Consider the following 144,179-nt stretch of genomic DNA (forward strand, 5'->3'; position numbering starts at 1 on the left):
CAACAATAAAAACTTTCAAAACAATTTCATTGGCAACTGCTGCAGTTTATTATTCCTCCCATGGCTGTTTGGAAGCCACGCGAAAACACAAACAAACTCTTTGGCAAGTGGAAATTTTATGCATTCCAGCAAAGGCAACAGTTGTGTGGTGCTTGGTAGGGGTGAAGCTTGGTGGAAGAGAGACTTTTCAAAGTCTCCAGCAAGCAAAACTGCAAGCAAGTGCAAGAACATGTGTAATTCCAATGTTCCCAGCCATGGCAAAATGTGAAGGCACTTATAAATATTTTCAAATAAATGCAAGTGGAGGGTGTAAGACCAGTTCAATGCCCCTTTTCCAGCAGCCCTCCTTACCATGAGTTCGAATATGGATGGAAGAGGTGTTAACTTTCACAAAATCGCCATTAAAACTCAAAGAAAACCTTCAAAATGCAGTCCCAGGCATAAGATAATTATCCCACATTGGCTGTGCACTGGGAGTTTTTGGTATTTATATGCAAAAACGCACAGTAATATAATGTCTAAGCCTTAAAGGCTTTTGACACAAGGTGCCCATGGGCGCCCAAGGCGGGCCCATGCGTGAGCACGCTTCCCGAGGTGAAGGAAGAATTGACTGGACGAAAATCAAGTGGACCCCACGCGGACACGCTTCCCGAGGCCAAGAGGCGAAATTTTGCAGACGAAGGTCGGGTTAACGAGCGAGCATGTTCGAGAGAGATCAACGGCTCGCGCTATTTCGCGAAGGAAGATGCACGAAGTTTAAACCTCGCGAAATAGCGAGAGTGAACGAGAGCCGTCCGCGTGGCACATAGGTGGCGGGTACAGTCAGCGCTCCAGCAGGCGGGTCCCGGTGAGGTGGCACACGATTGGCGCACAGGTGGCAGTGACGAAGCAGATGATGTGGCGATGATGAGGTGTCATCCTAGGTGGCCCCCAGTCAACCCCATCGACCAATCAGACCCCGCCACGTGGCAAGGCGTCAGAGCACATATGGAGGCAAAAAAATTAAATTTTAAATGAATAAATGATATAGTTCTGACTATATTAAATTTCGAAATATTTAAATGACTGAGCACAAATGAGAATTAATTCGCCCAGGGTCTAAATTTTGGCCAAAATATAAAGTATTATATATCGCCGGAAAGCTCTCAGAGTGAGGAATCTGATTATGAGGTTAATTTTGATGAATGTGGGATATTTTGGATGCAGTTTTCACGGGAACAAAATTCAGTTAGAGAAGGGACACTTGGCAATTCAGTTACAGATTTGATTTGGTTCCCTCTCTCTTTTAATTCCGAATTCTTCTCAGTTGTAAGGGTTCCAGAAATTTGGAAAATGCTCCAGATTTGATGGCTTCCATTTATGAATGTCATGACCCAAATTTGTAATTGCTTTTGGTTTGTTTCAGGGTATAGAGATTGCAGGGCAATGTTGTAAATGTGATTTTAGTTGCAGGACTTGCTTGTGTCAGGCATGAGTAAATTCCTCATAGTATTGTCTCTGTGTAAGTATTTCATTATTATGAATTGAATCCTCAAGGAGGATAAGATTTGTCAATTTCAAAGAAATTGTGTGATTGTTTATAGGTATCCTTCAAGGAAGGTTTTAAACTCTGTAGTCAATCATAAATGATGAAATATATTTCCAGATCTGATAAAATTGTGAATGAATCAAATAGTGCATTAATATAAGGTATTGATGCATGAATATCTTGTTTAAGGAAAATAAGCTTGCACCTATGATTCATATTTGTAGTTATGTCTGTGACTCTGTTGCCCAATGAACAAGGCACTGGTCTTGCAAGTTTGGGGATGGTTTCAGATCAACATTTTAAAAGATAAATCTATTTCCCTTTGTGTTTAGGGGTGTGTGTTCCATTCTTTCCAAGCTCTATTTCATCCTATTGTCTATACAGATCTAGCCAATCTGTAATGTTTCCTAATATGTTGAGCTTGTGAAATGATCTATCTGCTTAATGTTGATGCAGTTATGTGTCTGTAATTGTTGTATTCAATGCATCAAAAGGGTGTCCCCCCCTAGGTCTAGCAGAACCTGAAGTGCAGGAGGATCAATTAGGGTCCTATGTTATGTTGTCCAAGCCCTGATGTGTTTTGTAGACTGAAATTGGCCATTTCATAGAAAGATTTGCAGGTGTTCTTGGGTTATCACTTTTGGTGAACAACACCCCCCCCTAGGAACGAAGGAAGCAGAGCACAAGTTACAGGCTAGGGCACTTCGGCCCTAGCACGACACCCACGCACACGTAAAGCTATCTCCTCTTTTCCGCATCATCAACTACTTTCCCACATTATGTTAAGATTGAGATATTGTGTTGGATTAGATAATTGAACGATTAGATTATGTTCATTCTTGTTGTATCGAATGGATTTTGAATTGGTCTAGTAGCATGAGATCCTAATTGGAAAGAAGATTAATACTTGTTGTAATAATATTGCTTATGGATAGTAATCTTGATGAATTGTGCAATGGATATTCTTAAAGAAATAATCTAGTTCCATTTGCAGGGGAAGAATATATATAGATTCATGATGTGATAGATGAATAATGGAAGATATGGGGATTAGGAACATTTGATTTGGTGCTTTAAAATGAACTTAGAAAGTTAATGGGGTTATGAAGATATGCATTTGATAGCTCATAATCTCAAGATGGGAAGAAAGTAATTGACTAGAAACTAAATGAAATGGATGTTGATGGTACCATGGTATCTAGACGTGTTTTAATGTTAGTTAAGTAATGGCATTGAGATACCCTAGGGAATGATCGTTCGTGAAATGTATTGTTATTTCACTTGCGTATTATGTTGTAGGAATATGTTTATGCTTAAGTTGTTTTTGCATTCATGTAATGTTATGATTAATGCATATGAGTTCTTGTAGTATAATATGTTGCATTGGTAGATGTTTTAAAAAAAATTTATCTCTATTTGTTAGTTAGTTTAGCTATTTTCTCTAGGGTATTTTGGCGGGCATTACAAGTTTTGTTGCTTGTCTACCTTTTTCCAATTCATTCTTCCTTTGGAACTTGTTGAAACTCTAATTGTGTTTTTTAACTTATCTCTAAAGATGACTAACCTTATCATAATGATTAGGACCAACTCAAGGTCAACAAAGATATCCATAAGAAAGTAAACAAATTGCAATCATAACTATACGAGTTGGAAAGGAAATTTTCTCATTTGTATCTATGATGTATTTTATATTATATTTTAAGATGTTGAGATTTTTTTGTAAGTAAATATATTGATATGTAGTTGTATAATAATACTTGTTTGTTACGCAAAGAAAACGTTTAGATAAGAAAATTATTTACAACTTGTTAATAGTTTACTTATTGCATTTTTACTAATTAAATGCACCAATCTTAATTTATATGAGTTTTCTTCTATATTATTGTATTATACATTCCACTGAATTGAAAATTATATCATGAAATATATTTTATTGAATTAAAAAATTATTGTAACTACTTGTTTCTCTCCTTTATCTACTTCCATGTACTCTCTATTTTATAATACTTATTACACATCCCAAAAATACTCTAATTCTTGTCTCAACTTTATTTAGTAAATGTTTTAAAAAAAGAGTTTCTAATTTCTTTATGTTAAGGATATCATAAAATATCTAGGCTGATTCTCGTGTGCACTTCAATTCAAGACTTTCAAAAAGTATGATATTATGACATTCAAGTTGTTCCTTAAAAAAAATGCAATCACATCTTAAAATAAATTGTAATAATAAAAAAAATAGAAATCTTTGACTTAGAAACCTCATGTCTTTAAAAAGAGTATATTTAATTATATTGACAAGATATGATGGGCTCCACATATCTTGGAAGTATTTTCTTTGTGAGAAATCTTAGAATCTATAGAGTTTCCTTCTTTCATAAGAAATGCTAAAGAGAAGGAACAATTTTACTTTATGTTATAAAACTTTACCATGGTAGAATAAGTTCTATTTTTTTAACCACAGTAAAGCTTTTACACTAGAGTGAGGATGAAATGGCTCAAACACATCATCAAAAGGTAATTGTCTAATACACACAAGTTCCTCATAACCATATATAGTAACATCATAATTATTTATTAAAAAATATATTATTAATAAAATTTTAAAAATTATTTAGATAATTTTAGAGTTTAATTTTTTTAAGGTTTGTTTATAAGTTTGTTTTTACTATTCAAGCATAAGAATCTTTTGGTGGTCGAAGCTTTGCACTTAACAAGACTTGATTTCTAGTGGGCTCATTAAGAACCTTTCAACTTCACTAGCAAACCAAATTATAACGTATGTGATTCTTGTTTTTAATTTCTATTATGTTGATGTATTTTTATTTTATTATCATATAAGTATTTGTAAGCTCGATTTATTTCAATAATTAACAAAAACAAAAACTACTATGACTAATCAATATTTGATCTATTTATATTTGAAATGAATTGAGAGCAAAGAAAAGATTGTTTTTTTTAATAATATTATCTTCTTCATCATCACTATATTATATATAGTATATTTATTTTTAACTGCAATATATAGAAAAATAACTATTGACTTATGGTTTTTTTTAATAAGTCACAACCGAAGTGGTAATTTTAGCTTTTCCCTAGAGCTAAGAACCAGTCGAGTAGACTCGAACCCAAGACCTCCCATGTAGGAGGCTCACAACTAACTTTTGCGTTGTGGGGTCATCCTCTGATTTATGATTTTTTATTTGATGATTAATTTAATAAAAAAATATTTATGTTCTAGAGATAGGGAGAAAAAGCCTTTTGATTCTCATTATACCTCTTCCTCTTGAAAATTATTGGTGAATTGGATTGGTCCATGAATTTTACCATGACTATTGGTTAATCCACCACAACTACTAGCTAATCTAAAACAATCTACCATGGCTACCAACTAATATATCTTATTCCTAGACATATAATAAAATTGCAAAGTAAATTAATTTGTTAACTCTAATTTCTTATATATTGGATTGATGTCTTAGCAAATGACTTAATTTTTAAGACGTGATCCATTAGTCAAACATGATTCAATAACATGTCTAGAACCCCTTTGATCTAGTTTATACTAGTTAGTGTGTCATGAATATGAACACGCTTTTTTATCATGTCTAGCATCATTTGATTTTAAAATATAGTTTTCACATTTCAAGACTAATATTTCTAAGATTTGACCATTATCCATCAACATGTGTGTTAAATTTTTTTATTCCATGAATTTATGGTTATGTATTTAAAGACATTATTCTAGGTTATTTACACATAATTAAATAATAACACATCACTTCATATCATTGGAAGAACATATAGTATCCTCCCCTTTTGTAACATCAATTATCCACTATCATACATTAGAAAACAATCAAATTCTCTCTATCAACTAACATCTATTATCAAGTCACAATTTATAGCACTATTTGATATATTCACATATCAACTTGCATTAGAAAATTCAACTATCAATGATGTTCATGACCATTCAAATATTGAAATTCACTGCTCTCTCTCTCTCTCTCTCTCTCTCTCTCTCTCTCTCTCTCTCTCTCTCTCTCTCTCTCTCTCTCTCTCTCTCTCTCTCTCTCTCTCTCTCTCTCTCTCTCTCTCTCTCTCTCTCTCTCTCTCTCACACACACACACACACACACACACACACACACACTCATTATTACTTTAGACATGGTGCTAGACTAAATTGTAATGATTTTTTGAACTTTAGTTCTTGTATAGAAAGCTCCCAAGTGCTCTTTAGTAACACCCCTATTTTCTTTGTATCTAATAGTATCAAGTGAACATTTACTTTTACAATCAAAGATCAAATTAATAAGAGGAAGTGATATTAATTTCTAAGACAAGTTCACATATTGCATAGCATAATCACTAGTGTAATTCCATCCCATATACTCAACTACCTATAATTCAATCATCTTAGCTCTCCTATTCATAATTTTGTAGCATATATAAGTCATTAGTAGTTTAGCATATCCTTTCCTCAAGTAACAATCATTTCAAGATAGATGCAATTTTGAAATGGTCGCTCCTGCTCCTGCTCTCTCCAACGGTCGGGTTTTCGCTGCTCCTCATGAACAACCTTGGCTCCTATCGGTGCCTCCTGCCTCCCCTCTTGTTGACACACATGCGGCTATTTCGGCTCCTTCCAGTGCTCTAGTTTCCCCTATGCCTAGGCGGTCTCTTCTTGGTGGGGCTCTGGTTGGGTCCTCAGACTTGTTTCCTCCTTTCGGTGCCTTCGGCCTTCACGACCTTGTTCTCCCTCCTCTTGTGCATAGTTTGGTTGTTGATGGAGGCTCTCTTCCATTTTCACCCATGCCCTCTGCATGGGGGTTTCATGCTGGGTCCCCCACGACTGGTGTCTCTGACCCAGTTTTGGATTTGGATGCCCTTGCTGCTGGTGGTGGTGATGCTCGGGGTGAAAATGCTCTGCCCAGGCCCTTTGCTGGAAAGCGTAGCTTTGCCCATGTGGCTAAATCTACTGCCCAACCTTCTAGGGGGGTTCGTCCTCTTCCTTGTGCCAAGACCTCTCATGTTGTGGTTTGTGGCTATGAGGTTATGGAGAATATTGACTTTTATCAACGCAACACTCTAGTCTGCAAATTTATTGGGTTTTGGCCTTCCCTCCCGAACCTTCATCGTTGGGTGAGTGATTCTTGAAAGCCCCATATTTCTTATGGCATTGAGGTTTTCCCTTGTGCTAAGGGGTTTTTTGTTGCTTCCTTTGCCTCTACTCATGATCGTGATTTGATTTTGGGTAAGTTATGGACTTGGGGGGATCGCTCCCTCTCCATTAAGCCCTAGACTCCTTCCTTCAGCCCCCTTACAAAATCTCTCTTTGTTCGTTTGGTTTGGGTCCGCCTCCCCAGTCTGCCCCTCCATTTCTGGGAACCTTCTTGTTTCGAGGCCATCGGGAACTCCATTGGTAGCTTCTTGAAGGTTGATGATGCCACGTTCTCCATGGGTCAATCTACCTTTGCTCGCCTATTAATTGATGTTAACATATCGCTGGCCCTCCCTAGGGATGTGGTTCTTATGGTTGGGGACAAGCCTTGGACTCAACCGCTAGATTATGAGGGCCTCCCATTTCGCTGTCGAAGGTGTTTCTCAACCAGTCACCTTGCTTCTGACTGTTCTCTCTCTCTTCACAAAGGTGTTGCTACTTGGTGGAAGGATGCTACAAAAGACCACTTGATGATTAATGCTTCAGATTTTGTTTCGATGGATTCATCTCAAGATGAGATGCCCCTTACTGTTGATGAAGACTTCGTTGATGTTACTATTGTTGCAGTCCCTTCTGCTCTCTTGGTTCCTACACTGGTTGCTCCTGCTTCTCACCTTCACTTTGCTCCTGGCGAATCTTCTCATGTTGTTGCTCCGCTACAACAACCCGTTGTCACTCTGCAATAGCAGTTTGGCAGTGACTCTGCAGGGTCTTCCTCGATTGTTTCTTCTTTGAAAGTTCCTAATGATAGTGTTGCCTAGATGGTTGTTTGTCGTAGGTGGAAAGGAAAATCTAACCCCCTTTCCCAAGCCCTCCTTTGTCAAGATTCGAGGTTCTCTCCCCCCTCTTGATTTGAGTTGGGTTGTTGACGGTTTGACAGGTTGGTTTGGCCTATCCGACTTTGTCCTTTTGGGGTTTGCACCCCTGCTTGGTCTTTTAATTTTGATAGCCTTTGGCTTTGTAAAGGGTCAACGCCCTTCTTAATGCTACTTTTTAAATAAAAAACAATCATTTCAAGATATACAAACTTAATTACCTCCTATTTCAATTTAATATATTTAATTAATATCTCAATTGACTTGTATCCATTATATTATCAAACTCAACACTTTTTATTAATCTATGATATTATTTAGCTTAATTAACACAATTTAAAAGAAGATATATTTTATTCTTCTTTATAAAATATATTTACAACTAATAATATAAAGATAAAAATTTATATATATATATAGCTTCATTTTCATATAAATTTAATATATATTAAAATTAAAAAGCATTATTTAAAAAAATTAAGTGTGATTATAATTTTTTTAGATTAAATTTATTCAACTTTTCAATTAATTAAAAAATAATAGTAAAATATTGCATGGTACATAGACTCATAAATATAATAACTTGTTTCTATATTTTTAGGTGTTATATATCATGTTTAGATGTGATGTTAAGATAATATAGCAATACTACCATGCAAAATATCATCTTACATTTAAGACTTTGAATACCATGACAAATACTATGTAGAATCACATATTGTCATTTGAACCACAATATAAGTAATGTTTTAATTTAGAAGAGAGATTTTCTATGAAATTTGTAATTTGAGAGTTATTAAAGAAATACAACAAGTTATCTTTATCCACTTGCACATGTTTTATGGATATTTTCATCTTAGTATTATTTTTTGAACACACCCCAAGACTAAGAGGGGGGTTGAATCAATCTTGGACAAAACTCAAAACTTTGTAATACAATTTAAATCCCAAAATCCTTAGTCTAATCAATAGTAATGAAAGATAAAGTAATGAACACACATGCACAAGAGAACAACAGATTTATGTGCAAAACCCAAGAAGGTAAAAACCATGATGAGAGCTATCTCACAGTATATGAACAATAATTACAATTTGTTTTAAGGCTCACTTCCTTAGGAAGTTCACTATTCCTGGAGTAGACTTTCTCCATAGGGAAAGATACAAGATATAAGGACCTAATGAAGAAAATCACTATCTTAGAGAAAGATACATGAATGTTTGAATTGTAATGGATAGGCCTTCAACATCACTATATCCAACAATCTCCCTTAGAATGTAGCCACCCTTGACTCACTACCTCAAGCAACCATTTGACAATTTAGCTCCAAAACTTTCATCTCACACACTTACTGCTTTGCATTTACATCTTTCTCAATCCACACAAATCCACCTCCACTTGAAATTAAATTGATCTTCTATGCATACAATCTGCATCATCTTCACTGACTCCAATTAGGTCGATTAGAACAAGAGACAAGCAATAATCCCAACAAGTTCCAAAACATAATTGCGGTGAAAGCTATCCAAAATAGGAGATAGAGAGGACCTAAAAAATATTAACACATCATTCAAAGTGGTCATAAACACCAAACATATTGGCACACATCCTCCAAAGTCAGCAACAGGGTAACATGTAGAAGAAACATGTAGCATATAACCAATTGGTCCAAAACATATCTTCCAAATGAATTTACTTAATGCAGATCTCCATAAGGCATAGTAGGACCCAAATACAACGGATCACATCCTCCAATATTGGCATAGACCCCCTAAAAGCGTAGTGCAAGAAAGAGAGTAAGCCTTGTCATCTAGATAACCACAAATCATCATGAAAATTAACACCAAACAATATGTGGCATAAGAAAGATAAACCTTTGCCATGGAGACCACATAGAGACACTCCTCATCCATCCAACAACACTTCCATATACTTCTTTCATAATGTCATACCAAAACAAGCTAGTGCAACCAATCTGATACATAGTTCTTCATACTCAGATGCCCAGACAACACGGTCATGAGATAGAACATTATGGAAACATACTTGCAATGCACTTCATCACTTGAAATTTGAATTGAGACACTGCATAGACATTATAACAATGTCCACCAAGCCACAAGAATAGAAACATCAATGCAGATAAATGTGGAGCATTTTTCGGACTAGTCCTGACAACAACCATCTTGCCAACATATTTAATTCATCGAAAACCAACTACAAAAACACCAGGAACCTGAGAAGATAGGAGTGCAACATTCACAAAACACACAAGTTAAACCCAAAATAGCAAGATGATATCAGCAAACGTGGAGGAATGTAGAGCATTCTCCTAGACAATCTTTAAAGCACTTGCCAACCAATACATCTTTCACCCACCTACAAGGACAAAATCATCCTTGTAACATCAATTACCCACTCAGGAGAAACAAGAGAGATAGACCAACTACTTGTAGCATACATGAGACCATCAACAACATATTCACTTCATCATCATGCTTCTTTCTAATCCTTGTCTTAATACTTCTAATCTTCATCTTAATGCTTCTAATCTTCATCTTAATGCTTATAATCCTCATCTTAATATGATAACATATCTGTTGATAAGACATGATATCCAAACATGAACCTCATCACCATCATTGATCTCCAACACATCATCATCGTCATCATCATCATCATCATCATCATCATTACAAGTGCAAGCATCAATGATGATATAACACACTATGTTCATTGACACCTAATAGAGGGTGGATATCCACATGAACATATTCATAGCTCAACAACATCTCTATACACAACTAGGCATAAGGCATCAATGACAACACAACACCATAACATCAATCTCCAACATTATTGATAATATTTTAGTGTTTTATTTAAGAAATAAATTATGCATCATTTTAATTTCAAAATGTATTACTATTAAAGAGATTATTTTTTCCTTTTTGATTTTTAAGAAGGATATTATCATTTATGATGATTTCACATTTGTATTTTCTAGATTCATTTAGAATCCAATTTTATAATCACATTTATTAACTTTTTTAATAAAAAAATTATATAACATTAAATTAGTTATGTAAATATATATTTTAGTAACACATTCTCACTTCAAATATACAAATTTCAGTGGATTTGTACATGAATTCATTAGTTAGGATACCTATAATTTTATAGTTGAGTTAATGAAAGATTTTTTTTTATTTTTATTTTTGATCGGTAATTGGCTGAAGCCTGAATAGCTTTTGATTGGAGCTATGAACCAGTGGGGACACAGTAGGGGGCCCCATCCCCATTACATATCTTTGAATTATTATTTTTATTATTATTATTATTATGTTTGATTAGATTGACCCAAGACCTTCCCCATCCTATGGAAGGCCAAGAGTCACAACTTAGAATTCCACTTCAGATGTCCCTCTTGGGAATTGAACTTGGGTCTCCAGAGTGAGAACCCAGTGTTTTAACCAGTTAAGCTCAACCCCTTGGACGAAAGATATTTTTAAATAGAAATAGAGATAGCAGTATATTTTCCATTTAAATAATACAATTTGGTTCTTATATTCACAATTCAAGCATTTAAATTAAGAGGACTTACAATTGATCTCTTGTATTTATGTGCATTACTTAAAATTAAATGTTATAATTGTTTTAATTTAGCATTTAAACACACAATATATTGATTGATAAATAATTTAAATATTAAGTAAAAAAATATACAATAACTAGTCTATTGAAATAATCTTCTATACAATAAAATTTGAAACATAAGTTTCACCTACTCATCTTATTTAAGAAGATCCCATTTTTTACTATTATATGAGAATATAATTTGTATCTTATTATCAATTTCATAAAATATGTTTACAGGAAAGATATGTTAATCCTAACAATAGGCTCTTCTATATTTATACAATGATGAAAATTACACACCCATATTGTCTTCCCATATAATTTGGGATTGTTTTGATTTGAACATCATAAATATGTCTATCATTGATTCATGCATTTGTATTCTTGACCTTTTAGACCCATTATTCACAACCTTAAATCATATTTGCAACGATTAATTTGACCCAACTCACTTTCATAGTCACATATCTAAACCCTTTAATTTTAAAGTTCAAAATTTAAAATATCTACCTTGTCAACCACTTCACTAACCATAATGACCCAACTCAACACATATTATATTTATTGTGTGCTTATTTATTGTATTTAAAAACACTCACTCATCCATGTGAAGATCATCCAAGCACATTCAAAACATCTTATACCATTTTTATTAAGCATTACTATAGTATAACATTTTGCAAAATAAAAAAATACAGTACAAAATTTATATAAGAGCACATTATCCTAGGGCCATTGCATGGATGCTTGTTATCTTTGATTATTTTTCTAAAATCTATATAAAGTTAGTTTGTTATTAGTCTAAGTGAGGAAGACATAACCCTTGCAATCTAGAAGAGTTCCCCAAGGTGCAAGGTGCAAGTGAGCACTACTTGTCCTTGCAACAAGCAAACAAAAAAAAGTAAGGCAAATAAATTACATCAAGCTACCTCTTATTAGTTTAGTTCCATGCAAATTAGTTTAAGTTCACATTGAAAATCATGTTCGGCTAGGTAGAGTTCAAATCTACACTAGAAAAATTCAAGCAAGGTGAACTTGAAGAACTAGTTTTCAAAATTAGAGATCTTCATATGTGACAACCTTAATATATAAAACGTTGGAAAATTAATTATTAGCATTTTTCACATCACTTTTTCATCATTAGTTATCAAGGTAAGTATCAAATTTAATTTATTTAAATCTTGCAATCAATATTAATATTTTTAATTATTAGTTTCTATTCTATAATCTAAGTTAATTATTGATTGATTGAATTCACTTATTTAATTGGGTCTATATTTAATTAAAGAAACACATTTTATATTCTTTACATTTTGGTGAAGCCAACTTATCTTACAACTCTTGGGATTTGATCTTAGTATCTTCTAAATTAGGGTTTTTTAGACTTGATTTTTCTAAGTGCTTTACCTTATTTTGAGATCTTGTTAGGGTTTGATTTCTATTTCATATGAGTTCTTTATATATTTTATCCTCCTCCAGGGTTAGTAGTTCATTATGTGAACTTACTTTCACCTACCATACCCACCTTTATTTTTGCCTTTAAGGTTTCATTTTTAGATGTGATTACTATTTTTATTTTTACAAATATGAGTTATTTATAGTGTTTTATTCTTTTATTTCTCTCATCTATATTTCTTTTTATTTCATGAGATACTTAAGATCCTAATCTTCCTTTGCAAATGAGTGTTGTAATGCCCCACCAGAAACCCTAAAGGAAAACCACACTACATGACAACTAAAGGGTACAATAATTTTTTCTTTTTAAAGATTAAGTGCATTCATTATAATAAAGCATGTTTAATAACACAAGCGGAAGTCTAACAATGACATCCTAAAGGGTTACCATTGAAGATTACTTCGAATTAATACTACATCACAATGTTAATCCAATTGCCCATCTAATTTAGGGAAAATCAAATACTATTAATTAACTCAGCTCCAAAAACTGAAATCCAACTAGATAGGTTTAAAGAGTTACAATGTATTCACTTCCAATGATTCATTTACACAAAAGAGAGGATAACTGAAATATCATACATTCCATTGAATCTTAAATTACAACATTCCATAAATTACATAACTTCAATAGGATAAATAAAGTACATAGGTTACAATGCCAAGGTTACAAGTTTAATAATACAATGACCACTTGGTCACAACTGTACAATAATCTCAAACATGAGCTGGATCAAGAGTCACGAACCAAGATCCACCAGTGAAGTCGATCCTCGCAAGAAGGTAAGAACCAAGATATTTGATGGGAAGTGGCACAACCACCCGACCATGTGATCCCATAATGGAACCACCCCACCGTGCTAGGAGATAGTAGAGACCCTCAAGAAAGCAATAAAACAGGTACGACAGTACACATGACTTCGCAGAACTCAAGTGACTCAACTCACAAAACACTAGTGACCCTAAAGAGAGAGTGTCATCACATGGCTTGAGACGGTTACCTAGGTAGGTCTCCATAGGTCCCGACCCCCATCTTGGGTTATCCTGGTAACCTCTCCCGAACCCCCGGCTCCATCTAAGCATCATGCGGACCCTATCAACCTTTCATGAAGACAAGGTGGTAGGTTTGCCATTCTAGGCCTTCCCGTGCACCTTGAGCCTTTACAAGCACTCAACCGTGTGCGAGGTACAATATCTTAATTAATTTATTAACTACCCACTCCCTAATCAATTGTTAGATTATCACTTATTATCTGACTTACGAGGGGTTATCCTACCATCCTCTTTGGGTGCAGCCCCCGCTCGAAAGCCACTCTCTCACCTAGGACACTAACAGGAAGGATCTCTCTAAGAGACTCTATGGCGAACTGACAGCCATACCTACTCCTGACATAACACAGGTAAAGGATTTACAACCACTACTTAGGATTGACCATTTGGAAACATAATACACAATGGTTCATATCCACAGGGTTTAACAACGACACCTGACTAAGGGAATATACCACATACGACAAACTGATAACTCACCAAAATTGCAACAATATCTAACTTACTGCAATAATTGAAAAAACACAAGATCCAACATACAATCTTTTCTTAAAGCAGTAAAAAGCATAGATACTTGCAATAGAGATTTTCTAGAAATAAAGAATTTAATTCTATATTAATATAAGGAAACTATGAAATCACATGTCCAATAAGATTGATTTAATCCACATTAAAATTAATTCCCTAGTCATATGATCATGATTAATTTACAAATGAATCTGATTAGACTATAACTATAATCTAATTTTAATTCTAAATTAAACCTATATATACTACAATATAATATAATTTCAATATAAATATATATTCCTTGAATATAATTTTATACAATTATATTATATTAAAATATATATATAAAAAAGAAGATCTATTTTTTTAGAAATAACATTTATTTCCTAAAATTATGCAATGTCTTCTTTTCTCCAAAATACTAACTTTATTTTTTTAGAAATAACATCTTTCTCCTAAATTTAAGCAATACTTCTATTTCCAAAAACTACTAAATTTATTTTTAGAAATAACATTTTTCTTCCAAAATTTATGCAATACTTCTATTTTCCAAAATATATATAACTAAATAACAGAATAACAAAATAATAATAATAATAATAATAATAATAATAATAATAATAATAATTATTATTATTATTATATATATATATTATTATAAAACTATTTAATATATATATATATTTTTTAACTTGAAGAAAGAATACAAAAATAATGTCGAAATCATAATTTTCGGGCAATTAGAGGACGGCCTACTGCTACTGAAGGTAGCACTACCGTGGGGTAGAGGCGCTTCTCCCTTGAATTTCTTCATTTTCATTAAAAAATTTTTTTGTTTATTATTATTATTATTTTTTAAATTAACAATTCATTTCAAAAACAATGAATTCACAGAGAATATCCTTTCTGTCAAATATGTTTTTTTTTTTGAAAATTTCAACTCGTTTAAAATGAAATTATCAGAGATTATTTTCTTTGACTAAAATGTATATATTTTTTTTTGAAAAATATCAATTTATTTAAAAATGAATTTCTCAGAGATGAGTCTCTGTGTACAACCATACATTTTCTTCCTATTATTTTAAAAATAAATCTAAATATAACCCGAGATGAAAACAAAGGTAAAATTTCCCCAAATTATGCATAACACAGAACAAACCTTCAAGAAAATCTCCTTAACAGAGATAGGAGATTCAACAATAAACTAATAAGATTTAAGGAATGTAAGAAAACCAGACAAGATCCCAACTTGAGAAGCTTTCCTGGAAGATTCTCTGGGATGAGCTCAATCCTGCAACCGGGTTCCAAGCTATTTGCTCCTACCAGCAATCCTCTGGTAAAATTTCTTTACCTCCAAATCTTGCCTCCAAAATAATTTTTGTCTTCCCAAATTTTCAGCCTCTTCCCATGAACTCCCCAGAAAAATCCCCCAAAAATAAAATAATCTTTTACCTCTACTTCTACTTTGAAAAAAAAATCTTCCTCTAAAACATACTCTTAAGTTTTATTAATAAATAAATATTCTTTTTTCTTTCCTAGTTTCCAAAAACACATAAATAGAAAGAATTAGCAAACAAATTGTTTTTCTTTTCTTTTTCTCATGCCCAACTAATTAACTTTTCCCAAAAAGAATATAAGGCAATAATTTAATTCTTTTTATTTATTATTATTTAAAAAAAAAAATAGAGATCATTAAATACAATTGATTTAATTCATATTCTACTAATATGTAAATACAATTATATTTTTATAATAATGCAATCGCAACCAAATTTAATTACTTCCTTTATTTAATTAAATTCATAATTACAAATGCATAATAACACATAATTTAATTCTTCTAACTATGCAATAACATTATGAACTTAAATAAATTAATTAATCCATAATTGCACGCAAACAGAGCAACCCCAAACAAAGACTCTGAAAAAGGTCAACAAAGCAAAACTTGAAGGCTGAACCATAGAAGGACAACTGACTGGCGACACTCACAAGAGTGTAACAAGGTCAAACTAGGGTCAACCACTATCTCCTCCACTCCCATCGGACAAATAAGGCACACTCAGACCTGCGAAACCAGGTGGAGACGATACCCCGTACCTAACTGGTACTTGTACCTGCAATATCCTGCATCATCGAACCACACATGCACATATATACATATAGAATACACGGCATTCACACCAATGAAGGAGAATCGTGACGTTCCCTGTCTCACTGGAGTGAATGAAGGAAAATCGTCCCCTTGCATCCAATACATTTGCAAACACGCAACAAATATATGGCACATCGCATAGATAAAGTAAAGTGTCAGTGAAATGTAATAGTCCATAAATTCTACAATCACAAATATTGAAATACTGTAAATAAAGTATGCATCCCATATTCAGATAAAACATGTAATAAAGTCCATAAGTCTGAATAACACATAAAAGCAATGTATCCACTGAAAGTACACCATAGAGAAAAATGAATCTAACAAGCTCAGTCGAGGAGGGGTACTACAAGTGCTCATCTAAATCTTAACATGGCTACCCAATCCAATGATAATGACAAATTTTTTGATACCTATACAGAGAACCATTTAGACGATTATGACCATAATGCGTGAATAGATAAACAAAATACTGCTTTTACCAAAAAATGCTTGTTGATGCACTTACTCATGCTCAAAATCCTTAATAATTGGTTTCTCTTCTACATAATACATATAATGGGTGCTCTATTTGGCATGAATATAATTCATGATACTAGATATTTAATAACCTATTTCAGTGGTGTATCATGTAGTCCTTCATCCTCTTTTGATCCTACTCCTTTCATGATTACTATTTTAATGATCACTACCTCTCATGTTGTTACCCCTAATTTGATCCCTTCATCTTACTTTCCTACACATTTGTCTATCTTTATAGACAAACTACTAGATACACTATCGCACGAGAATACATCTTATATTCATACATATTCATTTCCTCTTATTTTTGTCACACCTATCTATTTAAGTTATATAATGGAAAAGGAGACCATAATGTCCATTTACAATAGTGTATGTATTTTTTATATGAGAATAATATCTTAGCCAAGTTGTTCCCAACAATTTGACATGATTACATCATTCATTTTATTTTTATTATTTGACTAAAGGTTCTATACATTCTTTTTCCAATATAGCCACTTCATTTTGGAAATATTTTGGTGTTAATATGGGCTTTAAAATAATTATAAATAACTAGACCAAGTGTACCCAAAATAATTAATGAGTCTATCAACATATATGCTATTCAATTTTAATTATTATGTGTTAAAATAAAGTGTAAATTTATTGATTAAAAGTCACAAATGATCTTCATTTATGAACTTCTTTCTAGTATTAAAAATAATGTACACTTAGTTTTTCTTATTTTATGGACATGTATCTTGAGATCAAATTGCTTGCATTGGTATGAATCATCCTCTTCAACATCCTTTTATTCTTTACTTTTAATTATTTTAAAAATATTTTTGTGTTAATATGGGCTGCAAATTAATTATGAATGACTAGATTAGGTGTAGCCAAAATAGTAAACAAGCCTATCAATAATTATGCTATTCACTTTTAATCATAATATGCTAAAATAGAGCATCAAAATTTATTGATGGCAGGCAAAAAATTATCTCCTTTTATGAACTTCTTTCTACTATTAGAAATAATTTACACTTGAGTAGTTTTCCTTCTTTCATGGACATGCGTACTCACTCAAATAATATTGAGATCAAATTGCTTGCTTTGGTATAATCATCCTCTTTTGCAACCTCTTAACCTCCAATATTCCAAGTGTATTACTTTTTCAAAGGGAAATAATTTTAAGTAAACAAAGCAAAATGTGCATCGCGTAGATATGAAATTTACTAAGTTACAAGAAGCCCTTAAGACTATGCTTCAAAGTTTATTGATCTCTCATTTTATTACTTTTCCATTTGCACATCCATTAGATCTAATTGGAGAGATACCTAAGAATTATATTAAGATTGCATTTCACATTTCCATAGAATTAATGAACATCATACACAAGGTTGCATAACATTGACACATTAAATTTTAATTTTGATTGATAACATTATGATTCATAATGAAGATTTTAATAATGAAGGCAATAATTTGATCTCTATTAGGAATTAAGTTGTCTCAACCTTAACAAGTTTATAGCACTTATTTTTAATTATTGTTATTTTTCTCATATTTTAGTATATTTTTTTAAATTAATTACATTAGCTTCACATGGAAATGAGGTGTTATAATTTGAGGTGGCATTTTTTATGTGTCAATGCCTTTAAGGTGTGTTGTAAGTTTTTATTAAGGTGGCTTCATGTATAGAAAAGTTGGAATACCCTATTTTGGAAGGATTCTATTATAGATGCTTATGATGTGTAAGAGTTTGTAAGAGGAGAGAAAGTTTGGAATCTTACCAACATTTTGGTAGATATTTATACTTGTCCTACAACTCTATTTTGGGGAAATGAGAATTACATATTAGAATATGATTAAATATGATTGTTATAAGAGTCATTATCCTACTATTTTTAACTTATTTATTGGAATCTTCATGTGTGATAAAAATTAGATCAAATCTTGGCACCATGGTTATGGTGGTTTCTAGACATTCTTTAGAAAACCATTTTTGGTTTCTAATTTGCTCAATATCGATAAATTGGGTGTTGGAGTTGTAGTATGCATGAATTTGCAAGTACTATAATGTTTTCAAAATTACTCCAAGATTGGATGCTACTGATACTCTTGTTAAGAGATTTATTTACAAGTGTGTTGTAATCTTCTATTTAATTTGATAGTATATTGATAGGTTTTGCAATGGAGTGTTTTCTTTTCTCTTGAAAGGGTTCCCCCCACTTAAAACTAATTTAGTTTATTTTATTCATTATGCTTTCATATGCATTTCTTAATATTTTTTTATAATAATTTTTAGATCATATTTAAAAGTTTTGTATACAATTTTTCTCTCAATGTTAGCATAGGAAGATGATCCTACTACCCTTTGTTTCTTTACATATTTCCCCGAATCAAATTTAAAGCCCAATACTAATCCATGTCTTAATCTTTTTAATAACATCAATGCATCTCATGAACATGATCTTATTTCTACATGGTCGCATACTTGTTGAATGATCTAATATGGATGATGGACATACTAATTCTCATATACATTCACAAACCAATAATTTTGCATAGGTGCAATATAATCTAGAGATATGTCTTCTTCCACCCATGCTACTCCATTGATCACATTTTAGATGATGAAATTCCATAAAACAACCATTTTGGTCCATTATATGTCATAGATCAAATACATGATAGGGTTATTGGTGACATTCTCGTAGATGCTTCTAATCAATTCAATATATGTATTGAAGAATTTTTATATAATTAACGCAACCAATTTTAATGCTTATTTAATAGTATAATTGAAGATAACTAATGGAGTATTGATCCTCACTTTGGGTTGTGTCATTTACCTATTAAGGTTGGTCCTAGGGAAGTGAAAATGTTATCACATTATTCCCACTTCAAATAGATTTTTCATATTTCTTGGTAGACCACGGCTTGAGCATTTGAGAGTTATCTCTTTTGTTGTATGTCAATTTGTTAAATATGTTCTTGATAGTAGAATTGTAAAGATCACACACACACACAACCAAGGAGCCTTCTTTGGAAATAAAGATTTATGAGGTATCAAAAGAGGTTAGAAGAGAAAGTGGGAAAAAAGATAGAGCTAAGAGACAACATGATTATATATCATATTTTACTTATTGTTCCACCCAATATAAGGGTTTTATATTGCAAAAGTTGACATTTAATGCTAAAAGCATTAATCTATGAATTCTAAAGTAAAAATTTGTGGTTCAACAAATTTTGTCAAATATTTTCATGCTACCAAATCCAAAAAGAAAGATAATGGGTAAATAAGGAAGCTCCTATAGTTCTACCTATTGGCAATGTGTTTAAAAAAAAGTACTTAACTATTAAGAGGAAAAAAATATATTTAAAGAAGAAAGCCATGCATTTGAGAAATATCAATATGATGCTAATTTTTGGTAGAAGGATGGCTTCTTGGAGGATGTTCTCCCTAAATATATTCCACAAGACATTGAGTACTATCATTATTTTTTATATATACACTTCTATTAGATTTTACTTTTTATACACATTCTTATACTTTGACATTTCTATTTATGCCATGATTGTTGTGTTTTTCTATTCTCATTTCAACATAAATATTGTCCATGTAATGTTGACTATGCATTTCTCATTCTCATTTCACCTTCTATACCATGTAAATTGTGCTTTTCTATTCATTCTTCTTTGCTTAATTAGTGTGATTTCTAATATTCCATATGCGTCTCTTATATTTTGTTTGACTCCTATACTTTTTTATGCTTTAGATTTGCCACCTATGATCCATGCTACCTTGTATGTTTCTAGGTTCCTATGTTTCTTATATTCCACACTACCATCTTTCTTATCACATGTTCCTTGTTGTTTTACTATGCTACATGATTTCTATTGTTGCCATGGTCCTTGTGTTCCATGCTTATGACGTTACTTCCATTTTATGTTTATTATGGTTATATTTATCATGATTGTGAACCTTGTCATGTTTATATTATATAATTATATGCTTATGAGCCTTGTCATGCTTATATCTTATGATCCCATGGTACAATCCTTTCCATGTTTACATCCTTTGATTTCATGTCTATGATCCTTATAATCCTTATAATCTATGCTTATATTTTATGACCCTTGTCATGCCCATATATTTTTAATCATGGTTTGAACCTTGTTGTACCTACACCTCTTGCAACTATTATTGCCTACTTGTTCATTATCTAGCCTTTAGGGCCACAATTATCCTATCATTTATCTATATTATGGGTAACATTATCATAGATGTCTCAATGTTTATCTCTAACTTATGTGCTCACATGATTATTAAATGATGACACTTTTATTATGTTTCATAGTTTATCATACTTCTTTTATCATTTGCCTATATTGGGGGCAACCTTTTACACATATCTTGATAATTGTCTCTAGCTTATGTGCTTATCATACGATGATCTATCTTTTGTTGTGCTATGTGCTTTATCATACATATCTTTTTCTACATTTAATGCTTTACCATGTTTTATATTTTCTCATCTTCTCCAATTCCTTACATTTTACATAAAAACCAATTAGATGGGACACATATTATCATTGACGTTCTTTGGGAGATTGATTATAATGATGCAACTATGACAATCATGTTCTTTTTTGGTACTAGAAAATGCTTCATTAGTATACACTGACAAATATTTTATCTTGTTATTTGTAGATTCATATCATGTTTTGCTTCTAGATGAAGCTCTTTGATAGATCATCCATATCCAAGTGAAGGGAATTTTACATTTTTTCATAGTTAAATTTTTATCACTTTGGATAATAGGTTGAATCTATTACCCTTGTCCCTATATATTTAATATTTTAAAGGATAGTTTCTTTAAGAAAATTATAATTAATGATTCTCAAAATATGTGAGAGATGCTACTCATCAATGGTTTTTCTTTATTTAACAAGTTTAAAAGGAGTAATAATTAAAAGAAGAATTAAATAATGATTTCTTTTGATATATTAAGTTGGGAAAAGGGTTTTAGGCCCTTACAACTTAAAAAATGTAAAAAAGGGGTTTTTGAAAGGACCCCAACCATTTTACAAATCTACTGGCAAGCAACAATACAGTTGCAACTAAGTTGCCAAGAACAAGCCTTGAACAAGAAATATATGATATAATAACTAGACCTAGTAGACCATACACCCCTAAAGTGGGTATGAGACATAGACATATGTTTTGGAAGACTTTTCTTTCTCCTTTTAACTATAGTCCATGAATAATCATCATCCTAATCTATCAAGTCAAGAGAGGGAGGAGGGGAAAGTCTCTCTAAGGATGCAACTAGGCACAAAGCATGAGGATAGGAGTTCCTAAATGGGGAAACCAAATGTCGAGTAGAAGTCATAAGACTAGTGAAAAGAGACACACTAAGACCTAACTAGAATAGGGGAAGAAGCCACAACAAGATCTTTAGGAAACTTAGGTGAATGAGGGACCACCACCCCATCACCAACATAAGGATTAGGAGCCTCCAAATCAAAATATTCCTCAACCACACATTCATTGTAAGATGTTTGTGAAGAGCATTCTTCCACCAACCAAAAGATCAAGTGACCTTGGGGCATGGGCAATTAGATGCCAAATTTATTACTTAATAAAGATTTGTATCCTTTTGAGTGAGAAAAATATTTTTTTCATGTTGAATACTTATTTTACTTTGACATGCTTTTGCATAGCGTTTTGCATGAACATCAAAGTAGGGGTAAAATGTAATGATGAATATTTCATACCCATGGTCTTTTCCCTTATCTTGTGGGATCAATTTGAGCAGAGTGCCTTAAATGTAATAATTAGCTTACAAGTAACATTATTTCACATAAAATTAAACATCCCATATCCCAATTCTTTCATCATTGTTCCCCAAATTTGCATCCATGATCTCTTGACCCATTATTGCCACTATAGATCAAATCTACAAATTATTTTTAAGGATTCTCATTTAAGTGGAAGGTCATTCAATGACATTTAGGACATCATGGATAATTCTTTTTTTTGGTTGGTGAAGCACGAGGATTTTTAGCATAACCCTTTCTCTAGGTGGGGCCACAAACGGGAGACCTCATCCTCAACATTAATACACATCCTCCTCCTCCTTCACGTCCTCCTTCTCCTCTTCTTCTTCCTCCTTTCTCCCTCCTCCGTGGCATCATTAACAATGCCATGATTTCACCATCACACCACGGGGTCAACCCCCCATCATGGAGAATTCTTATTAAGCCCATTAAGAGATAAACGTTATGGAGAATAAAAGGAATATATTAACATTTACATCAAAGCACATGATCCTTAGACCAATATATGCTTGCTTGTTGTCCTCAATCATTACACTTAGAACCTTAAAGGTTATTTGCAAAGGGTTTGACTAAGGGAAACATGATCCTCTAAAAAATTCTCCTAAGGTCTATGTGAACACACATCCTCATATAAGTAAACACCCAAAATTGATGCAAGAAAAATACATTGAGTCACTTCTTCCCAATTTAGATTTATGCACATTTATGTAAGGTTTGTGTCAAAGATCAAGTCTACATATGAGGGGACTAGATTTGCGTTCAAAATAGTGAACTAGTGTAAAGAACAATTGATTTGTATAATCATAGATCTTCATTTGACACCACCCTAAAAATTTAGAACTAAACAAATTCATTCTTAATATCAAATCACTTTTCCATCATGATTATCAAACTAAGCATCATATTCAATTAATTCAAATCCCACAAATTTTAATATTTTTCATTAATTTGACTTATCCTAAATGTAATTTATTAAAAACATATTATATTCTTTAAATTCCATGCCAAAAAGAACCATTGTCTTTAAAAAGTTCTTACTCCTAGTCAATATCAAAGGATAAAATTTCTTTCCCCATCGTTGTTGAGTGTTGAGATAATGCAATGGTTGATGGTCATGTTTTTGAAAGATGCATGTAACTACTTTTTATAACCCAATCTAAGTCCTCATAGCCATTGGTCATCAACATGGGGGAGCTTTTCCTTTAACGCGAGAGAGACATCGTCAAGTTGCTTTGTGCTTGCATGGGACAAGGCGAACACAGACCAATAGTTTAATATAAATCTTATGAACTCAACTAGTCATGGAATCTGGTCAACTTCTTTGTTTTATTCGATACAGAATATATAGCTATTCATTCCCTACAATGTACATGAAGCTGAAAGATAATCACTTAACTACCCAAGACATAAGATCATTGTAAACATGAGATTATTGCAGAGATACGTAAAAGGCAGGCCATTAACTAAGCTACTCATTATCAAGATAACAAGATAACAATTCATATTTTATTATATATAATAAACAAAACTATAATAGAACGATATTATATATGGTTTATAATCACACGACAAAGAAATTCACTGATACGTGCAACTTCAAATGATGAATCTTCTGTTACAGCAAAACTAAATAGAAATATTGTTTTCATTTGTGTACAAACCATGGCAGTAAATTAAACCACGTGGCTTAACTTCTGAATCTCAGATAAATACCATGGGACAATGCCCCTGACGGGAGGGAAGGACAAATCATGTACCTACCTATTCTTAGATTAAAACTTAAAAAAACAGTTTATTTTTAAAAATATTCATTTGTGGACATAAATGTTAGAAGCATCTAATGCCATCCTTCGTTTCTCTTCAATCCCAATGCGGAATACATGTGTTCGTATACTTAAAAGAGATATTTTGGTCTTTCTCTTGGATGGGAACTCCATTACTATCCCATTCCTTAGCATATATAGATATGAATTTTTGTTAATGATTGACTCATCTCTGGGTTTTGAAGTGTTCCGCAGAAGGACAAGAATGAAGGAAGAAGAAGAGGCGATTGCCATTTTAGTTAATGTGCCTGTGACAGAGGAAGAGAGAGAGACAGACGTTCTGAACAGCAGTTGCAATGAAAATGAGGTGACATCAGTTAGGCATTGGAGTGAAGTGGTGTGCAGTCCATGGGAATTTGTGAAAAGCTTTCTGCAGTGGTTTGCAGTGATGAGAGAAGCATTTGGAGGACCATTCCTTGGAGTTGTCATGGTTGTCTATGGTGTAAGCCAGGGCTACGCAGAAACCATGAAGCGGCTTGCTACCAATTACTATTGGAGAGATGTGCAGAAGATGCAGCCTGCATCTACCCAAGTTTTAATGGTAGTCGTTCTTTCAATTCTACCCAATTATTTTTTTTGCATGTTTAAAATCAGATACCCATTTTATATTTTCATAGGTTGGAAGCAGAAAATTTCTGTTTGTGATCTCATAAACATGATGGGAGAATGGAGACCTTATAAATCTTAGCTCCTAAGATTAGAATTTAAGAATATGAGTAGAATTACTTACTATCTGCTAGTTGTACTTTCAGCATTTTATACAACTATTATGGGTTGATTTCTTCATAAATTTTTTACTGTTGTAGAATTTGGGTTTCATTTAAGTTGCCAAATTTGACCTGATGTCTCATAGTAAATTTCAAATGAGGTGCCTCCGTTTCATTATTCACGTCCCCGATAATTTGGGATTGATCAAGTTTTTCTTGGATCTTGTTGTATTCAGATCTCTATAATATCTGGTGTAGTATTCAGATCTCTATAGGTTGTGTTGATGTTAAGGTATAGAACCTATGAGAACTGCCAGTATTTCTATGAGAGTGAGACTCCATAACTTTTGGTGTAATATTCAGATCTCTATTGGTTATGCTGATGTGAAGTACGTTATGTAGAAGAGCTATAGGGAGTTGTTGTAGAACCCTGAGAATTCGTAGAGCTCTCTCTCTCTGTCTCTCTCGATTGAGAAAAAAATAGTCCACTTGGACCTTGTGGTATTTATGAAGCACAAGCTAATTTGGTCTTGCTTGGACATTTCTGTGAAAGATTGAACACTACTTGTGCATTTTCAGGGTGCTCAGATTCCATTACTTCTTGTTCTCATCACTAGAAACATAGAATCTTGTCTTACACTGTCTTGATGAACTGAGAAACAAGTCTCTCTTTCCTCTCTGTCCTCCACTTTCTAGATGGTGGTTCTCTGTATTTAATGTTGCTCATAAACTTCACTTTAAATCATTTCAAGATAAAGAGAGTCTGTAGAATGGACTGGAGCTGTCTTCCATATCTGAATGCACCATCTACTACACAATCTGTTTATACATTAATCTGGGTGCTTAAATTATACCTATACTGCAGTTGTACTGCTTGCACTCCATAATTTGGATTTCATGATATGCTGGCCCAGAATTCCACCCATAACAAACATGGAAGCATTTTGGATTAGATTACATCAAATTATTGAAATTTGAATTCCTGGTTACCAGAAAGCTGAGTTGTTTCTTGGAGCGCTTCATGTATCTCTTCATGCCTTTGTTATCCTATTTCCTCCAGTTAGAATCTAGATGATGTACCTTTGGAAAGAGAGTCTGCCTGGCTTATAAATTCTCATTGATATTGTTTAAACAGTTTGGTAATGTGATAAAAAATGTAACAAACCTTTGCCTTTTCACAATGCAAGAGTGCGTGTAAGAAAGAAACTAATTTATAGTGTATCTATTGAAAGGTATTTTTTGTTTCAATTCTCATCTCTTTCCACATGCCTAACTAGTGGGCGCCTTCAAGTGTGCCTTGAATATAGAGGGAAATTAGATTGGATTCTTAAAGAATAATATCTCTTTTGCCTTTGTAATCTATATCCATCCAGCATATACCATACAGTGAGTACTCTATTGGGGACAAAGTTCAAACATATTATATCAGTGCATAATGCAAACCTCCTTATCAAAAATATCCTAAATTTTGTGTTCCATCTGCAGACATTTCTAAGACTTTTGATTGGAACAAATTCCAGTTTGTTTTGATGTATTACCCAAGACCACTTTACTTGTGAATTTTCAAATGTTAAGGGCCTAAAGTTGCATGCGTTGTAGAATTTGCTCATGCATCCATAGATTGGTCCCATCTTTGCTAAAGCTAAAATGACTTCTTGATCGATTGGTCATCTAATTTCTTGAGAGGCTAAATAGGTTCTATTTTAATAATGTCCATGAAACCAGAATAGTCTACAGGGTTACATTGATACAGCTGAGCCAATCAGCATGTGGGCAATTTATACAAGCTTACCAAAAGTGTGAAACTGCTTGTTAAATACAAGAGAGGATAAGATTAGAACATAGTTGCTGCCGCCTTCTAAATGGCGAGTCTTCTCCCATAAATTTTGGTAGGAGGTTCCCCTGCTCTCTCTAATCCTATCTTTTCAGAGTTGGTACACATAAATTCAACTCTCAAGGCGTCCTTGTAACTAGCCTAGATGTTGTAAGTGAAGCATTCTGTGATGATGTGCCACTCTATCTCTATTTCCCCTGAATTACAAAGTAGATAAATGCCCTTCTCCTTTTCCTTTGGAGCTGCCCATCTACCAATATCACACTAAGTTGGTACGAACGAGTTTTCGTTCATAAAATGAGCATCTTTGTTTTCTACTTGATTATTTTTCCTGTGCAACTTTTTTAGTCATGCTCATCTGTGAAGCTAAGTTTGTATCATTATATTGTCTCTTTGTGCCTAACTTCTTTGTTGACATGGTCAGACTGGTTGCTTCCCCCACGTTATTTTTGATTTCCTAGTTGATGCTTGGACATTTATATAAGTTGATAACCCAACTATTATTTTGTTTCATTCCAGTACCCCATCTTTTGTTTATAGCTTCTTCCATCACCGCTCTAGACAATTTGTTCTCATCCATGCCTTTGGCTTTCTTTAGGTAGAATAGTAGGTGTATCATAGCTTCTTCCTCTGGTGGAAAAGTAGGTGTTTTTGCTAATAGAATATTTATGGGGTTGAAGCCATGATTTTGAAGTTGTTTGTGATTAGGTGCTTCTGGAGTCTATATATTTGTCTCCATTTTAGGCATGATGTAATGCTGGTCCAAATGTTATGTGCAGGACACCATATTCGACAAGTAGCCCAAATAAGATCCTCCTGGTTTCCCAATTCCACAATTCTGTCTCTGGAAATATTATGTAGTGACTAAAATGCTTTCCATCCTTGTATTCTCTCCATTCTCCATGATATCTGGCTGAATTTGTTGTGGAAAGATATTACTAGATATTTGTATTTGACCAATACCTCTAGATCAACTTCATATGGAAATCTTTGTAAAGTACAACCACGAATTTGGTCCACAGTTACAACTAATTTGCCTGTATCCTTGCAAGCTGACTTTATTAATGATTTATCCTAGGCTTTGGCAGTTGGTGAGAGTGTAAGCTCGAAATTGATCTTCTCTTTCATGAATGATTTGAAAGAGATGCAAATTGTTTTTCTAAATCCAAATGTCTAAAGGAACCTCATCTGTCATGCTTTTGTGTTGTGGAAGATGTAGGTTGATTTGAAAAAGAAACTTGCTATAATCACCAAACATATTTCTGGCTGAGAGAAGCATCTAGTAAAAATGTAAAATGTTGCAAGATTTTTAAAATGGTCACACATAACTTGTGTTTTCTCATATAATGTGGTCTTGATCATCTCACTACCTTGGTTGAGCATATTTGATGATGACAGATAACTCATTTGGTACCAAGTAGATAGAGGTATTGTGAGCAGGAACCTTCTTCTTATAGCCTGATCTTGTTTCCATTCAACATTTAGTGCTTAAATTTCATTGATCTGGATCCAAAGATGTAACCCAAGACAAAACATATAAAAGTTAGAGGAAATGTAGTTTGAGTGATGCAACAAAATCATACAAAAACACTATTTATGACATAATCAACAACTGAACTAAATAGAATAGAGAGGACAATTTTATACGAAAATTGGACTAGAAATTAAGGACTACAAGTTCCATGAAGATGAGATTGTAGTTTGGAGTAAGCAAAAACTAGAACTACTAAAATTAAGCTAGTTGAAAATAAAAGAATATATAGTCCACCTACTACAACTGGAAAATCTTTGAGGTAAGCTGAAATGGATTAATTTCTAACCAGTTGTTGATTCATAAACTAGAGAAAGTTAGGCCTTACAACTATTCATAATATACATATTTTAATGAAGGATAATTAACTGTAATTCCAAAGCAAGTAAAAGCAGTGAACTAAAAGGAAATTGAGAGCAGTAAACACCACAAATAAGAACACACAAGGATTTTACCCTGGAGAACCTGAATTCTGGAAGAAAACTCCAGCAAAAATGAGGCAAAACCCACACTTATACACTATATTTAAAGGGAGGCACACAACCAGCTTGCAATCAACTTATTTTAACTCCTAAGATCACTACTACAGCTCTTTACTACACACTTTCAGTATCGTAGTTTCCAATAACAGCCAAATGAACCAATGAACTCTACTAGAATCCAATATCATTCAATTCAAAACCTTCTCTTGATGCCTCTTGGGGCATTACAATGCTCAATAGACTTGGACATCCTATCAGAGATCTCGTAAGTCATTAGAAATCATATGGAAGAGGAATTCAAATTGTTCTTGGGTTTTACTGGTCATTTCAGAACACATAATGAAATCATTGCTTTATGCAATAACAAAACTGCTGCTTTGTGAGAAAACCACCACTTGAACCAGCAACTTTTTATACAAAGCTGTTGAAACCTTCCAAATTTCTGCTAATCCTTGCAGCTTCATGTGTCTTCTGATCTGTGTTCCACCTCTCCAAGGAAGTATATTGATCATTTTACTGATCACACCCCTAATTGAAAAGACATTTGGTCTCCAAAAGCTATGAATACTCAAAACAAGAGGGATTCTCCTCACAATGGACAACATTGCTGCTACTTCACTTTGCGTCTTTCTAACCAAGATCCCAGAAACTGCGTTCACTTGTCATCAATCATTTGAAGGTGCTTGAAGAACAAAAGTGCCTGAAATAGTTGAAGGAACTATATCAATATTCTTTCTCCTACACTCAAGACGAATGATTTGGGTCCTTCTGCTGAACACATCTTTCTTGTTTGAAGATTCAGGGCCATAGGCTGCTTGTTCTTTCCCTTTTAAGCATTCAAAATGAAGCACTCTCCACCTTTTCATAATTTTGTTAATGTTTTAGCAGCAGGAGATTTCATTATGCCTGCGATGGTTTCTTCCTACACTTCAAAGAGAAGCTGATGTGTAACGGCTTCCTTGATAACTGTCACCGACCTGCATCCTTGCTGGCAGCATTTTCTTTCTATTCCATCTGATGAAAGGGTCGGTTGAATCATCACCTTCGTGGTTCTTTTGGTTACCGTTTATGTAGCGGCATGTATAGTAAATGCCAACAAGAATATTTCATGTGAGAAGTATGGGCGTTTCGTATTCCTTTGCAGTGGCCATTTTCGAGCATTGCCTTGTCTCCTTGAGTATGTTGCGAATTGTTTTTGGGCTGGGGGTGATGTTCAGATGTGAGAGACTATTTTATATATGCATCAGTGATCTTTCAGAGGATGAGTTTTTCGACAGTATTTTCTGTAGCATCTCTGTATCTTCTTCAACGTATATTTCTTCTCTTTCTTCAACGTATGATTATTACATGTTACATAAAGCTTATATGCTGGTCATATTGTAGAAGCCTTTAGTTTCAGATGTTATCGGGTTCATCTTCGGATTGTTAAGTGTTAACAATTGTGTTTAGATCATTCAGTTTGAGAGCATTGTACTCAAGTTTGTACCTTAAATAAAGTTTGATTTTTGGTGTGGCTGGGTTTTTCAGCCTCAGGTGGAGGGTTTTCCTAGGATAAAATTTGGTGTGTCTTGTTCTTGTAAGATTTTCTAAGTTTCAGATTGCTGTGTCTTAGCTTTCTTATTCTAACATTAACATATTTCCTGTCAAACGCAATTCCACATACATTCATAGGTGTAACATCTAAAACCATGTCATCAACAAATTCTTGGTTAACAGCAAGATTTATGCTACATTGCTTACCTAAATTGATCCAATCCAAAACGTAAGTCTTGGGGTATTTGTTCAAATAATTGATGTATTAAACAAAAGATTTTCTAAGTTTCAGATTGCTGTGTCTTACCTTTCTTATTCTAACATTAACATATTTTCTATCAAACACAATTCCACATACATTCATAGGTGTAACATCTAAAACCATGTCATCAACAAATTCTTGGTTAACATCAAGATTTATGCTACATTGCTTACCTAAATTGATCCAATCCAAAACGTAAGGCTTAGGGTATTTGTTCAAATAATTGATGTATTAAACAAAAGAGAAGAAGGCTCCCTAAATAGATTTACAAAGACAATGTTTCTAAATGAAACAATCATGAACAAAAGCCAGAATTAAAAACTACCTAAACTAACTAAGATGACCATTAAAGAAACATTACATTATTTTAATACCCTCCTTTAATGGTCATCGTCCTAACAACTGTATAGTTGACAATCTGTAGGTCTTTTGATCACAAACACAAAGAAGGCTGCCCATTCTCTTCAGAACACTTTGTTGCTACTGAGACCCTCCCAAGATCTACAGAATTTTAATGATCAAGGTAACCACAATGTTGTTTGTAACTAGGTCTATATATGGGTTCGGATTGCCTTAAGGCAACATCCAAACCATTTAGGACTGGACCCTATCCTAAAGGGTAATGTGACCCCAAGTCTAAGCCCAGCCCTATACTTCACGCCATCCTAAAACCCCACGCCACAATGACAATATTGGTGCCAAAAAGGAAGGAAGCCGACTTGCAATAATAAAGGTTAAAGATGCATATAAATAAAGATACTTTGCAAAGACAAATCATTCATTCAAGTCAAGTGAATTAGCTCTGCATGAAAAGGTGCGAATTTACAAGGAGGGTGTGAACTTGTCCAGACTTGTGCGAAATTGTCCAAGAGGACATAGGTTGTTTTGGTGCAGACTTGAAGAACTTATAAGTGCAGATCTATCATACAAAAGGGATCAGATCTGACAAGGAAGCTAAGTATTGTACTTGTGATTTTAAGGGAGAATATATAATCTGACCTGTGGGTCTTTAATGCTGAGTTTTTCCTCCTTGGAGGTTTTCCCAGGGTATGTGTGTTTGTCACTTGTTTACTTCCTTCATTTCTGAGTTTACTAAATTATGATTTACTAAAATGTTACAAATCTGATTAACAAACTAGGGCATAATTAAAGGACATAAAACTGATTACTGATCTAGGGCACAAAAATTACATGGTATCAGAGCTAAGGTGTCACTAACTTCAGATTTTAGTAAATCATTTGGTACATATAGCTGCTGTTTGTTTTCAGATTAAAATGTCAGGTTTGAGGGCTGAAGATAGACTTGATGGAGCCCTTGATTTTGCTGCTTGGAAAGTCCGTATTCTATTAATCCTTGAAGAGAATGATCTGCTGAAATTCGTAGAAGAAGAAGGGCTGTCCCCTCCAGAAGATGCTGAAGAGCTGAAACAGTTCAAGAAAGACTCCCTCAAGGCTAGGAAGATCATAATTGAATCCGTCAATCATCTTGTCACTATCATATCAAAGTTTGCATCTGCCAGGGAAATGATCAAACACTTGGAAGGGATGTATGAAGTCAACAACCTCAGCAGGGCTCTTGCTCTAAGACAACAGCTTCTTCACATGAAAATGAAAGAAGAAGACTCAATCATAGCCTATTTCATGAAGATCAATGAACTAAAGGACAAGCTAAGTACTCGTTGATTGCCAAATCTCGGATAAAGATTTTGTTATGATTGCATTAAATGGTCCACCTGATGAATGGGAACCATTCATTCGTAGCATTGGTGGAAGAGCCGATCGTCCCAACTTTGAGTGTCTTCAATCTGATTGCATCAAAGAGGAATCTCGAATTGAGGTAAGAGGAAAACTCAAGAACTCCCACAAAGATAATCATGTTCTCTTAGGTAAATCTAGGAAAGGTGGACATTGGAAGAAAGAAAAGAGAAGCAAAGATTTTAGATCCTCCTATGATCCAAGGAAGAAGTCAAGAGATTCCTCTCACATTCGTTGCTTCAGATGTGATAAGTATGGTCACTATGCCAGAGATTGTCAGAATGATCCAAAGGAAAGGGAAGTCAATTTAAATAAAGTTGCCGAACAAAGTGAGGATTATCTTCTTATCTCTGCTCTATCCAGCAATGTTCCTACGGACAATAATACATGGATACTTGACAGTGGTGCCTCCAGACACATCTTAGGTTTTCGTGAGCATCTCTTAGATCTGATTAAGGACACCAACCTTCATGTGGTAATTGGTGATGATGCTCGATACTTTGTAAAAGGTTCTGGTACCACCTCTTTAAAACTAGATTTTGGTATTTCCTTACAACTCTGCGATATTCTCTTTGTACCTGGTATTAAAAGAAATCTTATTTCCATTTCTGCCTTAGAAGATAAGGGTTTGCAAATAGCATTTTTTGAAGGGAAAGTACTCACTTGGTCTAAGAAATCTAATTTCAAAACAGCTCGTGTTATTGGAAATAGATGTGATAGTTTATATAAGCTTGCAGCTAATCCAATTCAAGCTCTCATTCATGAGGCCCCTGAATCATGCGAGCTATGGCATAGAAGACTTGGACATCTACACTTTCAAGCCCTTCCCACTCTCGGTAAAATGGTTAAAGGTATGCCTAAACTTAGTTTATCTCATGATGATGCTTGTAAAGGTTGTGCAATGGGTAAGAATGTAAAGAATCCTTTTCATAAAAGCGATAGTAGGGCTAAAGAAAAGTTAGAACTTATTCATTCAGATTTATGTGGTCCTATGTCTATAGCATCTCCTAGTGGTTTCTTGTATTATGTTATCTTCATAGATGATTTCTCTAGGAAAACATGGATCTACTTTCTTAAATCTAAAGAGTTTGAAGAAGTCCTAAATAGATTTAAAGAATTCAAAGCCTTAGTTGAAAATACTACAGGAAATCGAATTAAATGTTTAAGGTCTGACAATGGAGGTGAATACACCTCAGGTAGTTTCTATGACTTTTGTGTTAAAGCAGGAATTAAGAGGGAGTTCTGTGTTCCCTACAATCCTCAGCAAAATGGAGTTGCTGAAAGAAAGAACAGGACCATTGTTGAAGCTGCAAGAGCCATGATCCATGATCAAGACCTGCAACCTTTTCTATGGGCGGAAGCATTCAAAATTGCAGTTTATATTCAGAATAGATGTTCTCATCGTATCCTAAAGGATGTGACTCCTGAAGAAACCTTTACAAGAATCAAACCTGACATTAGCCACCTAAGGATATTCGGGAGCTCGGTGTATGTTCATGTGCCTAAAGAAAAACGAACCAAGTTGGATCCTTCTAGAAAGAAAGGCATCTTAGTGGGATACAGGGAATCTTCCAAAGCCTTCAGGATCTACATTTCAGGTCAAAGGTATGTTGAGGTAAGTAGAGATGTAACTTTTGAAGAAGATATTGCTTTCAAAAGATCTAAAGGTTCATTATCTAACAATAATGATATGATGATTGAAAATCAAGATTCAATAGTTGATGCTAACCCTGAGATACAAGAGGAGTCTACTGACCTTCCGGATCAAGAAGTTCAAAATGACCCAATAGAACCCATGAACTCTACCGATATACCTCAGGATATTGTGATCTGCAAGAAGAGAACACTTTGGGTTAGAAACACGATTCAAGATGCTGAAGGATTTGCTGCTCCCAGAGGAACCTTTAGAGATAGCAAGAGATTCCAAAATCACGCCAACTACATTTCTGTGATGTGTAATATTAGTGAGTTTGAACCTCACAATGTAGAAGAAGCCATGTCCCATCATGCTTGGAAATTAGCCATGGATGAAGAGTATGGGTCTATCATCAAGAATAATGTCTGGGACATTGTACCCAGACCCAAAGGTAAGTCTGTTGTTTCCTCTAAATGGTTGTTTAAAATTAAGCATAATGTTGATGGTAGTATTGAAAAATAAAAAACTAGGTTTGTAGCTCGTGGCTTTTCTCAAAAGGAAGGAATAGATTATGAAGAAACTTTTGCCCCTGTTGCTAGATATACTTCTATTAGATCTATAATAGCTATTGCTGCAGCCAAAGGTTGGGAATTGCATCAAATGGATGTTAAGACAACCTTCCTCAATGGTGTTATTGAGGAGGAAGTCTATATTGAACAACCAGACGGTTATGTAATCCATAAAAGAGATTCTCACGTTTGCAGGTTGAAGAAAGCCTTATATGGGCTCAAACAGGCTCCTCGGGCTTGGTATGAAAGAATTGATAAGTACTTATTAAACTTAGGGTTTCGTAAGAATGACGTTGATGCTAACATTTACCTAAAGATTTATAATGATGATATGCTTATTTTGGTTTTGTATGTGGATGATTTATTTCTCACTGGTGAAAATAAATTAATTATAAGATGTAAGAAAGAATTAGCATCAGAATTTGAAGTCAAGGAAAATATACTATTAATATTTTGAAAAGATTTAGAATGATGGATTGTAAACCCATGCATACTCCTATGGAATCTAACTTAAAGAAGTTAAGTGTTTCAGCAGCTAACTCTGATTTTGCAGATCCATCTGAGTACAGGCAACTGATTGGATCATTGATGTATTTAGTCAATACAAGGCCAGATATCTGTTATGCTGTGAATGCCCTTAGTCAGTTCATGAGCTTGCCTAAACTTGTTCACCTGGTGGCTGCCAAGCACATCCTAAGATACCTGCGTGGCACTATTGGTTATGGGCTGAAGTACTCACTTAACACTTCAATCTTCCTGGAAGGCTATTCAGATTCAGATTGGGCAGGAAGTGTCAAGGACAGGAAAAGTACTTCGGGTATCTGCTTCAACTTGGGTTCTGCAGTGATCTCTTGGGCATGTAGAAAGCAATCCTCCGTAGCATTGAACACTGCAGAAGTTGAGTACATTGCAGCATCTGTTGCATCCAAAGAAGCAGTGTGGCTTCGCAAACTCCTTGTTGGATTATTTGGTCAAACTAGTGGTCCTACCACCATTCATTGTGATAATCAAAGCTGTATAAAGATGTCAGTAAATCCTGTATTCCATGACCGGTCCAAACATGTGGAAACACACTATCACTTCATTCGGGATATGGTGCAAAGAGGCGCCATTCACCTAAAGTACATTAGCATGATTGAATAGGTTGCGGACATCCTTACCAAACCTTTATCCAGAGTGAAGTTCGAGTACTTCAGAGATAGACTTGGAGTTGTGGAAAACGGAACCTTGATTGAGAGGGAGCTCCAACCTCAGTGACTCCATCTACAACACTTTGATCATTCTTTGCTTGTGTGCAAGAATGAATTGTGTCCAATCTATGCTTGTGTGCTAGATGGAAAATATGTAATTATGTAAAGACCCACTTGTGTATTACACTTTCTATGCTTGTGTGCTAGAACCATCCTCTGCTTGTGTGCTAGGTGGGAGATGTAATTCTATGCGTGTGTGCTAGATGGAACTCTAAAGGTTCAGATTATGTATTCTCTTCTTCCCTAGTTAAGAGGGAGTGTTGTTTGTAACTAGGTCTATATATGGGTTCGGATTGCCTTAAGGCAACATCCGAACCCATTTAGGACTGGGCCCTATCCTAAAGGGTAATGTGACCCCAAGTCTAAGCCCAGCCCTATACTTCACGCCATCCTAAAACCCCATGCCACAATGACAGTATTGGCGCCAAAAAGGAAGGAGGCCGACTTGCAATAATAAAGGTTAAAGATGCATACAAATAAAGATACTTTGCAAAGACAAATCATTCATTCAAGTCAAGCGAATTAGCTCTGCATAAAAAGGTGCGAATTTACAAGGAGGGTGCGAACTTGTCCAGACTTGTGCGAAATTGTCCAAGAGGACATAGGCTGTTTTGGTGCAGACTTGAAGAACTTATAAGTGCAGATCTGTCATACAAAAGGGATCAGATCTGACAAGGAAGCTAAGTATTGTACTTGTGATTTTAAGGGAGAATATGTAATCTGACCTGTGGGTCTTTAATGCTGGGTTTTTCCTCCTTGGAGGTTTTCCCAGGGTATGTGTGTTTGTCACTTGTTTACTTCCTTCATTTCTGAGTTTACTAAATTATGATTTACTAAAATGTTACAAATCTGATTAACAAACTAGGGCATAATTAGAGGACATAAAACTAATTACTGATCTAGGGCACAAAAATTACACCCAAACCGTCCAACTTGATGTTGGGAAACAAAATTACCCCTCCCTGTAGCTGGAGTCACTGAGAACGACTTCTCAAATTGAAACCACGATTTTGAGGAGAAAATCAGCAAACCTGAACTGCTTCGAAAAAACAGCCGCAATTTTTGTGGGAAAAAAATCGCCAAACCCAGAAACGATTTTTAAGGAGAAAATCGAAAAAACCCAACAATAATTATTTAAAATTATAAAACTGATACAAATAATTTTTGATGAAAAATTATAAAAACCCATATATATAATTTTTGAGGAAAAATTATAAAAACCCAGAAGTAATAACTTTTTTTTTAAGGAGAAATATTCTAAAGCTCGTTACTAATTTTTTTAGGACAAAAATTATAAAACCCCAAAAATCTAGAGAGCCCTCCTGAACTACGGAAACCCTCACAAGGGCATACAAGAGCAAATGATTCTTTGAAAATTGTGGACGAAGCTACTCAAAATGAAGCCAAACCCTTGGTTGCCAAAAAATGCAGAGAAATGACAAACCCTAGCCACAGGAAAGTCAAGCATAAATCGCCAAACAAAAGAAGATGACGTTCGCGGACAAAAACACAACGCACCAAACGTGTAGAGCTCGAAACCAAAAGCATGAAGACAAGGTTGCAAAAACCAGAAACTAGGGCACAAAACATCAAGACGCGGGGCATAGAGGAAAACAGAGCTGACGAGATGGAAACACAGAGCCGAAAAGAAATCGAAGGACTTCGTGTGGGTTGAAAGACAGGTCACATAGGTTGTCGTGATTCTTCGCACAATCAGAGAAGCCTTCACATGCGGACAAAAACTCTTAAACGGCAAAAAACACCTATGATCTGCAACCAAAACATATGCTTCACACGTGGGCTTCACCCACGAACCTCACAAAAAAAACATGGGTTGTCAAAACCCTCAAATTTGCAAAGTCATTTTTTCATAAAAAACCGATTAAAAAAATTTCTGGAATAAATTCCAAGGAGGAGGCTCACGAATTTTTATTAAAAAATTCGCCAAATCTTAAAGAAGCCCACCGACCTCTACTCTAATACCATGTTCAAATAATCAATGTATTAAACAAAGGAGACGAAGGCTTCTTAAATAGATTTACAAAGACGATGTTTCTAAATGAAACAGTCGTGAACAAAAGCCAGAATTAGAAACTACCTAAACTAACTAAGATGACCATTGAAGAAAAACTACATTATTTTAATAGTATTGATAAGTTCCGTACCAAGTTTTCCAACCAATTCTTGAGAAATAAGACTAGCGTGGACACAAGAACTAAAAAATGCATCAAGTTAACATTCTTGATTTATATTGCAAAGCTTAAGCAAATTTGAATGCTCATTTTCTTCTTGTGCAAACAGATAAAAACATACCTTCTTTGTAGTGCATGATGATATACAATCATGCGCATGAACTACATTCAATTTATGTGCCCTCATCACGTGTAGGCATAGTGATTTTCTTAACACTTTACCTTTTTCGAAATGACATTTTTTTGGATTTCACTTTTAGAGTGTTGCATCTATATATCCATTTGCATCACAATGGTCACAATACTTTGTGGGTTTTGCTTTGGTGCTTGTAGCATTTGCCTTCTTTCAGCTTTGTCTTGGCCATGGCTCCTTTTGTCTTTGGAGAGGATGGATGGCTGTCTACTTCAAGCTAATGAGCATGCGCACATGCTTTATCTATGTTCACTAGTTTAGAGAGCAATCTAGGCCTCCAAATATGGCTATGAAGGCCTTTGATATATTACCAACGCCTCCTCTTCTTGCACATCTTTCTTCATTTGGATGGCTCTTCTATGAAATTTACAAGAGTACTCATGCACGCTCTATCCTTTTTGTTTCAAATTTTTTTACTCCATACATTTTTGCTCTCTATGATCTATTAGATAAAATTGTTTATTGATCAATTTCTTAAATTGAACTCATAGAAGCTTGTTTTCTTAAAGCCACAAAATAAGAGACATTTCAAACCAAGTTAAAACATTTTTTCCATTCTCAATCTAGCAAAGGAAACCATTTGTTTGAAACTAAGAGTATACATACTAAAGTACACCTCCAATGGTCAAGTTTTGCTGCATCTACTTCTCCTTCAAAATGGGGTTAATCTTAATATTTGCTTAAGCTTTGAATTGAATTGTTCATATTAGACTTGATTCACCATGTATTTTCTCCTCTTTTTCCACGGAGTGAGTTTTCCCCTTGCTCTTGGTATCTTCCAATGAGCACAACTTTTTCTATTCCTCTCATGGTCTTCTCCATTAACTGACATACAGTTGAAATATCAGCTTCTAGCTTGAGGAATCTTGTTTCATCAAGGGTTTTTGTATCTCTTGCCATGCATCTTAGTCCTCTCTTCCGACTATAGGATTCAATATCTCTTACAAGAAGGCAACAAACTCTTTCCCACTTGACTTGTTGTGGGCATATACCTGCAATATTACTCATCACTTTCTCAAAGGAAAGAACTTTCTCTGACATCAAACTTGATTCATAAATTAGAGAAATCTAGGCTTCACAAGTAGTCATCACATATATACCTTAATAAAGAATAACCAATTGCACTAAGCAAGTAAAAACATTGAACTAAAAGGAGATTGAGAGCAATAAAAACCACAAATCAGAAGATACAAGGATTTACCTTGGATAACTTGAATTCTAGGATAAAAATCCAGCAAAAGTGAGGCAAAACATTCACTTATCCACTATCTTCAAAGAGAAATACAATCTTACACCTCTTGGGCACACAACCAACCTGAATTATATCAGTCCCCTAGATCATTATATCAGCCCTTTGCTTTACACTTTCGGTATGTATCCTATGTCAGTCAAGTGAATCTATGAACTTTGTTAGAATCTAATCCAGTTCAACGTGATGCCTCTTGGTGTGTTTACAACTATTAAATAGACTTGGACAGGCTTGTTAGAGATCTGAGAAGTCATTATAAATTGTTTGGAAGAGGAATTCAAAGTATTGTTGACATTACTGGTTGTTTTAGAGAACATAGTGAAACCATCAATTCCCTGACAAAGCCACTGCCTATCAATCAGTGAATTCACACAAAGCGGTTGAAACCTTCATTTTCCTCCAAAATTTCAACTGCTGAGGCCTTCATTTTGCTTCATGTGTTCTGAACTGTATTTCACTTAGTCACAGAAGTCGATTGTTTTCTTGATCGGCATGGTGAATTTGTGTAGGTTATTGTAGACATGAGAGGAAATTTGTAAAAGGCCAGCCTTTGTAGATTGCCAATTGGCAGTATTGGTTGACTAATCTTGGCAAAAAGCATCAATGTTGAAGTATGCGCATCACAAGTTGGTGCCATCGATGTTGGCCCTAAGTTGACATTGTCATGATTTGGCACAAGAGTGGATCTTGCTGTGAGTTTGAAGTTTAGCACAAGGTTGACGTAGCTGAAGATTGGCCTGTAAAATATGAGGGTTAAAATTTGGCACCAGGCTCTGCAAAAACATCACCAAAAAATTGAAGGGACTGTGCACCCAAGATTGGTGAAGACACTACCACCAATGTTGACTTGACAACTAGCAAAGGTGAAGTTTGCACTGATGTATATAAGGTGAAGAAGAAATAAATGCCACATGTAAGCCCAAAATTGCCAAAGCTATGGAGGTTAGCAGGGAGTTATCCAAATTATTAACTTGATTCCTGATTATGCTTTCTTGATAATGTTTGTTAAGTGATGAATATTCAATGGTCAATTTTCAATAGAAACTGTTATTTATTTATTGGGTATCATTTGATCTTTGCACTGTTGTACTGCATACAACAGCTTGTTGAATAAATTCTTAATAATTTGTCTGTGATACCTCTTAATAATTTGTCAAATCATCTTGTGATACAATGTAACTTTTTTTTATTTTGCGTGCATTACACAATGGATTATGTCTTTATCTCATTTGTTTGCTGCTATTTTAATACTTTTGCAGTGATCTCCCAATTGTCACAAACTCCTAATTGTCACAAACTCCTGATCATTTTTTTTTTAATTTTCCAATACATTGGCACTGTATTCTTAATGCTGCAGACTTATCAATTTTCACCTATGTTACTGGGTTCCTCTAAAACCCCCCTCGTACCCATATGGGTATGGTTCAGGTCTGGGTCCCAAGCTGGTTTGCCTCTGGGTAGGGTCCCGCTCGGGCACTATGGGTGAGGGAACCAAGGGCTGCCCCCCCCCAAAAAAAAATAGAAAAAAGTTATTTTTTTTAGAACACTTCAGAAATGAAAAGGTGCCTGTGTATCTAATTTCGCCCTTAAGTGATAAAATTGTGAAAAGGGTGTGTCATAAAGATTTGTGTGGTTTCAAAGGCCTTAAGGTTTGGTTTTAGGGGCTCTACCCCTTGACCCTGCCCCGTATCATGATCTGACCCCATGAGGGGCACTTTCTCTTGACCCCACTAGGGGTGTTGCCCTCATATCCCCATGAGAGATGCCACCCCTCAATCCCATCGGGAGCATTGTCCCCAAACCCCCTTGAAGGCTGTTGCCCCTCAATCCCATCAGGGTCTCCACTCCTTGACCCCCACTAGTTATCATGATCTCTTGTCACATAAGAAACTTGATTACAATGAGGGGGCGATGAGGAATTGGGATCTAACTCTTGAGTGTGTTGACATAGATGTTATTTTGTCGCACAACTTGTCAGAACATATCTTTAGATGAGGCAGCTTGTACAATACATGGCTAGTGGAAGTGGCATTGTAACTCATTGTAGTTCAAGTGAAATTGAACAAAATGTTTCACTTTGTGCTTTTGATGAAGAACAATATAAAAATTATTAAATATTAACTGTAATTTTCATTATGTATTTGACATTTGACAAACTGAATTTTTGAGTATTTTCATTTTTGCAAATTATGAGGTATTTAAATATTATTTGTTGAAAATTATGAGCATCACTGTTAAATATTATATAATTTTAATTTTCTTATACACACACACACATATATCTACACACACACACATATATATGCACATACACATATATATACACACAGACGTGTGTGTGTGTGTATCTGAATCTGTACCTGTATGAACCTGTACCCATACCCAAGGAAAAAGAAAAATTTCTGTACTGCCGTATAGGTACCCACATCCACACCCGTAACCATGCCAAAACAAGTAAATTAGCATATTTCATTATATTTTTTTATGAGCTTTGGATTTTGTCTTGTAACTCTAGTTTTTTATTTTCAGACAAAATATGAAGCTTTTAATAACCTAAACAAATATCAGCACTCTCACAAGGTGTAGAAGTCCTTAATGTTAGCGGCATTATTGTACACAAACATAAGACTAGTTAATTAAGTTGTAATTGTGTTGGTTAGTTGGCAACCGAGGGGTGGCAGTTGCGGTGCGACGGTTGGTGCTCGCACCCCCTCGGTATCTTTATATACTTCCGAATGTAACTTATGAATGGAATAACATCTCTTATACTTGTTTGATATCTATGGCGTTATTATTCTGCATTACGTGCTTTATGTTTTAAGTTATTCACCCGAGAGGGCAAACATTTGGCGCCGTTGCCTAAACGTACTTGGGAACGGAAGACGCGGATGGCGCACGGACACGATGGGCCTACCCGTTGGTGAGGCAAACCCAGAGGCCGACGACGTGCGAACAAAACTTTAGATAGGAGAAGACAACGCAACGAGAGAATTCTCAATTCTGCTCCAGGTAGCCATCTAGACCTACGTCCGACGAGAGGCGACGGAGGCGGAAATCCCACCAAGTGCTGTGTGGACAGCGTTGGAGGTGAGCCTGGTAGTAAACCGGTTGATGAACCATCTTCCCCAGTTGCTTGCATAGGCATCGCTGGCACAACAAGCTTGCTTGGAGGAGATTGCCCAGGAAGAGCGACGCCAACATATCCTTCAGCAGTACAAAGATAGCAGCCGACGGGAAGTAGAACAGGATGGCGCCAGACCAGGAAGGAATTGAACCTTGAATCTTCTATATTCAAATAAAAGTGTCATTGACACGAGTTGTATCTAAGGAAATGAATTAATAAAGACGTGTTTTGATTTATGTATTGTGAATTATGGAAATGTACGACAATTAATGCCCAACATATTGAATAAAGATAGAAATAAAAAAGCAAAAACGGACGAGTGGGAGGCCGTGCAGAGGGCCTTGATTCTGGAGCAGCAAGTAGAACGTAGATGGAGGCTGAGGCAACTTGCCGAAGGACGACCTGTCGAAGGGTGGCCCGAGGGGAACCAAGGAGGTGTCACGGAGGGTGCAGAAGCCAACAGAAATTTCTACGCGTCGCCAGAACACCATAGGGTGCGGAGCCACGAAGAGTTTCTGGAGGAAACAAGGTTATGGCGGAATCTAGTCGAGGAGACTCGGGATCAGTTTAGAAACTTATCCCTTACACCACAAAGTGAGGATCACCAAAGGGAGCCAGGAGTGGGTGCGGGTGAGAACGAAGGGGAGGACAACTGTATGGCTGTAAGTGTGACACACGGCAGGCAGAACACTGTACCCCTAGTCGCCCATGCAGGACACACCACGGGCGCCGGAGGGAGCGGCGCAGGGGCTCAGACACAACTATAGCCACCGCAGGGGAGACTACCCCCATCAATGGCAAGTAAATAGAAACTACCGAAGTTCAATGGCGACGGGAAGGAAGATCCTGTTCGCCATTGTCGAGCGTGCGAAACCATATGGTCAGCAAACGGTGTTACCGATCAAGATGAATGGGTATTCCCAGCAACCTTGAGAGGAGTGGCCATAGACTGGTACTTAGATATGGACAAGGCCAAAGTCGGCAGATGGCCCGACCTGAAGAAGGAGTTTGGAATAGAGTTCCGCCTCCTGAGAGATGACAACGAAATAGTCACCGAGATCTATGGAACGAAGCAGAACAAGAACGAGACTGTCCGAGCCTATAGTCGGTGGCTGAAGGAACTATTGGGAAAAATGGAGAGTCAACTAGCAGATGGGTTGAAAAAGCGATGGTTCATGGAGGGACTAAAGTATTCCCTCTGAAAGAAGATGAAAATCGTTCCACCTACATCGTACGAAGACGCATACAATAGAGCGATGTATCTCGAGAGCGAGACCAAGACATCGAAGAAAAAGGAGGAGAATAGCTCGTCCAAGGAGGATGACTCGTCACAGTAAAGCAACAGCGACAACGAGGCTAGCAAGCGCTCCAGAAAGATATGGAACGAATGAGGGGGGAATTCAAAACAATGAGAAGCATCGGTCGGACCGAAGGGGACATATGGTGCACTGAGTGCAAAGAGGAGGGGCACACAAAGGGTAGTTGCTCGAAGAAGGCATTCTACGAGATTTGCCAAGTGATAGGACACTCCACCAAGGAGTGCCCATACAACATGAAAACCCGAAGTATGCAAATGAACCAGGTGCTGTTCACGGAGCAGGCCACAACGTCTGCACCAGCGGGTACGGGCCAACAAACGAACACAACGACGTCATCTGGAGGATACCGGGATAACAGACGCGGCGGCGGAAGAAATAATAACAATAACAATAACAATAACAATAACAATAACAAAAATTGGATCCAGTATGACGCCAAGGGCCGGCCAATGATCCAGTGTAGGGCCTGCAATTAGTGGGGACACTTCGCTCGCGATTGCACAAAGGAAGCTACTCCTCGACACCTCTGCCGATGGTGCGGGCCAGGTGACCATGAGGACGCAAATTGCCCGAAGCTTGGTGTAAACCTTCTAAACATAGAACCCACGAAGGCGGAAGTATTGGCAATCACCATGGCGCAGGCTAAAAAGGGTGCATACCCAAATCCCCACACGGAGACCGAGAGAGTGCGGGAAGCAAGAGACGAGATCACAAAGGAAATGGCTGCATAAGGGCAGAACAGCCACCAGACCGCAAATCCGCTACGGACGAGGGGAGAAGAGGAAATTTTACGGCAAATATTGCAGATGGAGGTACCCGTGAGAATTCAAGACCTTCTGGAGACCATGCCACAGCTAAAAACGGCTATCTTAAACTCTGTACCTTCACAGGTGAAAATGGGGGAGGTCGTGAGCCCCACAACCGACTCTGCGTTAAGGGAGGTCCTAAGCCCCACTGTTGACCCCATGTTGTTGGTAGTCAACAGCGGACGCCAACCGGCGGTAGTAGAAATGGGCATATTGGGGATTACCTTGACAGACACTATTGTGGACGGAGGGTTGGGAGTAAATGTGCTTCCAGAAGCGACATGGAAAAAACTGGGAAAGCCTACGTTGTGGCCCCCCACGTTCAACCTGCTAGGGGTAGATCAGCATGGGATTAAACCCCTTGGTACCCTCATTTTGCCAGCAAGTGATGATTTGCATGCAGCCATTCGTGCTGGATTTTGTAGTAATTCCCCTGAAGCAGAAGGGGTACGACGCCATCCTCGGGCGTGGGTGGCTCATTGCAGCAAAAGCGAACCATAACTGGAAGTGTAATACTCTGTCCTTGGAAAACGTGGGGAGGAAGTACGTGATCGATTTCCGTATGCAGATGGTGAGTGAGGAGTTAGCATCCTCCTCCGACTCGGAATCGGAGGGAGACCAGTTGGGGGAGGGCGGAGATGGACGTCGCATGGAGCCTAGTGATGAAGGGGTGTTAGAACTGGAGGCATGCTCAGGGGACGACGGGGACTCCTTGAATGGCCTCTTCCATAGGCAAATGGGAGATTATGAACTATTTACACCCTCGTGCAACGTATTGAGCATCGAAGAAGAACCGGATATATTTCCCCTAGAATATGGCGAGTACAAGGAAGGGGAGGCGCCGGTGAATGAGACGCCGACACACCAATTCCCGAAGGGGGAGCCCATTAAATATCAGGAAGCCAATTTAAAAGAGACAAATCTCGGGGGGACGAGTGACCCCAAGATCATCCTTGTCGGAGATGATTGGAATCCAGTGCTGAAGGCCACAGCCTTCAAAATTTTCCTTGAATACAAGGATGTCTTTGCATGGACATACAAGGACTTGAAGGGCGTGCCCCCAGAGTTGTGTGTACACCGAATAACATTAGTACCGGGAGCCCAACCAGTAAGGAAGCGGCTTTACTGTATGAACAAAAATTATGCTGCACGCGTGAACGACGAAATTGAGCGAATGTTGGAAGCGGGCATAATCTTCAAAGTGCAGACAAGCCAATGGGTGTTTCCCATTGTGATTTCCCTCAAGAAAGAGGCCAATCAGATCCGGATCTGTGTAGACTTCCGGTGCCTGAACGTTGTCACTATTAAAGACCCGTTTCCCATACCCTTCACTGACAGCATCTTGGAGGAAGTAGCTGGACATGAAATCTATTCCTTCATGGATGGGTTCTCTAGGTACAACCAGATATCCATCGCGGAGGAAGATAAGTTGAAAACAACCTTCGTGGTGGAGGACGGTGTGTATGCATACAACCGAATGCCCTTTGGTCTATGCAATGCACCTGCCACCTTTCAGCGCATCATCTTGCACATCTTCGACAAGATGTCGATGGGGAAATTCAAAGCCTTCCTGGATGATTGGTCTATTTACAGTGGACAGGACATCCACCTAAAAACCCTCGGGGAGTGCCTAGAGAGATGTCGGAGGGCACGGTTGGCCCTCAACCCGAAGAAATGTAGATTCATGGTACCATAGGGAAGATTGCTGGGACACATTGTGTGTAAAGAAGGATTGAAAACGAACCCAGACAAGATTCGGGTAATAGTAGAAATGGAACCTCCTACGGATGTCACGGGGATAAAGTCCTTCCTTGGTCATGTGGGGTACTACAGGAGGTTCATCAAGAACTTCGCTGAGGTGTCCCACTTGTTGGATAAGTTGACACCGAAAGGGGAACCATACATCTGGACAGAGCCACAGAGCAAGGCCTTTGAAGAGCTGAAGACAAGGTTGATGGGAGCACCTATACTGCCATACCCGAATTGGGATAAGGAATTCCACGTTCACGTGGATGCCTCAAACTATGCCATCGGGGCTACATTAGCCCAGGTAGGAGGACACAGGTTGGACCACCCTGTTTATTTTGCCAGCAGGTTGCTCTCGAAGGTGGAAAAGAACTACAGTACCACAGAACATGAAGCCCTCAGTATGGTCTATGCCGTACAGAAATTCCGTCATTACCTCCTGGCCACACCATTCACATTTTACGTAGACCACGAGGCACTCATGTACTTGGTAAACAAGCCTATTATCTAGGGGAGGAGAAGCCGTTGGCTATTGCTACTATAGGAGTTCACATTTTTAATTGTGGTAAGACCGGGGCGAAGCCATGTCATAGCTGACCAACTGCCTCGGATTAAGTTGGGGGAACCTCCAGAGGGAGTAAATGATGATTTTCCGGATGCGCACTTGTTCCAAATAGCCATACTCCCTTCGTGGTACAAGAAGATTGGAGAATACCTGTTGACGTCCCGATTTCCAGAGGGTATGGCCCCAGGGGAACGAAGAAAGCTCGTATTAAGCAGCAGGGCTTTCTCGCTCATCAACGGTTTACTCTACAAAATGGGGCCAGACCAGGTATTAAGGCGTTGTATCATGGAAGAAGAAGTCCCGAGTGTATTAAGGGAGGCACACGAAGGACCCGCAGGTGGACATATGGGCCCAGACACTATAGCCCACAAGGTGCTTCTGGTAGGACTGTGGTGGCCAACCGTACATCACGACGCTAGGGAGTGGGTCGTGGGGTGCGACACTTGCCAATGGGTGGGCAAACCTCTGAAGTGGGACTTCATGCCCCTCAACCCCTTGCACGCACAGGAACTCTTTGAACGTTGGGGACTCGATTTTGTAGGTCCTCTTAAGGCTAGCCGCACACGACGGTGCCGGTACATTGTGGTTGCAACGGAATACTTGACTAAGTGGGTGGAGGCAAGGGCTCTCCCAGATAACTCTGTAGTAAGCACGGCGAAATTTATCTATGAACAAATCATTACGCGATATGGCATACCTATCCAGTTGACTAGTGACTGGGGGGGCCACTTCGTGAACCATGTCATACGGCTGTTGACCTCAGAGTTCAAGATTTTTCACTCATTATCGAGCCCGTACTACCCACGTGCCAATGGCCAGGCGGAGGCCACAAACAAAATATTGGTATCCGTAATTTACAAGTCCTGCGGGGTAGAAAAGGAAGATTGGGAGGAGAGGTTACCCTCTGTACTATGGGCCTACAGAACAACTTACAAAGTGACCACGGGTCAGACTCCGTTCCAACTCATGTACGGGCAGGAAGCGGTGGTGCCAACAGAATTCATGGTGCCAAGCCTTCGCATTGCAGTAGAGAACAGACTTGGGGATATGGAGAGCCTGAGGGAGAGACTGTATGCCTTAAGTAAGCTGGATGAAAACAGAATGCTGGCACAATGGGCCACAGAGGCAGCCCAGCAGAGACGGAAGGTCTGGCATGACAAGCATCTTTGACAAATGAAGTTTACTCTTGGGCAATTAGTGTTGAAATTCAACGGGAAGAACGAAATCAAACCAGGAAAATTTTAAGTACGATGGCTAGGGCCCTTCAAGGTACGCCAGGTCAACGCCAACGGGGCGATCAAGTTGTGGACGCTGGACGGGAAGGAGATACCAGACGTCGTCAATGGGTCAAAATTAAAGGTTTATCATGAACAAAGGGAACCTGGACCCTCCAGTCAGGATGTTTGACAGTCTATCTGAAAAAAAACAAAAAAAAAAAACACGTACGGTCCGTACGACAACCGTACCGTATGACGTAAAAAAGAAGAAGTGGGGCCACCGTACGGTGACTACATCGGCGGTGGGACCACCAACGGTGGCAACACCGACGGTGGGACCACCGAAGGTGGAACCACCATGCGGTGGTTCCACCGACAGTAGGCCCACCGACGGTGGAGCCACCATGTGGTGGTTGCCACCGGCGGTGAATGCCATCGTGCGGTGGACACCTGCACTAAACCAAAAGCCCGCAAAATTAAAACGCAAACAAAAAAAAAACCATAACCCTCGCAAACACAAAAAGCACCACGCAACCCACGCATAGGGAGGAAAAAAAAAGAAAAAGGAGTAGGAACGCAAAGGGAGAAAAAGAAAAAAAAGAAGGAACGCAAGGGAAAAAGAAGGCGAAGGAAACCCACAGCCTTCACACAACCTAGCCCGCATAGCAACAACCATACACAACAGAAGGTCGTCATTACGAAGGTGTCCAACGACCGTACAATTTTTAATCAGAAATCAGTTATACCAGAGATTAATGGATTCAGCAGGGAAATGAAGTTGGAAAAAACAGCTGCAGGCTTCCTCCAGTAGCAGCCAGAGGGATAGCAATACCAGGGTCTTATCCTCAGGCGTACGTGTTGTAGGCAGCACCATGGATGCCAGCGCCCGACAGAAGCAAAAGCAGAAAGCACCACAGGCTGCCATAAGTGCGAAAAATACATTAACACCCCAAAATATCACCTTTGAAGGCCTGAATGGGTCGGACTGTTGGAAATGGTGGCAGGACACTCCCGACAATGATTTGGTGAAGCAAAACCTCCGTAAGGCGGAAGTGGAGTGGGCTATTCGAATGCCCGTGTTTCCTATCCGCGAGTATGAGGGTGCCCTACTGTTCATGGTGGACACCTTCGACAGACACACATGCACCAACACTTTTGAATACCTCGGGAGGGATGTTACCATATCCTTGAAAGCGAGGGACTTCACGAGGGTATTCGGCATTCTAGGCAGACAGGGCAAGAAAATAGAATTGAAGGCTAAAAAGATGAAGCGGGAGGAGCGGTGGATTAAATTAATCTCCAGGAACTTGACGACAGCAGAGCTGGACAGCGTGGCCAATGCCACGAAGGGTCGAGGAATCCGTAAGACCTTTGTTGCAGAGGGCCATTGGCGGTGCATTATGGATGTCATCAAGAGCAGATTGACAGGGTCGGGTAGGGTGTCGGACATCGCCCTCCCTCAGATTATGCTTATGAACGGGTTGATGAATGGCATCAATTATGATTGGGCCGCGTTACTCGCAGAGTGCATGTATGAGTTTTTGACGATGCAGCATCGCACATTCTATATGCCGCATTATGCTATAGGGTTGTTCCTGGAGGCCACACGGGAAGCAGTGCTGGAGGCAGAGTTGGAGGTACGGCCACAGGGACCGTTGGCAGTAGGTGAGCCTCCAATAATGTATTGGAGGCACTTGGACATTGGGCACTCTTCCGCGAAGCGGAAACGGGTGGTAGATACGGCCTCGGCTTCAGGGGAGCCTGACAGCGGGAGGGATTCCAGTAGTACAGAGGAATCAGAAGCGGAAGAGGAGGATGATAGCAGCAGGGCGACGGAGGAGCAGGTCCTGTTTGCCCCACCCCTGCTACCGATGGGCACGCTGATGCCATCATCTGGAGTGGGCGGCACCTTTATTCTGGCCTTCGGGCAGAGCCACACGCCAGTTACACTTGGCCCCCTCCAGCAACAGGTAGCATCACCGGGCCCAACCACGACGGCACTTACGGAGGACATGGCAGAGTCAGGGACGGAGGAGTCACCGCATCGGGTAGTAGTCGCCGAGGAGCAGGGACTGAGGGAGGTAGTGGATACAGAGCCTCAGGTGCAGTTGGACGTTGTGGGGATTGAGGCTGTGGTGACTGTTTCGGCGTCTTTGTTGGAAGAGCGGATGACAGCGGCCCATCCCCCGGTCGTAGAGATGCGTGCCGGCCCGTCGGTCGTGGCTATGGAGAGCTGGCTCACACAGAGATTTCAAATGACTTTGGCACAACCAGAGGGAGCTGTTGTATTCTCACTGTGTCGAGAGACTAGAGCAGAGGTAGTCGACTTGGACGATTCCTCTGGCGAGATACATGTGCCAGTAGTTGGGCACGCGGCAGGAGAGGTCGTCTCTGCCATCCAAGTGCCAGGGGATGGTACACCTTTGGTGGCGGAGGAGGTACCTTCACAGCACAATGCAGTTGTGTCAGTTCTGTCAGAGACTTCACAGCCTTCGGAGTAGGAGGGGGAGGATATCGAGGCCTATCTAGCTGACATGGTGACGAGGGGTAGGCAGGTGGTGGCCATTGCCCAGACGCGAGCATTGCAACAAGTTGTGGTGGAGTTGGAGAGGGCCCTACGGTTTATTCAGGTGGGCTGCCCCGTAGCCTTTACTACATGCTTTGAGTCTCGGGGATGGCCGACTACTGAGACGGAGGAGATGCTCCAGGCTTGGAGTGTGCGTTAGCCCATTGTGGAGAGTTGGGTGACGACAGTTGTCCGTGAGATGGAGCAGGTCTACCGGGACGCCTACTATGCCCTAAGGCGTGCCCAGCATGAGTCGGAGGTCCGAGAGGCTGCTAGAGTCGTGTTGGAGAGGCATGTGGCCACTCAGCAGGCCTCCTGGGCAGCAGAGCGGGCCCAGTTGTTGGCTCAGCTAGAGATGACCCGCGCAGAGAAGGCGGAGGTAGAGACTCGCCTGTCGGTGGAGCAGAGTGCGAGGAGCCTTGTGCAGCAGGAGTTCGAGGCAGCCACTACCGAGAGGAGCCTGTTGCAGACTCGGTTGGTCGATATGACAGCGACAACGGATACCAAAGAGAAGGAGCTACTGGAAGCCGTGCATATGGTGAAGACGACTTTGGAGAAGGTCTTGGTGGCGGAGCGGGATGTGACTGCACGTACGTAGCAGGTTTATGAGCTCCGCGCCCGCCTGGCGGCCCAGACATCGACATCTTAGCCTTCTACTTTAGGGACGCTTCCCCAGCCCCCTCCTTAGTTTTTTCTGATGTATATATTGTATAGGTTGCATTGTCTCCGTTTTTGTTGTTAGTCACCTGGAGACGACTTTTCTTTTTGGGGGGGATGATGTTAGCGGCATTATTGTACACAAACATAAGACTAGTTAATTAAGTTGTAATTGTGTTGGTTAGTTGGCAACCGAGGGGTGGCAGTTGCGGTGTGACGGTTGGCGCTCGCACCCCCTCGGTATATTTATATACTTCCGAATGTAACTTATGAATGGAATAACATCTCTTATACTTGTCTGATATCTATGGCGTTATTATTTAGCATTACGTGCTTTATGTTTTAAGTTATTCACCCGAGAGGGCAAACACTTAACTTGTATGACACTTTGATTATGCACTTGTGATCATGGATCGGCAAAATACAAGCTGAATGATTTGAACAAAGGAAACAGAATCATATCTTTGATTATATTCGTAGATCAGGTTTCAACTCTTTTGCTTGTACGAGGCAAATAATAATTAGGAATACGCTGCAAATATTTTCATTCAACAGGTTAATGGATTGTCAATAGGCGTATAGCTATTTTTCCCTCCATGCCACAAGTCAAATAGAAAGCATCTGCTCTGATACCAAATGATATGATCTTAGGGATTCAGACATGAAATATATCAGACATAGCATAAGAATACAATAAATGATAAGATGATGAAGAATTCAAGTCACAGCCCATATCATAATGATATAGAAGCACAACTTCTTCTAAAATTTTGGTTACTTCAAGAAGATCGAATTTCCATATGATGAATAGTCCAACGTTAATAGCTTCAACACTGATATGTGCACCTTTCTACATCTCCGTGGATACATATTAATTAAGTATTTTTACTGTGTAGGCCAACTTTTTCGGCAACATATGCTAAGTATCATTCAGACCAACTCCTTGGGTGGACCAATTTTGCTATCATGTTTGGTGCATAATAGAAGGGATATGCATTTCAAGGATAGGGGCCTCAGTCAACAAGTTGAGACTTGGTGCATGTCTTTACAAAGACATCCTAGTCTTCTTGATAAAATCCACCAATGGAGCTACAACTTGTGAGAAATGAGGAAACAGATCTTATGCAAAAAATTGCTAAACTTATCAGATCTTCCACCCAATGATCATGAATTGGAGTCCCCTTATTTGTGTGGCAGTTTATTCTTTATATGATCCAAAAATGAATTAGTTAAGTTAGTAGAATCAGCTAATTTAGTAACTTAATGATCTAGACTTCTCGTTGTACTTTACACCCTTTAACAGCTCATTCTAGCAAAAAACATTATAGAACAGGCTTGCAGAGATTAGATTGTCAGGACAGATTAGAAACAGATGTGCACTGAGTGATCCAGCATCAAGGTGTTGATGGTATGCAGAAAATAGGCATGGGTTCTGCCATGAATGAAGACATTCCATAAAGGACAGCACAAACAATCCTTTAGTGTTTTAGGAAGCTGAAGCATTGTAGATTCCTTGGTTTCAGTTACGTAATGTTGTTGGGCTCCATTCTGACATGTCTTTACTGATCTTGGTCTCTATATACCTCGAAGAGAGATTATTATAAAATCTTGAGTATTTTCCTTAGTTTCTTAGTATATTGGTTGAGTTAAGCTATTATTTCTTTAGCCTATGAGTCTTAGAAGAGTGGTTGTGTGATTAGGGAAGTGTGAGAGCAATCACAAGCTTGTGTGGTGTTTAGACTTTACCGGTCCTGGCAAGAGAAGTCCATGAAAGCCTTTTTAAAGGTAGTAAAACATTAAACAGCTGATTTTGGCTCGAGGAGGAGATCGAGCACTCTTCTGCAGTATACTCCTTTTTTGGGTTTCTCCAGGTTTACGACGTTGTTCTTTTATTGTTATGTGTATTCAAATTTTCAATTCTCTCTACTTGGTCATTCATGTTTCTGTTCATTGTTAACTACACTAAACAACAGTAGATTTCATATATAGGGACATTTTTCCATAATTCTGCACATTGAACGGTAACTTCATCAATCAATTTATATTAATGTTGAATAGGATCTGTTTTGGTGAATTATAGTGGAATATCCACACAATCACAAGTCAGATTGGTATCAAAGAAAAGTTTTCTTGGATATTGTAGATTGTTTGTTTGATTGACTAGTTTTGCAGATTAATGCACATTACTAGAGCAGCCAGAACAAGTGGGAAAGTAGAGTTATATTCTCAGCAACAAGAGATAGAGTCTAGAGATTGGATAAGTGAGAAGCATGACACATGATTAGGTAACACATCATGATGGAGAAGAGAGATTTCTCAAGCTAGAAGATGTAGAAAGCATTTTCTAGTCTATAGGGAAGCAAGAAAGCATAATTGTGGCATCCATGGATGAAATAGGGATGTCTCTCAAGCATCCTAAAGCCAAGGAGCAGGTGAGGAAGTGCAGTCCAATTGTGAATAAAGTCTTCTAACAACCAGATTCCTTCTTATGAAATAGAGGTAAATGTAGAGAAGCTTGAGCATTGGTGTATAACTTGAGGTATATTTCAGTATGCTTCATATTAGTAAAAAGTGACAAATTTCTTTGCTAAATTAAGATTAGCAAAGCATTCTTTTAATTTGTTTTGAAGTTAATCTCATTCTTTGGCTTTAAGAAAATTAGCACCTATATGTTATTGGCGAGAATTTAAGAGTCTAATAAAGAAGCAATTCTATCACATATGTCACATAGAAAAGATGGTTTATGTGAATCAAAAAACTCCACTCAATATGAAAATGGCACACGTGAAGGATTGTTCTGCTTGAATTTTATGTAAAGAATGGCAACTTTGAAGAGTTTCTTCACCTGGTATGATTTTATAACGGTGCAACCATCTAATAGTCCTGTCAGTGTGTTGTGGCAGTGTCATAACCATTACTCTTTGTCGCTGGTCTTTTAACATCAGCACATGCACACTCGGAGCATGCCCATGCTAGTCAAGCCAACATATAACTCAACCAGGTGCATATTCTATATGGTTTGAACATCAAATTTTCCACCAAGGGTCTTCAAGCCTGCCAATGCACATCCAAAATCTGCTTATTTCAAGGTTGTTGAAGGAAATCACTAAATAGGTGCACCTATAATGCTATTTGGTTTTAAAGCTGATTTAAAACAAGCGTAGAAACCTCTAAAACATGCCTATATATGCAGTCCCTTTGTGATTGCAATCAAACAATTCCATTCTTAGTATAGAAATGGTCCTTTTTCTGTCTTCCAGCAGCATTCAATTTTTCCTGACAGGAGCAAGGTTTAAATGACAAAATCAGCAAGGGAGTGCACCTGGGTCTGTTTTAGGCAGTAGGGTTATCAGTTCAGCATCTGCTCTTGAAGAGATTACAAGTTGCTTGCTGTTTGACCACCACAGTGGAAGATGGCAACAAATTTGGCATTAAGGTTCTGCTTGTTGGTGCGAATAAGGTCTTGTACCTAGCTAGTTCCTAGTAGGGGACTTATCACATGTTTACTTAGGTCATAGGTGTCCTTCTAGAAGCCTTCGTTGCCCAGATAAGATCTTATCATATCTTATCTTGTTGGCTTTTTGTTTAATTCTAGTTGCCTAGGTCATTTAATAATTGTTTGAGGATGTTGTCTCATTGTTTAGGATTAAGACACATGTCAACATCTTGTCTAATCCCTATCCCTCACCATGCCTTTATAAGCAAGGCCTTGCAGGTACATTTTCACCATTCAAGCATCCATAATCAAGCAAGCTATTCTTGCCATTTTTTCTCTTGTGATAGTTATTTTGGTCTTGCAAGTGTTCCTGGGGTGTTGGGACTTGGGAGTTCACCATTAACTCCTGCATTGCTAGTTTTAATGACCATATGTAGCTAGTCATTGTTCAACCTTATTCATGCAAATTTGTGATCTCACTTTCCATGTGTTCATTGCTGGTGTTGGGTTTTGGTCATGCCTTCATTTAGAGGTTCAAGACCATGGTTTCCTAGTTGGCAAGATAGATCAAGGATGGTTAGGATTTTGGGTTTCTGCAAGGATTCGTTGAAGTTTTAGTGAGAAAAGTGTTTCAGAATCATGGAGGCCATTCATAGACCAATTTGCTATTCTTAGCAGTGGTTATTCTTGGTGGTTTTATTTTTGAACAATGGATGAATGCCTATTTTTAGGTTTGATTTAGTTAGCTTTTATTTTATTATTTGTTTTAGTATTATACTTGCTTTAAAGTTTTTTCTTTCCTACTTTTCAACAACATTTAAGCATTTCGCTTTAAAGCTCACTTTTTGGGATTAAAATATGATTATTTCAAAGTTCCAAGGATTGAGCATTTGTAACTTATAATTAAGTGCTTTGAGCACACAAACAAGGAGGAGAATGGATGTTACCATTACGTTGTAGAAACTACTGTTCAAGCAAGTTCACTTGTTTGCATTTCTACTGATTAAATTGAAATTGAGCAACTTAGTCAAGCTATTTACTGATATTGTTTATTCATTAAGTGGTAGCTTTGTTTCCAACTTAACAATTTTTTTCTTGCAATTGAGTGTTTGTTCTTTGTTCAATTTGTTATTCTTTTAGAATCTTGACTGCATTGAATACCCGGTCACTTTTTTATCGAGCCAGAAGGTGTCATTTGTGTGTTTAGATTAGCTGTTTTATTCTTTAATATTTGAAAATCTCATTTACAAGGCACAATTGTTAATAGCCTAACGCTTTTATCCAAGGCAAAGACTTTTTAATGCAAAAACCCCTTAGAGAGAATATTTGTATATTTGAGCTATAGTTTTAGTCTAGGATCGGTTTAGCTTAAGCTTAGGTTAGTTTAGATCCCAAGGAACATCCCCTACAATTTGAAAGAAGATTTTACCTCATACTACTTTTTTTTTGTATTGTCTTGCAAAAGACAAATTAGAGCACTAACAAAGTACACTTGAGTATTTTGATATGTGAGAAGACTATATCTTGATGAAGTATATGGCAGAGAAATTTGCTATGATACTCGAAGAAAATTTGCTCTAATACTAGGAAGAAATTTGCTCTAATATCATTAGGAATTTCATAACCATATGTAATGGAAACAAAGTGTTGTTTTAGAACTTAAATATTAGAAATAAAATACTAAAAAATAAAGAGAGAACAAGAGACAAAGAAGAATTGGAGAGAAATCCCTAAGACCACTAGGTACCAAAAGCTTTGAATGAATAAAATGATAAAAAATAGCAGTGAATTAGATGAAATGGCGAGAGTATTGTCCTCTATTTATACACCATTCCTATACATGAAAAGATGCTAGGTGGACTTAGTTAGGGCAATATCTCAATATAATGTAAACCTTATATAGCCTGAGTTAGCGTAGTGGTGGAGAACTTGTGCTCTTGAAAGAGAGGTCACAAGTTCAAATTCCACTGGGGGTTAAGTTATGTATGCCTCGTTTGTAGCACAATTAGGTGCCTCCCGCAAGGAGTATTGGGTAGTCACATATTGCTATAAGCCATCTATAGACCCATATACAGACTGCCTAACATTGTGGACTATAAAAGAATCTTTCTTTCTTTCTTTCTTAGAGGCCACTTGATGAGGGTACTCTTATTAACACATGTAGATTGTATACTAGGTACAAGGTACTGAAAAAAGAGAAAATGTAGTACAAAGGTGTACCACATGTTTGTAACTCAATAGGATCTATAGGAAAGAGACAATTCAAAATTATAATCTCATATATCCCACCTTTAGATTGATTTCAGCTTTTGAGGAACAAGTTGATCTAGTCATCTCCTTGTTAGAGGAGCACTTGAAGAGAGAAATGAAAATAATGACAATGCCCAGAAGAGTACAGATTTTTGTTTCACATATGAGAGAAGTCAAACCAGATAAGTGTGCTAGTGGTTGAATTTCATCTCACATATGAAATAAGTTGAATCCACTAAAAAATGACATTTGAAAGCTAATCATCATGATGAAGGTCGACAATTAGATAAGGCCATTGTTAATTTAAATAAATCCCAAGTCAACATTGATGGGTAAATAAATCTTATAGGATTGACAAATAAAAAGGTTCCATAGGGATAGATCAAGTGCTCAATCTCCAAGGCAATCTCTTGCATGCTATGCAAGTCCAAAATTCAACAATTTAATCAAATGTTCTGAGAGCTTCCTCAATATTCGAGCATCTGAAAAACATAGAAGAATGCTCTACAAAGTCTCAAAGTGCAAAACAATGTATGGATCTGTGAATCAGCTTTCCAATGCTTCAAGAATGCTCTCAATCAGAGCTCACATGCAAAGCTAAGACCTTTAGAAGATCAAGTGCAAAACAAACCCATTTCAGCCAAATGGGCATCAAATTTAAGATGAAGATATACCTTACAATTTTTTTTGTTGTGAAAAATGAACGAATCCTTGCAAGTTTTTTTGAGTTTTTTGGATTTGTAGGCATATTTGGCAATTTGACCATATGCACCCCCTTAGAGCGAAATTGTCCCAAATTGATATTGAAGATTTAGCTTTCACTATAACACCTTGAAGAATTTGTTATCTGTATATAACAAGAACGAAGTGATGTTGCTCAACTTAAATTAAAAAAATGAAATACTACAAAATGAAAAGGTATCTAGAGACAATACAAAATTGGAGAGACAACCTTGATGTCCTTGGGCATTAAAAACTTTGAAGAAAAAAAATGATTGAATCACAATGAGTTAGATGAAAGGGTGAGACGAATGCCCTCAATTTTTTACATCATTCCTACATGGGAAAAGAGGATAGGCCAACCTAGTCAAAGCACATAATCCAGTACAATGTAGACCTCAGACATGTAGGCCACTTAATGAGTGAGGTCTTACTAACACATATAAAACCTATACTAATTACAAGGTACCAAACACGACAAAATTTAGCCCAAAGGTGTACACGTTGATAAATGAATGGGACCCATAGTAAAGAGGCAGCATTCAAGACCATCTAAGGAGGTTTGCATTGCTATCATAGCCCAAGGACATAAATGAGGCACATGAAATCGCCCAGTATATTGAAATGGACAAGGAAAGTAACACATCCTGTTTTTCAAAGATACGAGACAAGAAGGTGACTCAAAGGCCAAAGGTAAAGGCAAATGGGAAGGTAAGCCTGATGGTTTTACTTATTCTAAATTTGATACACACTGTACACATTGTGATGTGAAAGCTCATATAGAAGAGAAATTTTTGAAGCTACACCCAGAATTGCACTCATTGAAGAGTGCAAAAAAGGAAGAAAAGAAGGTCTTGACTTGTTTTGAAGGCCAAGATCTGGAATGTAGTTTTAAGTTAGATGAGAGGCTTATTTGCAACTCCCTTAACTAAAAGGCTTAAATGAAGATGAAGTGGAAAGATAAAGGTGGGCGTGCGAAACTTTTTCACATAAAGATTAAAATCTAGAATACAAAAGTAGAGGCTCTCTTTTTGACACTTGTTCTCAAGCTAATTTGATTTATAAGGAGTTCATAGATAAACTTGGATTGGTAACATAGGAACACCTTGAGGCTTGAACCATATGAGTTGGGTTGGGTACAACATGGTGTAGAATTGTCTATCACCAAATGAACCAAATGATGCAAACTGAAGTTTGGTGTTAATCAGCATTTTGTTGATCAGGTTATTGCAGATGTGAGTGGTATGGTGTTTGGAAGCCCATACATGTATGTCAGAAATGCTATTTATAATAGGAAGTACAACAAATACAGGGTAATGAAAGATTTAAGAGCTTCATCATCAATATTCATGAGGGACAATAGAAGATGTCGATGTTAACTGCACTGAAGGGAAAAGAGTTGATTATGCTAGTGGAAAAATGTCCTTAATTTGTCTTAAAAGTTGAGAAAGTGTTGAATGTGGTACTTCTTCTAGTCATTCTACTACCCAAATGGAAAGAAAATCAAATGGTTGTGACAGCAGTTTTGGGGAATGTGGGCAGGTTGGTCTAAAAAGGTAGAGTTGCACAAGGTCATTTGGTATCTAACAATCTAAGAGACGAGTGGGGTGTGTATCCTCATCTAATATGTTCCTGACTTTCGTGTGACCAAGAACCTTATTATTGGGAAGGTGTGATCTGAAAATGGATAATTTAAGTTGGTAGATTCAACTAACTCAAGTCACTTAATGTTATTATGTAGAATTAACCTTGTACTTCACGCTCTTAGTAATTCATTCTAGCAAGAAACATAACAAAGCAGGGTTACAAAGATCACATTCTTAGGGCAAAATAATGATAGGTGCATTGAGTAGTCTAGATATTCAGGGTGCTAATGTTATTTAATAGGTGTGGGTGACAGGTTCAACCTGAGTTGAATACTTTTAATGGGTTCAAACCTCAGCATCTACAGAGGCAGACGATGGAGATAGATTTGGCCATAGACAACCGTTTCAGAAAAGTCAAAATAAATAGTTTGCAGCATTTGGGGAAGCTGAAGCATTCCAAATTTGTTGGTTTTGTTTATGAAAGGCTGTGAAGTCTCCCTTTAACTTTTCTTTGCTACTCTTGGTCGTTATATACCTCCAAGAGATTTTATTGTAAAATCCGAGTCTTTTCCATAATATTTCTCAGTAAACTGGTTGAGTAGAGCTATTGCTGCTTTAGCCTATGGGTCCTAAAGGAGTAATAGTGTGATTCAAGAAGTGTTTTTGCATTGCTAGTCTTTAATAGAGAAATCCATGAAGTCCTTTTCAAAGACAACAAACCATAGTAACAACTTAGGAAATGGTGGTTTAAGGAGAAGATCCCTCATTCTTCCGGGGCTTTTCCCTTTTTGGGTTTCTCCTAGTCTTGTGTGTCCATTTCTCTCCACCTACATGCTTCCATTTATTGTTAATAGCACTTAACAACACTAATTCATACATAGGGACCGTTTTTCCATAATTCCACACATTAAACAAACAACTTCATTAACCAATGTATATTAAGGTTGAGTAGGATCTGTTTTGATGAATTATGTAGAGGAATATCCACACTAGTCACAGGTCATTATAGGATCACTATAATCCATTTTCTCTTTTACAAAATCACAGCTGAATAATTTGGCATATCTTTGACTGTATATTCACAGGTATCTTAAGATTGTCAAGTTCTTCCTTCTGATTCCTACTAAATCTAAGTAAGACATCTGGAAATGCCTCATATATTCAAGAAGTTTCTGGGAAGTTATTAATTGATCTCATAATGAATCTAGAGCATTTGTTGATTTATCAAATTTACACTAGGACTCCTCCATGAATACTTGTGACTTGGGATATGTTGTTGATTATGACATTTTTGTTGTAACTGATGCTAATAACTGGATTTGGATGCTTGGTGGATAAACAATTGTGATGCACCATATCATTTATTGAAAAAAAAAATGGTTCAAATGTGTTTTTATTTCAGTTGCATATCTTTAGTTTTCAATCCCTGTAGATGCTAACATGCTAACATATATATTTCCTTGTGTGTTTAACATACTAGATTTGCATAAGATAAGTTTCAAGAATACACGATTAGAGCAGATTAATTATTTGGTAATTTTTTGCAGGCTTTATCAACTATACCATGGGACATAAAACCAATCTATGGCCTCATTACTGACACATTCCCCATTGCTGGGTATAATCTTTTGTTTCCTTCACTTCTGCAATTATGCACTTTACGTCTTCTCGGTATTTTCTTTGACTCCATTTTATAGGGATATAAATAAGGAAATCAAGTTCAATTATTTTAATATGTAGGTCACATCAAATTTAAGTGCAATTGGAGAAAACTAAATGAGCTATCACTGCCATTTGCCATCATAATAAATCAAATAATGTTAAATATTTTTTCGTAATAATGAAAAGGTATGTTGTTCATATCTCTCATCTTGGAAATGAGGTTTTAAGCATTAGACTACTCTTATGCTTTGCTAGACATTGCTAAGAGAAAAGTTTCAAATACATTGATTGCATTTCTCTGGTTTCTCAGGTATCGAAGGTGGCCATATTTAGCTATATGTGGTATCATTGGTTGCCTATGTCTTTGGGCACTTTCATTCTTTGAGCTAGTACCTTGGATGGCAACCTTGTTGATGGCTGGGGTGGCTATGTGTACGGCATTCCCAGATGTTGTGACAGATGCTACAGTGGCACAGCAAAGTAAAACCATTCCCAAATTTGCAAGCGATTTACAAGTATGGGTTTTTTTGTAATTTCCTTAACGTTTGCTTTGCATTTTTCTCTTGGAATTAATTTTTTAGAATTTGAGTTATCTGTATCTCTAGAAAGAGATGTCTACATCCTATGATCCATCAGCAACACAGAAAGCTAAAATGAATGGGTCAGTTGTACCTTAGGCTGTCTTTAGCCTCATGGATGTTAAGTTTTTTCTACTCTATTCTATTTTAATTGATAAGAAATGTTGGTTTGGTCAGTATTATTGGATCCTTCATCATTCTTGTAAAAATAATACAATTGTGTAAGTTTTTATAATTCCTTGTGATGTTTTTTTTTTCTCTTAAAAAAAAGTCCACCTGTTGCATGTGATTAAATAAAATAATAAAATAAATATTCCTTCACATGCATGCAATAAAGGTTGTGTCGAGTGGGTCATGTCTGCCCTTTCCATAAAAATGTGACTCTGCCTTCTGTTTGGAATGTGTTCAAAACTCAATCTTTTGAAGCTTTAAACAAAGGTTGGGTAATGACACATGGCAAATGCAGTTGTTTGCATGTTTTAAAAAGAGTTATAAAACCATTTGTGTTTTTTGTTACTCCAGTGGTATCCCCGCGACCCAGCCCTGCACCCAACCAGCCTTACCTTCGACTTACGTATTGCCAAGTTGGGGTTCCGGAAGAGGTGAGACTAGTCCACTAGGGATGTACCAAGCCGCCTGCAAGCCAGGTACACTGAGCGAATCTGGGCCTTGGAGTTGAACCCGAGACCAATGGGGAGCAAACCCATGGCCCAAGTCAACTCCGCTACTGGTGTGGGCATTATAAAACCATTTTTTATCCAATGAAATGTATACATAGAGGCAAGTAACAAAGTTTTAAGGATTTCATGCTGTCTTCCAAAGGCTTCAGTAACTGGATATATGCTTTGCAGCCCTAGTGAATAGATTTTAGTTCTGTGAGGGTTGGAATAGTCTATCTTCTCTCTGTTTTGCACATCTTGGTGGTCTTTTGTAAATCTTGATTTTTTCTGCTTGGATTTGTAATTCTGGTTTGGCCTTAGTTTGGGTGAGTAAAATGCAAACAAGTATTGCAGCTATGCCTTAGAGCAGATTGAAAATAGTCTAGTTTTCATATTCCCATCTATGTTTTGAATAGCGGTTTGCTCTTGGGAGCATCATCCTTGATGTTTATGTTGTTGTGCAATAGCAACAAGATATCTATATATAGTCATACAACAATGCATATCATACTGCATTCCTGATGATGTAGCATTTGAAAGGAAATATTACCTCACTTGAGAAGGCTAACAAGGAGAGGTGCAAGTGTATAGATACGGTGGTGCAAAACATAAGTGGGTTAAATGGACAGTCAGTTAACAACTACACAATGATAGCACAAGAATGAGGAAGAACAAAAAGAATTGGGAAAACACACAATTTATATTAATTGTAGAAGATTCCTACATCCTATGGACTACTTCAAAATTGCATGGAACCCTACCAGCCTATGATACCAGCCCGGTGAATATTCAGCCTACATGCAGTACAATCTAACACCTTTAACAAATCTAGCTATGCCAAAGAATTGCCCTATTCTTATCTTCATCTCCAATTTTGATCTCTTCCTTCTCTCTCTCTCTTTGTCTACCATTAAACTAGCCGCTGAGGATTCTTCGTCTTTCAACCATGTGCTAACAAAAATAGGGTTGGTTATGCCCAATGCCACCAAGATGTAATTAAAAGTTCAAGAAAACCTAACACTTCAGCTTTGAGCAAACCATATGCTTTCACATCCAACTGTAAACCTTTTAACGTGATCGTATGCTTCCAACCATAAGCTTCACATTCAATTGTACATTTCATTGTCTCTAGTTGACTATACATTTTACTATCTCTCCAGCCAGCCATTTCATTTCTGGCAGGTTGTTATGCTTTAGCCATGGGCTGTACACTTCACTCTTTAGTTCCACAAGGGTTGTCTCTATCAATGCTCATGCAACAATTTGCTTCAGCCTATGTTCCTGTATGCGGCACACAAATAATGACCTTAGTGGTAATACTATAGATTATCTAGATGTTTTAAAAGAGGATAGCTATTGAGAGCTTCCAAGTTTGCAAACTAATTTTTTTTAATATATTGAAGACATCTTTGAGGGTTTTATGCCATTAGAGAGGTCAATATTGTGAAACCTAGTCTTGTAGATTCTTTGGTTTATATCTACAAGGCCATATGTGTGATGGTTGGTGAAACAAGTCTACCTCTATTTGTTTCTTTGCATTATTCTACGTGGATATTGGACATTCTAAAGTATAGGCACTTGAAGGGGACATTTTGTCTTTCTATCTCTCAATAGTGTTATTCTCATGCTAAAATTGGATGTTGTTGAAGATTCATCTAGTAGCTTGTAAGTATTCTTGTATATCTTGTCACTTGTAAATTTGCCATATGTTTTAATTAAAGGGAACCTCCCTCAAAAATGGAGGGACTTAGTCCTACACAGTACCCCTAATTATTTTGTGCAAGCAAATTTTAGGGATAACAAAATTTAAATTAATAGTTTAAAGTGAAAATAAAAGATTTCTCAAGGAAATATGCTTAAATTTAAATGCAAGAGCAACTAACCCAATTGACATGCTTGCATTCTACTTAACAACAAATTTGCATGGGAGGACAATAATTATTCAACACCATTTAAAAAGAATAATTGTTCACCACTCAAAAAGTAAATCCACATGAGAGGCAATACCAATATTTGGTCTCTATTTGTATCCATCTTTTTTTTATGTTTCTGTAAAGAGTGCATGGATACGGGTTTTTTACTTTTGTGTAGAAAAATCCATTTTTTTTTAGAAAACTTAATTAGTCCATGAGACCAAAATGGTCTATTGGATCACTAATTGCACCAGCAACTACAACCACTCAAAGGTTCATGGGATATGTGGTATCCTTTTGAAGGCTGCTCCTTCTCCTGTTGATTTGTTTAGGAGTTCTCCCAAATATTTTAATCTGTTTTCCTCAAATAGATCTACCTTGGAGCCTACTTTTAATGTTTTCTCATATTTGGCTTAGCTGTCCTTGTACCTTGGTCTTTCAAAGATGAAATGTTCCCTTTGTCGTTGCTACCCTATGGTGCAAAAATTATAAACCCTTTCTTCCCATTCTTCTTTGGGTGTTATCCATATGCTTGTCTCGCATTTGAGCCTATGGAAGCCAGTCCTTAGTTGAGCAATGAGGATTTTGTCTCTCCATTTGATTTCAGTGCTTATATAAGCTTTTTTGCAACATTTGTAAGTTGGGTTGAACCCTATAATATAATGTTAATTGTTTTCTACTTGTTTTTCTATGTTGTAGTTTTCTATAAGAAGCAAGGATGTAGACTTTTCTATTAAACAAAACAAGATATAACTGTAAAAGGAACGAGAGGTAGTAATTATTCATTCAATGAAGGGGATCAAATGTCTTTTGAAGGTGTGATTATTTATGTTTTGTGCCTTCAAATTCATTTTACTTTGGAAGATCTTGTTATTTGTCTTATGAAGGTCTCTTGCATCATTTGACTTCAAAGCAATCCAATAGGAAAAAGGCGACATGAGGAACAATGCAAACTCAAAAAAATAAATAAGGAATCACTTGGAAGATGGTTCTAAGTTGTAGCAGAAAGATTATTCTAAAGAAGAACAAGAAAATCTAGTCACTCAAAAAGTTTTCCTTATTCCCATGAAGAATAGTCATGTTCAAGTTTTCCCAAAATAGGTTACCAAAATCAAGCCTAAAGCTTCTGCAGTTTAAAGGGATTGAAACGTTTATGGATCAGATTTAGGAATTGCAAAAGCACTCAAAAATGAAGGATGTTAGAGAAGAAGATCCTTGAAGGGTGAATTTGCTTATTTAAAATTGAAATTGCATGCTGCAGTTTAGTGTGATAATTTATAGAAGAATGGGAAAAGAGATGACACATTTGTGGTTGAAACTAAAATAATTGAGTGAACATTTATGCGATACCACTATCAACAAAAAATATTTTGAGAAATTTGAAATCGATGAGAGGCATGGGTGTAAAACAGCACAAACATAACAAGGATTGGAAAGTTTGAAATGCTGTCACAAATCTGGAAAGGTTGTCAAAGCATGGAATGATGAATGGCATATGACTACGAATTCCAAATACACAAATGAATAATTCAAATGTGCAAGCATGATAAAACCAAAAGTGACAGCAGAAAGTAGGAAATGAAAGCAAATTGAGAGAGAGAGATTATATTAATATCCACGGATGATTGAAAGTAGATCAGTGGGACTTGAGAGTACATTAGTAGACAATAGAAAGTTTTGGGAAGAGAAAATCCTAGACTAAAGAGGGGAAGGAACATAAGAAATATACAACACAGTTGTGGACAACTATCACATGTAGTCAAGGAACTGAGAGAGAGAGAGAGAGAGAGATTTTAAAATATATTTTCAAGGACTTTAAGCTATTTCAATGATGCAAAAGTTGTCAAGGGGATGCACAAATATCAAATAGGAAACTGAAACAAGTTGCAACATAGATAACAACGTCAAATGATTGAAGAAGATCAGTGAAATGAAGGAAAACATCAATAACTATGCTACACCTTTAACATGCAGTGGTGATGTGTAGATGACTTGTGGCTAGCATCACCTTTAGTTAAGTTATATGTCCATTTATATAGCTTTAAATGGGTACTAGGATGCCTAGGTGATCTCCATGTCATAAGTAGGGTATATATAGGAGGCAATGCTAAGTTACCGGTTCGGGTTAGGATTCGGGTTCGGATTTGGCAAAAAAAAAAAAATCTTGGGTACGGGTTGGTCCGTACACACACACACACACACACACATATATATATATGGTCAATATATACAATCCATACAAAAATAAAATATACAATGTGATTTTCCATACATAAATCATAAATCATAAATCCATAATTATTAATTGCCAATGCAATAAATATTCATATATCGCAAATGTAATCATTAAACTAATAACTAAAGTCTAATATCATATTCATAATTTGCAAAAAAGATAATATTCAAGTTTCAAGTCTTTTTTAAAGTCATAAAGGGGCGAATTAGAGTTTTATTATTAAAAAACTATTTTAAAAAGTTTTTTTTTATTGTTTTTTTGACCCGTGGGCCCCGTTTTTGGGAAACCATGGGCCTGGGTTCATGTGGGTCCTCTTGGGCTCGACCTAGGTTCCACCTGGGTCCTTCCCAGGTGGCCGGGTTCCCTGTGGGTCCTACGACGCAGGACCCACAGGGAACCCGACCACCTGGGAAGGACCTGGGAGGAACCCAAGGAGAACCCGGGGATAACTAGTACCGGGCAAGAACCAAAATCGGAACCCAGGCCAAAAGGGGAAGAACCAGTAACTTAGAGGCAATGGTTAGTTTATTATTATCAATTCACAAATTTCGTTTTTGTTGAAGACTCTTGAGGGTTGCCACCTTGAATTGGCTTATTATTATGAAGTGTTTGCAAGTAATTCTTATTATGTTTCCAAGTATTTGCTGTTGAATTCTTCTCTTTTGCAAATTATTTCATTAAAAGTGGTACTGGAGCTATGAGCTACTATTTGGACAAATGTGAGGACGAAACCCTAATTTTTGAAGATTTGCTATACCTCACAAACAATTGTGATTTTTTCTGCAATTTTAGTAAATCTGGATGACCATTTAAAAAAGATACAATCCAAATTTCAGCATTTTGTGATCAATATTGAGTGAGTTATTGCATTGTTAGTGTTTTTTGTAAGTACATTGTATAGGGTACCATTTTTGAATATTTTTGTTTTCATTTTTTGGAAATATCACAAAATTCATAGAGGGTCTGCTTTCTAAAGCTTTGATTTTGGAGCCACATGATTTTGAAATCATTTAATCAAAGTTTGGTTAATAGTAAAAATCAAATTCTACATTGTCAAGCCTAGCATGATAGGGCCATAGACTAGAGGCCATGGTAAGAATTCCTACACATTAGGAGAAAATACTAACAAAGAAGACATGGATTCAGAGCTAGGATTAGATGGGACTTCTTATATGATGTCTCGATTGGATGATGACAAGTGCGATTTGGAAGGCAGTATGCACAAAATGCAAGGAGATTTGGCTAACATCAATACGGTATTATTGTATCTCCAAGATCCTATCATGAAACTATCAATATCACAACAAAATACCCAATCTCATACACCAGCCACCCCCAATGTTTCAATAAATCAAGGTGGTTGGGACAACCCAATCTTGATCAAAATGCTAGCTCTCATTCTAAATATTGGAACGTGTTAATGAAAATGGACATGCAAAAGTTTGATGGAAAGGATCCAGTCACCTGGATTAACCAAATGGGGATTTTTTTAATATCCATTAGTTCCCATGTTGATAGAAAGTTATAGTGGCATCCGTGTCTCTAGAACACGAGTAATCTATTTGGTTGTGATGGTTGTTTGTTCCAAAGAAGAACTTAGAAAACTCTATGTCACTTGGTCAATTTTTAAAGAGGAATTGTAGGTACACTATAACAATAGTGTATTAGAGAATTACTTTACGAGTTAGCCAACCTATGACAAACATGATCAGTCAAGGACTATATGCATCAATCCCAAAACCTATCCTCATGAGTAGAAATGGTTAATAGAGAACTTGATTAACTTGTTTCTTGGTAGGCTCAAGGAGCACATCCAAATGATGAGTTATGCAATTTAATCCTATTTTCCAATCTGATTCTGTTATCATGGCATGTAGGGTAGAGGGAAAGCTTTTGGCTCCCACAAAGAAAGATTCATTAGCATAAAAGAGAAGAGATCCCTATTAGGGTTTTAATTTACACCTTTCAATGTGACACAAATTGGAACAGCGTGTATAGTAAACTGTTATTCAAATTATTAGGGGAACCTCTCTTTTCAACATAGAACCTAGGATTTCAAATATGTAATACCAACTAACTAAAATAATTTTTTTTTTTTTATGTTCTTTGACTAAGGCAGAAGATGATTCAACACTTCACAAGTTTACACTAGATGAGCGTTTACATATTAAAGTACGAAGAATTGTGTGCAAAGCCGCAATATTTCCTTTAAAAATATCGATAATTAAAAGCTTGTTTAGTTATCAGATCACAAAACAATTAATTTTAAGACAATAGCTCAGTGAACAGCAATTTTAGTAACAAGTAGGCATATAAATCACTAGTGAGAATCTAATAGCAAAATGACACTTATTATAAAGTTTACAAACATTGAATGAAAATAAATCAAATTAACATTGAATTGCTGGTGACCAACTTGATCTATCAGCTAATGGGATTGACTAAATAATTAGAATGATTATATGACAAGGGTGTCTTTAAAACCTTTAAAGTTACTGACTAAACAAAATGAAATGAAACATCAGCTAATAAATAAAAGAGATGATCTGAAGCTGTGAATGAAATAAAATATGCAGGCTCTATGAATGCACTGAACGTGAAATGTTTCTTTAAATCTTATTTTCTGTCTGTTATGCTATGCAGAGCTTATCTTGGGGAAGCATGGCAGTGGGTGGGTTGTTTGGATGTGGAGTTTCTGGGGCAGCAGTGCATGAATTGGGACCACAAAGTTCTTATCTGTTAGTTTCAATTGCGCCCCTCATGCTTATTGTTGCTGCATTGGCTCTTCCAGAAAGTCGTTCACCCAAGACGGTGCTTAGAATTCAATTTGGGGCACTGATGCACACCCTCCGCCTTTTTGGGAAAACTTTACGAGATCCTACCCTTTGGAGACCTGCACTCTACATATACCTTTCACAGGTTTATGTTTAAAATTAAGTAAAACTTTTAGATATTTGGATCATGAATTGGTCATTTTCACATCTTGTGTAAGAAGTTTCTCCAAGTTTTAGCTACAGATAAAATTTAAGAAAAAAATTGCTTCTTTTTCTAGCCATACCAGGCAGTATCATCTTTATGAGTTTACCTTTACATATTTCCATTTTATGAGCTGTTTTCCAAAAATGAATAGGTGCGAATACTATGTATTTTTTACGGTTTATTTTGCAGGGTTCCTTATGCCCAGATATTTCAGAGGCCATGTTTTTCTGGCTCACAGATCCTGAGGCAGGTCCTGGCTTCAGTGAAGAATTTATGGGGTTTGTAAATGCAGTTGGTTATTTGGCCATGTTTATTGGCATAGTTGGGTACAACCATTGGTTCCGCTGTCAAACTTTCAGAAAAATGTTTCTTTGGTCTCAGGTAACTTTCCTCTTTGATTTAATAGTTAAATTTCTAGAAAAAATTCCTATTCAATACCTTTGTAAATGTAGATTCTAGTAACAATGAGCATTTAAATCTTTATATGACATTTGCACGTTACTAATCATTCAATAAATCTGAGTGAATAAGCATAAAATAAATAAGACACAGAATCTGCCAAATACTATTCAAGAATAACATGGCACTTATCTCAAATGCTTTGTTAGCATTTTAATTCGCACATTTCAGTACAACATAAAATAGAATAGTGTGTAAGATAAAAACGTTTCTTCAAATATAAAGGGAACTTCTTGTACCAAAAATAAAACAAAAACCCTAGAACTGAAGGACATGACCTCTAGCTTTTTACAACAGATATAGTTACTTCTCAGGAATTTGAATATACATTACAAACAAATCAACGAAATTGCTTTCTTTTTGTTATCGAAATGAGAGAATTTTATGTCTTATGAGAATATGGTTCTATCCTAAAATACAGTTCCCTGTTTCCTAGTCAGGCCAATTTGATCGCAAGAAGATATTGTAGCTATGTCTAGCATGGACCATAAATAGCTCAGGCTTAAAATATCTATCCAACACTTGGCTCTTGGTGATGATTCTAATGAAGCTTCTCTTTTCTAACTATGACAATACCTCTGAAGAAGTTCTGAAACCCTAGATCATTCTTGGTGACTCGAATATGAATTGCTTCCATCTGTTGATTTTGCATCAAAAAAGATGAAATCTGCAACCTTGGATATTCTGAAACCCTAGTGTATGGAAGACTGCCATAAAAACCCTATTATGACACTATCACAAAACTGCTGTGCAATACCAGTGTTAGGTGCTTGAAATATTGGCAATAAATGCAGAGAAATACCTACACAAATCTGCTAATAACTGCTGTTATTTTGCCAATGGATGACTGTAAATCTGTAATAAAATATTGGTGAAAACTGAAAACCCTAGAAACTATCTGCAAAATAGAAACAAAATATAAATAATCTTATAACACTAAATTCTAACTACCTCAGGGAATGTTGACAGCCACTTATTAGATGGTGATGATGACTGCAAATTGCTTCAAAACCCTGGGCGCCTGACAAAAATATCATAAATGTCTGAATTCATTGACCAATTGCCCTTCACTATCAACTGAAAATGTGCAAAATCTTAATGGACTGTGTGCTCAGACATTGTAGTGCAACTTTTGAAAACTTGTTTCCCTTTGATGAGTAGCATGCAATCAGGGTGCATTTGCTGTATTGGGCAACATTTTTGAATTGTGAAATTTTTGCCTCTCTTCACATAGGTATCCTCTTTCACATTGAGCAGCATTTTTCACTTTGAGATTTCATGTAAATTGTCAAATTGGTGCACACACTCTAATTGGGCAACAAAGGTTTTGAAACTTACTTTTTGCACCCCACTGCACAGGCAAACACTCTTAAACTAGTCATTCGCTTTTCAAATTTGAACTTTGTGCAACTCTTTGGAGTGGTGCGTGCCATTGCATTGACAAACATCTTTTCAAATTTTAATTTGTGTCAGGCACAGACCATTGCATTTGGGAAGATATTTTGTGTTCTAATGTTTTATGTATACTGTTAGACAGACGCACCTCATAATTGAGAAACGTTTAAGTTTTTTGAAAACTTGCAAGTCTTATTATGGGTGTACACTTATAGATTAAGTAATATTTCTGTCATTAAATAATTAGGCTCACCTTGATCAGTTTTGTACCTCTACACTAGTAAATATTTTTGAATTTTAACTTGTGTTCTTCTTTGGTCAGGTATGCATCACTACACTGTGATGCATTTTGTTTTAACTTTTGGCAAAACTGGTGCTCCTTAATCGAGGCTTGTGCCCTTCCTTCGGCTGACATTTTTTCATGCCTTAGCAACTGTTTTTCCTTTTCTCCCTCATTCAAGATTCAAACTTCACCTCACTAGATGCATTGGAAAGCTCATTTTGTTAATCTTGTGAAGACACAAATGAGAGATTACAACATAAGATGGACAGCCGTGATGAAGCTTTGAAACATGACTCTTGATTTGAAGAAACAACAAGGATTCAGTTTGAAATGTGATAGGATGTGAATTTTTCTGTAGGGGTGTAACGTCCTTGATATTTTCCATTTGTTGACATGAAGTATGCTTTATGTATATATGGTATTAGCATTGAATTCTTCTCTGAAATGTTGAAGAAACAAAAGATTAAACATTTAATGATCTGATCTGTAATTGAATAATCTGTGACTGATTTCAAATTATAAGACAGACCCTTATTTCTTCAACAATACTGATTCCAATTCTATGGTACTGGAATTTAACCTAAATAAACCAAAAATCTATATATGAGTGCTCTAATGACTAGTACTGCCATAATACAACAAAGAATGGAGAGAGATTGTAAGAATATATATGCAAGAGCACATTTACAAAATAGAAACACTCGTTTACATGGAGAAAATCCCCAAGAGATGCAAGAAAAAACCTTGCTCTATTATTGCTCTTGAAATGGTTGATACAATGTATACATAGCATAATTACCAGACTTGGACTCAGCAGGAAAGCTTGGCATAGATTCAGAACATGAAGTTTTGAAATAAAACATGTACCCACTGAGTCTTTGAAATGGGTCTTTAGGACTTGTCTAGGCCTGCTTAAACCAGGACTCGCGAGTCTGGTAACTATTGTAAATGTTATTGCAATTTCCAATTTAATGAACAAGTTATATGTTAGATAGTGTATTTTCGATTTTTGTATTATTACTATGACAATAATAATATCGTCTTTCTTTTCTGCAGGTCTGAAGGATGAACATGTATTGATTTCAATGTCATTCCTTTTCTTTTGAATGATGTATATATAGCAAGGCAATCACGATCAAGTGGCACCTTGATCGGACATGTCTTTTAGACATGTCCGACCAAGATGTCACTTGGTCGTGATTGTCTATCGATATAACTAATCGGTGCCATTTGTATATGTTAACAAATTGAGATGAACATACCCGATAATGAATCGGTGTTAAGGCAGATTATAATGAATCGATATAAACATACCCGATAATGAATCGGTGTTAAAGCAGATTATAATGGATCGATATAAACAATAACAATAACTAATAGCATTATATGCTATCGGGGTAATACCCCAATAGCATATTAATGTCGATTCATTGTATATTAATGCCGATTCATAAATGAATCGACATTAATATGCTATCGGGTTACTAGCCCAATAGCATTTAGATCGACGCTTAACTATGTTAAGCAGGTCGTCGATCTAATCCATCTTTATCCAATATCAATATCATAATCAAGATCAAAGTAATAGTTTGATAAACATATTCAGTTTGGAAAGCATAAATTAGATAATCTAATAGCATAGATGAGTAAACCAAAACATAATAGAGGAGATTAACGAGTTAGGAAAATCTTATCTTGTAGAAGCTACTAATGCATTAACACTCCCTCTTAGCTTTGGAAGATAGATAAAGTAACCTGCATCACATTTCTTTTTCCATAATGTCAGTCTCCGAGAATATATATCATCTATACATATGATATGAAGTATCGTCAGAACATAATATACAAATATAAAGTATCACTCTAAGCATGTGACATAGAGTATCACCTAACCATGTGATATAAAAGATTCATCATTTCATTATGACAAGATATCACCTAAACACGTGATATCAGTATTGCCTAAACACACATACTAAGGATAAACATATGAGGATGGTTAGATTCTCATCTTATCCAGGTTGTGATATGTGCACAAACATTTCTTACAAATATTTTATCACAACATCATCATGGCACATCCATGACATACCAGAGATCCAACATGATAACTGGTTTAGAGAATCATAAGATCGTCACCTTATGATGTCTACATACAAGTGTTCATAATCTGAGAGATCGTCACCTCTTAGATATGAACACAGGGGGTGAAACCCAGAATGTCCCAACATGACAAAAGAAGTTTACACATTAAACATCTTATTTACAAAACAGATTAACTTTCTATCATACCTAAACCTTTTCTGAAGTGATCAACCTTCACTTTGGAAAGTGATTTGGTTAGAATATTTACAGTCTGATCTCCTGTGCTAACATATTCCAATTTGATCACATTTTTGTCTACCATGTCTCGCACATAATGGTATGGAATCTCAATATGCTTGGATCTGTCATGAAATACTGGATTTATAGAAAGCTTTATGCAGCTTTGGTTGTCACAATGGATGACAGTGGGTTTCATAGGTTCACCAAATAATCCCACAAGCAACTTCCTAAGCCATACTGCTTCTTGAGCAGCCATGGAAGCTGCAATGTACTCGACCTCGGTGGAACTCTGAGCTACAGAAGACTGTTTTCTGCTGATCCAAGATATCATGGCTGATCCTAAACTGAAGCAACACCCTGAAGTGCTTTTCCCGTTAGTCACACTCCCAGCCTGAATCTCTTCAAAATGTCCAAGGTATACTTTCCTTGGTTTAGTATAATATTGTCAGAATTCTGCCATACTTCCAATCCTAGGAAGTAATGAAGGAGTCCTAAGTCCTTCATATCAAATTCTTTGGATAGATCATTCTTGCATTGATCTATAAGATGATCATTTCCTGTGATTAATTCATCAACATATAAAATCAACATTAGCATATCATCTTTATTTCCTTTGTAGTAGAGATTAGGATCCGCATCATTTTTATAGAAGCCTAGTCCTGAGAGATAGGTGTCAATTCTTTCATACTAGGCCCTGGGGCCCTGTTTAAGCCCATAGAGAGCTTTCTTGAGTCTGCACACATGAGACTCTGCATCATAAATTTCAAACCCTTCAGGTTGCTCTAGGTAGACTTCTTCTGAGATCCCACCATTTAGAAATGATGTCTTAACATCCATTTGGTGTACCTTCCATCCTTTTGCTGCTGCAATGGCTAATACAACTCTCACTGATGTATACCTGGCAACGGGTGCAAAGGTTTCTTCATAGTCTATTCCCTCCCTTTGTGAGAATCCTTTGGCTACAAATCTGGCCTTGTGTTTCTCAATACTGCTGTCTGCAACATGTTTGATTTTGAATAACCATTTAGATGAAACCACAGATTTCTTGGTTGGCCTAGGAACAATCTCCCAAACATCATTTTTCATAATGGATTGATACTCTTCAGACATGGCATCCTTCCATACTTGATGTTTAAGTGCATCTAATACATTGTTTGGTTCAGTTTTAGAGAGATCATTCATAAGAGCAACATAGCTAGTGAATTTATTAGGTCTTTTGCTTTTCGTGAAGGTTTCTGAAGGAGCAACAAACTTTTGAGCTTCTGCTACAGTCTTGGTGGCCCATAGAGGTCTTTTCTTGAGGTTTTCTCTAGGTGTGTTTGAAGTTTCACCTATGGTTTCCTCAAGATTCTCCCTCTGAAGCTCAGGAGTGGAGTCTTCTTCTATGTTAGGAGTGGGGATATAGATTTTAGGCTCTATTGTACTTAGGGCTCTTTTGAAGGCTAAGTCTTCTTCAAAGATTACATCCCTACTAAGTTCAATATTTCTCTGACCATGTATATATATTCTATAGGCTTTGGATGTTTCGCTATATCCTACAAGTATTCCCCTTTTTCCAGAAGGTTCTAGTTTTAGTCTTTTCTCTTTAGGTACATGTATATAGACAGGACACCCAAATATCCTAAGGTGGCTGATATCTGGCTTTAGTTTGGTAAATACTTCCTCAGGAGTTTTATCTTCAAGATGTGAGTGAGGACATCTGTTTTGGATATACACAGCAGTGTTAGTTGCTTCTGCCCAAAGATTGATATTTAGATTCTGATCAAGAATCATGGCTTTGGCAGCTTCTACAATTGTCCTATTTTTCCTCTCAGCTACCCCATTTTGTTGAGGATTATAAGGTACTGTTAGCTCCCTCTTAATCCCTGAGTTTTTACAAAAATCTCTAAATAATTCTGATGTGTATTTCCCCCCCATTATCAGTCCTTAGGGTTTTGATTTTATTACCTGAGCAGTTCTCTGTCAGTGATTTAAACTCTTTAAACCTACTAAGGATCTCTTCTGATTCTTTACACTTCAGAAAGTAGATCCAAGTTTTCCTAGAGTAGTCATCAACAAATATTACATAATACAAACATCCTCTTAGAGAGGGAGCGGACATAGGTCCACATACATCAGAATGAACTAACTCTAATACTTTGCTTGTTTTCCTAGTACTATTATGGAAGGCACCCTTGATATTTTAACCTAGGGCACATCCCTTGCATGCCTCTGAATGATATTGTTGCAGCTTAGGTAAACCTATGACAAGGTTTCCCATAGATGACAAAGCTCTATAATTCAGGTGGCCTAGTCTTCTATGCCAGACTTCATTTGCATTTGTTGCTTCGTGAATCAGGGCTAGGTTGGGCTCTGTGCACAGCTCATACAAATAGCCTCGTCTTTGACCAATGACTTTAGCTTTCTTGATGGAAGAATTTGTCGGCCAAGCCAACACCTTGTTCTCCATGAAGGTTACTCTGTATCTGTTATCGTCTAGGGCTGATATGGAGACTAGATTTCTCTTGATGCCGGGGACATACAGTACTCCTTCGAGTTGCAATGATATGCCTGTCTTCAGTTTGATGGTGCAGGAACCAATTCCTCTAACTGGATGTGAGGAATCATCTCCGATGGTTACTTCCTCTTCATTATCCTCTGTCATGGAGTCTAACACTTCTCTAAACCTTGTAATGTGTCTGGATGAACCGTTGTCGATCACCCAGGAGTTAGACTTATTTGATGCATGGCTTGTAAGTGCTGAGTAGAGGACATAGTTCTGGGAGTTATCTTCTCTTTTAGATTTCCCTGCTCTGGCAAATGTGGCTTGTTTGGCTTTCTCTGGACATTTTGCAACAAAGTGCCTGAACTTATCGCACCTATAGCATTGAATATGTGATAGGTCTCTCTTTGAAGTGTTCTTGCCTTGATGACCCTTCCTCTTCCTAAATTGCTTCTTCTTGGTTGTCTTATTTGTGTTAGTATTTAGGACTTGAAAGTCTTCATCTATGTTCTTTTGTTTTATTTCCATCTTGTTCAATCTTGATTCTTCTTGGAGACAATCGTCCCTTAATCTTTCAAACTTAGGATATTTGGACTTTGTGCTGATGCCTTGGACGAATGTACTCCATCCACTAGGCAACCCATCTAGAGCAATGAGTGTTAACTCTTTGCTTTGGATCTCGTAATCCAGAGTTGCTAGTTCATCTCTTAGAGTTGATATCCGCATAAAGTAGGCGTTGATTGTCTCCCCCTTGTTCATGGTGATATGATTTATTTCTCGTTTTAATGCTAGAGTTAGACTTGCATTCAATATCTCAAATGTGCTTTCAAGTGCTTTGAACATTTTATAAGCTGTCTGATGTTTTCTTATGATGGGCATTATGTTGTTTCTCACCCCATCAACTATTATTTTGATGGCTTTTTCATTTCCTTCAATCCATGCGGTTTTGTTAGGTTCATTTTCAGGTTGATCATTTTTAGTTTGAACAAATGAATCCACTTTGTTCTCCTTTAAGATCATTTGGATTCTGAACTTCCAGGCTGAAAAATCATCGCCACCTCCAAGTTTGTCTTCGAATCTGATAGCACTGGCCATTGGAGAAATGTGATGTAGTATATAACCTTGTTCTTAAATTATTCACAAAATTGAATAGCCTCAAGTTCGATCAACTTGGCTCTGATACCATGTAAATGTTATTGCAATTTCCAATTTAATGAACAAGTTATATGTTAGATAGTGTATTTTCGATTTTTGTATTATTACTATGACAATAATAATATCGTCTTTCTTTTCTGCAGGTCTGAAGGATGAACATGTATCGATTTCAATGTCATTCCTTTTCTTTTGAATGATGTATGTATAGCAAGGCAGTCACGAGCAAGTGGCACCTTGATCGGACATGTCTTTTAGACATGTCCGCCCAAGATGTCACTTGGTCGTGACTGTCTATCGATATAACTAATCGGTGCCATTTGTATATGTTAACAAATCGAGATGAACATACTTGATAATGAATCGGTGTTAAAGCAGATTATAATGAATCGATATAAACACACCCGATAATGAATCGGTGTTAAAGCAGATTATAATGGATCGATATAAACAATAACAATAACTAATAGCATTATATGCTACCGGGTTAATACCCCGATAGTATATTAATGCCGATCATAAATGAATCGACATTAATATGCTACTAGCCCGATAGCATTTAGATCGACGCTTAACTATGTTAAGCAGGTCGTCGATCTAATCCATCTTTATCCAATATCAATATCGTAATCAAGATCAAAGTTACAGTCTGATAAACATATTCAGTTTGGAAAGCATAAATCAGATAATCTAATAGCATAGATGAGTAAACCAAAACAGAATAGAGGAGATTAATGAGTTAGGAAAATCTTATCTTGCAGAAGCTACTAATGCATTAACAACTATGACATGGTGAATGGATTGATTTGGAGTTTGAAATGTTGTACCTATATTCTACTTTTACAAAAAAAAATTCTCTTCTTGTACTCAATCTGTTGAAAGTTGGGAAAAGAACCATTTACAAGTAAAATTACACATATTTATTGACAATATTGCCCATTTCAGATCCCAAGTGTTCAAACTAAACTGACCTCTATGTGTCTTCACCTGCTTGATCATCTTGTTATGCAAGGCAACATTATTGCTGCTGCTGAGACAACACTGCTTAAAATTAGACATCAATACCTGATGGTGTTGTGAAAACTCAGAAATTGAGTATCCCTGCAATTTTAAAGTTGATACACCACCTGGATGTATCCATGGAGCTTCATTAGCTGAAATTTTCCCTCTTAGGGAGCATAATTTTTCCAACTTGTCTAGAAGCCCTCTATGAAGTATCAAATGTTTTATACCCTCAGAATCATGCTCATTTGGAGCTGCAACCGCCGATATACATCCCCAAAATCAACATCTCATATACTGCTCCTTACATACCTTGTTCACAAATGGTTCAAGATGTATTATTGCACATATGGCTGCAATTCTGGACACAGGATACCCAGAAAGCATATCTACCACATTATTTGTGAGGCTTTTCTTGTGCCTAATTATTAAGTACAATTGCTGAATAAACCCCATTCATTTCAAATCATTTCAAATGACATGCTTGCTGCAATTTGTTTTGTGCATGCAAGTATTGTAGTGGTTGATGATCAATGTGGGCCATGTTTTCCTTTTCCATCAAGTATTGCTTGCACCACTTTACTGCTTTATCAGTGCATACAATTCCTTGTCATATGTTATGCAGTTTAGAACTGCCCCACTGAACAACTTTGATAACATATACAGTCTTCTTCCTGGCATTATCACTGCTCCATTTGCATGCATCCATGCATCCATCTTTACCTCAAATAATACTTGCAAGTTTGCTAAGGCCATTTGTGCATCAGTTATTTTAAAGCAACTTGCTTACTTTAATCCAAGTGAAGGACTTACCACTTACTGTAATAGCATGTAATGGAGCTATAATCTTGGAGGCGGTGGCAATGATCTTCTAAAAGTTTTTGGACAGCTCTCATATAGCATTTTCCTCAACTCTCCACCAACCACAGCCTCATCAGACAGAATATTGCCTTGCAAATTCACATAAAAACAATGAAAAGTCAAAAGCGCATTATTCATCAACCTCATGAATGTAACAGGTGCTTTGCATAACTTAAGTGGCGGTACATAAATGGTTTAAATTTAATTATAAATTCTGAGGGACAACTTTTCTTTGTTTGGATTATACGGCTGTGTTACTGGAACAGCAATGTTGAATTCTATGTAATGGTATAGTGATTCACCTATTTGACAAGGTGAAACTGATGAGATATCTGTATTTTGCAGCAATAATTTTCAGTGTTGAATTTTTTGTCATGTTTTAGTCATATCCTGGATAATGTTGAAGTGCATATATTAGACATAGAAAAGGGTTCATGGAATCATCATTTATTTCATATAAATTAATGACTGGTGATCATGTCAATTCTGATGTATATCCAATGCAGGTAACGTCTTCATTTATTGGGCTTCTTGACATCATAATTGTCTGCAGAATGAACCTTAGAATGCATATTCCAGATCGAGCTTTTGTTTTAGGTGATCAAGCTTTGACAGATGCCATTTCCAAGATTCAGCTAATGCCCATGCTTGTTCTATCTTCCCAGCTTTGTCCCATTGGAATTGAGGGCACTGTCTTTGCATTCCTGATGTCAGTGTCCAACTTTGGGAGTACTTCTGGTACATGGTTAGGTGCACTTCTATTAAAATGGCTACATATCCAAAGGGATGATTATAGCAGACTTTGGTTGGCAGTGCTAATCCGCAGCCTTATGAGACTCTCCCCTCTCTTCTTTATCTTTCTGGTACCAGACTGTACAGTGGAAAACATCAGGCCCCTAAACATTTCCCTAACAAATGACCTAGAACTGGAAGAGAGTACAAAGGATATCATGCCCTTCAATAAGGTTTCTGTACATGAGTTAGACGAATAGTGTGGATATATACATTAGATGTAGACAACATTACTCTACGACAAAGTTTAACTTGGCATGATGGAGGAGGGAAAAGTTCAGTTTCATACTAGAATTATGGATTGAGATTTGTAAGTTGCAAAATACATAAAATTTACATTGTCCATCTCGAGGACCAGCCGGATGAGGATTGTAGAACTACAAACAATTATGCTACATATGATACAAACTAGCAAGACCTGGACTGGTACATCTCATGAACTCTGCCATTAAGATTTGGAAACCTTAAATATATTGCCATTATAGACTTCGTCACTACTATAATGAAGGTTTTCGTTGCAGCTCGTCTTGGAATTTTTAAGTTTCCTATTGAAATGGAAATGATACAGAACAATCAGGTAACAGAGGCCTCTAGCTTGCTTGTAAGCTTGTCTTACATTCCTTGATGCCTCTTGCTCCCCTGCTTTTTATGATTACAAAGGTTGTAAATTTTTTATTCTGGATTCAAATCTTAGTTATGTTGAATTCAGAAATCTAAGGCTAATTTATATAAATATTAATTTCTTCTTGCTGCAAAAGGAACTTGGAACCTTGTAGATAATGAATTAAATGGTAATGAACCAGTATGATATTGTCTTCATATCGGATGAAAATTTAAATTGCAATCTTTAGGGGGAACACGTTAAGTCTCTATTGTATTATGCTTCCGTGATTAGGTGGCTACTAGAGAATTTTAGATGTAAATATTACAAAGAAAAATAATAGCTATTAGATATTTTTATATTAATGATGTTGCTTTGCTTTACAAGTTGTAGTGCAAACAAACCAGGTTCTGATCATGATAAGATTTTGTAGTACCTATGCTTGTTATGGTAAGTTAAAAATCTTAGGGGAGGAATAAAGTAATCGTTTAAATTCTTGCACAACAGCAAACGAACGTCTGAGAATTCAATGAATGAAACAATATTGAGCTGATGAAAACGTTTCGCAGAAAAAAATAAACAAGTCAAATTTGAATACTTTTTTAGTTTTTTATCGTAAGATCTACAATATCTACCTATTTCTTCCCTGATTGGTTGCGTTACAAGATAATGTTTGAAAACAGGTATGTGTTCCGGGATCCTCTCAGAGTCATTTTAAAACACTTTTTCTCTTTTTTGTTTGGGCCATGCTCCAGTGGAGAACATGCATTCTTGGCTTATGAGCATAAAGCAGGATTCTAGAGACCCAATATCCAAAAGAAGCACCATGATATTTCACAGTTCTTTAACATGTAGATGACTGGAGATTATTGCTGAAGGTCAGCATGTAATGCATCTACTTATGGCTACAAGGTGGCTGTATAGGTCAATAATTTTATTATTACCTCTACTACAGGCATCAAAATATGGTTGTCAGCAAACATCAATAAGCCCTCCATTAGAAATATGCCACCTAACTATCATTAGTTTTTTATGCTATGAATTGCGATCATCAATATGAAGCTACAATTTCACCGTATATCCTCTTGTATAAAGCTAAAGATAGTGTTTTAGGTCACCTAAGGTATTAATTTAGGGCACCTCCATTTGAGATGCCACTTTGGTGCAGGTGAGCCCTTATGCGAGCAACAGAGTGAGATTGTGTATGTATTGCACAGATCAAGTGAGGGTACAAATAAGACATAATTCAGATAGATATTTGCAAGAAACTCACTACACAATGGGAATTAACAAAAGGTTGATATGTAATGCGCATAATTGATGAACGCAACTGCTAAAAGGCAAAAAAACAACCAAAACAGTAACAAAAACATTACATTGAGGTCCCGTAGTACTGATTGGTGGCATGGAAGTTCACAACATAGCCTGACAAAATTTGGCAAAGTCACAATTAACTGATCACTCCAAAAGCAGAAAAATATTTGGTAATTTACAAAGCAATGAGTATGCAGTAATGGCACCCAAAGTTGGTGAGTGGAGTACGCAGAACAAATGTGGATGTCTTATTAGCTCAGTCAACTCGAAGTAAAAAGTGACGCAGGGTTCACATTGTAGCAACAGTGAAAGTTTTAATGGAAGATATGCTGAGTTAAAGTTTCTTGGTGATTACAATTTCTACCATCATGACAATGACTACAATTTCTACCATTTCTACCATCATGACAACGACTACAATTTCTATCATTATGACAACACACGATTCAACAAATCAACAATATGGCTATTGTGGGTGCAAGTGACTCTAATATGCAACGAGAAGATTTAAGTCATTCACACTGGAAGATGGAACTTTCTTCTACACATAATATTCGATATGACCTGATAGATGTTCCACTTTAGGAAGAACTTGAACTTATACCTTCTATGTATTGAAGTTGCAAAATTTCGCCATACTGATGCTGAATAGCTTCTACCGGATAGAGAAAAATGCTTTTATCTATCTTAATATCAAAGTTTCTAAAGGAAAGATTTTAATCACATTTAAGCAGGCTTATTCTGCTTAATCGCACTTCTACAAATCAACTTTCATTGCCAAAGTCATAGGGAAAAAACCACAAATCTGGAACTCAAAAGTATATATTGTAGCTAGGAAATCGGAAATCATCATAAGCAATTTAACATGAGCCTAGTTCAATCACGGAAAACTAAATTGCAGTGATAAATCCTAAAAACATTCAATAGAGAAAGGGAAATAAAACATTCAAATGCAAATGCAGACCAACGCAAACGTGAATGTCTCCTCCTGAAAGCAAGTAGAAAAGATGATTGCTCAAGAATACTCGAAGCGTGATTGATTCGACAAAGTAATTCAAACAAGTCATTATCAGCCAGGATTGAAGAAATTCATCCAATTTATAGATAAATTGGAGAAAAGATAAGATTAGCATTAAATTGACATTAGAGGCAATTAATTTCAAAAATGGCACAATTGAGTGGAAATAAAAAGGTTATGACACCGTCTATGTCATGAATTATGACATATTGCCAATGCAAAGGTTAGAAGACTAGAAGCTTATGACATCTTGCCATGTCAAAAGTATGACGCATGAGAAATTCATGCTTCCACCGAAGCACAAAAATAGGGAGAACTAGAGAGAATTTAATTAGGTGGAAATTGAATTTGACAAATTAGAAAATAGGTGGAAATTAGAAATTGAAGAAATTAGGAAATTAGGAAATTGATGCCAATTAGGTAAATTAATTAATAATTTCTCATTCATTAATTAATTTACAAAAATAGGAGGAATTAATTAGCCAATTAAACAAATATTTAATTGTGACAAGAAGACTTAGGATAAATAAATAAATTATTTAACCTAGAGGGAAAATGGAGAGAAAATGACAAACAAGGTTAAATGAATAAATCATGAAACCCTAGAAGATAAATTAGAAATGCAAGGATGACAATTAGGTCTTGATATAAAATTGATTTGATGTCGATTCGATCATGATTTTGAATTAATAAATGATTTGATTGATAAATGCGCCGAGGAATAATGACAAATTGACATGATTGAAGAGGACAAGGATCGATGACAAATCAATCGTAAAACGACGAGATTGACAAGTTGATAAGAGATTGACAAGATCGACCAAAATCATGATTAAAGATTGTTATCGACAAGACCAAATTCGAAAGCGAGACAAATGAAGAATGCAGAAGAAGACTCGATGCTCGCAAATGATAAAGACCAAGTGCGTAACATATGAGAAATGTTAATGCGACGCAAAAACTCTAAAATGAGGCAATGCGCCAATGTTAAAATACGACTCCGCAAGTGTTGACCATTTTTAGGTGTCTACATATATATATATATATCCACATAATGGAATTCTTTGTATTTGTATGTAAAAGTCAGTAATATTATTAATTTATGATATGAATGCAATTTAAGGATGGCAATGTTTACAAACTACAGAACTTAGTTAAAGTGATTGTTTTGCTGAAATCCTTTCTAATTGTTCATACTTACGGAGTCATTCCGATATATTATAATAGCCCATAACCCAGAAGCAATGATCTCAACTTTGTTCACGTTATGTCGAAAGGTTTGTTGATATGGTCATCAAGTACCATTTGTCCAGCTTTCGACAATCAGTGGCAAGTTTGAATCCGTACTCTAGGAGAAACATTTATATATAAAATAATTTTTTTAACATACTTTGTATTTATACAAAGAAACCCAACTGGATTCCATTTTACTCCAACATTTTGTTTCCGTGGCTAAGCCATTGTAATGTAATTTTTTGAAGGAAAATAACTATTAACTAAAATTTAATCAATGGAAAGTTTTTTGAAAATGAAGTTTAATTAATATCATATGAAATGCAATTAACTCAATTTGTGTTCTGGTTATGTTTAAAAAAATTAAAATTAAAAAAAGGGAAAGTATTTCGCTGATTTTTCCGGTGAATAAATAGTTGTCCAGTACATAATTTCAGATTATTTGGAAGTAAAATGACAAAATCTGTCATTGTCAAAATTTAACTAGAATCGAGTAGGTGGGTGTAGAAATGAATCGGGCCCCTCTTGCATGGAAATAAATTTTAACTGCAATGGACTTGTGCCATGCATACCTCTACCTGCAAAGAGATTCATGTTAATGTTTGCAACTGCAATTAAGAGACACTTGATGTTGAACACTTTTGGAATGAAGATCTTCTCATTATGACAAGCCTCTTAATTCAATTCAATGTTTTTTGATAGGAGGAAGGAAGACAATGTAATGCATGCATAAAACGTTGTCTTAATCAAAGTAACGTGGAACTGAAAACAAGATTCAAGACGTGATGTAAAGACCTAGTGTAAAACTAGGGTTTTGAAGTTTGTTAACAAAGAGGTAATCCAAATTGAAAATGCGCTGATATAGTGCAATGCAAGACAAGGGCTAGAATGACTATAAGAGTGAGTCAATTGGATAAACATCTCTTCATAAGATAGTATAGATAGTATAGAAACATAGATTCTAGACTTCAAATGATGAAATGAGCTAAGAGTGATGCCTTCTCATACTTAAATAATAACACACAATCTGAAAAATTTGGTATGGAAGTGACACAGTGATTAGTTAAGCCAAATTGAATCAAATCTACTAACACAAATTTATATAAGTAGGAAACATATACTCTAAAAGCTGATATATATCTTCAGATTTATTTAACTCTGCTTTTAATAATAAAAAAGAAAATTAGCAATATGAATACCAAACAAATTAAAATTATATACTACCATTGATATTCAAAACATCTAAGCAAAACAATATAAAATAAAAGTTTAACTAATAAACATTTTTCTTAAATACACTCGCTATACCATATTAGTGATTTGCATGAGATATAATTTCTTCCAGGTAGTTTAATGTTGTATTTTAAATATTTTGAAGAATTAAGGATTTTTATCATGCCTTAAATTATAATGTTATATTTATGATTAATATTAATCTAACCTATCTTTATCATTTAAAAAAAATTAAGCACAGTACTTTCTGTTCTCAATTAATTTGAAAATTGTATCTATTAATAATGGTAAAAAAAGTAGAGACAACAGCGTCTGGAACTCAAAATTAGCACGCGCTGTTATCACGAAAAAAATCCACCTCCTTCCCCATCGTTTCCGTTCCACTGGCACAGTCTTCTATCGGAAGAACTCCAGCTGCTCTCAGCTATATCCTCATGGCTCTAAAGTTTTTTATGGGTAAGATTTATCCGCCAGAAGTTCCAAGATACGAAAGAGAGCCTGAAGATGCTCCAAATCAGTCTGAGGCATAGTCCTTGATTCACCAGACAACTTTGCATTCTGATCGTTTCTCCTGGTAAAACTAGAAATCGCAACTCCAGTTAATGGAAATGCTGGAGTGGCTCAAACCTTATGAAGTCTCTGCCTACCACAGGAAGAGTTTTCCTGTTAAAAGTCTCTGCCTCAAAGAACTCAATCTAGATCATTACGAAATTCCTCTTTTAAGTAGGAAACAGCCATAGCCCTAACCAGATCCTTCTTCCTCGGTAGGTCCAAAAAAGTTTGAAACGAAAAGGAAGATGTCAGAATTAACCTTGTACTTCGAAGTATTTCCCATGAAATTCCAGCACAGAATATCCTCTATCGCTTCAAACGTGACTTTGGAGGACCACTCGAAGATCTTACGCAGCCACAGATAGACCTGCAGATAGACGATGGACCTGCAGAAAGACTTTTGGTGCATCCCTATCATGAAGTAAACCTCACACGAGTCGCCATCAATATGAAATGTCACTACATGCTTTTGAAATAATATAAGTAGTGGTCCCATCTTAATTAAATTAAAAATTGTTAGTTGTATTCTGATTTTTAATTTGATTAATAAATGTAAAATAATTGTCTTGTTAGGTGCTGGTGTAGTCAGGGAAAGAATGGAGCGAAATTTCGGGGGTTTTGGCGAAAAGATATCTGCGCAGAATTCCAAGTGGAGCTGGGCGGATGTGGAGGATGACAGGGTGGAGGCAACTTCTGATCCCGTCCACATCCCACACTGGGTTTTCATTGATGGAAAATGGGTTGACAAGTGTCACCCAGTCTTCCAACAACATAAAAAATCTTCACCTGCTAAAAGCTGGCCAGCAGATCATGGCGAGCGCAAGTAGAGTGGGAGGTTCAGGGAAAACGCATCGAAGAGCAAGGTAGATCAGAACAATTGGTGGAGGAAGGATACCAATCAGAGATATCCCAAGGGATCTGGAGATGGAAGGCAATCAAAGATCAACTCGCCGTTGCGATCCACGATGCCGCACAATGAAGGGCAATATTCGAAGCCATCAAAAGATCGAAGATATAATGCTAGAAACACTGAAAGAAAAAATAAAGGGAGACATAGGACCGGACGGAATTCAGGGATGCCCTGGGGATCTAAGCTTTTGGTTCTTCCGGCGGAGCCCCTGGAAACCAGAACCGCAAAATTGCATGACTGTGCTTTCTTCACTAAGTGGATGGGTGATGGGTGCCCTAGCAATGACATCATCGAATCGTGGAGAGAGGAATATGTAGATCGGATACGTATTCGTCCCCTAAAAAAATATTTTTTTCTCATAGAATGTTTAGATCAGAAACTCAAAAAAGAAATTGTTAAGGAAAGCCCTTATTCATGAATGGTAAACCGTTCCACTGTGTCAATTGATCCCAAAACTTCAACCCTTGGAAATATGAGATAAGAAAGAGACCCACATGGGTGAAATTACCCAACTTGCCCTCAGAGTATTGGATGGTTGAAACCCTTGTTTTTCTTGGGGATGCTCTCGGGGGTTGTCTAGGCATTGATGAGGACTTTGTGAATGGCAAAATTGGAGCAGAACCAAACCTCTTGGTTGAAATTTCAGATGGGGTGGGAATTTACAAAACCCTAGAAATTCTAACAGAAGCCGGTAGATGGAATCAACAAGTCAGTCTGAGTAACATGGATAAATTAGGGAAATGTATGTTCCGAAAGTCAATTCAGGTTGGGACTTCTGGTGGATCTTTTGAAATCCAACGTTCAGATTACACAGTTAAAGAGAGTGAGAATAAATCACAGGATAGGCAAGACCATTGGACTAGTCAAAAAAAGAGAAGAACAAAAGGATTAGGAATGATCAATGTGTCTCCCCAGCCTTCATGTCCCCCATAAGGTAATGCGTCCAAAACCATGACAGAAGATGAGTTAAAAGATCTAGTAATAGACATTGTGAGATTGCAAGAGGAAATTAATAGACAGATCCTTGCAATCTCAATGCAACCTGACCACATGGGGGATGAGAGCACAATCAATAGAAATGATATGAGTGAGAAACAAAAGGTAGAAGAACAAACTGTAGATGCTCAAGCAGATGTTGAGGAACAAGTGGAAGATGGCGTGGAAGATGAATGGGAAACAGAATCAGAGCGTTTGGGTCTTGAGGACATTGAAGAAGGAGAGATGTGGGAAGATAGATGCCTAAAACAAACAAAATTTAGGATCAACAAACCTAACATAGGTGTCAAAGGGAAACGTGGTCCTAAGATAAATAAACACAAGCTGGAATTAGCAGGCAAAACTGCAGGACAAATGAAACTCAGAGCTGGGAAGGATATCCTCCTTCCCAAGGCACAATGAAGGTCATTATATGGAATGTAATGCCCCTGACAAATGGCGCATGGTCAAGTGCCAAATTGACCAATCAAAGGCAGACATCTTCCTCTTACAAGAAACCAAAAGGAGTCGGGAGGAGGGGCTTAGAAGGATGGACACATGGAAACAATGGAAATGTATGCTGAAAGAAGCTGAGGGGCCTCAGGTGGATTGGGTGTGCTCTGGAATCCATTAACCATGGAAGGAAACTATTGGCAGATGACAACAACTGATAGCTAGTAAAACTTAGATGTCTTGCTAACAAAATCCCTTTCCTTATAATAAATGTTTATGGCCCTACTCCAACAAGTGAGAAGAGAATGCTCTGGAGGAGACTCCTCAATTCTGGGAAGTTCCCCTTGCTCGAGGGGTTTGGTGGCCGGTGATTTTAATGCTACTCTTAACAATGATGAAAAGACTGGTGGGCTGGGTAGGACAACCATAGTCCAACATGACTTTTAGGAATTTTTGGACTTGAACTTCCTATTGGACATTCACACCAAAAATGGCAACTGCACTTGGTCAAATAGAAGGAAAGGATTCACAAGTATTGCATAAAGGTTAGACAGATTCTTTGTCTGGGGGGGTTGGGGAGAAGAGATTAACTTTCAGGAAGCACTTATTCTGTCTTGGTCTGGATCTGATCATTTCCCAGTCCAACTTTCACTTGGAAATGATTCCCCACCAATGGGCAACCCATTCAAGTTCAAAAATATGTGGCTAAGAGACCCAAGGTTACCGGAACTCATTCAGTAGTGGTGGTCGACTCGGGGATGTCACAACCCTATTCAGAATAAACAAAAAACTGGGATACATTAAAATTAAACTAAAAGAATGGAACAAAGTCCATTTTAAGAACATCTTTCAGGAAAAAGCCAGAGTGGAACAGGAGTTGAAGACGCTCAGTGCCCATGTCATAGAAAATGGGATGGATGAGATGGACTTCATAACAGAGAAAGCATTAAAAGAGGAGTTGATAGAATTGCAGAAAAGGGACGAGTCCTAGTGGAGGCAAAAGTCAAGAGAGAGTTGGCTGCAGGAGGGGGACAAAAACACAAAAGTTTTTCCACTGAACGACAATCATGAACATGAGTAGAGGTAGAATATCGGTAATCAAGAAGAGTAATGGGGACATGGCAAGCACTATTGAAGAGGTGAATACATAAGTGGTTAGGTTCTTCGAGGAGCTCCTTGATGAATACTAAGAGGGGGGTGAATTAGTATACCAAAAAATACTGAACTTAAACTCTTAAACAATTTAGCAGTTAACCGATATAACATATTTACTAACAAACCAGTTAAGACAAATGCAAACCAAACAACAAATAAAACATTCACCCACAAGAGCACAATCACCATAACACGAGGTTTTGACGTGGAAACCCAAATGGGAAAAACCATGGTGAGCAGAAACTCACAAGTAACTATCTACAGAATAGAAACCAGACCGGTTAAGGTCATACAATGTTCTTCACCAGAACAGATCCTATTAGGATTCTAGATCTCTGTTAGGAGATAAGTCCTGTTAAAGACTACCTTGTGAGAGGATTTCAGATTCACAGATGTGAACCACCTTGTTAGAGGATTTACAAAGGCTTTGCTAGGCCTACTCGGTTAAGGGTTTCAGACTCATCGAAGATGTGAGTAATCAACAAGTGAGTGATCTAGATACTAGCACAGTATGCTTGGTTAGATCCATGATAGCTCATTGTTAATGCACATTTAGCATTACTTCAGTCTTCAATATCTCCACACTTTGTTTCTTCACACAGACCTTTTTTTTCTCTTCTATGATCACACATACAAAACCCCCATCCACTATTAAAACCCTATCAACTACGAAAACCCTAGACATGATGTCCTTATAAAGGAATTTGATTTCATGTCGGTCCAATAGGATTACATTGCAAGTTCCTAGGTTCAGTGTATCTAGACACATTTGGTAACACGACACAAAATCACCACCAAAGTGTCGATGTGGATGATAACTCATCACAAAAATACCGGTTGATAACTCATCACAGAGTAATACTGGTTCATACATTTTACCGATTACCGGTTGTCAAAATGAAGATTGGGAAAAATGTTAACTACCACTTTGTTCCTTCGTACCGCTTTGGGATCCTCGAACCGCTTGAGGTCTTCATATCGCTTTGGGTCTTCAGTCAATTTGTGACCGGTAAACACCTTCTGCAAAACACTGATAGTCTAAAGACTATAATACATAATACCAATTGGAACAATTACCGGTTGAGCATAACTCATACATAAGGAAGTGATCATAAAACAAGTGTGTGTCCATCAATGACAATCACAACATCATCAAAATGCCAACAATCTCCCCCTTTGGCATTGATGGCAACACTTAGGAAAATTTTGACATCTAAGTGCTTTACAACAAAAATATGCCATAATCAAAATTACTCCCCCTAAGCATATACACTATCCTTTTTTGCAGAAAATACAATGTATACTACTCCCTTAAAGAAATAACATGAAAGTATACATAACATTCACCAAAATTTTAGATACTACTCCCCTTTGCCAACAATGACAAAGTACTGCAGAATAACCCCTGTTTCTCATTATCATTAAAATAATTAAGTGTTTATGACAATAATGAGTGAAACTTATCAAAAACTGATTTAAAATCTTGCATAAAAGTCTTCATGGATAAAGACCATGACTCAAGTAATGAGATAGCAACCTCACTTTCCGTCTACATCCATGATACCTGTTCTTACATGGCATCAATTGTACTCATATCTTGAGTTACCGCCAATGCTTCCAGATTGAGAAAGCACTTCTAAAGAATTTGCAGTCTGGGTAATAAAACCAGTTGTAGCTCCTGCAAATCCCTTGTCTGGCTGCTAATCTCCAATTCTATCCTGGCAGACTGGAGCTGATATCGGTGAACAGTTTGCCCATATGTAGTGAAAGAATCATATGGCGTCTTGAAGCTGCTTATGTATGCCTGCAAATCAGATTGCAGTTTGTCCTTTTGTGCAAGCACATCATCACAAAATAGATGGGGTTGACTTATTTTGCTCAGCAGTAGTTTTCCCTCATCCATAGCATCTGTTATATCCTTCTACTCTTTCTGAAGTTGAGACTAGAGCTCATTCCGTTTATTTACTAAGGCAGTGTTTAGTGCCTTTTGATGCTTCTTCTGTGCATTAGCTTCAGCAACTTCCTCCAGGCATTGCACTTGGTCCTCTACCACTGTACATAGAAGTTTTAGTTGGGCCAGAGAGGAATCGGTACCGAGGAGGTTGGTTCCTGGAATCAAACTGGTAAGGGTGTCAATCGCAGTGTGAATGATATCTTGCTCCTTTTTCCCCCGCAATGTTTCCAGTCTTTCTTGTGCTAGCTTTATGCCTTGCAGCAGCTCCGATTCATCTGCAGATTGGAGGTCAAGAGGACTGTTGATATTAGCTGGTTTGGCTTGACCATCGATTGCCTTTAGAGTCTCCGCTTGTTTGCTCTTTTCTGCTTCCTTCTTCTCTTCCGCTCGTTTCTTTTCCTCTTCTTTCTCCCTTTGTTCCGCTTCATGCTTTTTCTTCTCTTCCTCCTCCTTTCTTTCTTCTTCTTTTCGCTTCTCCTCTTCTTGTTTCTTCTTCTCCTCGTCTTTCCGCTTCTCCTCTTCTTTCTTTTCCTCCTCTGCTTTCTTCTTCTCCTCTTCTTTCCTCTTTTCCTCTTCTTTCTTTTCCTCCTCTGCTTTCCTCTTCTCCTCCTCTTGTTTCTTCTTCTCTTCATCTTGTTTCCTCTTCTTTTCCTCTTTCTTTTTCCACTTTCTCTTTGTCAGCCTTTTCCTTGTCCAACTTTTGCTTCTTTGCTTGTTCTTTATCTTGTTTCTCCTTGTCTTCTTTTTCCTTATTAGCCTTTTCCTTTTCTGCGTCTGGAGTGACATCTTCACCATCCAAAGCATCAACGTCAATAGTGTCCCCCTGTTCAGTAACTGGTTCTCCTTAACTGTCATATACCTCATCTGATTTTCCAGTTTCCCGATTTCCGGTTCCTGTTCGGCCTTCTTGTTGGCCTTAGACACTTGATGCAATTGGACAATAGCTTTGGCATGCAGATGAGTGTCCTTCTCTACTTCAAAGGCTTTGCCTTCTAGCAGCCCGAGTCTTCTTCTTCTCATGAAGAAGAGACCTTTATGCGTGTCCATAATCTCAAATAATTCAGAATTGGAGGCTTCAGGAAAGTACTGAGCAAATACTTTCTCCCTTATTTCTTGTTCTTTTTCTATGGCAATGCGCCATTTGTTGTCCAAAGAATTGTACAAAGAATCAGGTGCCTTAGATCTAATTTATGATGGCGATTGGTCATTCATACACAAATAATTAATGACTTCCTGCTCTGTTTCCTCTTTCTCACTATCGATAAAATCATCAAAACACTCCTTCAGATCACTAAGCAATTTTCTTCTTATATTCTTAATAGTCCTTTGACAATGTGTCATTGTCTTATAAGAAGAGACGTCAATATGGTGCTGACGATGCAGGTGTATTGCCTGTAGTTTTTGCCTTCTTCCTTGTCTGCCTGGTCTTCTTAGGCTGCATATCTGATTCTATATCCTCAGACCCAGGTGAGTTGCTTTTGGTCTTCCGCTTCCTTTCAAATACTTTAGCGGGTGCAACTTCTGGTTTCTTCTTGGCAGGTGACCGCTTGGTCACTTTTGGGCTGACCGAGGTAACCGGTGATGATGCCACTAACACTACCTTTCCCTTTTTCATAGAAGGCTCTTCAACCAGTGTTACCCTTTCCAAGTAGGTGTCGGTTCTCTTTTTCTTTGCATTTAAAGGAGAGACAATCAGGGTGGAGGCATACCCATCCAACATGTCATACATCGCCTCATATCCCATAGGTTCCACTTCTTCTTGTCTGGGCTCTACAGCCTCCATTATGCACTCATCTACTCTAATGGTAAAGCAGATGTCCTCTTCATACTTCTTAACAATATTGCCAGATATCCTCATCCTCTGGCTCATCTTCCACTTGAATTCATCAAAATATTTATTCAAGACTTCAGGATATCCGGTTCCCACCGCTTGGAGACTTTCCCTAATTTGTTTGGCGACCGGTTGGTCAACAGACCATTGAATATCACCAACTCCTAGGAAATAGCCTTGAAAGTAGAAAAATAGACCCACCAAAAGTTGTCCAAATTTGAATCTTAGGGCATTGTCCTGTTTGATGGACTTCAAGTTTAATAGAAGTTGCTTCTGCAAACAGGTGCACAGATCAAATGAGGCGTCCTCCATGATCATTCTGTAGGCAACATTAACTACATCAGTAGAGACAAAGTTTAATCTGCTGGCATAAAACATCCAGTATCCAATCACCATGCAAGCATACTTGACCAAATCATCTTTGATGGTGTTGACGGTCATTCCCCGTTGGTTGCTCAGAGAACCTGTGAGCTTAGTCATTTCATTCTTGATGACCTTCCTTAGGGCTGGCACCTCACCAATGTTGCAGAAACCGGTGACGACATGAATTGCTTTAGGCGTAATGTCATGCATCCTTTCGAGATACATCTTGTCGCCATGCACTCTGCTCAGGATGATGCAAATGTGGTCTTCCGCGAACTCTTCAAGAAAGTAAACCGCATTGTGAAGTTTCTTCCTCTCCAGAATGTTGTATTCCGGTTTGATCTTCTTATCATTCCCACAAAACAGACTTAGTTGGGAATGAATTGCTAAGGATCCTAGGTCTTCTAATTTGCAGTCAATGTATCCTGAAATATCTCCTTCGACAATGACTTTGACAGGTATTTGGGACAGGGCATTGTATTTCATTTTTCTTTGAATGAATTCAGCTGAGTCCATAGGTGCACTAGAACTGGAGTGCGATGCAGAAGCCATGACTTAACTGATAAACAAAAATTTCAAGAAATACCTTCACAATTTCAAAATTTAGGGTTTGACAAATGCAGCTCACCCTACACCACTTCGGTTGCTTGATTACCGCTTGGTGTTCTTCACTTGATTGATTGTAGATATCTCCCGATTCTTCTGCAAGATTGAAATCTCTTTGAATCACAAGTCGAATCGCCTTTTGTCGCTTTGCTCTTAAAAAAAATTCTTTGCTCGAAAACTGATAAGTGAAAATGACTTTGAAAATTTCTTTTAAACGAATTCTTCACCTACCATAATAAATGCTCCACGGCTAGGGCACAAACCCTAATTTTGCCTTTTACCGCTTCACAATATTCTACCGATTGACATGTAACGTATACCGGTTAAGGTCTTTTACCGATATAAACTGGGGCTTCTAAACATTTCATTGATTTGTTCCCCCTAAGCTTTTCTGAAGCTCAGTTTGCCAGTTCAGAGACTTCCACACTAGGTGCAGAAACCGGTTCATCTTGTGACACTTCTTCAGGTTTCTTTTTCCATGTTTTATTCATTCCTACTTGAACGGTTTCAACATCAATCTTTCCTTTTGGAGTGACCAGTATATCATCTGATAGGTTCTTTCTCATTCTGCAGGGTGTCCCGGTTTGTTGCAATGATAGCATACCATTCCAGGTGTTCTCCATGGTCCATTGTTCATTCTACCATTCTTCCTCTTGCATGTTGCAGCAGTGTGACCGCTACCATGGCAGATCAAACAAGTTGCTCTCCAACCGGTTGCCGCTTGATAGCCACCACCACCTGACTGATGGTCATATGCATTATACCGGTTTGGATTCCGGTTCATAGATGATTCAGGAAAAATTCCTTGAGTCCTTTGAGGATATCTCCCAGTGTTGTGCATAATAGACATGCATCCAAATGCTCTATGCCCAAACTTGTTGCATGCATAACAATTTCCAATCCATTGGATCTAGGCTTATCATTTAGAAAATAAGGAAAATTATTGTAGGCCTTATTTCTACACACATTAGCAGTATGTCCTTCCTTGAGACAATTAAAGCAAACATGTTTAAACTCCTTTGATGTCGGTTGCTTCTTTGATGCTCCATCTTTTGTTCCAAAGGTCTCACCTTTCTTATAACCGGAAAAACCAAGTCCAGTGGTATTCTTTACTGATTTTGTTGATTCAAGCTTTTGTTCTAGCTTAACAGTACTCTTATTGAATTTGGCAAGTATTTCCTTTGACTCAGTGAGTTCCTTGGAAATAACAGCATTGGATTCCTTCAAGGTTGCATTCTCAGAAATAGCCATGTTTAGTTCACCTTGCATTTCTTCTTTTTCCACTTTACTCTCTTGGAGATGAGCAGTAAGGGTATTGATTTCTTGCTTTAGCTTGGAGATCTCATGATCTTTGTCTTTTACCAGATCTTCAACTTTGCTCCGGTTCTCAAGCTCTTGACACATTCTGATAGTCAGTCCTTCTAGTTCCCTTCTCAGGTTGGCATTAGATTCATTCAGTTTTTCAACTTCTTCAAGTAGGGCTTCCATGTCTGCTTCATCAGAAGAACTATTTTCAGTAAGCTCCATTAGTTTCTCAGCATGCTCTCTTCTTTTTGCCAGAGCGGCTTTATATTTGACTTTGAGTTCATCATAAGCTTTCTCAGTATGAGTGAGACGCTGAGTAAGTTCCCTCAGAGTGTAATCCCCCATATCTCCTTCCAAGTGGTTAAACTTATAGAAAAGTTGGCTTTGATACCAATTGATGAATACTAAGAGGGGGGGGGTGAATTAGTATACCAAAAAATACTGAACTTAAACTCTTAAACAGTTTAACAGTTAACTGGTATAACAAATTTACTAACAAACCGGTTAAGACAAATGCAAACCAAACAACAAATAAAGCATTCACCCACAAGAGCACAATCACCATAACACGAGGTTTTGACGTGGAAATCCAAATGGGAAAAACCACGGTGAGCAGAAAATCACAAGTAACTATCTGTAAAATAGAAACCAGACCGGTTAAGGTCAGACCAGTTAAGGTCATACAATGTTCTTCACCATAATAGATCCTATTAGGAATCTAGATCTTTGTTAGGAGATAAGTCCTGTTAAAGACTACCTTGTGAGAGGATTTCAGATTCACAGATGTGAACCACCTTATTAGAGGATTTACAAAGGCTTTGCTAGGCCTACTCGGTTAAGGGTTTCAGACTCGTTGAAGATGTGAGTAATCAACAAGTGAGTGATCTAGATACTAGCATAGTATGCTTAGTTAGATCCATGATAGCTCATTGTTAATGCACATTTAGCATTACTGCAGTCTTCAATATCTCCACACTCTGTTTCTTCACACAGACCTAATCTTCTCTTCTATGATCACACATACAAAACCCTCATCCACTTTAAAACCCTATCAACTATTAAAACCCTAGACATTGCAAGTTCCTAGGTTCAGTGTATCTAGACACATTTGGTAACACGACACAAAATCACTGCCAAAGTGTCGGTGGATGATAACTCATCACAGAGTAATACCGGTTCATACATTTTACCGATTACTGGTTGTCAAAATGAAGACTGGGAAAAATGTTAACTACCGCTTTGTTCCTTCGTACCGCTTTGGGATCCTCGAACCGCTTGAGGTCTTCATATTGCTTTGGGTCTTCAGTTAGTTTGTGACCGGTAAACACCTTATGCAAAACACCGATATGCCAACACTCCTTAATTCTGAATCACAAACTTACAGGGAAGAGAAGGACAAAGTACTGAGAGCCATTCCAAAACTCATAATAGAGGAGCAAAATGCAAGATTATGTCAAAAGATAACAAAGGAAGAAGTGAAAATTGCCACATTCTAGATGAACCCAGACAAAAGTCCAGGGCCTGATGGATTCCTGACCAATTTCTTTCAAACATTTTGGGACATTGTGGGGATGACTTATGTGCTGCAGTAGATGAATCTAGGAGAAAGTGCATGATGTTGGGTGCACTCAATCACACTTTCCTAGCCCTAATTCCAAAAAGGAAGGACCCCCAAGACATGGGAGATTTTAGGTCGATTTCTCTTTGTAACAATGCCTATATGGTAGTATCTAAAGTAATTGCCAACTGTCTCAAGAAGGTACTAAATGTGCTCATATCGGAGGAACGAAGTGGTTTTGCCCTTGGAAGATCTATAACTGAAGGTGTCATAATTGCACATGAGACAATTCATACAACAAGGAAGACTAGGGAGACGAGAATGATACTAAAATTTGATGTGCTCAAGGCTTATGATATGGTGGACAAAAGCTTTCTGTTGGATGTCCTGGAAAAATTTGGATTTGACAACAAATGGATCAATATTATCTCTAGCTGCATTTCATCAACCAAATTCTTTGTGCTCTCAAATGGAGTTGCACTTGGCTACTTTGCCTCCAAAAGAGGCCTCAGGCAGGAGGATCCTCTGTCCCCCTTCCTCTTCATAATCATGGTCGAAGTTCTAGGTAGATGCATCAACAAACTCAGGGAAGATGGGATATGGAAAGGACTGCATGCATCAAATGGAATGGAAAATACCCCACACCTCCAATTTGCAGATGACACCTTCCTCTTCGGAGTGGCTAGTCGATCAGAAGCAAGAGTAATCAAATTTTTTCTGGAGGACTACTGTAAGGCATCAGGTCAGAACATAAAAGGGAGAAAATCAAAGGTATTTTTTATAAATACTCAGCCAGCCCTACAAATTGATTTGGAAAGAATTCTTCACCTAAAAATTGCTAATTTTCCTGGGAAGTTTCTAGGCGTGCCACTTTTTGCAGGTATTAATAAAGTATGCTACTAGGATAATTTGATCAATTGTTGTAAAAACAAACTTAATCTATGGAAAGGTGAGTGGTTGACAACAACTGGGAGATTACTTATGGTAAGGGCGGTATTAGCTGCAATCCCAGTATACTCAATGACATGTTGGAAGATTCCTAGTGCAGTCTTGGATTCTCTAAACCAAATCTTAAGGGAGTTTTTCTGGAGTGGAATAGGAGATCAAAACAAATTTCTATTGGTGGCATGGAACAAAGTCTGCACACCCAAGGAAGCAGGGGGAGCAGGTTTGAAGCACCTAGACATAATGAATCAGGCCATGGGAGCTAAGCTTGTGTGGGATATACTCACAAAAAAAATGGGTCAGATTACTTAGAAGGAAATACTTGGATTCAGATAGTTCTTATAGAATCTTGATAGTGGCAAACCCACCTAGGGGTTCTGTCCTCTGGAACTTCATCTTGGATTGCAAAGAGATAATCACTAATCACATCACATGGGAAGTCAGAAATGGAAACTGAGCTACCTTTTGGTTTGACTCTTGGGGGGGATTCCCCACTTTAGACTCAGATCCAGATCTAGCACAAATCAAAGCAAGAACTGAGTAACAGTGGGGTGTTAGACTGTCAAGCTAAGGTGAGGCATTGGTTTGTGGGTGCAACAAGAAATGACAATGTAAAGACCTTAGTGAGATCAATGCACCCCAGGAGCAAAAAGACAAGCTACAAGATTTGCTTAAACAAATATATTTCAATCCAAGTGATGAGGACGATGTATTCAGATGGTGTGCATCCTCCATAGGAGTGTACAAAGTAAAGATGGGATATAAAATTAAGGAAGCAATTCTGGCTAAGGAGGATTGGCCATGCAAGTTACTTTGGGGACCTTCATGCCTCCCTAAAGCCAGTGTATTTGCCTGGTTAGCAATTCAGAGACGCATTCTCACACAAGGTCGGTTGGTGTAGTTTGGCATCCAAGGACCGAGGCGATGCGTACTATGTAAAGATGATGAGGAAACAACACATCATCTCTTGCTCACTTGCCAATATGTAATTAGGTGTTGGGACTTTGTCAAAGGAAAATTTAACTTTCAATGCCCAATACCAGACTCCCTTGTCACTTAGTTTCGAATGTGGCCGCAAGGGGGTGGAAAATCAATGTTCAACAAAATTTGGCAGCTCGCTTCCTCTGCAATTGTATGGGAGTTGTGGCAAGAAAGGAACCGTAGGATCTTTCAAGACAAGGAAATGCAATCAGATGAATTAATAAAAAAAAATCTCCCACTCGATAGTTGAACTCACCAATGAGTATGTTAGGAAAAAAGCTCAAGGCCGCACAATTTAGACACATTGGGACAAATTGATGTAGAGGATGTTCGAGGGTTGTAAAGTCCCCTCAAACTATGGGTGTCAGTCGTCTCACCCTAAGAAAATGAATAGAGCAGAGGTAATTTGGCAAACTCCCCAGGAAGGTTGGGTTAAAATCAATTTTGATGTGGCGACAAGTGGTAACCCTGGATCTGCAGGGGTTGGTTGTGTGCCAAGGGACGCTCAAGGCAAGATTATGGCTACGAAGTCTGTTCCACCGAGTAGATGCACAAACAATGAAGCTGAGTTCAAGGCAGCCACACTGGGGTTGGAATTAGGCCTAGAAAAAGGTTGGAAGCAAATACACTTAGAGGGTGACTCGCTCATCATGATCAATGTGATAACAAATGGTCATGCACAGAATTGGAAACTGGTCCACTTGTTGCAACCAATCATAAAAATGAATGTGTCATCTTACAAAGTTAGCCACATATACCGCGAAAGCAACCAACTAGCAGATGAGTTGGCAAAAGTTGTTGCCTGCCAAGTCATCCAAGACTGGGACCCACATTGAGCTCAAACATTGGAATGTCCTTACGAAAGCATAATCTGCCTGATTTCATATGGATTTCACATGAATGTGGACTAGAAAGGATAATCATTTCCTGGTATGCGATTTGTAAGGATACTTCTCAGCATAGGCTGATTTAACTGCTCGCATAATGAATTAGATGCCACCACCCATAGCAAGAAATATGTAATTATTATTTCGAGTACCTAGGCTTTGAGAGTATCCAAAAACTTTCGGTGGTTTATAAAATACTGTTGTGAGAAGTATCGGAAATCGCAAAGTCGAATAGTTTGAATTTTTGAAGTAGGATGGAAACTCCGCTTCCTTTGGTGAAGAGTGGCTTGAACGCAATGACAGAGTTTGGGAAGAAAAGGTGAAGAGTGCGGCTCACTGGGTATGTGATCCAGAATGCCCTGTCATTGCCGACTACATGACCATGCACAACAAAGACATGAGTGATGATGAGGACTGAGGTCTATGTCTTGTTTTGTTTTGTGTCTGAAACAATACTTCGGTTAATAGTATGTTTTTTATAAATATCGAACTGAATGTAACAGGTTAGGGTTAGTATGTTTGATAACCATGTTAACTGGAAGTTGTCACTGTGATATCCTTGAACATTTTGTTCTCTGCCGAGGTATCTAAAGATATATAGCAGACGAGTATGTTGGCAGCTAGACTATTTTGATAGCTAAGGCCTGTGTGTTGGCTAGGCAATTTTGTATTTACAGTAGTATTGCTCAGTTTTTTTGCAGCCATTCATGGTTGATGAAGGATGTATGAAACTCTTTCGAATTAATACATGGTGCTGCCCCTCTGCAGTGATTTAATTAGCAATTTTTTTTTTGTCTTGTTAGGTGCAAATTGATTTCTGCATAGACAAATCTTTCATGGAAGGGCTTCTTAAAATACAATATTAAATGTATTTTAGAATTTTTTAGAGCTTCTATTAGCAGGTGATCTTATGAGTTTTAAGATAATAATGAAGTTTAAATTAGAATTTAGAGTGGGTAGTCTCATGATTATTTTTTAGCAACAATCAATGTATACAATTAAATCTGTAATTATATAGATAAATCTCAAAAAATATTTAGATGAATTTAAAAATTTGAAGATAAATAATATCTAATAGCTAAAAATTAAGATACCAGTGAGGGAAACTTTGAGGCCTATATCTAAAGAGACCCCTTGAAATCTAAAAATTGGGGTCTCTTGATTTCTTATGTAAGATTCTAATTTATCATGTAACATACTTTTCTTCTTGTAGGAATACTTCCTACACCAAAACAATTCTTATATATATGAAATCACTTCTCAAGGAAGATTTATGAAGGAATAATTGTATCCTCTCATAGGACAATTAATCATTCTCATCTCAAAACATGAGTATCATTTATTTATTCATTTTAAACATCAATACCATAATTGGTAAAGGATGTTGGCTAGTTTGTTAATCCTTCTATAACAATGGATCAAAGAGTTTAAAACTAGTCATGCTTATTTAAGTATATTTTTTGGCTTCTAGTTTGGGGATCTTTAATTTTGAATAATAAAAAAATACTATTGATTCAATTTCAATTATCAGTAGAACATTTTCTTATTATATAATCAATTACAAATTAATAATTAAGGTAGTAGTCTTCACTTCATTATTGAAATTGATTTTCAATTTGTAACAGACTACTCAAATTAGGGATGTAGAACAATTATGATTCAAAGTCAACTTCATACATCCATGAATTTCCTTGAGAAATAACATCAAAGTTGAGTTTACTAATACTCGATGGGGAAAACGACTACTTTATATTAGCTCTTAGAAATTTGATAGGTTTAGGTTTGAAAACCCCATGAATATGAGATGAAGAAGTCTTCATTTGGTCAATGTTTATTTATCTCAAGAAGAGGTCTTTTATTTTTTAGATTGATTTAGAACCAAAACCATGACCACCTTTGAAATGACAATCTTTAGCCTTAACAACACTTGATCTAAGGTGCAGTGTAGTAAATTGTATCCCTTTACAATTTCACTCTATTTGGGCCCTTGCTTTAGTTTGTCTTCGCTTAGGTCATTTCAAGCCTATTTGGGCCATATACTATCCTATTGTTTTCATATATTAATCTTGAGATTAGATCCTATGTCTTGGGTCATGATACTCAACCACCACCTTCTCTAGTCCTTGATTGAGAGAACTAGGGTGCCCAGTGCTCTAGTTTGAGTGGATTAGGGCACCCAACACCCTGGTCCCTCCAAAAGGGGTCTAATTTCAAACATGTGCCAATGTTGACCTCTATCATTTGTGATTCGATCTTGATATTTTTTATTTGATTGTTGGCTGTCAGCCTAAATTCATAAATACCTAGAGAACCCTGTATAAAGCAATATTTTATCATTCACAAAGTCTATTATCATTATTAAAGAGTCCTAATTCAATTCTTTCAAGAGAAGATCTAAGTACAAGGAGAAACGAGGTACAACAACCTATCTTCAAGTATGATTTTATGATGGATTATGTTATGTGTTGTCATGTTATTGCATCAAAACTTGGAGGATTTGTCTAAAGAGCATTGCATCACCACCATTATCAATTATAAGGTATAATCTTGTCAATTCACCATGTCAATTGTGATTTAGCCTCTATCCTCCCTAAGGATAAGCTATCTATTCTTCAATCATAATAGTTGTGGTGGTGGGAACACCAACACGAGGTTTGACTTGGGTAAGCCCTTATGCAACACAACCTTTTTTCTTCATTTTCATGCATGTAGGTTCAGATTAGACCACAAAGGGGGCTATAGGTGTGTAGAGTAGATTGTGAGAGATGATCCTAGATATCAAAGTAGAAACACCGTGAATAGGGTGCCCTCCAACCATGTTTGACAGTTTTCAGTTGATTTTTGGGGAGACAAAGCTACAAGACCTCTTGACCAGAATTTGGAAATTTCAGTTGACCAAGAAACCCTCGGATTGGGGCATGAAATACACCAATCCAACACTCTTGGCTCCATATTCTAGCTACAAATTCCTCTTTGTCTCATTTCCAGATCTGGCTTACTATGTTGGTTTTTAGTTATGTATTTCATCGTTTGATGCAGAGCACCATAGTTCCAAAACACATTCACTCAAGAACCCTTCAAGGTTCATTCCAAACTATTCATTCAAGGCATAAAAACAACTTCTCCATCAATATCAATCTATCATCATACTTTCATGCATGCTACAGGGGTTCATTAATGATGTCTCAAACACATCCAATCATTTATACCTTTGCAAACCATTAAACTTCATTGTTCATTGAAAGAATCCAATTCACTATCATCAAAGTGATTGTCATTCACATGACAATTTTCTATACCTTCACACAGACATTAATAACTTTCAAACCAGAGCATATTTGGAAGATCTCTTTAGTGAAGCTGTACAAAAATAGGTTTTCAAAGTCATATCAAAAATTCAGAACAATCCAACAGTTCATTTGTGAGTTATGCCCCCCGTACTGAGACCTATTTTTACTGTCATAAACAACTCAGAAAAATTCACCATTTAGCATGCTAGGGCATCAAATATCTCAACAAATACTTAACAAAATGAAAACAAAACCATACTCAAATGAAAACCTTCTAAGTCTACTTTCAAAATATGCAAGCCATTAATTTTTTCAATGGTGAAATCACGAGATAACTACAAACCCTTTCCAGCAACTCCATTTAAGACAACTTAAAACTGGTTTCCACCAAAACCTTCATAACTTTCACAAATCTGCATAAAAATGACTCAAACCAAAATAAAATGAAAGTTTATTAACATATATTTCCAATGAATCCACTTATAGGTCTTAACTCTTCCATATGCATTTGTACAAAACCCTGCAACATGACTATTCTCAGGAAACCTAAAAGTTGCAAACAACCACTTTCACCAAAACGTGCATATCTTCTTCATTTCTTTATGAAATTAACCCAAACAAAAAGCATGAGAAAGAGGATTCACCCTTCTATCTAACCATTTCTATATTACAGAGTTTCTAGGCCATACATGACTATACAAGGCCTGGAAACAAAGATTTAACACAAGAAACTTAACAAAATGCAAGATTCAAACACATCTAAATGTCCCAAAACTTTCTCCTCTTTCTCTATTCTTCCCATAATGATTTGGTTTGACCAATACAACATATTTATAGACTCTTTGGTAGTTATAAACCATCCAACTATCTTTATGACCCTTCATCTTCCCTTTTACAACTTTATGTGCAATTTTTGCACTTTTACATTTTTGCAAATGTTGCACTTTTGCAATTTTCTTGCAACTTTGACACTTTTTCCTAATGACTCTCCAAATTGTAAAAACCCCCTAAACATTTCAAACTAATCTATTTAATACCTTTTACATACTTGATAGCCTTCTCATGGCCTTTTATACAATTTTGACCATCTTGACCTATAAGGGCCTATATGGACAACTAGGACATAATCAGGACTTGCTTACATTTTTAGGCTTCCAAGCCTTACAAATCATTCCAAATGGATTCAAATACATTATAAATGACCTTCAAATATCAATTATATTTCAAATGATGACTTTGACCATATATTTGCCTTACACCATGGGTGCTCCTGCACCATCGTTGTTGCTAAAAGTCATCATTTTACTATCATTCAACCTGGTTCATTTACACACACTCTACAACATTAATTCCATTGCAACAAAGGAATCATAAACCCTTAATGTTTGGCTTTCCTATTAGGACTATAGTTGAACCTAGTTTATGTTCTTAATGATACACCATAGAGATTTGAGATCTTAGTTTATATCCATATGCTAGGATCTCATTTCCTACATATCACAAGGATATAGAGGAGTCTTGGAAGGTCCTTATGCTCCCCTCTTTCTAGGCATGCCTGATAAGAAGGGAAGGCAAAAATAACCAAAGAAAAGAAAAAATCCATTGTTTAAAATCAACCAACTTTTGAATAATTGCAAGAGGGGTTTAAGAAGAGTCTTGGATAAGTGTATGTAGGCACTTGAAGCCACATCCAAAATTTAATAACCAAAGGGAAAACAATGACTGGATGTTCCAAAGTCTCCTTAGTATGTCCAAACACATAATGTATTTGGAAGACCTTGAAATCCATGCTTAAATTATTTGGTATGAGATCTTCTTCTACAAAAAAGCAACACAAATGCCACTAACTTCAAGCCTATAGCCTTAAGCCACACCTTCAAACCAAAATGGTTTAATGTGAGATCTTCTTCTACAAATCGAGCCACATAAAGACCCCTAACTCCAAGATTGTGGCCTTATATCACACCTTTGAGTTGGGCCAATCCTCATCAACAAGATTAGGGTCCATCATCAATAGGATTAGAGTCCAACACCACATAACCTAGTTTAGTAAAATACCCGAATTTTTAATAATCCCTTCTAATCATATCATCATCCTCCTTGATTAAAAAAACTATTTATTCTAGAATCTCTCTCAATATGTTGATTTGAGGACCAATAATGATTAGTCCATTTTCTTGTTTATGTGTAACATAATATTTCAGTAGAGTTCCTTATGTTGATAAATTTTTAGAAAAATTCAGTCTCTAATCCATTAATAAAAGTTGATGAGATTAAAGGCTTAGACTATTATGATATGGAAATCTAGAGATTGAATGCAAATGAAAAATTAAGTTGCCTTAAAACAAAAAAACTATTGAGATATTCATCTTTGTCATGCTAAATTCAACCACTTTAACATGCTTATAAGAACTATCTCAGATGAACACAAAACGCCAATGAAAATCATGTTACCATAAGATAACACAAACAAAGAATGACAAAATTCAACATCGTGAGAAGAAAATATCAAAACATGGGATTTACATGAAGAAACCCTTGTGAGAAAAAATCCACCAAGAACAGAGGCTAAACATGTATTATCTTGAATAACAAGATTTTAATACATTCACTTCCATCACTCCTTCCACGTGTTCAATCTGACAACACTTTTTTACTTACAAAACTGACACAACTCTATTATTCAAAGGTGCCAATATATAGAAGAATTGGTGTGAGAAAACCATTGTAGATTCTCAAAAGAAGAGGCAAATACCTTCTCCAAAATCATACACCCCTCTTAGTAGACCACCTATAATCATATTAAAAATAATAAATATTCACATGGCCTTCACATGGGTGTTAAACCCGTAGCCAATAAAAAATGGTCAAACCTGAGTGCTCCATAACTCATCTACAACTCTGATGTCTAACATGCACAACATGCAAACCTGTGAACCCAACTTTGGGAGATATGCAATGACATATGCCAACATGTAAGCACATGCAAGTCCACCTATACCCCACTCCCAAGGTGAACACCCAAATGGAATATTCCTCAATTGTACCTTATCCCCATCATTATTAATTGTGTAAACCTTGTATGAATGTAATTACATGGCATAAATAATTACAAATAAATATTTTTTCCATCATGTCCCTAAGCGTCCAAGTAAACCTTCCAAAGGATATGGAGATACATAAAAAATACTTAGGATTGCAATTTAAATGTAATCTTATCCTAACACTCTCCCACTTAACCTTGGCATTGCAATTACAACCATAAGAAAACATAACTAATAATAAAGCACAAAAATCAAGGATAATGGATTTTATTTACCAACAAGGAAAGCATATCACTTAGCCACACATGTACCATTTGATTCTTCAACATTCTTTTGTGCTCCAACTAGATATTTGTAATAGCAACGAAGGTAACCACCATCAAGCAAGATCTCCTTACATCCCCCAACATGCCACCTATGGAAGAAAAAAGAACATGCCAAAGTGAATCATATCATCATCGAATGTTGCACCAATCAATTTATGAACACAAGAATTAAATTCAAATGATAACAAAGGCTCCAAGTAATTGCCTTATACTAAAAAGGGATAGCAACCACAAGAGGTTGCTAGCTCATCCAATTTGACCATATCTCAAAATAGGGTGAATTATCTAGTATAAATAAAAAATCATGCCATCAACATATCAATCTAAAAATACAACCAAATATATGCATATCCATCCTTCTATCTCAGATACAACATACCATTGCACAAATGGTCACAAACAAGGCCGACTAACAAAGTTTACATTAGCACTAAATCAATCTCATGGATATAGATAGTCCACTTCCAAGTCATCCCACTACAACCAAATGAGTGAACAACCCCCATAATTGCATAAATTATAAATTTCTAATCCAATAAAACATGCAAACTCATCATCACATTAATTATAAAAGTAAGAAATCAAAGAGGATAATCAAACATGTATACCAAAACTCCCTTTTTACGAGTATGTTAAATATGAAAATAGATTTAGGAAAACCAAGTCTACCTATAGTACTTCACATGGAGGATGTGGCTAAATCCTCTATTATATAGTGCGAAGGAAACATATAATGATATCCAAACCCTGCAAACAAATATGATGCAATACATCTCTCATCACTAGTCTCCATATATAGATCTTCCAAGTTCTTTAGGCTCAACAAAATAAAGAGATCAAGAAACCTCCATGTTGTCACCAAAGATTAATGAACAACACATGAACTCAAACATAGTGATCATCATTACTCCAACTAAAAATCAAATATAATGTCATGTGAAAATAAACATTTAGGAAGAAGAAAAAGACCAATGAGAGAACCTGTAAATCAAAACACATCCTTGGTCCACATTAACATGCACCAAACTGTATAAAGTAAGATCTCTTTCACTATTCCCCAAATGAAAGGATATCAACATCTAACATTCAAACTGTACTAAAAATATGGAAGCAATAGATGCAAACTTCTAAAACCAAAGGTAAATCAAACAAACTAATCATTCCCACAATAAATTGAAATATGCCCACAATGACATGCCACTTTTTGTACATCTCCAAATAATTCCTTAGAAATAATTTCATAGCTCAAGACCAAAAACAAGGAGAATAATACAAAACCATAAAATCATGCATTATCTTCTTAATAAGTCCTCAAAAAAATGATATTCAAGACTAACTAATATGAGAAGAAAAATACAAATTAAATAATGCATTTGATATTCAGGTAGACAATACCTCTTAGATCATTCACCTATCAAGTAAACTAAGAGTGGGATACAATATTGTCTTATGCACATAACACCAAACAATAAAAGCTTATTATATAAGAAAATCTTCTCTTTAGGTCTATAATGGACTCACATCCATCTAGGTGTAGGCTTCTCGATCTGTCTATTAAACCCTCATCAAAAGAGTAATCATATTAAAGTATGATCCCCCAAAATAAGAGATCTCTAAGTCTACTTAGTATTTGTGAGCATCCATGAATCATTCCACACCAACTTCAAATGCAACCCTACAAAACCATGAAGTTTTGAGAAAATGATCGATACTAAAAAATAAAGAGAACCAACAAGACCACTATCAAAGTTCCAATTACAGAATCAAGAGCATATGACGACATTATGATCTATCATCTCCCAAATGAAGATATCCTTTGTCAATACAACTATGGATGACATTAAACTATCATTGCAATCTAAGGGCATAATCCAAGACCTCCAATGACATCGACAACCATTGCAAAAGACCATCCATATTCTAATCAAATATTATCCATGGTTCATCATACATTGCAACAACAACTTAGAACCAAAAACTTGAAATATAGAAGATAGAACACATTATGTAACTGCATAAATATTCCCACTAAAAGTGATACCAAGATATACATGACATCATTACCAATATCATTTCCAAAAAAAGCATTGAAAGTGAATAAAACTTCTCATGCACCATAGACTACTGCTATAGTTTCAAATGAACAACTATATCAAGTATTCTGAAAAAAACATTTTCTCATTACAATAAATATACCAATGTATTAAAGGTGACCAAGCATATGGCCTATCATTCAAAATGCATATCAAACAATTTTATAAGATGTGAACATATGCAACATCTCAAAAAGAGATACATAATTAATGCTCCAATCTCAAATAACTATATATGGATTAGACCCTACATCAATAACATGCAAAATAAAGATAATTGGGTATAATGTTTAAATTTCCAGTACTCAAACATCAAGATCAATGAAATAACTAATTCCCAAACAACCATAGGAGTGATCATAGATCAATAAGAATCTTGTAAACAATTGTGCAAATCTAAATTTGTTTTCATCCAAAATACTTGTTGGTTGAAAATTTTGTACACTTGGGGGAAATATACAAAATTGTGGTTTCAACCACAGCACACGAGTAAAAACTCTCCTAATTAAGGGAAGGCTCCCCCTATCTAACTACAACTGAAATAAAATGGGATGGAACAACAATCTTTCTTCTTTCTTCAAGAAAGACAATATCCTTTTCTCTTCACAGAAAAGGATAGCGATTGAAAACGAACAACAGTAAATACTTTCAAGTGAAATGAGAGAAAGGAAATGAAGTTTCCTGAAAGCGCAAAGACTTCCGTCACTTCCTTCGGGACGGGACAACAATATCAAGTTCAAAGACTTGACTATTGGAAGTCCTATCTACCCTTTGCTATACTAAATTTTACAACAAATAAAAGATAACAGCTCAAAGACTGAAATAATCTATTCTTTTAACACAAAGACAAGAACTAATGCAAGCTCAAAGACTTGCTGCTATTTCTTGTCAAACAGTAATTTTTCCTCAAGAATAGACACAAGCTCAAAGACTTGCTGCTCTTTCAAGAGGGTTTCCTATTTTAATTAATCTTCTCTACTTGCAGCTCAAAGACTTCAAATCAGATTGGACTAAGCTCCTTTAGAAACACTTTGCATAGAAGAAATAAAAAGATTCAAACTCAAACATGTAGTTCAAAGACTCAAAACTTGAGTAATCCTTCTTTCTTATTCTTCAAAACCTTCAATTCACATACATAAGCTCAAAGACTTCTTGCTGTAAATTTGCCAGAGTTTTTGCTTGCTTTCAAAAAGATAAAAATTACAATAGACTCCTCCAGTATTTATAGAAGAGGAGCCTTGAGAAAAAGGTGGGAGGATACTAACTAACTTGAGAGATTCTCTCAACCACCAAGACTCATTCAATAACTAACTGAGACTTCATTAACTAACTAAGAGTTACTCTAACTAACTAAGACTTATTCCAACTACAGTCCTAATTGGACACAACTTGTAGTTGCCTTACATGTAATTACAAAAGTGCAAGTAATGTGTAACTTGCATTTTACAAAAAATACTTTTACATGTAACTTGTCAAAATGAAATTACAAATGCATAACTAAAATTATTCCATGTGTCTAAAGACACGACTCTAACTGCATCATCCTTTGTCTGTGATGATCTTCATGTCGCTTCAGGATGCTAGAACTTGAAGTATTATAGATTGGTAAAGACATCTTGAACCGGAACGGGAACTTGCATCCTTGTCTTCTTGCTTGGGGTAGTACTAGCTTTTCAAGAGAGAACGGGCTGCCTTCCTCTTTTCATGTCATGACCATCTTTGTCTTGAAAGCATTCTATGCTCTCAACCATGAATTGTTGTTGTATCTCTTCTTTGTATCATCCTTCATTCTTGAAATCTTCTTGCAAAATAAGGCCCATGCCTTAATCCATTGATTTGGTAGATCGTGTGTGCAAACCAGACTGACAAGGGAAGGGATAAATTGATGCAAAAATGGGCTCACAAGTGAATTTCGGGTTTTGGAAGCTGCATTACATGTGTGCGAAAAACAAGAGCATTAACTTGCAAATGTGGGAACAAACATGCAACTTCATATGTGTAATGGGTAACTACAAGTTTGCACTTGTAATTGGACCTTTATAACTCATTTTCAAGTGTTTTTTGAGTGCATTTTGGACCAATTTCGGGTTCTGGATGGCTGACTGCAGGTAGACTGTAAATGGGGAAAATGAATGAAGGTGTGAAATGAGTGGATGAAAAGGTATGTACGGATGATGGAAATGAATATGAAAATATTTTGGGAAGATCATCTTCAAGAAAATGGGAAGAACTTTCAACATGTAATCCGGTTCTAAAAACCCCATTTTGAAAGGATGGGTATTTCTCATCTTTGCAACTTGGAATTTCAACAAAAGATGGTTAAATCTTTTATCCGTAAGGGAAGAACAATGATTTTCATCCAACTTGTAATCGGGATTTTAAAATCCCGAATACAAGTAAAGAGGGAAAATGGGGAAGAACAATGCAATTCTAAAATTGCTTTACAAAAGGGAAAATCTCTCTCACAAAATCTGATTTTTGGGGAAGAACCAACCATTTACAAATTTACAACTAGAAAGGAAAAACAAGAAAACAAGAAAACAAGAAAAATGAAACAAGAAGAAAATAAATCTTACCTTGCTCCAATCTAAAAATGCCTCTCCGAAAGATGATCAATCTTTGAAATAAAGAAGAATATCTCTTAAAAAGAAACTAACCGTATTCCAAAACCCTAGCCACGTTTTTGAAAAAATGCCCAAAACTGAAAAACGTGGCAGCAAATGCATGAGAAATGGCATGGAAAATGGCCAAGACTCTTTCTAACCTCAATACCTTAGCATACCAAGCCAAAACGATTCATAACATTGCTGATTCGTGACATTTTTAATGAAGAAAAACGTGGTTTTTTAGCAAAAATGTGTTTGCTGTTATAAAGCTAAAAACCAGCAATCTTAACCTCCATGTGGCATGAAAGGTGTTTGAAAATGCATAAAAATAGGGAGGAATCCAAAACGCCTTCTATCTCCCAAAAAATCTCCACAAAAATTTGCTAAAAATCCTCAAAAAACATGTTTTTCCTTGCAATTCGGGTTTTTTGGAACAAATAGCAAGTTTAAAATGTATGAAACAATGAAAATCGGGTTTTTTGGAGGATATGACAAGTTTAAAATTTCACTTTTTCAACATGTTAGGCAAAATCGGGATTTTTTGGCCAAATAGAAAGTTTAAAATGTCAAAAATGCACTTTATGAGCAAAATCGGGTTTTTTGGACCAAAGTGCAAGTTTTAAATTGTCACTTTTTCACTTACAAGGCAAAATCGGGTTTTTTGGAGCAAACTACAAGTTTTTAATACTTGTAAATGGGAAATAAAATCCCTACAACAAGTTATACTTGCTTGCACATATGTAATGGGGATTTAAAATCCCTATTACATGCAAAAACCATTAAAGTAGGGGTTTTTTGACCAAACTGCAAGTTTACTTGCACATATGTAATGGGGATTTAAAATCCCTATTACATGTGAAAACCATTAAAGTAGGGGTTTTTTGACCAAACTGCAAGTTTACTTGCAGTTGAGCCAAAAAATCCCTATTTTAACTAAAAATGACCAAAAAACAATAAAAAGATAAAAACAACAAAGGGGAAATTTAAAATAAATTACAAGTAACATATTTGAAATAAAAGTGCACATGTAATTGGTCAAAAATTCCCCTACAAGGACCAAAACAATGAATATCATTAAAACTTGCGGTTTGAAGAAAATTCTCCACCTGCAGTCTGGGTTTTAAAACCTGACTAAAGGAAAGACATAGCAAACGAACCCAGAATTTGATGAAATTTGAAACGTAGTTCGAGGATGGACTGAGGATTAAGCCAGTACAAGGATTAGTTGAAATCTTACCTCGGGAAGCATGCCATAGAGTAATTTTTTTTCATTTTTTCACAAAAATTTCATGTAATGGTCCTTCATTTTTGAAAACAAAAATGAGGACAACAATACTAAGAGTTTGAACATAATCTGTTCACTATACAAGAGGATGGGACATGCCAATTTCAATAACATGATAAAGATCAATAATACTAAATTTGTGAGAGATTTACTAAGGATTGTCAAACCTACTAATATTGTGTGCAAAGAATGTGAACTAGAAAAAAACATACAAAGAGGAGATTCAAGAACAAGGAATATTCTACTTATAAACTCTTGGAGCTGATTTACACGGATCTCTACAGACCTACAAGGACAAGAGGACTCAATGGAGAAAGGTACTTTATGTTACTTAAAAATTAATGATTACTCTAGGATGAGATAGGTTACATTCTTAAAAGAGAAGTCTGAAGCTTTTGACAAGTTTAAAGTGTTCAAGCCAATGGAATCAAGTAGATAATAAAATCAAGTGTTTGAGATCTAATAGAGGAGGAGATTTTACTTCAAATGAATTTGATAATTTTTGTGAAAAATATAGAATTAAAAGACATTTTTCTACCCCAAGAACCCCCCAAAAAAATGGAGTTGTAGAAAGGAAGAATAGGACTGTTTTTAAGATGGCTAGAACTATGTTGAACGATGCTAATTTGGCTAATGTGTATTGGAAAGAAGTTATGCATACTACTATGTACATTCTTAATAGAGTACAAATAGGAGTGAATCATACTAAGACACCTTATGAGTTGTGGAATGGAAAACCTCCTACTGTGAGTTATTTTAGAATCTTCGGGAGTAAGTGCCATATCGGAAGAGATGAAGATGATCTTGGAAAATTTGATACCAGAGTAAAATAAGGAACATTTTTGGGATATGCTACAAACAACAAGGCCTACTGGTGTTACAACGAAAGACTAAACAAGATAGTGGAAAGAAAAAAATGTGAAAGTATGCGAAGAATGGGATCAGTCTTCCCCTAAACTCGTACATAAGATTGATTTTGAGATTATCTTGGTTGCTGCAAAATAGAAGATTGATCCGAAAGACAGTAGAGAGAAAGAGTCAAATGAACAAGAAGAAGAACTTGAGAAAGTTACTAAAACCCTAGCTAGATATGTACAAATGAATCATTCAAAAGATCAGATAATTGGAGATAAAAACAAAAGAATTTAGATAAGAAGAAGAGTTGCAGAAGGCAATGAGCAATCAAAATACTATTTTCTTTCACTGGTGGAACCTAAATGATATGATGAAGCAAGAAAAGAGGAGATTTGGGTAAAAGCAATAGAAGAAGAACTTGTGAGATTTTGCTGAGATAAAGGGTACAATGAAAAGCACAAAAGAGAGACAATAGAATGATCATCAATATGCAAATGATCAACTGGATTAACCAATACAATGAATATGGGCTTGCTTATATAGGCGAGGCCATATGGATATGGTAGCACACAATCATGACATGTGGCTCAATGAGAAACAAGGGTAGGTAAGAAAAAGTAGGGGTAGGTAGGAGAAATAATATAATATTCCACAAGAGGTGGATGGCCCACCGAATGTGGAGTGTAACAACAAGATAAGACCACAAAAGGTGGAATTTCTCCTACAAGCTATATCCCTATGTGCACACTTCCCTAAGTTTCTCATATCCAAACTACGACGAGATGCATTATCCTAAGTTAACTTAAGTAAAGTGTAATAATATCCATGATGAATAATTATTTACACCAACACCCCCCCTTAAGTGCAACTTAGGGGAATGGAGAATCAAGTCAACAATGCAAGATGGGTCTCGGCTACTAGGCCATGATAGGTACCCATGTACAATATCCAAATGCAAGCAAACCTATGCAATGCAATCTCGCACAAATGGAGAAAGGGAGAAAACCCAGTGGGAAAAAACTCCCCACCAAAAGAGAGATGAATGTATAAAAGACTCTCAAAGAAGAAGGACAAAACCTCAAAGAGGAAAAAGTCCCCCCCATAAGAGAGGAAGGAGAAGTCAACTGACCCCCCTAATGAGACATACCGCACCCCCAAGGGAGATCGCAATTGCTAGATCTTACTCTCGGTGAAAGGTTTGGTAAAGATGTCAGCAACCTGCTCCGCTGTAGGACAATACTGCAAATCAATGACCTACTCCTGAATCAGCTCTTGGATATAGTGCATATGAATCTTGATGTGTTTGGTCCGCTGATGCTGGACCAGGTTCTTCGAGATTGCAATAGCACTCTGATTGTCACAATGTAGAACTATCGACCACAGAGTGGTGAACCCAAATTCTATGAGAATCTGTTGAAGCCAAATGGTCTTAGTTGCTGTGTTAACAGCTCCTCGATACTCAACCACTGTCAAAGAAAGAGAAATAGCATGTTGCTTCTTGCTCTACCAACAAATGGGGCCCGAACCAAGGTGGAAGCTGTAACCTAAAGTAGACTTACGATCATCAAGATTGCCAGCCCAATCAGAGTCTATGTAACCAACCAAGCGAAGTCCTATGCTTGCTGCATAGTTAATCCCATAGTGATGTGTACCTTGGATGTAGTGAAGGATGCATTTGGAGGCTTTCCAATGAATCTCATGTGGTTCTTGCATGAAGCGGGAAACCATGCCAACTATAAATGAAATATCAGGGCATGTGTGAGTCAAGTATATGAGACTACCCACAAGCTGCCGATACAATATGGCATCAACTGGTGGAGAAGAGCACTTAGCCTCAATCTTGAATCTTGAAAGAAAGGGAGTCGCTGCAGGCTTACAATCAGCCATATGAAAGCATGCAAGTAGATCAAGAGAATACTTGGGCTACGATAGTGTAATCCCGAAAGGTGACTGTGAAATATCTATCCTAAGAAAGTAGTGCAAAAGACCCAAGTCAGTCATAGCAAATTTGTCATGCAAAGCAAATTTGACCCTACTAATGATGGATGCGGTGCTCCCTGTAATGATCAAATCATCAACATAGAGAACAAGTATCAAGTGAGAGTCATCCTGTCACAAAATGTAGACTTTCGGATCAGAATGACACCTGGTGAACCCTGCTAAGAGAAGAAATGAATCCATCTTGGCGTACCAAGCCGTGGGGGCCTGCTTAAGGCCATAGAGATATTTCCTTAGTCTGCAAACCAAGGAAGAATCCTGGATGAAACCCTGTGGCTGCTCCATATAAATCTCCTCATCAAGATCCCCATGAAGAAAAGCACTCTTCACATCCATCTGATGTACAACCCAACCATGAGTTGTGGCAATAGCAAGTGTCAAGTGAATGGAGTTCATCTTGGAGACGAGCATAAAGGTCACAATATAGTCAACACCGATAACTTGAGAGAAACCTTTTGCAACAAGTCGAGCCTTATAGTTATCCACACTACCATCTGCTACAAACTTGGTCTGATAGATCCACTTACATTGAACCATCTTTCTCCCCTTAGGGAGAGGGACTAACTCCCATGTGTTGTTCCTCATCAAGGAACTATACTCTTCCTCCATAGAGTGGTCCCACTCAGGAACCCCTGATGCTTCCCGAAATGTATGTGGATCGGAATCGATAGCAATGAATGCATGTGGAAGGTCCTGATCGATGCTGTGATTGAGTCCTCTGTGTATCTAAAGGATCCCCAACAAGAGAACCCACTGACTCAAGTGCCTGTCAAGCCCAACGAGGTCTAGGTGGAGGTGGAGAATGAGGCTCCTCAACTACAAGTGGACCCTACAAAGGTGTAACCCTTCAAGTCAGAGTTGAAGGAGTCTCATCATCTGAATCACTGGCATCACTATCCACAATGGAGGAAGGTGGAGGAGGTAGAGAGGCTAAGCTAGGAGAGCTTTCCTCAAAATCAACACTCCTCTCAATGAACACCTCATGTGTCTCAGGATCCATCAATTGTTATGCCTTAACACCCTCAGGATATCGAACAAAAAGACAAGGCCTACTTTGAGGTTCCAATGCCTTGCGTTTCTACGGAGGAATGCGAGCCCATGCCGGACTCCCAAAGACTCTGAAATGTCTCACAATCGGTTTCCTACTAGCCCATGCCTCAAAAGGAGTAATACCTTGCAAAGCTTTGTGAGGAACCTGATTTTGGATGTGTGTGGCACAACTAATAGCCTCTACCCAAAAGGCGGGATCAAGAGAATGTGCATGTATCATACAACTAGCCATTTCTTTGAGAGTTCTATTCTTGCGCTCTGCAACTTCGTTTTGCTATGGAGTGTAAGCAACAAAATGTTGAAGATCAATCCCCTCAAATGTACAAAAATCCTCAAGTCTTTTGTTCACATATTCCCTTCATTATCTATGCAAAGAACCTTGACCACTTTCCCTTACTGCTTCTCCACACGAGCCTTTAAGTCCTGAAATCTGTCAAACACTTCACTCTTATGAATAAGAAAGTAGAACCAAGTGAAACGGGAGTAGTCATCAATGAAGGTGAGGACATAACGGGCCTTACTAAATGAAGGTGATGGAAATGGACCTGCTACATCGCTGTGAACAAGTTGAAGAACTTCCAAAGCTCTCCAAGCTTTCCCCTTATCAAACTTATCCACAGGATGCTTGCCCATGGAACATCCTGAACATACACCCTTTGAAAAACTGATTTGAGGTAGACCTGTGACCATGTCTTTAGTGCTGAGCTGTTGAAGATAGTGGTAGTTGAGGTGACCAAACCGCTCATGCCATAGCTTACTTTCTGAATTTGAATGAGTAAGAAAGGCCCTAGAAGGAGAACTTGGCACAAAGTGGGAGAATGAATAAAGCCTTGAGTTGTCATTGACTTGTCCCACCGCTACCAAGGCATCATTATCAAGTTCCTTTACCACAACTGAATCAGGTCGAAACTCAACCTTTTTCCCATTCCCATAGTGAGTGATTTGGTAGATAGAGAGAAGATTGGTAGGCACGTTAGGAACATAGAGAACATTCTCAAATGTTCCATCATCCATGTCAACTAAACCTTTCCCTTCAACCTCAACTTGTGTATCATCACCTATGTAAATGTGAGGTACCTTTGATGGCTCCAATGAAGAAATTTGCTCCTTTGTAGAACCCATGTGATAAGAGGCACCCGGGTCAAGTATCCACTGCTGTGAAGAACTTGTTGTAGCCACAAATGCTTGCCCTTTTCCCTTAGACTGTGAGGAAGAGGAAGGAGATGAATCCTTCTTGTTGTAGGCGGATGGCAAGTTGATGTTGTTTATCTTAAGAAGATTTGTCAACTCATCAAATTTCTTGGTGTGGCATCGATGCTCATCATGACCATACTTCTTGCAATAAGCACAAGTTGGTTTATCCTTCTTAGGTGGAGTCCCCTTCTTCGAAGAGGATGAAAAATTGCCTTGTGATGGAGAGGATGATTGTCATTTTTCTTATTGTGGCTTTGACTTATGTTGTTTCTTCTTCTTGTTGGAATCTTTGCCTTGACTCCCTTGACTCCCTTGATTAGCCACCAAAGCCTTGGAGACTTGAGAAGCCCCATGTTCAACAACTTAGATTGTTCCAATATCAACATTTTTGTGAAATCATCAAATGAAGGCATAATTTAGGAACTCCCCACTGTCAAATGATGAGTTTGGAAGCTAGACACAAATGCTACATATTCAGCTGCAAGCTTGTGCAACAAGTTGAATATCAACTGGGCATCCTTTTTGTCAATTCCACAATCCTTAAGCTTAGTTCTTAGCTCATTTGCTTTGGTGACATAATCTTGGACTGTATAAAAACTCTTGGGATCCAAGTTGGTGAGCTCATTGTCAATCTTGTAACCTCTGATTTCATCAAATTGACTATACAATTTTTGGAACATTTCCCAAGCCTCTTTGATTGTAGAACACTTCTCAATGTGAAAAATGAGGTCATCTGATACATACTTACAGAAAGTTCCAAGAGCCATGCAATTCTTAGTGAGCCATTCTAACTGAGCATTAGGATCAACCTTATGATTAGGTGGTGCAACTATTGTTCCATCTATGTAATGCATGAGTCGTTTTTCCATTAATTTGCTCCATGTTTTAATTTTCCAAGATGCATAATTATGTGGAGTTAAAGGTCAAAATTTATGAGGACTCATAGCAACAAAAATGAAAGAGTGCAAGGAAAGAGAGGCACAATCACACAGGACACCCCCCAAAATTCACTCAATCAAAGAACCCCCCCCCCAAAAATGATGATTTGACACTTTATACTTAGTGCGTGTACAATGGGCCACTTGCAAAAAATGGCAAAGTGGACTTTTGATTTCAACTTGACACTTGCCTCAATAAGGCCAAAGGAGACTCTAATTGATAATGCAAGAGATCTAAACTAAGATCCAAGCAAATTACAAGTACCAAGTAGGCCAAAAAAGACCAATATCTGAAAGTACAATATCCACTCAAAATCTCTGAAAACTGATCATAGATTATGAAAGTAGACAAAAAAATATGCACTTTAAAAAAAACAACACATGAAAAGGAGGTCGTATGAGCTCAAACAAAGCCTTTGAAGTTGCAAAATCGAGGATTGGACAGGTACAATTGAGAGAATCCAAAAATTCTGAAAAACCTGTGCATCAAAATCAAAAAATAACCACATCACTGTGGAGAGGACGAAAAATTAGCCCAAATAAAAAACAATTGCACCCAAAAAGGAGCAAAATTGAGCAAGTTATGAGCCTCCAAAGTTGACCCAAAAAACTAAACTGCACAACGGAGAGGGGTCTAAAATTTTCAAAAAAAATGTTGACGTCAGCAAACCACTAAGTTTAAATTTGACGACCGTATGACCGTTGCACCCCTGGTTGACCGTACTGACGAAGTTGACGTGGCATAGTTTGATTGGGCGGATGACGTGGTAGAAAGTTTGCGACGGGCTAGTGGCCTCCTGCCACGTGGTGGGCGTGGTACGCCTGGGAAAGGTGACCGGGCCTGGTGGGCCGGTTGCCGGTGGCCAGAGACCGGTGGTCGGAGGGCCCAGTTGCCAGCGGGGAGGTTGCTGCGGCGGGAGGTGGGGCCACTGGTGCCAGAGGTGGAAGCTGTTGCCATTGTCAGGGCCGTCGGGAGTAGTGTTGTGGCCGCTGGGAGATGCACGGTGGCTAGGGTCTGCGCGGGGCCAGTGATGGATGCTGTGGGTACCAAAGGTGCAGAGTACGACGTCTTCTGTAGGGTACGGTGACGTACCACCCAAATTGGGCAAAATTTTTCTCCACACCTAAAATCCGACTTTCACCAAAATAGGTCGAGTTTATACTTAATTTTTATGGAAACAGACTCCCAGATACAATGGTGAGGTCAAAAATACTCTAGGATGCCTCCAAAACACACAATACATTAGATATGAAAAAAGAAGCCTTCCAAGATGTCTCTCAAAACCAATCAATGAAGCCCCAATGCCTTTGATACCATGTGAGATTTTGCCAAGATCAAGGGCACAATGAAAAGCACAAAAGAGAGACAATAGAATGACAATAACAAAACTATATTCTCATCAATATGCAAATGATCAACTGGATTAACCAATATAATGAATATGGGCCTGCTTATATAGGCAAGGCCATATGGATATGAGAGCACACAATCATGACATGTGGCTCAATGAGAAACAAGGGTAGGTAAGAAAAAGTAGGGGTAGGTAGGAGAAATAATATAATATTCCACAAGAGGTGGATGACCCACCGAATGTGGAGTGTAACAACAAGATAAGACCACAAAAGGTGAAATTTCTCCTACAAGCTATATCCCTATGTGCACACTTCCCTAAGTGTCTCATATCCAAACTAGGATGAGATGCATTATCCTAAGTTAACTTAAGTAAAGTGTAATAATATCCATGATGAATAGTTATTTACACCAACATAACTAAATTAGATATAAAAGAATCATACATGGGAATTGGTACCCAGACTAGTATACAAAAATGTGATAGGAACTAAGTGGATGTTCCAGAACAAGCTAAATGAATAATAACAAGTCACAAGGAAAAAAGTGAGATTGGTATGTAAAGGCTACTCACAAGTTAAAGGTATTGATTTTGAGGAAAGTTTTTCTCTTGTAGCTAGAATGGAAGTTACAAGAATGCTTCTTGCATTTCCTGCTTATAAGAACTTCAAGGTATATCAAATAGATGTTAAGTCAAATTTTCTAATGGAGAACTTGAAGAAGAGGTATATATTAAATAGCCAGATGGATTTAGAATGTCAGATGAACTGGATATGGTTTGCAGATTGATGAGAGCATTGTATGGACTCAAACAAGCACCTAGAGCTTCGTATGCTCGATTGGATAGATATTTGTTACAACAAAAATTTAGAAAAGGTATTGCTAACAACAATCTCTATTTTAAAGTTGAAGGTAACAAGTTGCTGTTTGTTGTTTCTGTTTATGTTGATGATATTATATTTGGAGGAAGTGATGGTTTATGCAAAGAGTTTGCAGAAGAGATGTAGAAGGAATCTGAAATGTCAATGATTGGTGAGTTGTCATTCTTTCTTGGTCTAAAAGTTACGCAGTTAGAAGATGAATTTTTTTATTTCTCAAGATAAATATTTCAAAGATATGCTAAAGAAGTTTTAAATGGAGAATTGTAAACTGGTTGAAATCCCTTTAGTTATTGGTACAAATCTATGATTAGAGGACTGTTATATTTAAGTACTTCTAGGTTGGATATCATGCAAGCTATTTGTTTGGTTGTAAGATTTTAGGCTAATTCGAAACAATCACATAAAAAAAGAAATGAAGAGGATTTTCAGGTATTTGAAAGAGACTCTAGATTTTGGTTTTTGGTACAAGAAGAGTGGAGATTTCATCTTGAAAGCATACATAGATGTTGATTGGGCTGAAAGTATTGATGATAGGAAAACTACTAGTGGTGGTGCATTTTTTTTGGGAGACAAGTTGGTTTCTTGGTTAAGTAAGAATCAAGATTCCTTATCTCTATCTACTGTAGAAGCATAATACATTGCAGTAACATCTTGTTGCACTCAAGTTATATGGATGAAATAGACTCTTAATGATATCAAAGTGGTAAATGATGAAGCTATTCCCACTATGTGTAATAATACCAATGTTATAAACATTTCAAAGAATCTAGTAATGCATTCAAGAACTAAAAATATCTCAATTTGGTATCGTTTATTAAGGGAGAAGGTTGTAGAGAAGGAAGTCAAATTGGAGTATATATTTACAAAAGAACAGGCAAATTTTCACTAAGGAGTTGGCGAACGATACTTTTGAGTATCCCAGACAAAAAATAGGGGTTTTGTTGCCCCTCCTTTCTCTAACTAGATCGATATCAATGACAAAGGGGGAAATTGTTGGAAATATGGGTTTGTATGGTTGTCATTGGTGTCAAACTTGGTTGTCCAGATAGATTCTGGTCTGGATATGTTCTTGTTTTTTCTTGTGTTTGGTGTTGCAATTGAGCTTGATGCTTTGGTCTTGGTTGTGGGAATATGCAGGAAAGATTTTTTAATGTATGTAGGAAAGAATATTTAATGTCTCATTGGTAGAATGATTTACATTCCCTTGGATGGTAAAGATTATGTTGCGTCAATTGGTTTTCTTGTTCGTGGACTGTAGAAGTTAGTTGTTGTTCTTTGACAGTAAGGGTGTCTATCAGACTAGCCTCTAGATTTGTTAAAGTTTATGTTGCGGTTTAGTGGACGTGATTATGTGGTTTATGCAGTATTTTCAGTGTGTTTCTCTGGTGGTGTTTTTGTTCCACAAGTGAGCTATGTTGATTTGTGTTTATATATTCAATTGTGTTATGATTAAGTGTATCTAGTGTTGGCATTGTGTTGTCATTGATGTCAACTGGTATAGAAGGACAACCGATATGGGATTATTGTTGACATGCAGTCATTGATGTCAACTAGTGTTGCAAGTCACCGGTAAAGAAGAGAATGTCATTCAGAGGAATGACCACTAGAGTCAATGGTACACAAGTTAGTGTTTGACTTGTGTGAATGAAATGGACAGGTTACCGATACTTTCTGTCACCAGTAAGGAAAGGATGTCAACTGGTAAGAGTTGCGTTGATAGTAAGTAGTTGCCAATCGACAAGCTTATGACCTGTGTACAAGAAGGATGAGAGAGGTGCTTGAGCTATTGTTTGTGATGAAGAGGTAGAATGTTACCTAAATAACATCAAAATAGGAGGAGAAGGATGTACAGGTCACTGGTATGTTGTGTGAATGTAAAACAATAGGACTCCCACCGAATAAAGATGCAGTCACCATGTGAAGAGATGCCTGACAATGAATGTGCCCACACCGGATCACATGTGCCTATTTTTGAAGATATGCTGCACAAATAGGGAAACCACATGAGTGCATTACATGATTCAGATGGCAAGGATTCACTACCATCGGTAAGTGGAGCTTATCTCCTATTAGGCATAGTGTGCATCATAGTTCTGTGAGATAAGGAAGAAGAGGTAAAGACAGGTGCTTGAAGGCTCACACTGGATCTATCATTGAATCAAAGGAATGCCTCAAGTGCATGAAATTATGGATATGCACTAGATCGATAGAGAAGGCATGTTGAGCTGCTAGGACAAATGAAGTGTGATGGGTTTATCACTTTGACAAACCAGTTGAGATATGGTCTGGGCTGATGAAGAAGAAGGCAAGACTGAGCAACTGCAGATAGAGGACAATGGCCAGATTGAAGATGGAGTCAGTTGAAGGTTGATGACATGGTGTCATCAAGGTGTTTACCGGTATGTATGTCCACCGAAAATGCTAACAAGAGTACAAATGCAGAAGACTCCCATATAATGAAGATGTGCATAAGGTTGGTTAGAAAGAGTGTTGACTGGTTGAGTGTTCCACCAGAAGAGAATCAGAGTGCAATATTGAAAGTAGACCGATCAAGGGTTTAACTGGCAGGGATAGTAACCCGATAGAGGAACTCGGTAATGGAGTTGGTCGATGATCCAATCCATATCGACACATATGATAAAGAAAAGGTGGATGCTGACACAATTGCCATGTAGAGATGAAGTGTCATGCATGCACAGGTCAGTGTGTTGAGTTGGTGAAGTGTTAGGCAACGAGGTAGATGGTGACAGGTCGATATTTATGTTGACTGTGAGATTCACGGGATGCAAAGCAGAGGTTTGCGGCTCGAGGTCAATGGAAAGAAAAGATCCAACACCGACTCTTTAAACAGATCGAGGAAAGTGAAGGAAACTGAAAAACCAATCTTGGTGATTGATCAAGAAATCCACTGACAGGTTAAAAGCAAATTGCTAAAAATAGAAGGCGTGATCAGGAAGGCATGACAATGGCGGGTTCGATTGATGAGTTACACTTCAACAATCCAGGCGATCAGATTGAATGAGATTTGATTGGATTTGGTTTTCCTCGAGGTCGATGAGGAAACCCTAACCGCCTAAAACTTAAATTGGCTTTTGGCGGGAAAACCAAGTTATAACTATGCAAGCCAAAAAAATTGAGGGGTGCCTCTTGATGAGAGAGTGTTGCTGTTGAAGGAGTGAAATCAGTCAAGTTCTCATCAAGAAGAAGAAGAAGAGACTGAGTGTGAGGAAGAGCAAGGTTGAAGTGTTCAACCGACATCAGTGAAGTAACCGACAGCCAGCCATTAGGTTTGTCAGAGGAGAGAACCGGGAAAGGTAAAACCGACAAAGAAGAAGTGCAGAAGACTGCACTGTAGGCAGACATAGAACCGGCAAAGTGTAGTACCAATGGGAAACATCGATGTAGCAAAGAGAAGAGAGAACTGGTAAAGTGTAGAACTGACAGAGAAGGATAAGAGGCTAAACTAGCAAGAGTGCAACAGAGAGTAAGGTTGCAACAGTGAGAGGGTGAGCAGAGTACTGATAGTGAACTAGATAGAAGATCTAGTAGAGATATTCACAAAAGTGTTACACAATTCATTTGTAACAAGAAGATAACTTTGGTATAAAAACATGGTTTGGTAATCACTGAGTTGGAGCTCGGTGCAGGGGTTGTATCTCTTTGGGTCAGTGCCCTAAATCAGGGGTTTGTGATCCTTGGGTTGGTGCCCTAAATAAGGGGTTGGTGCCCTAAATATTGTAATCAAAGATTCATTGTGAGGATGGATTGGAGCAGTAGACTCCAACAACATTTCTCACTGAGGTTTTTCCCATATTGGGTTTTCCTCATATATGCTGGTGTTATGTGATGTTCCTTTATGTGTGATTTCCTTTGAGTTAGTCTCCCCTGTAACCAGTAAGTCATCTTTTTGTTAGATCTGATAACCGATATACACACATAGGGTAATTAATGGGAAAAGTTTGAGAACCACTGATTCACCCCCCTCTCAGTGGTGCATTGTGTCTAATAATTGGTATCAGAGCCCTAGGTTCTTGGTTGATAAGATTTCTCTAGCTTGGGTAGATTCTGGCTTAAGGACACAATGGTCTATTTAGTGTCAATCCCTACTTCGGTTTTTGATGGTTCAAACTATTCCATTTAGAGTTTTAGAATGGAAGTCTACCTATCCACTCTAGGGTTTGATGTGTGGATGTCTATTGTAGATGGCTGCCCTAGTAAAGTCAGCCCTCCCACCGATTCAGATGTAGAAAGAAGAAACCAATGCAATGATGTAGCTATGAAGGCTATACTCTGTGGGTTATCAGATGATATCTCCTCATAGGTGGATAGATGCAGATCGGCAAAAAGTTTATGGGTCAGACTGAAGAAGCTCTATGGAAATGAGCCTACCATTGCAGAACCGATCTATGAAGATAGGATGAGAAATGCATCTCATGTATTTGCAAATGATGAAGGCAGATCTGCTAGAAACCGCAACAATGATGAAGAAGGAACTCACCTCTTCGTGGCTCAAGAATCAAAATATGAGAGGTACACATCTGAGAATGATCATGCAGATCACTCCTACCAACAAGATGTGTTTGCTAGTGATAGAGAAGGAGAAGAAGAAGTTGATCTCGAAGGAGAGCTTGTAAATGCACTCGAAGAACTTAGTAGAGTAAGAAATGAATACAAACTATTCAAGAATGTTGCTATTGTGGAGCAGAACCGGTTGATCAAGTGCCTTGAATAATCTAAGAAATGTATCTCAGAGTTGAAGACTCAAGAAGAAGACACCAAGGAGTGACGGTGCAGTGATCTAGCTTCTGAGCTAGAAGTAAAAGATAAAGAATATCAACAACTGGTTGGAGAAATGGATATTTTTTGAAATGTCCTTGAGAAATGTCAGGATGAGCTCAAGGTAAGAATTGGGTTTGATAGAAGTAGTGATGCCTTGGACAAAAGATTGAAAAATCAAAAGAATGCCAAGGACATGAAAGGATTAGGAAGTGGTGTTGGTGAATGTCCCACCAACAAGAATGTCCCCCACAATGACATTTTGTTTGTCTCCTCAAATGGAGAGAATAAGGGACAAACCTTCACAGTTAGAAACGCTCCCCTGAAGAAGGTTGATCTAACCACAACCGACGAAGACATGCAGACATGGATGAGGACCGGTGCTACAAGAAGAAGGAACAATGTAGATCCCAAAGGAAAAGGGAAGATGGGAGAAGACAACTTCACTGAAAGTAGGAACATGAGAAGACATCAAAGAAGACCTCCTACCGGTAGAGGACAAAGGAATGATACCATCCACAGGACAAATAAAGTCTGGGAGAAGAAGAGATCAGAATGGACAACATAGGATCCATCCCCGAAGAAGAAAAAATGGAGATGCTAAAGCGGTAAGGTCTCCCCATGCATGGAAAAATAAATTTGTAAGTTATATGCCATCCTTTAATGTTTATTGCTTTGCATGTAATGGCTATGACCATAAGATAGGAGAATGTATAAAGGGATCTAGAAGGAACAATCTAGGATCTCATAGATATCATGCATATGGGCAAAATGTATCCAGGAGTAGATACATGCACATCCCCTCTCCCGGTTATGCAAAAAATGTTTGTTTTAACTGCAATGGAATTTTCCATAGAAGCTATGAATGCAAGAAGATGAACTCACAACTCTATGAAAACCAGTGGAATAATAATGCTCAGTATAGTAGCAGCTATAGAAGATATGAGCAACAAAGACCTGCATGGAACCAAATGAGAAAGGTACCTGTAGGATCAAGAGGTCCAACGGTTTCGGTTGCCAATCACAACAACATGACCATAAGAAGATGGTCAAACTAGTATGTTAGAAGGTTCCCTGACCATGAGATTGGCATGGATGTTGTGTGCTACTATAGCACTGCCTCTGGTTATGATGCAAAATCCAGAAATGGAAGGAACCATCAACAAAAGAAAGTAAGACCTTCTCCCAAGAATGAAAATGGGAAGAAGAACGTGACCAAGCAGATATGGAGGAAGAAGCATGAAGATGTTACCATGGACTAGCACTGTGCATTCAATGCACATGTGGTATCTCCTAAGGCTTAAAGGAGATGTAGGACCTTAGGGGGAGTAGTACACTGACGTTATCATTCACCCCCTCAGTGGAAGAAGGACACATGGAAGAACAAGTTGCTACCGGTAAGAAAGAAGGAAATGAGAAAATAAGTGTGTAGTGGTTGCCTTGGCTACACACCTAAAGATGAAAAATGGATCACTACTGCGTGTGTCAATGGTTGGCATATTTACAATTGGGATCAATTGCTATTGACACAAGATGACATGAGTTACATGAAGGTGCTCTGGTAGTGATGATGGACTGGTACAAGAAACTGGTATGTGTAGGAAGTTAGCGGTAAAAATGCTAACGAGTACTTGCAGGTTATGTAAGACAATGAGGTTCAAGATCATTGCATTAGCCCCGATAGCATGGAATGAGGAAGTTATGTCTCAGGTGGTATTGGAAAAGACTTGAATGACATATGTTGGCCCGATTGTTGACTATGTATGCATGCATCCTTTGAGGGATAACTGGTTTAATTTGTGGCATGATGATGACTTTGTATGACATTGTGTACATCCAAGATCATGTCATAGGCTGTGGTGGATATAATGGAGCTGAAAGATCATCAGATGATCACATTTGCACAGCTCAATCAGTACATGGAGATGATTGAAGACCTAGTATTGGACCTGACCAGAAATAAGGACCTGAGATGTATGGCTCAGGGGGATTTCAAGTGCTTATGAAGTTGAGTCGACATGCTTGAACTTGTCAGTGTACTGACTGCCTAAACTGCAGATGATGGAAATTGTTGTAGGAATACCCAGAAGAATTTCATGGTTAAGGGTATCTATGTTTTAATTGGTTGGTTGTATTCATAGTACAATCACACTTGATTCTAAATAAATTTGGGATCAAATGGGAGGTGATGCAATCTGACTGACAGGTAAGCAGTATTCACTGACACGTCCTTCTGCAAATTGAGCACTTTAATAATTTGTATCAGATTTGCATTCTCAATTGGTGTCAATTGATGGTTCAAAATAGTAGGACTCCCACCAGATAAAGATGTAGTCACCATTTGAAGAGATGACTGACAATGAATGTGCCCATACTGGATCACAAGTGCCTGTTTGAAGATATGCTGCACAAACAGGGAAACCACATGAGTGCATTATAGGATGCAGATGACAAGGATTCACTACCACAGATAAGTGGAGCTTATATCCTATTATGCATAGTGTGCATCATAGTTCTGTGAGATAAGGAAGAAAAGGTAAAGGTCAGTGCTTGAAGGCTCACACCGGATCTACCGATGAATCAAAGGAATGCCTCAAGTGCATGAAATCAGGGATATGCACTGGACTGACAAAGACGACATGTTGAGCTGTCGTGACAGATGAAGTATGATGCTTTGTCACTTTGACAAACTAGTTGAGATATGGTTTGGGCTGATGAAGAAGGAAAGGCTGAGCAACTGCAAACAAAGGGCAATGGTCGGATTGAAGATGGAGTCAGTTGAAGGTTGATGATATGGTGTCATCAAGGTGTTTACTAGTATGCATGTCCATCAGAAATGCTAACAAGAGTGCAAATGCAGAAAACTCCCATCTAATAAAGATGTGCATAAGGAAGGTTAGGAAGAGTGCTGACCGATTGAGTGTTCCACCGGAAGAGAAGCAGAGTGCAAGATTGAAAGTAGACCGGTTAAGGGTTTAACCGATAGGGATAGCAACTCGGTAATGTAGTTGGTCGGTGATCCAATCCATACTGACACAAACGATCAAGCAAAGGTGGATGTCGACATAGTTGCCACGTGGAGATGAAGTGGAATGCATGCATAGGTCGGTGTGTTGAGTCAATGAAGTGTCAAACAACGAGGTAGATGGTGACATGTTGACATTTATGTCGACTGCGAGATGCATAGGATGCAAAGTAGAGGTTTGATACTCGAGGTCAATGGACAACAGTGATCCCGCACAAATTGTTTGAGCAGATTGAGGAAGGTGAAGGAAACCACAAAACCAATCTTGGTGATCGACTAAGAAATCTACTGATAGGTTAAAAGTAGATTGCTAAAAATAGAAGGCGTGATCAGGAAGGCACGACAATGGTGGGTTTGATTGATGAGTTATAGTTCATCAATCCAAGCGATCAAATCATATGAGATCTGATTTGATTTGGTTTTCCTCGAGGTCGATGAGGAAACCTTAACTGCCTAAAATTTAAATTGGCTTTTGGCAAGAAAACCATGTTTTAAATATGCAAGCCAAAATCATTTAGGGGTGCCACTGGATGAGAGGGTGTTGCTGCTGAAGGAGTGAAATTGGTCAAGTGCTCATCAAGAAGAAGAAGAAGAAGAGACTGAGTGTGAGGAAGAACATGGTTGAAGTGTTGAATTGACATCAGTGAAAGAACCGACAGTTAGCCATTAAGTCTAACAAAGGAGAGAACTGACAAAGGCACAACCGATAGAGAAGAAGTGCAGAAGACTGCAGTGTAGGCAAGCATAGAACCGACAGAGTGTAGTACTGGTGGAAAACAATAGTGTAGTAGAGAGAAGAGAGAACTGGTAAAGTGAAAAATTGACAGAGAAGGAGAAGAGGATGAACCAACAAGAGTGAAGCAGAGAGTAAGGTTGCAACCATGAGAGGGTGAGCAGAGTACCGACAGTGAACTGGATAGAAGATCCAACAACGAGATTCGCAGAAGTGTTACAAAATTCATTTTTAACAAGAAGATAACATTGGTATAAAAACATGTTTTGGTAATCATTGAGTTAGAGCTTGGTGCAAGGGTTGTAGCTCCTTGGGTTGGTGCCCTAAATATTGTAATAAGAGATTCATTGTGAGGCTGGATTGGAGCAGTAGACTCCAACAACATTTCTCACTGATTTTTTTCCCATATTGGGTTTTCCTCGTATATGCTGGTGTTATGTGATGTTCCTTTATGTGTGAATTTTTTTGAGTTAGTCTCTCATCTAACCAATAAGTCATCTTTCTGTTCGATCTGATAATCGGTATACACACATAGGGTAAGTAATGGGAAAAGTTTGAGAACCACTAATTCACCCCGCTCTCAGTGGTGCATTGTGTCTAACATCCTGTTGGATTATCTCATTTGGATCATCCTCTTTTTGGATATGCATTGGAGGATGAGTTAGAATGTTGTTATGGATCTCACCATGGTGTGTGGAGATCTGTATGGAATAATATGAGTTGGAAGATGTCTTTTGGCAAACTAATTGAAAAGCTTTATTGCCTATCTACACATTATGCTTGCTAGTGACTTTGGAGGATGTGTTAGTGTGTCTGGATCATTGGATTCATCTTGGAAGAATGTTTCATGTTGTATTTGGGTCCCCTCTTTCTCCTAGAGTGAACCTCCTTGAGTATTTTTGGTGTGGGTGGCTTATTTTGTGCAATAATGTGTGTTCTAGTTGTGGCTGACCCTTGATTAGGTTTTCAATGATCTATCCCATATTTAGGAGTGCGGTTGGATGAGCTATGTATGGGATTGTGTAGATTGATGAGAAGAAACCTTGAATGATGTGCAAGCAAATTTGAGATTGCAGATACATGCAAAATTCAGTTTGTGAAGAGCTTTGAAGGTGATACATTATGTGAGACAATGATAGTTGTTAAAGATATTTGCCATGATGTTAGTTTCTTGATACAAATGTTCTAAGGACAATTTCATCATCGGGAGGTCCTTCTCATTTTAGTTTTGCTATTTCCTTTATTGTTGATTGACAATGGGTCCTTCAAAAACACCTTGTATCTTGCCTTGAAGTAGTGTGCCTCAGTTGTACAAGTCCTTGTATCTTTCCCTAAGGTAGTGTGCCTTAGTCTTGCAAGTCTTTTAGGTGAAATTTTTCTCCTTGACAGTGAGCCTAAAACATTATAAATATTATTCATATTATGAGTTTGATTCTCATAGTGGTTTTTCCCTATTTGGGTTTTTCATGTAAATTTGGTGTTCATGTGTTGATGGTTGATGTTTTTTCAGTATTGTTGTAGAATGGTTAAATGTTTCTTATAATTAATATATTTTAAATATCCAAACCAATTCACCCCTGCCTCTTAGTCTTGTGTTGTGTTCAACAAGTGGTATCAAAGCCTAGGTCATGGGTTCAAACCCCTTGCTTGTGTTGGGGGGAGATTGTTACAAGGTGTGTACCCTTGGTCTCCTTGTTTTGTGTAGTGAAACACTCGCATTTGTGATGTGGCTTAACCACCTCCCATGGATTAATTAAAACTCGCGGTTGTATCAGGCATTAACAGGTCGATCTTTAAGTGCAACGACAATCATGTTTCTAACGCTACAATCCATAGACCTTAAAAATATAGAATTCCTTTTAACAGATTCACACAAACTACTTAGAAATCAAAATAGAACAATATTTAGAACCAAATTATGATTAATCTTTCACATGCAAGAACATGCAGGAAATATGCAAGTTGATGCAAGTGCATACAACTCATATGCATACACATGCAAACCATGGAAATATTTTTAGCTCTCATACCAAGTGTTTTAGCATTTTTTTTAAGAAAATTCAATCTCTAACCCAATAATAAATTTATGAGATTCAAGGATTAGACCATTATGATATGAAATTATGAGATTGTATACAAATTTCAAAATTAATTTACCTTAATACGAAAAACCATTGATATTTTCATATGAATTGTCATGCTAAAATCAACCATTTTAACATGCTTAAAATAACTATCTTAGATGAACATAAAACAACATGAAATGAAAACTATATTTGCATCAGATAGCCAATAAAGAATGACACAAATCAACAATACACAAAGAATGTCTCACAACATATGATTTACATGGACAAACCCTTGTGAGAAAGAAAATCTAATATTATTGAAACATAATGAATCATGAACCATGAATTTCAAACCTTAAAGGGGATCCTAAGAGAAGTCAATCACCAAAATCTCAAAGGATACAAAGAAGTAATCTGAACCAAGAATAGGAAGTGTTATGTACCTAAGGATATCATATTACAATGTATTTAGGTGTATGGGTATATCAACATGTGGCGCAAATCCATTAAGTTAGTTGTATTGGGTCATGTATAGATAACTTGTGTAATTAATTGTATCAGGTGATGAGTAGACCTTCAATAGGATTACCCCTCCACTCTATCAATATGATGAAATCCATATAAAAAGGGTTATTATCACTTTAAGGATATGTGTGGAGTATGATATCGTCTTTGGGATCTCTTGGAGATATAGAATGGAGTGGCTTCTTCCATAAGGAGTATTGTATGATGTTACTCTAACTTTGGGGTTTAATGTTTTTTGGTATTTATTGGACATTAGGGTGTTATAACTTATGAACTATGAACATATCTTGTGTGTAATCTATCTTTTTCATATATTATTTCCATTATTATATATGTAGTTTCTTAAGCACTATTGGTGCTATGATTTGGGAAAAGGTGGATAAAATCCTACATTTACTAGCTACATAATTTTTTATCAATATCTTTGTTATAGAATTCCTTGTCTCCTCTTTTTATCAATATCAATATATTTTGTATCTATCTATAAAGTAGTGTTATTCAAATGACCCAATATAACAAAGATATTGATAAAAAAAGAGGAGACAAGGAATTCTATTCAAGAGTCAATGAAACAATTAGAATAAAATGGTGAAGGGTCAGAGAAGGTTTTGGTGATAGCAAATGACACATTATATAGGCACCCACATCATTGTGAGAGGCAAGAATCATGGAGGAATGATAGTAAATGAAATAAAGTAGAAAATCACCATGGATCTACATGGAATTAAAGAAACAATTACAATAATTAGTGTTATCATAGAAGTAATGGCTAGACACAAAATCAAATAAGGACTTACTACGATAAGGAATAAAATCAAATGGGTGTAGTAAAATATGACTCAAGAATGAAATCTAAGAATTGTCAAGTGAAAAAAACAAAAAGGATAATTGTGAATGGTTGGATGATTGATCATGGTATCATATTTGTAATAACTTGTAATAATCATACTAATTGGCTTCTTCTTATGTTTGGGGCGTAAATATGTCAAGGAGAGATGCCATATTATGTAACTAAGGATATGATATTATAATGTACTTAGGTGGATCGAGATGCCAAATTGCAACACACATTCCTTAAGTTAGTTATATTGGGTCATGTGGATAACTTGTGTAATTAATTATATAAGGTGATGAGTAGGCTTTCACTAGGATTACCACTACAACAAGTATTAGTAGGAGGAGGTATATATAAAGAGTGTGATTATCATTGTAAGTATGTGTGAACTATGATATTGCATTTTGGATATCTTGGAGATATAACACGATGTTGCTTCTTCCATAAGTAGTGTTGTATGATGTTATCCTACCTCAAGGGTTCACTCTATTTATACATATATTGGATATTTTGGAGCAACAAGGTCATGCATATTTTCTTAATGGGCACGATTATCCTAAATTAAGAAATCACTAGTTGTTATAGGCTACATTAAACTATCAACCAATGCTGTACGCTTGAGATGAGGCCTGCAGTATGTGTACACTAGGAGTTTTCTGGTATTCCTAAGATGCTTGATGAAGTAAATAAAATCACTAAGCATTGCTAGATTAACAAACAATTGAAAATACTTCAAATAATATTGATATTAAATAACCTCATAGTTCATCACTTATGAGAAGATTATGTATTTAGTTGAAAGTCTACAATGAATTTGCAAATAAATCAATTTATACACAAACTACTTACTTTAACTGAGAACTAAATATGAAAAAATATTAACAAACTAATACAAAGTAACAATGTACCTCAAGTGGGCCCTTACTTGGGTATATGCACTCTTCTTCACCAAACTATCAACTCATAGCCAAAACTTCATGTAATCCCTTTCATAGAAGTAGATATATAAAACTTTGTTGAATTTGATTGCTATTTGAAAATGGAAAAAATACAAAATACTTCCTTATTTGATTCATTTCTTTTTGTAATATACAAGCCCAAATACTTAACACAACCGATAGATTAAAAATAAAGTCCTAATCATGACTTTTCCAATATTGAATCATGCAACTAAAAACATTAATTGTTGTAAGGGATTCCCGATTTAGAAGTTATTTGATGGCAATAGGTGTCTAAGTGCTACTATTTGATCTCCCTAGAGAAGGCCAACTTAACACTTAGTCATTGATGCATGTTGCTACATATTCTTTAGTTACAAGAACTCACTCTTCTTGTTGTTGCCACATTTTCTTTGGCTACAGGAATGCTTATGTCAACACATCCTCATTTCCTTTACTGTAAAATAAGTTAGTGCTTCAGAAAATATACTCATCATGATAAATCATACTGTTTCATTATGTTTTGACCAATAATCATTCATGGATGTAAATTTTACCATAACATTAATTCTTATTTCAATGCTTTATATTTATCATAAACCTAGAAAAGTACCACAAAGTTTGCATGGAAGTTCAATAGTTTATAAGAAATAACAAGACACACAGTGACAATTAAAAGGCAATTTAAGGGCTCATTAAGGTCATATTTGACTATAAGCATATCTTGGGTTGAGTGAGATCTATCTTCTGCATTAAATTATTTTCATTATTATATGTGTGGATTCTATTAGGAAGAATTTATTTTTTCATAGTCTAGTCCTTATCAAATCACTTAGGAGAAATAAGGATCTTGTTCATTTTAAAAAAAAACCTCATTATAACTATTTATTCTATTTGTCTAGGAATAAAGTCCATTTTTTGGATAAAGATGTATCAAATTCTAATGGTTAACAAAGGAAAATATGTCAATTGAGGTGGGTAGTTCTATACACCTTGCCTCACTTGTCTTTTGCTCCTATAATGGCATTGAAGTTCCCTCCCAATAAGAAAAAATCATAAAAAAAAGAGGCAATGATAATGTTCAGCAATTGTCAAACACTTATATTGAAAATATTACCAATTGAGACAAATATTAAAAATAAGAATGTAAAAATTGTTAAAAATTCCCTTCCCCCCTCCTTGTAAAATTGAAAATTATACCCAGCTCCTAGAATCTCCACATCTAATTATAGTGTAGACCATAGGATTCCCAAATCTCTTGAAGTTGCCTTTACAAATTTTCCACTTATTTATATAATCAAATCAACCTCTTCCCTTAATAGCTTGGTTTCTTGACTTAAAATGATGATTGCGAGTTGAATATCTAAATGATGCTTTACCAAGTTTACTTTAGTATTAGGGCAATTTAGGTCAATGCCCCTAGCCCTTTATGAAAATATTTTTATGGCTCTTGGGGGAATTTCACCCCTTTAGCTTTCTATGCACTAACTTCTTTTTGTTTCTCCATAAGAGTTTCCTCAATGATGATATCTAAAAAGTGAAAAGTACTCTTTACCACAATTACCTTTATTTCCACAATTGGCTTTCGAATTTTGTGATTCCATTTGAGAAATTACAAGAACCTTCTTTGATATGATCATGTCCCCCTCCTCATAGTTCTCTTTAACAGTATACAAAGATAGAGATGGGAAAAAAATCCTAGGTAAAATCAATAGGCAAAGGGGTGCCATTTTCTTGATAATATTTACAACATGATAGATTCTAAACCATCTTCAATCTTAGAAAACCCATCAATCAACAAATTTTCTAGAATAAGTTAAACTTGTGGAGAAGGGTTTTTAAGGGAAGATACTTTGTTTTGAGGCTCCAAATTTTATCGATCACATTTGAAATCCCTCTAAGTGAAAGTTTGACTTTAATAAGAGTCTCTCAAACTTCTTCTTGGACACTATTGATTTTTACGTCTAAATTTTCTTAGCCTTTATCTTATAACAAATACTTTTGAAATATCCCATTTTATAGCAATGGAAGTAACACATGGATGAACCTTTTATTTCTTCACATTGAAACTATTTTTCAAATTTATATTCAAGAGCAATGGTATATGAAATAGGCTTGGAAAGGCCCATTTTGACATGAATTTGCACATAAATGATTGAGCATTAATCTAAGACATTAGCTATTGGTGTGCGTATTTGTATTTTCCTTAATTGGCTATTATGTATTGTCCTACATTCTTATTCTATTTACATGCTTACATGAACATTATTTATGTAGTCAAATGTTCATTGTGCCTAAATTAGTATATGGTTAGATACTTATGTAATTACATGATTGGATGCTTAGACACTTATACTATTACTTTCTTACATGATTCAATTGCATTGTTTTTATTGCTTATGATGATTCCTTGTATCTTATGCATAAAACTAATAATTAGCAAGGGGGTTTGGTAGGGGCCTATTTTGACACTAATGCTTCTATGTTTAGAAATGTAGATAGCTAAATGTGTTTATAAAGATCCATCTTATGTAGAATACCCACATTATCACATCCTCACATGCTACATTACCTTACATGAACCTAATGGAGATATCCTTTGAGTGTTTGAATATTTTTTTACATGCATGTATACATGATTACTTTATGATTTGCATGCACCTCAAAATGGCGGGGGGGGGGAGAGGAATGTAATGGTGAAATTGTATACCGATTCCGTTTCCCATTTAATTTTACAATTTACCTATTTTGAGGGTAGTGCTTTGATACATAGACATATTGACAAATGTCCTAATATTGTGTAAAGTTGAGTTTCTTGCTTTATGTTATCCATCAACTATTTACACATATTATTGTGCACCCACTACTTTTTCCCATTCCTACATTCAAACACACATAGATTCGTTCTACCCACATGTTTATCACTCCTATGTGCACACTTGTTTTCATGCATACATATCATTTGCAGAGATCTAGCCCTTTTTAGATCCTAGGACTAGTTCATGGTTAAAAAGTCATCCTTGTAGTTGTGGACTTGCCTTGTGCAAATTTAAATTTAAAAATTCAAATTTGAGTGATTTCCCATCTTCACCCTTTCTACCTAGGTGAAGCAGTCACCAGTGAGGAGGGACATCAAAGAGATCAATCGGGACCGGTCATCAAGAATAAACATAATGGAAACACAAAGATATGATTGAGGCAATGCAAAACGGATTGTTTTATTGCATGAAATTGATTACAACTGGGTTACAACATACCTACTCACAAGCTTGGTAGAACATACATAATAGGTCACAACCAAGACCTTGAAGCTTGAGATCTATCTTCTATGCACATTCTAGCTACTTGATTCTCTAGTTGATTACATTCTAATGTAGAATTACAATTATATATATCGATCCAAAGGATCCAGTCGGTCCAAAAGGGATCAAAACCCAAAGAACAAGACCTAATGTGTAAAATAACAAGGTCGGCCTCCGCCAAGAGATTCCTTCGGAAAATCCAAAGCATGAAATGAAGAATGTGGGAAAAGGTTGGCCACATGCCAAGGAACATCGAAATCAATGCCCAAGGCTCCGCATGCTTCAGAAGGGGTTCCGGTAGATCACCAAAATAGGTCCAGGCAACCGGTAATGGGAAACTGTCAAGGAAACTGATAGTGATATCTTGCCGGAAAATGATCCAAATGCGATGCGGTCTGGAAGCAAGAAAGATGATTATGTCTTCAAGTAGAATCCAACTCCACAGGATCCGGTGAGCCAAAATTGGGACATAGAGAAAGGAAAACTGAAACTACAAACATAAAGGAAAATATTTTTGGTTGATGCAATTGCTATGAACTGGGGATGCTCTTGCGTCACTAGGTCGACTAAACACAAGTTTGTGTGAGATGTTGTCATGTCCTTGTATTTAAAAGCATTCATTGCATTAATTCTAATAATTGGAATCAACAATTCATATTCACACATTCGATTGGTGCTTCAAAAGGAATCTAGTTTTCCACAAGCATTCTAGAAGCATATGTGTGATCAAGGATTGTTATTTTTGATAATTCATACACATTTGTAAGGGTTGACCTTGGAAATATTTTCCCTTCGTGACATATTAACTATCCCGCAAAGGTTATTTTAAATACTACCAGTCCACAAATATTAGATAGTATTGAGAAAATTCAAACATGTCTAACAAAGTTGATAACAAAGGTTTGTAGATTACGTAAGACAAGTTTAAGGTCGCAAACCCATCCTTGACGATCAGATTTATGTCCGCATTCACAATAGAATATTCTGATTCCCAAGTAATTCACTTGTCTAATACTCACTTTTCCATATCCCAAAACACACGAGATTTAAATTCACAACAATTCTAATATATCCTTACATTTATTTATTTAGATTTATTGTTATTACAAATTATCAATAGATCAACTCAACTCATTTCATTTAGTAACTTATGAAAATGGCTATCCAGTCATTAGGATGCACCATCGCATTAACTGAAAATTTTGACTTCTCATTGATGAGGACAGCCGTCATTCATTTGCGGCAAGCTGCAAATGATCATCACCGATAAGAAGTCAAAACTTGAGTTATATAACATCCAGCCATATATATCATGATACATCCTGATAACTAAATAGCCTTTCCCATAACTATATAGCATCCAGCCATAGAAATAGAACTAGATATATAGACTCTAGGTTTATTCTCTAGATACTTGTATTATAATTGGAGTTGGTTTAAGAAAATGACTTTCTTTGTCACTTCTGAAGTTATAGGTACGTGGTGAGACGTAGTTTTCTGAGTACCCAGACAAGTAAGAACTTTAAAACAAGGTAGAATGAGGAGGACACGTTTAGAGATATAATGAACAGAAGCCAAACACTGCATTTCACTCTACTCAAAATGGTGACAGTGTATGCATGTTTTTTCTTCATTAAGAAAAGTTAGTTAGGTTTCAATTTAAAATTACAATGATATTTGGCAAACTGGTACTGATAAGTTTCTATGTTCTCCATTTTTTTGGCTCAGTATTTTGTAATGGGTACCTGGGTACGAAAACTCATTGGGCCATTCAAAAAGATGTGGCATTCCATCCACACAAGATTTCATTCTACTCACAACAATTGTAAGTTTGTTCACATTTCAATGCAGTGTTCATACTGCTATTATAACTTTCTTAGTTATCAATGGAATTTAGTTAGATTTACAGTTAAAATGTTGGTCATTCTGGTTTACATTACAATGTGTTGTTGATACTGTCTGTTATGATAATTTAGTTTTTTTTTTATAGTAAAAGATTTGAACTCAGTATTATCTAGGTGTTTATGACGTGAATTTTGTTATTAAATTTTTTTAAATATGGTAAAAATTTAATTGAATTTATAGCTAAAATTTATAATTACAGGTCGTGGAATTCATATTTTGTATGAAGATGTGAGATCCTGTGGATATGAAGATGTGCATGTAATGTGGTCCATTCTGGTGGACTCCTCCCATACTTCTCCTCAAATAATGCCCACTACTTAACTTCCTATTTCTCCACGTGAAGTTTCAGTGTAAATTGTATTGAGATGATATAAAAGACTTCTGTTTGAGGCTGCTTTGTGTGAGATTCATATGAGCAGATTTGGGGATGGCTTTGAGTCTCTAATCTGTGTTCTTAGGTTGCTGTATATGAAAGGGTTTTAAAAAATATTTAAGTCTATTTTAGTCTCTTTTTTAGCAATAAAGAATGTTAAATCTATTGACAAGAATTTTTAAAAAATAGATAAATGACACGTAACAGCAAGATTTCATGAAGCAGGTGAGAGAAATTTTCAATCTCACCTAAAGATAAGTTCGAAATTTAAAAAATAAAGACTCCTATTTTCTTGAGCAAAATTTTATTTTATTCTATTAACATAATTTTTCCATTCCCAGAAAAGAACCTACTCCACAAAAATGTTCCAAAGGACCCCTTCCGTACAACATCTATGTTTAAAAAATGGGGGACAGGTTACTTTTCAACTACAGACTTTTTCTTCAAGTAAAAAAAAAAATCACCATTTCAGTAAGCAACTGCTTTACTTTATGTTTGTCATGAAATATAGATCTGAGCAAGTGTTTTATGTAGTATTTGTTTCCAATTTAGACTGTATTTATTGTATTATTGCTGTTTTATTCAAGGGTTCATTAGATTCTGTGCATAAACCAGAGATTATTCGATTGCAGAGACCAAGAAGGATATGTTTAAAAAAACAGTTTGGATGGAGAAAGAAATGAATATGAATTCCCACCAAACACATGGTAAATCATTGCAAGTGCTATCCAGTCAGTTTGAAAAATGAATTTTATAATTGTTGATTTGTAAAACAAATTCTCCGTGTTTGAAGGTTTATACAAAAAAAAACTATCACACAATCAAATCCAGAAGCAATTACAGAAATCAATATGGATTGTGGAAATCTAATATCATTAAGGCATTAAAATCTTGTATTGAAATTAAAATTATTATAATAATTTATTTAAAAAGATATCATTTTTTTATATTAATCTAACATAAAAGAAATCAGTCGGTTTGCTGCTCGGGTCAAAAGTTATTATTTCAGTCGGTTTTTGGTCATCTCACTGCTTGTAAGATCCCTCTGTTCTGCCTAGTTGGCTGTTATGTCTGGGTTTGGGCTCTATCCCAATTTACTTATTCAGAACATAAAAGAAATGAGTTTTGGAGAGGTAAATTAACGATGATAAAGTAGTCAGCTAAAATAAAAAAGTATATTCTAGTAATTAAGTTTATTATATTTTAACTAAAAAAAAATATTAGAAATAACAAATGATGTTAATAACTTATCAATTATATTGATAAAATTAGGGTACCCATGTCATTCACCATTTAGTTTTGTGCTCATTTTGAAGTATACATAGTGTCAAATAGCACAATCTTGTGCAAAGTTAAGCTCATTCCCCTATCCTTGTATACACCATATACACACACATCCACATAAACTTAGCACTTATCTTATATACACACATACCTATACATTCACTCTATCCATACATTATCACATTTACTTGGATACTTATTTCATACGGGTATTGGCCAGCCGGACATGACCATCTTACCCAATTTAGGGCATTCCCATGGTTGTAAGATTGACCTCATGGTAGCAAAATTGTCCCCTCTTTCTAAAATTTAAGTCTAAATTTACTAGACATTCCCCTTTCACCTTCTCACCCTAAGCCTACTAAACACATTTGGTACAATTTGATGATATGTGCTAGAATTATATAATTTCAATGCATTTATTTTGGGATATCCAAAATTCCAAAATACACATGTTCTCTCTCATACTAGAGCATTGAAGCAACACTTAATAGTGATATAGATTTGGTGCACTAAAAGGAGTAATAAATCTACATATATCATCATAGGAGGTTTGTTTGTTGTCTTCAAAATATTTGTACACAAATATTTCAGGGTTAAACTAGGCGAACTTGTCTTCTTGTAATACAACAATAATCTTATCAGCATATTTTTAACTACTACTAGCCCCACAAACATAAAAATATGTAAAAGACAAAGATGCATACTAGCCAAGTAGAAGAGTAGAATCAAACTAGGTGTAGGGATGAACTAGGTCTGAGAGGACTAGTTCATGATTCAAAACTTCTCCTATATTAGAAGGCAGATTGAAGGTAGAATTTGAGGCATTCTTTTGACAAAATATAACCTATTTATCAAGCACATTTTAGTTTGACCCCTAAATCTTCATTATTGGTACACTATATTTTGGTCATACAACTAAGTATCACCTTATATCATATTTACTTGCAAATTTAGCTATTGCAAGTTAATTGATTAATGTTCTAGGTAGCTATCATCATTTAATCTATGCTGATTTATTCTCGTTCTTATGCATCTTATTGGATTAGCCTAAATTAAACATTAGGCAAAACTTATTTTCCTTTACATTTGGTGAATTTGACTAATCATTCACATGACCTAGTTCATTTGCTGTGATTTTTTAATATCTATTCTTTTATTTCTAATTTTATACCACTTTTAGATATGATTTCCCTTTTGTATTCTTGCACACTTCATGTTGCAATATATTTCTTCTAGACTTTGATGCTTAGTTGATACTTCCTATTTATCATCTATCCTACACACCCTTATATTGTCATTTAATTTTGTGTTTCCACTTGATTTTAGATCTAATTTAGTCATATCTATATTATTTTTTATGTTCAAGAGTGCTCATTTAAACCCTAGTATTATTTCTCATTCTATTATTTAATGATATCTTTGATAGTGGTCGTATTGAGATGAATATATGTGAACAATAGAATTATGATCATGAATGCACATGTAACTTGATGATATGTTTGTCTTATGAGACAAGATTTAATAGATGCATTCATGCAAGTTGAGATTCATAACCAATTGACAAATTAATTTTATAAGCAATTAGTGGACTGTCCTCATGGCATAGTTTTTTTACAAGATCTTGGATTCTTAAAACATATTTCTAGTGCTACAACCCATCTTCCTCTTCCAACCATAACCATACAACTTATAGCCGCTATCATCATTAACCCTAGTCTTAACCCTACTACTTTTAGTGTCCCTACCTCATTCCCTTACGCCTTATCCAAAGGATATACTCCTATTTCCATCACTTGATTGCTAATTTTCCATTCTTTCTAGCGTCCCATCTATATTTCCAATTGCATTACTTTCATTGCTACTACTATTGCACCGTCTACTCAAATACCCTTACTATCTCCACATCATGATCCATACTTCTCATGTTATGTCCGATCTAGTAACCATTTTTGTGTCTCTTAAATCCTAATCTCTTTTCACCAATTCTTTCATTTCCCATAAATAGTTTGGTTCCTCATTCTGAGACATATGAAGGAAAAAAAGACTCTAACATCCATTAACAATTATTTACAATATCATATATATATATTTTTTAATCATGATGTGATCTTGGCTAAGTTTTTTCCATAAACCATTAAGGAATATGATATTCAATGACTTTATTCATTACCTCCAACTTCCATTAAATTATTTGATTATTCTTCTACTATATTCTTATATGATTTAGTTATAAACATGTGGGTTTGAAAGTTATGGTTAATGAACTAACTAGGTGTAAACAAAAGAGAAATGAACTTATCAATGTTTAAATATTTAATGGCAAACTAAAATACTAGTTTCATGATGATGAGTTACAAATCATGTGTCTTGAGGGATTACTTTTAAACATAGAGAATAAAGCTCACCCAAGTGTGGGGGTGAAAAATTAAGGTTTCCACCATTAGATCTAGCAAACCGCTAATTTTTACTTAAGGAAACCATCACATTCAAAAGAGGGTTCCAATCCAATAGATCTAGTCACAAACCACAAGGATTAGGACTGAGAATTTTGATTGGATTGGGGTTTTTTGATGACTTAACCTCTTTTCTAAATTGAATTGCTGAAATTAGGGTAAAAGTGCTAGAAATTGAAGTAGAAATGTATAAACAGTTAGATATAGTCGTAGGATTGAGCCACAAACTTGGATCTGAGCAATGTAAGAAGATTCAGACCTGCCCCCTGAAAGAGCTCCCAAAATGTCGGGACCATGGTGCCCGTTTCCCTGGTCCTCCAAACTTTTCGTACTCTGATGGGGGATCAATTCATCACTGTAAATAATGCTTATTTTGAAGATCACAACTCCATACTTGTTTCCTGCACACAAAAAGAAGGGGAAAAAGGTTAGGAATAGGGGTTTTCCTAAGTCAAACCTCGGTTTAGGAATTAACCTTGAATAAAATGTTGCAAATACTGAAATAAATGATGGAAAGCTATACCTCAGATCATCAATGACTGATAATGATGCTTTGCTTCTTAAATGTGACCACATATGTTGTATGAAATGACATGGACATGACAAAATCCCAATCACACACACATTCTTGCATATGAATGATGTAATGTTGCTCCACAATTAGTA

General features: G+C 36.7%; 1 protein-coding gene across 4 annotated transcripts; it reads left to right on the forward strand.

Moving 5' to 3' along the window:
• The first annotated feature begins 24,298 nt into the window (after nt 1–24,298).
• LOC131026685 (probable folate-biopterin transporter 6) lies at nt 24,299–81,268 on the forward strand. Of its 4 annotated transcripts, XM_057956613.2 has the most exons (7): nt 24,299–24,474; nt 24,730–25,085; nt 61,277–61,347; nt 61,702–61,906; nt 69,421–69,696; nt 69,946–70,137; nt 80,222–81,268. In XM_057956613.2, exons 1-7 carry the CDS (start codon nt 24,444–24,446, stop codon nt 80,705–80,707), a joined length of 1,617 nt encoding a protein of 538 aa, XP_057812596.1. In that variant the 5' UTR covers nt 24,299–24,443; the 3' UTR covers nt 80,708–81,268. The 4 variants fall into 4 exon arrangements, with proteins under 4 accessions (XP_057812596.1, XP_057812597.1, XP_059069537.1 ...); XM_057956614.2 differs by lacking the exon at nt 24,299–24,474 and having other exon boundaries at nt 24,583–25,085; nt 80,381–81,268; XM_059213554.1 differs by lacking the exons at nt 24,299–24,474; nt 80,222–81,268 and adding an exon at nt 71,933–72,394 and having other exon boundaries at nt 24,583–25,085.
• Nucleotides 81,269–144,179: the final 62,911 nt, after the last annotated feature.

This window comes from Cryptomeria japonica, chromosome 1 (genome assembly GCF_030272615.1).
Source record: "Cryptomeria japonica chromosome 1, Sugi_1.0, whole genome shotgun sequence".
In the NCBI taxonomy this organism is placed as follows: Eukaryota; Viridiplantae; Streptophyta; class Pinopsida; order Cupressales; family Cupressaceae; genus Cryptomeria; species Cryptomeria japonica.

Coding starts and splice junctions, on each gene's coding strand:
- LOC131026685 (XM_059213525.1), top strand. CDS start 24,591: ATGCGGAATACATGTGTTCGTATACTTAAAAGAGATATTTTGGTCTTT. Junction 69,697..69,945: donor TCTACATATACCTTTCACAG/GTTTATGTTTAA, acceptor TTTATTTTGCAG/GGTTCCTTATGCCCAGATAT. Junction 70,138..80,221: donor AAATGTTTCTTTGGTCTCAG/GTAACTTTCCTC, acceptor TATCCAATGCAG/GTAACGTCTTCATTTATTGG.